The sequence below is a fragment of the Arachis hypogaea genome, chromosome 9 (assembly GCF_003086295.3).
Source record: "Arachis hypogaea cultivar Tifrunner chromosome 9, arahy.Tifrunner.gnm2.J5K5, whole genome shotgun sequence".
NCBI classification, from domain to species: domain Eukaryota; kingdom Viridiplantae; phylum Streptophyta; class Magnoliopsida; order Fabales; family Fabaceae; genus Arachis; species Arachis hypogaea.
This window is the reverse complement of record NC_092044.1, coordinates 117,828,182-117,946,576: the sequence shown is the minus strand read 5'-3', so window position 1 is coordinate 117,946,576 and position 118,395 is coordinate 117,828,182. Positions and strand designations below refer to the sequence as shown.

At 29.1% G+C, this 118,395-nt stretch overlaps 8 protein-coding genes across 19 annotated transcripts; 4 read left to right on the top strand and 4 right to left on the bottom strand.

Moving 5' to 3' along the window:
• The first annotated feature begins 15,657 nt into the window (after nt 1-15,657).
• Nucleotides 15,658-22,765, top strand: LOC112712534 (ABC transporter G family member 25). The gene is made up of 3 exons (XM_025765447.3): nt 15,658-16,390; nt 16,532-17,384; nt 21,414-22,765. Exons 1-3 carry the CDS (start codon nt 16,259-16,261, stop codon nt 22,421-22,423), a joined length of 1,995 nt encoding a protein of 664 aa, XP_025621232.1. The 5' UTR covers nt 15,658-16,258; the 3' UTR covers nt 22,424-22,765.
• Nucleotides 22,766-32,013: 9,248 nt separating this feature from the next.
• LOC112712533 (mitochondrial import receptor subunit TOM7-1) lies at nt 32,014-32,577 on the top strand. Its single transcript, XM_025765446.3, has one exon. It carries the CDS (start codon nt 32,184-32,186, stop codon nt 32,403-32,405), a length of 222 nt encoding a protein of 73 aa, XP_025621231.1. The 5' UTR covers nt 32,014-32,183; the 3' UTR covers nt 32,406-32,577.
• Nucleotides 32,578-38,368: 5,791 nt separating this feature from the next.
• Nucleotides 38,369-39,480, top strand: LOC112712532 (uncharacterized). Its single transcript, XM_025765445.2, has one exon. It carries the CDS (start codon nt 38,695-38,697, stop codon nt 39,307-39,309), a length of 615 nt encoding a protein of 204 aa, XP_025621230.1. The 5' UTR covers nt 38,369-38,694; the 3' UTR covers nt 39,310-39,480.
• Nucleotides 39,481-56,962: 17,482 nt separating this feature from the next.
• Nucleotides 56,963-58,358, top strand: LOC112712531 (hevamine-A). Its single transcript, XM_072203637.1, has one exon. The coding sequence runs from the start codon at nt 57,122-57,124 to the stop codon at nt 58,007-58,009; it is 888 nt and encodes a 295-aa protein (XP_072059738.1). The 5' UTR covers nt 56,963-57,121; the 3' UTR covers nt 58,010-58,358.
• A 942-nt stretch (nt 58,359-59,300) lies between these two features.
• LOC112712530 (receptor homology region, transmembrane domain- and RING domain-containing protein 2) lies at nt 59,301-64,495 on the bottom strand. The gene is made up of 4 exons (XM_025765443.3): nt 63,505-64,495; nt 62,931-63,161; nt 61,387-61,791; nt 59,301-60,392 (listed from the first exon to the last, which is right to left on the bottom strand). The coding sequence occupies exons 1-4, from the start codon at nt 63,683-63,685 to the stop codon at nt 59,824-59,826; spliced, it is 1,386 nt and encodes a 461-aa protein (XP_025621228.1). The 5' UTR covers nt 63,686-64,495; the 3' UTR covers nt 59,301-59,823.
• A 2,875-nt stretch (nt 64,496-67,370) lies between these two features.
• On the bottom strand, nt 67,371-76,365 carry LOC112712528 (tRNA nucleotidyltransferase cca2). 12 transcript variants are annotated; one of them, XM_072203631.1, is made up of 18 exons: nt 76,107-76,344; nt 73,978-74,090; nt 73,568-73,731; nt 72,598-73,010; nt 72,379-72,509; nt 72,116-72,233; nt 71,772-71,827; nt 71,601-71,650; nt 71,380-71,478; nt 71,146-71,255; nt 70,870-70,997; nt 69,990-70,056; nt 69,768-69,851; nt 69,249-69,311; nt 68,965-69,112; nt 68,396-68,554; nt 68,013-68,110; nt 67,371-67,917 (listed from the first exon to the last, which is right to left on the bottom strand). In XM_072203631.1, exons 4-18 carry the CDS (start codon nt 72,925-72,927, stop codon nt 67,813-67,815), a joined length of 1,746 nt encoding a protein of 581 aa, XP_072059732.1. In that variant the 5' UTR covers nt 72,928-73,010; nt 73,568-73,731; nt 73,978-74,090; nt 76,107-76,344; the 3' UTR covers nt 67,371-67,812. The 12 variants fall into 12 exon arrangements, with proteins under 12 accessions (XP_072059732.1, XP_025621224.1, XP_025621222.1 ...); XM_025765439.3 differs by lacking the exon at nt 73,978-74,090 and having other exon boundaries at nt 76,107-76,365; XM_025765437.3 differs by lacking the exon at nt 73,568-73,731 and having other exon boundaries at nt 72,598-73,015; nt 76,107-76,345.
• Nucleotides 76,366-77,252: 887 nt separating this feature from the next.
• Nucleotides 77,253-80,456, bottom strand: LOC112712527 (alpha-(1,4)-fucosyltransferase). Its single transcript, XM_025765434.3, has 3 exons — nt 79,787-80,456; nt 78,346-78,519; nt 77,253-78,259 (listed from the first exon to the last, which is right to left on the bottom strand). The coding sequence occupies exons 1-3, from the start codon at nt 80,276-80,278 to the stop codon at nt 77,693-77,695; spliced, it is 1,233 nt and encodes a 410-aa protein (XP_025621219.1). The 5' UTR covers nt 80,279-80,456; the 3' UTR covers nt 77,253-77,692.
• A 2,471-nt stretch (nt 80,457-82,927) lies between these two features.
• On the bottom strand, nt 82,928-86,430 carry LOC112712526 (sucrose transport protein). Its single transcript, XM_025765433.3, has 4 exons — nt 84,829-86,430; nt 83,798-83,861; nt 83,636-83,679; nt 82,928-83,513 (listed from the first exon to the last, which is right to left on the bottom strand). The coding sequence occupies exons 1-4, from the start codon at nt 86,104-86,106 to the stop codon at nt 83,334-83,336; spliced, it is 1,566 nt and encodes a 521-aa protein (XP_025621218.1). The 5' UTR covers nt 86,107-86,430; the 3' UTR covers nt 82,928-83,333.
• Between the last annotated feature and the right edge of the window lie 31,965 nt (nt 86,431-118,395).

Sequence of the window (118,395 nt, the reverse complement as noted above, 5' to 3'; positions counted from 1 at the left end):
TAGGATTGATTAGATTCGATTGAAAGCAATCTAAAATAAATTAGGTTGATTCGATGTAAAATTAGTATATATAAATTTGTAAATTTTATATACTAAAATAATAAAATTTTATTTTTAAAAATTAAATTTAACAATTATATTATATTTATATCAAATAAATTATTTTAAAACAAAAATAATATCGTATAATATAAAAAATATTAATTAAAGTACTCTAAAATATATATTTTTTTTATAAAAAGCGACTTCGAATTGAATTGGGTGACTAGAAACGTAAACCAAAACCGACTCGAAAATAATACCAGATAAAAATAATAAATCCGAACACGGCAAATTATGCTTTGGGTCCGGGCCAGATTTTGGGTCGTGCCAAATCTTGAACGCCCCTAATTCTAATATTCAAAAGAGTTTATTACCTAATACATATGTTTAACAAACTTAATATTAGTACAAGAACAAAGCTATTAGATGTAATGCAAATATAAATATAATATTTTAATAATTAAAAATAACATCTATGAATCACCACATCATGCTTTTTTAACATTCTTATTATAATTAAATAATATTAAAATATATAAATTGTTGAAAATAAAAGTGATATATATATGACAAAGACAATATAAAATGATAAACACAATTAGATCAAAAATAGCAAAATAAAACTTAATAACAACGTAAGAATTTCATATGTTATAGTGTTTTAGGAGTGTATCACCCAAATATATAGTGAGCAAATTGTTTAGTAAATTAAAATAAAGAACCGTGATTAAAAACCAAAATTTTTAAGTAATTGTGAAAACATTAGTAATGATAAAGTAAAAATAGTGAAAGGCATAAGATTATGTGAAAGGAGATAAAAAAAAAAGGTGTAAAGTGAATGTTGATTTATATCGTAAACAAGAATAAATAAATTAATTTTTGTTAACTAATTTTTATCTATAAAAGAAAAATGATATTACTATTAAAGGTATAGAGTAATTTATATAAAAAATAAAAAGTAAGACAAAACACTACTTAAAAAGATTAAAAAGTAATACAATAATAAAAAAACTATAAAATGACAATTTCACTAAAATATTTATATAACAGTATTAGAAATTATCTAACATGTCAAGTGTTTGTTGTGTTATTATTTGATTTTTTTTATACATTATAAATAATTTGATATATAGATAAATAGATAAATAAATTTTTATAAAATAAAATTTATTCGCCAAATAGAATATATAATATTATAATTTAGATTAATACTAAATTGATTATACAAATATTATTCTCTATAGTAGCATAAATATAGATTTAAGATAGATATTTTTTATATTATTATTATAAATGATATGATAATTTTATACAAAACTTAAATGTTTATATATCATTCTTCTACTATAATACTATTTTGGACTCTTCCTTACTATATATATTATAATAGATTCTATTATATGAATTTTCTTTACATAGATTAACCCTCTTTAACTTTTCAGTTTCAAATTGAAACTTAATTTAGTACTTTTTTATTTTATATTTATCATATATTAACCCTTTATTTATTAGTACTTAATTGACAAAACCTAAATAACTACGAAACAGCAAGAAATTATTGAGTAAAAAGGGAAGCTAAAACCAATTTCTTGACGATTCTAGATTTCTGACGGTGCTTTTGTCAATTTTCTTGCTGTTAACACCGAATCCAAACTGATTCTTAGTTATGTTTGTAGATTGCAATGAAGCTTTTGATAAAAAAAAAAAAATAAAATAAACAAATTTGGTATCAAGCATTGGCACATAATGTCCCTACATTTTTCGCCCATACATTCCTATTACTAGGGTTTAGATGACATTTTAAGTAGTAGTTTAAAAATTAGTTATCTTTGTTGATGTGATAATATATAATTAGTTGTCCGTGCTTGTTTGGGTGAGTTTTTAAAAAAAGATCTTTTTTTGAGTTATCTTTTTTTAAAAGATCTTATAGAGAAGTAAAAGTAATTTTATATTTGAATATCTTATGTAAAAAGATTTTTTTTATCTATCAATTATGTTTGGGTATAACAATATAAAAGTACTTTTTTATTTATTTATTACAAGAAAAACATCTTTTTTTAAGGAAAAAATATCTTTTAAAAAAAGATGTAAATTACACCTTCTCAAAAATATCCTTTTTTTATTTTACTAGTACTTTTACTTTTACTACTAGAAATTTGCCAAACACGTTAAAAAATAAAAAATATTTTTTTCATTGAAAAAAAAATTTTAACAAAATAATGACGCCCAAACATCCACTAATGAAAATTAAGTTCTTTTCAATATTACATTGTTAGTCAAAACTTAATGGAAAAGTATAGGATACCAACATATTATCTGCCAATTTCTGCCAACTCTTATTTATATTTGTGTTTCATGGAAGTGTATTTGTAGATGTGTTTAATAATTAATATATTTTAAATACATATATAAAGAGACACATCCAGAAAATATATCTATAAAGACACTTCTATTAAACACAGTTATAAAAAAGACATTTTTATTAGACACATCTACGAATACACTTCTATAAAACACAATTATAAATAAGAGTTAGCAGAAGTTGGCAGATATGCTGTTGGTAACGTAGCGGAACCGAAACTTAATTTAGTATGAAACATATATTTAAATATGATTTTGAAAAAAAAAATGGAAATGATTTTAGTACATTAGTTCTGCTTCGAGTTTTTGTGAATAGAAAAAGTTTTCGCTAAAAGTTAACATCATTATGTTCTCTCAACTCAAATATTATTATTTCATGTAAATGGGTTGGACAAAAAGCAAATTTCAAAGTTATGCAAACAAATAAATAAATTTGAGAGAATTTTCGGAGATGAGAAACTTAGGTTGGGAACAATTAACATGTGAAAGCTTGGAAAGACAATGATGCAAACAAGCACAATTACGGGTTCATAGACATTACATATATTCAATGAACTAAACATGAATAAAATTAAACTGTCCCATATAGAGACAACCACTCATATCCACCTACATTAAGCACTTGCTTTGTCTTCAGTTTCACAAACAAGCCATTGTTACTATCCATAAAGCTTTAACAATTATGAGTTCCACTTACCAAAACTTTGTTGCAAAAGGAAAATATTTGAAGTCAGTTTTTTTTTTTTAATTTATTTATGATATATTTATTTCTAATTGGTAATGATGACTAAATTGTTAGCTAATAATATTGTTAGTGTTTTTTGTTTTACAAATTCCGCCATTGATTTAAAAATTTCTTATTGCTAGGTTTACAACTCTTCTTATGAATCTATAAATGCTTTAGGTCTTATGTCATTACAGTTGAACAAATGTACACACGTCTTTTTTTTCATGCTACTTTTTAATGTATTTTCTTTCTGTAAACAGTTTCTTGTATTTTAAAAGGAAAAATAAATGGTTCCTGCCACATGTAAATTAAACAAATTGTTTATCATTATTGAATTGAATAAGATACCTAGCATATAACTATAAATGATATATAATAAAGAAAAAGATAGATGCACAACAAATGTCACCATTTAATTAAAAAGAAAGAATGAAATGAGAGAAAAATAAATCAATCATCAAACTTGAATATGGAATGGAATACATCTATATATGGGACGGTGTTCATTGCAGGGTGCACATTGTCCGGTCTGGTTCGAAAATTTGGCTCGCATTTTAAATATTTTAGTGATTAATTTGATGTGATTTTATTAGGTTTAGAGATGGATAAGAATCTCAAAAATAGATCTAGTCATTATTTTAGATCTCAATGCGAATTCAGCTTCATTCGACCCATGAGCATCTTAAGGAAACTAAAAAAGATATATATGTTTTAAATTAATTTTAATATTATATTATATTAATTATAAGTTTATTGTTTTATTTTTAATAACCCTTATTGAATTATAAAATAGATAAAAAAACATCAAATTAAAATTTATGGACAAATTCAAGTTTAAATATGGATATCAATTTTTCGATAACAAATTTCTTCCTTATAAATAAGTGCATTATAAATAATTTTTTTTATAAATTATTGTTAAAATTTTAAATACCCGGTTTTTACTCGATTTGGACTCAGTATAGTTGTAGGTCAAAAATATTTAAGTTTCATCGAATTTAGGGGCGAATTAAGATCTAAAAAATAAATCAGTGTATATTTAAAATCGAATCTGAATTAGGACAAATCTGATTTTATTCGATCTATAATCACTCCTAATTCATTGAATCATTTCACCGCCGGTTTGTATATATTACAAGAAATGTGTTTATTATATATTTAGTGACAAATTAAAAGCATATCATATTAGACAACGTTATTGATTTAGTAGTATCCGCTTTCATTGTGAGTTCGCCACATTATATTCTCAATGCAAGCAACTGAAACAATTGATAGAAAGGTGATGCACTGATATGTTGACACATTACTAAAAATATACTATATAATAATTTCTGTTAAGAATAATATACCACATACTCACATAGCACGTACTACTATTAATCAAAAGTCAAGAAAGGAAGCAGATAAAATATTTCCACTATACCTAACTATGGAAAGCAGAACAAATGACTTTTTGGATTTTATTATTTTAATCAACAAATTTGAAAACAGATACAAAAATATATATTTTATTCTTAATTAGCTAATATTTGAAAGGTTAATAAATTACTCTCGTTAATTCGTATAGTTTTTTCGAATTATTAACGGAGTCTTTACATTTTAAAAAATTTTAATTAATTTTTATATCAATTTTAAATTTGTAATCACATTTTTAATATTTTAAAAATATATATTTAACTTAACAGAATATATTTAGATATATATTCACTATTACTGTAAGAAGGATATAAATATTTTATTAATATTTACTGTTAAAAATTATCAAATTACAAGTTTAAAATTAGTGTAGTAATTTAATTAAAAAATTTTAAAATATAAAAATTTAATTATAAATTTTTAAAAATTATAAAAACTAATAAAATATTTCGACTCAAATTTAATTATGTTTGTTTGAAGGAAAAATGAAAAAAAAGAAAAGAGAGAAAAGAAAATGAGAAGAAAAATTATTATTTTTTATTATTTGGTTGAAGAGAAAAATAAAAAAAAAAGATAAAAAAAATTAATGGAATCTACCAATTTTTTTCTTTTCAATATTAAAAAATAAATAAAAATTTTTTTTTTCTACTTTTAATACTACTACTTCACTTTTTTTAATATATTTTATAATATAAAAATTAAATTATCTTTTTATAATATTTTTTTTCTTTTTATTTTTTTTTCATTTAAACACGTTTAAAAAAAATTATTTAATTTTTTTATTTTTTTTATTTCTTTTTATCCAATCAAACATAGCCGGTGGTGGACTCACTGTATTTAACGGGCTACACCAAATTATCAACCCAAAACTGAAGATGGGTCCCAAAAATACACGAATCGATCTACTCGGATACTGAGACCCAAATCCAATCTGACTAGAGGAGAAGTAATAGTTACTCTCCCCATTACTTTGGTTATCATGCACATGGGTTAACTTTTTATACAATCTATCGCTAAATTTTTGCTACTATTTATTAGATTTTTTGTAGTATGCTCATAGAAATAACTACCTGAGCATGAATTAACCTTTCACACAGTTTGAAAAGTAATCACCTACTATCTTCAAATGGGATTATTTTTATAGAGAACTAAGTCATCATCTTACTTTATACATATCTCAATACTTTAGATATTTCTCAATCCATTCTACACTCATCTTATTTATATTCTTAGCTATGTAGACATCAGAATTTTCTACAGGTACCTTTTATTCATCATCTCAAAAACTGACGTGAACCCACTTCAAAGTTTTTATTACTGTTTATGACCTCTTTATAAAACCCATTCACATATACTATCTGTTTTAGTTGTAGGTACATATCAAAACATTTTAATCAAATTGAAAATAAATAAACCCGAAGGACAAAGCTGTTACTTTCTATTCCCCTTCAACGTGTTCTTTTTACACTGTTTTATTTTTTAAAGTTCTTATTGTATTTACTTTTATATTGAAATAGATATTTTTTGCTTCAAATATTGAAATGACATACTTTGAAGAAAAACCAATTCGCTAATTTTTTTTCTAATATTCTTTTGTTACCATGCGTGGCAACAATAATTAAAAGAAGAATTTATTTTTTGTGTAATATTAAAATCAAAATATTTTATTCATATATCTTATTACATATAATTACATTAGTAAAAAAATTATTTTGTTAACCATTACGTGAATAATCATACAATATATCTATGACAACACCACTAATTCCAAAAACTTTAAACTAATAAAAGAAGAGAATATGAATTATTATATTTCTAGAGTTATACTATCTGTACATCAAAATCAGTTACTAAAATTAATCATTAGTATAAAATACATGCTAAAATATAAATATATATTAAAAATAAATTAAATAACACATATATTTATACACAAATACATTAATAACTGATTTTAGTAATTAATTTTAGTGTACAAATTACATTTTTAATATTTCTAACATTTTTTTATTTACTAACAATCAAACTCTATATTTTTTTAGAAATAGAACTCTAATATTATGTTATAAAATTATTCATTACAAAATTAATAAAAAAATAATATAAATAATTATATTCTAACAATATCACAATTAATCATTCAAAATTTAACTCTTAAAAGAACTCTTAACCTTTTTATTTTGACAATCACTACTATGCCTATATCTCTCTTTATTCCCCTATAAATATTAGCGCATCAGTAAAGTAGACATGAGTCTGAGTTTCGGAAGTGCAAAATGTCAAAAGAACCTTACTATATGTCCTTCTATATTTGAAGGAATTAACGAATTTTGCACTTAATTATCTTAATTAATTAGTTGGACGCAATTTGCAATGGCCACTACTTATGACTTCAAAATGATATTGTTGATTTTTTTTAATATAGAAAAAGCGTGTGTTAAAAGTGCACCCATACTCCTTTGAAATTTGACCACTTAAAAGCTAGAATCGTGATTATTGATGTAAAAATTAATCCGAAAAATATCGTTGTGGTAACTTAAAAAAGAAAACGAAATTAACCAATGAATGTAGCGCCACTATATGTCCAATTAATATATTTTATAGAAATAAAAAATACTATTTATATATTAAAATTAGTTCACTATATATTTTTGTTAAAATATATGTATAATTTAATTTATTTTTAACATATATTTTATATTTAAATATATATTTTATACTTAAGAATTAATTTTAATATATATTTAATATAAAAATAATTTTTCTCAAAATTTTTTAAATAATATTATATTAAATGTGGTATTTTACTATATACTTTTAAGTAGAAACTAAAAGATAAATTATATTATATAATAAAAAATTATATCTAACAAGAAAAACAATTGAGAATTTATTTCACAATAGTGACGATACCCATGATAACACAAGTGCACCACGAAATTTCATAAAGAAAACTTCAATGGCAAATCATTGCATGTACTTTTGCAATTAAGTGGGAAATTCTTTGATCATCCTACCGTAAGAAAGATTACAAATATGTTTGACTTTTGTCATAAAAAGTAAAAGAAAAACAATATATTTGACTTTTCTATTAAAGATAGATAATAGCAAAGCACCTTCTTCACCCCACGCTCCAAAAATATGTCTATACTACTGTAGTAAGAAGCTAACCCTAGCTACTCTTAAAAGGAAGAAATTATAATACACATCAAATTATGGCAGCCATTGATAACATGCATGCATGATATTTACACTTAGAATTGTAACCTTACTATATACATTTATCTTTTGCATGGCAAGATTAATTAAAGTTAGATTCATTCTAATCTATAATTAATTTACTAATACGACCAAGAATAAAGGGTTTCATTGTTTTCTTTTTTCTTTTTGATCTAATAAATATCTGTGGTATATAACTGTATGTATGTTAGCTAGAATAATTACTATTATTTTTGTTATGAATTTTATAAGTTTGTCACACAATAATATGCACTGTTTTTATTTATGCATAATAATAATAATAATAATAATAATAATAATAATAATAATAATAATAATAATAATAATAATAATAATAATAATATATACACACATAGATCATAGAGATAATTTCTTAAAATAATTAAGAATAATATTCATTTGTTTACACTTGGCATGTGGGAGCTAGTAGGTTAATTTCAACTTATTCCATTTTATACTTATTATTGTATAAAATAGTGTGAACTTTTTTCCTTATTAAGAGATAAATTAATTAATTTTCATACATAAATTATAAATGTTTGAAATAGTAAAGATAAAATTCAATCACTCTCAAATGATTAAATGACTCATCGACAAATTAAGGCAGAAAGGAATACACATACACCTATAAATCTACAATGAAAAAGAAAAGAAGAAGGAAAAGAAAAAAAAAGGTACCTCTCTTTTGCAATTCTGGAAAAAGATGAAAGAAAGAAAATCTTGTTAAAGAAAACATTGCCGTTGTGTTGTTGATGTGCCTACCAAATAGAGAAATTGAAAAAATATTTTAATTTATTTGAAAAAATAAATAAAAGTAAGGAATGAATGGAGAAAAGGTATAGTGTATGTGTGGGTGGACAATATGGTCCAATGGGAAGGTACCAGCTTATCAAAGAGAAAATTAATAAACACAATAGAGTGGAGGGAACAGAAGATCAAGATTTTGTGCTTTGTGTGCATTAACATTTCTACATTTAAAAGAAAAAAGAAAGAAAGAAAAAGAAGTCATACTCATTGGATAGCACGTGCTACTCAACACGTGTCTTCTTCTCTTTGCTACTCAAGTCGTAATAGAAATTTGAATGTCTTTTTCTTCTTCCAATTTATTTTCACTCATCACACTAACATTTTGTTGGTCCGTGACAGCCCAATGCGCATCACCAAACACTGTAGTGAACCTACATTTATCTGGCAACTAAGATTGAATAATAAAAAGGTTGTTTTTTTAATATGTTGCATTCCAATTTTGAATTATGACCATATAGTTAAATAATAGATAAAAAGAAAAAATTTCTAAACAGTTCTCGACAATTATCTCGAAAGATCGAGATTTTTAACAAAAAAAAAATTCAATCCGGTTTCTGGATTTTTTTTATGGGATTAATTAGCTCTATTGTTAAAAAAAGTCAATGTTATCTTTTTTTGCACAGAGACTAATCAGTCCCTAAAAAAATTAGGATCGGATTGAGTGTTTATTTTTGAGGCCTCATAGTCCTTTTGAAATAATTGTCAGAAATCAGATGGGATATTCACTCTATTTTTAAATATATATATATAAGTGTGTGATATAATATTTAGAATAATTCATTCGGAAAAAAATAATTTATTAATAAACGACAAATTTTTTAAAAAACCTTAAATTTGCGACGAATTATATTAGTTTCATTTACATTTACATATTTATTATTTTCATTAGGGTTAAGGATTTAACCCTGATTACATTCGACTGTTATATTCTTTGTAATCAATAAGTGATATTAAATACAATATCTCTTAAATTTCATGTTTAATTTATACGGATTTTTTTATGAAAAGGTTAATATATACATTATACTTGTAAAAAGAGTCAATGTCACATGCAACTTAATAACATAGATATTCTTATAACAGATCTATAAATTGAATCTAATTGTGTCAATTGTACATGCATGCACACAAAATTTGTGGCACAGTTGTTGCACTATAATAAATGCATGTAACATGTGATTTTTAATTTAATTATTGAGTTATATATTAGATGACTGATATTTTTTATAGTTGTCTTGAATTAATTATTATTAGTCAATTTTTTTTAGAGCAATGCTAGGGACTAGCAATTTTTGTGATTGTTAGCCATCAATTAGCCATCAATGATGATTTGATGGTGTGAGATTAGTGTGAAATTTCATCCAATGGCTCACCTTCTTCTGCTGGTTACATGCTGGCCAAAATTCAACAAAACTGCTGGTCTCCTAGACTTTTCTTTTTTTTTATTAAAAATGTCAATCCATAATTTTTTTTCAAACGAGTTATAAGCAAATGGTACTTTTTAAGATTTAAAAAATAATAACATTTATATAGAAAAAATAAATTTGAAAGGTTTTCAAAAGCAAGTTTAATTTACTAATAATGCTTTTATGATATTAATTAAGAAAATTGTCCCCCCCCAAACCCTCTTTTTTATAATAGTTTGTACCATTTTATTTTGATCTCGATTTATATATTTCAAGATGTGTGTAGAAATGGAATCAAACAAAACATATTTTGCATGGTTAAAGATATAAGTATTTATATCATTATTTGTTAGTTTAAATTGTTATAACAAATAATTTTATAATATGAAATTAAAGTTTTCATGACATGCAAGTTGATGCTAAAGTACTCTAGAGTATTCTGAATCATTTTAATGTTCTGGTTTGTGGTGCTCTGATGCTGCATCAATTTGTCTTTGCTTTTACTACCTTTTGCTCCTTCCATGATGGAAGCCTTGTTTTTGAGGCTTCATTTGTATATAGTTATGAAAATAAAATCCAATGCCATGGATGTTATAAAATTTATATATGGAATGTGGCCTCATGTAAGTGGTGTGTAAATATCATATTGACAACTCTTTTTCAATAGTGAAAGTGAAAAATAATGGAATGATATACTATTCAATGATGATATGATGATGATAGATGATATGGACACAATCTTTAAGTTGATTATGTTTTATCTATTTATAAAGTTAATAACAATAATTAAACCAAAAAGCTCTAAGTTTTTATTCTAATAAATAAAATACAATAAAATACTATTAATACATTAAATACTTCAAAAATAATATTTTACTATGTAAACTATTTAGCGGTAGTTTAAAATTGTCATGTTTCATGTATGTAATATACTAACATAGTGACATAACAAGATTATATCATAAATCAAATAATAAATATCCTATTAAGTGGAATCAATTATATATCTATATAAATTAAATGATCCACGTATTATATTTATGAAGCACGGACATTTTGCCGAGTTATCGTGTTCACGTATCAGACATATTTCGAATACGATACTCACTAACATTCGTCCAATACGCGTATCTGCTGTATCCAACTGTGTCTTAATAAAAAATAAAAATATATTTTAAATATCATCACGCGTCAGCATGTTCAATCTTATTTTTAAAATATATTCTTGAAATAAATTTAGATATAGTATATATTATTATTTATTAAAACAAAAAATATTTTAAATACTTGATATAACTAAAATAAGACATTAAAAATAATTATAAAAATTAATTTATATTTTAATATCAATAAAATATCAAAATATTATTATAATTTATCTAAAAAAATTTATATTTTATATGTATGTGTATCCCACATGTCTGTGTCTGTGTTCGTGTATTATAGTATTCTATCATATATCATGTTTATAGTAAAATTGCTGACATAATGGCATAATAAAATTATATTGTTAAATCTTTATTTACAAATATGCAATAATTTCTGTTGTTCAAGAGGATTTGTGTTACGTTAGCAAAAGGAAAATGAAGTGTGTGTAGGAATAAGAAAAAGGGAAAAATGAAAGGTAGGGTGTGGGTGCATGTATGGAATAGTGCATACTAAAGCAAGCAAAGTTTAGAAAAGTGACATAAGAATTGTTTGTTTGAAGGGTGATGCATGACATGGCTTATAACTCATACCTCTGGAATGTAATGCATCTCTTCTATATATTGCACCATGCCAGATGCCACCTATCTTCTATGTTTCATTAATTATATTCTTCTTCCAGTTCTTGCTTGCTTTAATTTTTTTTTTTCGGTTCTTGCATTGTTGTCACTCGCTACTGAATTATCTTGTCCACAAACTTATTTATTTATAAAAGATATACATGATATGAAGAATTGCTTCCATAATCAAATTGAGATATATATCGAAGAAAAATTTATATATATACTCCTAAAAACATGCACCCACCTAACGCGGGGGTTCTGAACTTGATAAAGTAATTAAAGTATGAATGTAAAATATAATATGAACTTTGACTACTACTTGATAAGGTAGTTTAGGATAGTGTTTGTTTCTGGACATTAATCTGTAAAATTGAAATTTAATATTGTGTTTGATAGTAAAAAATTAAAATTAAAATTTTAGTTTTATAATACAAAATTTTAGTATTTTTAAAAAAATAGAAGACTGAAATTTCTAAAAATATAGATTAAAATTTTAATATTTTTAAGTAAAGATATTTTAATAATTTTTTTATTTTATATTTGTATTTAATTATTTTAAACTAAATAAAATATTAAAATATAATTTAATTCTATATATTTTATACTAAATATAATACAAAAATTTAACTTAATTTTAATCGCTTAATTTTTATCTCACAGTTATATATATTTATCAGAAATACATAGACATGTTTAATTTTAATTGGTTATATTATATATAGGGTTTTATAATAAAATTAAATAAATGTCCCAAAATAATAATAATAATTATTGCTCATAGCCATAAATAATATTTCTCTCACTTTTACAATATACTTAATTATTTTGAAAATAATAAATACTATAAAATGAAAAAATATATTTGCACTTAATACTGTATTATATAATATTTATGGTTAAATGATCTTAATTAATTAATTAACGCAATCTCACAAACTAAATAAAGCGGAAGGAATCCACAATACACAAATTAAAATAGCAATTTAGAATCATAGGTAGGAAAGCATGAAATAATTAATGACAATGATATATACTATATATAGAGAGGGTGTGATGAAGAAACCTTCCAGTTTTGCAGCATGAAATAATAATGTTAATGAATGGTGAAAGCAGCAATAAGTGACGAAAAAGATATTATTCATCATAATGCTGCTGTTGAGTCAATGAATCTGTGTTTGACTTTGTTACGAGAAACATGCATGCATCAATTTCTGGCTTTCTGTTCATCACGTCTCTCTCTCGCACCGCTTCCTACTGCCCTCTCACCGTCTTTAACACAAACCCACAACAGAAGAAACTAAATTAAAAATAAAAATCTCAAGTCACCATTATCAACATGTTAACTCAAATCAACCGTATACCAAGTGTATATTAAATTAATTATCAAAATCACCTAATAATATAAAATATATATTAAAAATAGATTAAATAATATATATTTATATATAAATATATAATGATTAATGTTAATAACTAATTTTAATGTATTTATAATATTTTTATAATTTAATTATTATTAGCAGTGCTCTCATATAATAATAATAATAATAATAATAATAAATTTAATATTTAGTCACTTTTATATATATTGTTCGTATAAAATTTTTTATATAAATTTATAATAATGTTGACAAGTGTTTAAATATTTTTTAAGAATATTATAAAAAAATTTAGTTAAAATTATTGATGAGATGAACTTTTTTATATTTTAATTATTAAATAGATAAAAGAGTTTATTATCATATTTTATTAATAAATAATATTTGCAGAATACTTTTTAACTCATTTCTAATAATAATGCGGTGGAAACTCAGGTGAAGTCGACTTCATGTGAAGTTGATATCTGAGAGCCGTTAGATAATTTGACTGATTTGACTAAATTTTCATTCAACGACTCTCATGTATCAACTTCACGTGAAGTCGACTTCAACTGAGTTTTCACTTAATAATGTATAAATTTTTAGTATTCTTCTGCTATTCTGATTTCAGAACGATACAGGAGCAAAGAAAAGGTTGTTATTATCCGAATTAAAGACAATTAAAAAAAAGTTCCATCTGAAAAGAAATTAAAGCTTTAAACAAACACTATGTATGGCAAACATTTAATTTAGTTACGTCAATGGATTATCTTCTTGGGCAAAAGTGGCCGGCACTGAACAATTTTTGGGAGTTACACAACCATATAAAAATATATGTGCTTGTAATTGTACGGGGGATTACATGATTTTCTGGATTTCTTAATATTATTATATATTTTAAGGAGTTTGGTGAACAAATATCTTAAAAATATTGTTAAAAAACACAAAATAAAAGAAATTAAGATTATATATATATATATATATATATATTTCACTTTTGATTTCTTGTAGCATTTTTAACCAAACCATATTTTAATTTTGATTTATGAAAACTTTCATATATGTTTCCTTTTGTTTGCAAAATATATATCTTAGTAATACGTTAGTAAAGTTTTTGTATGACAATAATATAACTAGTATCACCGTAACATCGAGATTTATATAATTAAATCGTTTTAATAAGTAAGAATTTTTCATGAACCTTTAATTTTAATCTAAAAATTTATTTGTTAAATTAATCATTAAGCTTTTTGAAATACTGTTTATCACATATAGATTTTCAAATATAAGCATAAAACACCTATGAATTGAAAGTTTAAAAGATAACGCATATATAGTGATGATGAGAAAAAGAAAACGATATAACTAATAAGTTATGTATATTTTGGTCCCTTAGAAGAAAAACTTAACTTTAATGCTAAGGATGAAGAATTAAATATGAGAATAAAGCAAGGTTTAATTAAGATTTTATTCAAGAATAACATGATGACAATTCTTTAGAACGTGACTCAAAAAGCAAAAAGAAATGTGAGAATATATACGAGCACCTACAAAAATTAATTTGAAATGAAAGGTGACCAATGCGGCCATGAAGTCATGTTCCTACAAACTAGCCAAGAGAAGAAGAACAGTAAGAGTTCATTGTGGTAGGACATTCATTCCAAGGTTCAAGTCACTATCACAACCCATATATATATATATAATATATATATATATATATATATATATATATATATATATATATAGAGAGAGAGAGAGAGAGAGAGAGAGAGAGAGAGAGAATGTATGTGTCCTCGTTCTATCTAATTGATGAATTCTCATCAATAATCATCATGTTTATATTATCATATAGACATTTATAAGCTTTAGATGTAACATGTTATAAACTTAAAAGTTATAACTACATCCAACAATCATTTAAGCTTGGATGGCACCATCGTACAAATTATAGAAATAATATTTGTGTATATAATTTATTATATTTTTATATGAAATAAAAGATGGATTTTTTTCTCGCTTTTCATTATATCACTTTTAATATTAAAATTAATAAATATTAAAAAGTGTAAAAAAATAGTACATATATAAAATCTTTCTTATTTTTTTATTGATTTATTATCGGTTACTTTTCTAGTCTTTTAATAACACCTAAATTTAATCATGATAAATAAATTAGGTTAAGGTTTTTTATTCTATATAAAAGTTATAGTTACTTAAATATTTTCTTTATCAGATTAGGCTTTTGTAATTAATGGTTTCATGACACACTATTCTCATGAAAAAAAAAACGGAAAATTAATTTATTTACTAGAGGTTTGATATAGTCTGAACCTAATTTAATAAATATCCCAGGAATAAAAGAGCAAAAGAATACTATATCCAAAAATATCCCTTACCTTCGTTGGTGGTAAGAAATTGATGAGTGATCAAAGCAACGGTGGCAATGGGCTACAGTATCTGCCTACCACATGCCACTCTCCCTTTTCAACCTCTATTAATACTATTTAAAGATTCTGATCTCTCTCTACTCTACTGTCTACTCTACTCTATACTTCTAATTATTATTGCTCTGCTCCACTCCTTCATCTATATCCTTTGCATCTCAGTTCCCTTTAATTGGCTCTACCTTGCGACACAGTTTCCTTCGGTGATAAAGTATAAACAAGTGTACCCAATAGTCTTTCTCACAATTACACCTAGCTTAGCTACCTACTTTATACATACCAAATTAAATTAAAATAATTCTTACCATTTGCAGATCAATGTTGGAGTCCTGCTCAAGTTATTACTTATTATTATTTACACGCAGTTATGTGCCCTCCATTATAATTAAAAATAAAAATAATAATTAATGGAACCTAAACTTTTGTTACTCTACTTCTTATTTTACATAATGAACCATTTCTGGGGACAGATGACAACAGCACACCAAAATGTTGACACGTAACCATTCCCCATTTGGTTGTTCCACGTTGACGTGGCACACCGATGGGGTCCACCTTCCTCACCTCCTCCATAAATACCCCCTTCTTCTTCCGTCTTCCTTCTTCCACTCACTAATTCATTCACCATCAACTAACAACACTTGTTTCTTTTTAGTTTCCATCTCTCCCTCAAAAACATACAATAACAATGTCTACAACAACACAAAGGGAAGCGTTTGGTGGCGTAGAAACTCCAAATGGAGACTCACCCAAACAACCCCCTCGAGAATCCCGTGACATCCCTCCTTTAATGTCCCCTTCTTACCCAATCACTCTCAAGGTATTATTATTACTAATACTAATTAATCACAATGTTTATTCATTTAATTAATTAACCACTAACAAGTCATAACTAGTCATAACATCGTTGACCCTATACTATTATGCTTTAACTATGTGTTCATGCAAATAATTAACGCAGTTCATGGACGTGGGGTACCGGATAAAGATAGAGAACAAGCAAGCTAAAGGAAGGTGCATTAAGAAACTTTTCGCAACTGATCGCGAGTCACCAACACCGTCCGATCAGACAAGATCAACGGTGATGCAAGAAAGAACAATTCTAAACGGAGTAACAGGGATAGCGTACCCGGGAGAGATCCTAGCCATCCTTGGTCCATCAGGAAGCGGCAAATCAACGCTCCTAAACGCGCTTGCAGGGAGACTCCATGGTCACGGCCTCACCGGAACAATTCTCGCAAACTCATCCAAGCTCACCAAACCGATTCTCCGCCGAACCGGATTCGTTACTCAGGACGACGTGCTTTACCCGCACCTCACCGTCCGCGAAACCCTAGTCTTCTGCTCCATGCTCCGCCTCCCTCGTTCGCTGCCGCGTGAGGCGAAGATTGCGGCGGCGGAGTCGGCGATTGCAGAGCTTGGACTAGGCAAGTGCGAGGACACCATAATCGGGAACAGCTTCATCCGCGGTGTCTCCGGCGGGGAGAGGAAGCGCGTGAGCATTGCGCATGAGATGCTTGTGGATCCGAGCCTGCTGCTGCTGGACGAGCCGACGTCGGGGCTGGACTCCACGTCGGCGCACCGCCTCATTTCGGTGCTCGGTTCGCTAGCGAAGAAGGGGAAGACGGTGGTTACGTCGGTGCACCAACCGTCGAGCCGCGTTTTCCAGATGTTCGATAAGGTTCTCGTGCTCTCCGAAGGGAATTGCCTCTACTTCGGTAAAGGATGCGACGCCATGCGGTACTTTGAGTCCGTTGGTTTTGTGCCATCTTTTCCGATGAACCCCGCCGATTTCCTTCTCGATCTCGCTAACGGTACGTCAACTTTCTCTTTGTTTATTTCTATTTTTATTTTTTTCATTTTCTGTTATCACAACGGTAACTCAGCTTGATGTTATTCTGCTGTAACAAACTTTTGGTGGCAGTTAAGACTTAATTTCTATAATATTTATGATAAGTCATTTTTATCTTTTATAAATTCATTCTTAAAGTCTCCAAAAAAAAAATTCATTCTTAAAATAACTAAGGTGAAATTGAGAAAGTAATATTATATTCTTCTTGTCTACAAATGATGGTAGTTTGGACACAATGGAGGAAAAGAGTATGACAAGGATACAGTGATTACAAACTTTTTTGGCAGTTAAAGTAAAGTTGGCACGGTCAAAATTGCTATTTGTTGGTGATAAGTTGGTTAATTATTGATGTTAATTAAGTAAGATTAATTAGGTTAGCAAGGGAATATTTGACCAAATGGACTTAGTGTTTAGTTATCAAGAATTTTTATTGTAGATGGGGGGTAATGAAAAGAATGTGGATTTACCGAATTATTAGTGTTATGGTGTGTGGTAGATGTGACATTTTGATTGTGATTTTGTTGGGGGAATAGTATCTAAGAATATATATATATAAGCATGGTGGATTGGTGGGTGAGTTTTTGGTTCAATGAATTAATAATGGGACGTCATTAATAAGGAGCATCAAGTTTAGGCAACATGCTGTGACAAACATCATGCTACTATTTTGTTGATACACTTTGCTGGCTACGAATTCAGCATCCCATATGATGAAACTAGGTTATTGTACTATTACTACTACACCCTTTGTCTGTTTAATTTAACTGTAGTTCATGAAGTCTTTCAGGGGCAATGGGGTTGCCCTCACCTATATTGCCATAGTGGTGTGATGATGATTATTGTTGTGTGTAAAGAATTTTATTTATTTAGATACTTTATAAATATATGTAGCGTTTGAGTGAGAAGGGAGAAAGATAAAGGAAGCGTCTCAGCTTTGAGTGGAACAAATCGATTAGATACGTAATGGGTTTTGATTTTCTGTTGGGAATGCTTTAATTAATTTTATTTAAACAAATCCCTTGATGCTTACCACGTGTCCTCCTTTTTCGGAAGTGTTTAATTTGTTATTGCCTCTATCATTTCCTTCTTTTCCTTGCTTCTTATATATCCAGTTGGTTTTTCTTTTTCTGGGGCCAACCACTGATGTGACTCTGACTCCTTATACTCCTTGATTTTCCCCTTTCCCTTATTTTGTTTCTTCACATTTCACACTGTTTCATCTTGGCCAAACCTAAAGCATAGAGCCACTGCCTCCTCAACCGAGGCATGTGTTTTTTCCCCTCTAATTCAAGCCCACAATTACCAAATAAATATTTGGACTTAAGCTGGATTCTGTTTGTGATTAAAGTAGTTGATTGTACTAGAGCATTATTTAATATTTATACATATGAATAGTATTGGGAGTTGATTTTAATTTTCATTCTTAGAGAATAATCCAAGACTCAGCTTGTTAATTATAAGACTATTTTTTGGGAGACACATACAGGGATTTTTCCGATCCCTGTCAGGTGAGGTTAGGTGCCAATTTCATATATATGTGGGGTCCGGAAATATTCCTAAAACTAGAAGGTAAATAATAGAGAAGGAGGAGTTATTATATATAGAGACATGGACCCTTATATTAAAGAGCTATCAACCATATCCTTTTCAACAGGAATTGAACAACTTAATCTACTATCTTTTATTTTGCAAAGGATAACATAATAACATCAGAATCAATTACGCTTTTGTTGTGGTGTCTAAAATTGGCATTTCAATTAACTTGCTTTTGTAGTAGGATAAGTAATGACTTGTCTTTCGAGCTTATACCAACCGAGAAAACACTTTAAAGTAACCTCTTGATGCTGATATTGGCATGTAACCTTTGTGACGTGTATATATATAAACCACTCTCTGTTTATTCTAACATATGGTATTATACTTATTTTATTACGAATATTCAGTTACTATGTATTTCTCCCACTTTTTAATTTAGTATCAAATGTGTTTTAGATTTTACATTCTCTTCAAAAATAAAAAAGAAGTGGTGTTACATAGCAAAGTATGCTAGTTGTTATTACACTGAAAAGGATGCAAGAGTTTTAACAGAAACACACTATGAAAAATTTACAACCTGATGTAATCAGATTAGAGTAATTATAATTGCAAATGTCCTCCATGTGGACCAAGGTTATTTATGGTCAAAAGAGAAGAACGTGACATATTTCATAAAGTTGGAAATGCTTAAGTAGTGGGCTGAGACTTAAGTTGTAGATAAGTGGTCTTTCTATTTAAGTTAGTGTTGGACCAATAGTGTTGCTTCTTTTAGACTAGACTGGTGGCTGATGTCACCGAGCATAGTCTAGAATTAATTTAATCCGTGAAATAACTGCTAAGGTAAGTAGTGCTCTTTGACTAGGTATTTTAATCTTATATATAGGTAGCACTAGACGATTATGAAGGATATATGTGCCTCTCTAAACCTTTTTTCATTGATCCTTGGGGCCATGATTATAATGTGGATATTGAGGTGGAGGAGGTGATGACGACACTCATAGCGTGAGAAACCATCAATCTTGTAAAAGAGAGGAAGAAGGGGAAAAAAAGAATTAGCAAAGAGGACACCCAGGGAAAAATAAAGTGGCACACTGAATCACTGTCTGCCCTTAAATTAAATGGTGATAAAATCATATATCATATCATTTATACCTAATTTTAGTTAGCTGTATAAAAGAGTTTATAGTAATGATGGGGTTGAGTTATAATCAACATATCTTATCCTTTCTAATGTTTGGTTTATGCTAATAGAATTACAATAATATTAAGTATATATCTCTTTCCTTACAGAGTCATATCGCTTACTAATAGAATATACATGTTATTATTCTGCTAAAAAACAATAATTATTTGGGTTTGTGGCACTGCATCTAAAGCCGTTTTCCTAGAAAAATAGTGTTTTTTATCAATACAAGCTAGAACATGGTCTTGGGGGTGTTCTTTATTCATCATTACACATATGGGAAAAAGCTTGACCTTCACTTCTTTGACAATGATCTGGCCAATCGTGCATATGGTTCCCCTTTTCAGTTTTCTTATTCATTTTGTTTTCTTAATTTCTCTCCTTTTCCTCTCTACCTTTTTCAAGTATCTCTCTATTCTTAGGATCTGTTAAAGAGCTACACGTGTTGGGTCTGATTTACAAGATTAAAAACATTTTGTCCCACAAAAGTGAACTTTGATGGCTGAAAGGTTGAATAAAAATAAAATTGAATAGATTTATGTTGATCAAACATATGAAAGTGGGAGCTGGTGGCCCTATCAACAGTGCCAGCACCAATATTAGTGGAGACTCACCATAACACTAGCACATAAGTCAGCTTTTACAAGTTCCACTATCCTACTTAACCATGTTTATGCCTCTTAATCTGACTCCTTTAGATTAATCAATTGCGTGTTTAATTAATTTAATTAAGCACATACTTTGATTTACTTTATCATCCTCTTTATCTTGTCCTATACTTTCTTCTGCTTCAGTATCTCTAAGTAAATAGATTTGATCATTTTTAAATGCTAGATGTTATAATACACGGTCCCATATGGCCATTGCCATGGCGAATGGTCATGATGCTACAGCCATAGTTTCTTATAGTTTATTCCAGAGTATATTATTGGTTTTCAGATAAGGTCTCTTATAGAAAATAAGTTTCTATCTGATCTCTCTTGTATATGGTTGATCTGGTATGCTTTCTTTTTCTGTTGTGGTCCCTTATTCTTTTATCCAAAGATGAAATCTGAATTGGCTCTACTTGCCAACTGAAAGCGAAATAAAGCATAACCAAGAATTATGAAGCCCTCTTACTTTTCAGATATTATTATGAGATCTTTTGAAACACCTAAAAATTGTTGGATTACCAAATTTATTTAGATATTAAATACAAGTACAATAACAAATTAATAATAACAATAAGAGGATGCACCTTTTATTAATCAAACTTGGCTCTGAATTCTGCAGGTGTTAGCCATGTTGATGGTGTAAGTGAAAGAGATAAGCCAAACATAAGGCAGAACCTAATTCATTCATACAACACAACACTAGCTCCAAAGGTAAAAGCTTTATGCATTGACACTCCCAACATTGTTAATCCTACAAAGAACACACACCCTATGGGAAGAAGCAGATATAGTGACAGGGTTAGCTTCTTAGATTGGTTCAACCAATTCAGCACACTCTTCCAAAGAAGCCTCAAAGAGAGAAAGCATGAATCATTCAACACTCTGAGAGTGTTCCAAGTCATTGCAGCTGCACTATTAGCAGGCCTAATGTGGTGGCACTCTGACTACAGAAATGTTCAGGACAGGCTTGGCCTACTCTTCTTCATTTCAATCTTCTGGGGTGTATTCCCATCCTTCAACTCTGTTTTTGCCTTCCCCCAAGAGCGCGCCATCTTCATGAAAGAAAGGGCCTCTGGAATGTACACATTGTCATCCTACTTCATGTCTCGAATAGTGGGTGATCTTCCAATGGAGCTTATCCTGCCCACAATTTTCCTCATTGTGACATATTGGATGGGAGGCCTAAAGCCTGATCTGGTGGCATTTCTATTGACATGGTTGGTCATCCTTGGATATGTCCTTGTCTCGCAGGGTCTTGGACTCGCCTTAGGCGCCGCGATAATGGATGCCAAACAAGCTTCAACTGTTGCAGCAGTGACAATGCTAGCATTTGTGCTAACAGGTGGATACTATGTCCATAAGGTTCCAGCATGCATGGCTTGGATCAAATACATATCCACAACTTTTTACTGTTATAGGCTTCTGACTAGGATTCAGTATGGTGATGGAAGAAAAATCTCATACATGTTGGGTTGCAATCATGGTGGTGGAGACAGGGCTAATTGCAAGTTTCTTGAAGAGGATGTGATGGGCCAAATTGGCACTGTGGGAAGCATTGGTGTCTTGTTTCTCATGTTTGTAGGGTACAGATTATTGGCCTACCTTGCATTGAGGCGCATCAAGATTTAGGAAGAAGAATCTACAATTATTGAAATCCTCTCGCGAAGAATTGCATAGTGTTTTTCTCTATTGCTTTTTTTTTTCCTAAGGAAAATTAAACTAAAACCCTTTTAATTAATTAATTAATTAATTAATTAAAAGTTACAAAGATGGTCATGTTTTGAAGAGAAAAGGATGGATCAATTGGTTGGCTAGTAGTGCAATGCAACAGCCACAAAATTTACATTAGGCTAGCTATTCACTAACTAGTTAATTCGAACAAGTGTAATCGAATTGATGAAAATAACGACATAATCTAAGCTGTAAAGTTAGAGAAATTAGCAAATCGAATTATTGATTGAGGGAAAGAAACGAGTCATTTGTATATTTTGGATTTCAAGTTGATCTCTTATGATTCATTTGTGTACTAATAAGAATGAATATTCAAGGAAGAGGAAAAAAAAAGAATTTCTTCCGTATGGAATTTTGTTTACATGGATAAAAAAGCATTGCGGAAAGGGAGTTTAATCTCTCACGTTACAAACACTCTAACATACGGAAAAAGTGCTACTAATATATAAAGGTTGGATTTGGTAAAGTTTTTTTTTTCAAGAAGTGTTTGTGTTTTTAAGAAGTATAAGCACTTCATTTTGTGTTTGATAAATTAAAAAGTTCAAGTGCTTATACTTGCGGTTTTTAAAAGTTAGGGGTGCTTTTAAAAGTAATTAAACAGAAACCTTTTAAAATTGGCTTGTGCTTATCAAATTTTATTTATTTTCTTGCATATATTTTTCACTATTATATTGCCATTAAAATTCTCATATATTTCTAACTTTTCATTCTAACCTTTACAAATTTTAACACAATCTTCATATATTTTTTATTTTTCAACCTAATCTTCACAAATTTAAATACAAATACATCTCTATCACATATTAAGTATGAACTTCTATCTATTAATATTATTTTTTTGTGAGTACTAACATTGAATTACATACAAATTTTATTATTGACCAATGATAACTCTATTTATATTAGTACAATCAAGTAAATATTTAAATTATTAGTCTCTAAAATTTGAGTTAGATAATTTAGTATTTTTAATTATGATATTTAGGTTAAATAAATTTTTATGATACTTATATAAAATTTTAAAGTTAAAAAATAAAAGAATTTATTTATTATATTTATGTTAAATTTTTTATTTTAAAATTATTTTATTTTAAAATATTATATAAAATTTTAAAGAATTTTAAAAAATAAATTATTTTTTATTATAAATATGTTTATTATAATTTTTTTAAGTTTTAAAAACTATTTTACCAAATACAACTGCGATACTTGTGCTTATTAAAAATTATTTTTAATTTAATTTTATTAAACGTAAACGCAAGTGACGCCACTCTTAAAAAGCTATCTTTTGAAAAACAGCTTTTATAAATTACTTTTAAAAAATAAAAATTTTATTAAACCAAACCAAAATTTATTTTTTATTTTTTTCTTGTCCTACTGTAAAACTTAAACCGAAAATCTTAGGAACAAGCCCCAAATCTCTTTTAATAATGAATTTAGGCTCGCTAAGCCCACTTTCTCTCTCTCTCTCTTTTCTTTCTCTTTGGTCTACTATAAATAGCATCTCAAAATTATAACTTTGACATCAATTCTAGGTTTTTGTTGACATTACTTAATTTTAATGACATTTGATAGTAGACGGTTGACTTTGCTTAATTTCAAGGACTATCAATTCTATTTGTTTAAAGTTATTATTTGCTTTGCTAATAACTTATAATTCAAATGGTATAGTCTCTTTTCTATATTAACTTAAGAAGTTGTGAGTTTGAGTCTTTTTATCTTTAACAAAAAAATTATTATTTACTTTAATATATTTTTCTTTTGGTTTTTAATTGTTTGCCATGCATTTGTAATCATGTGAGGCATATTGGATTTACTCTCTATTGACAAAGTATTATGATTATAAAATCTTTTGTTTATGTAGCAATTTTTTGAAATATTTTATATTTATGGATATTTCCAAAGCAATAAGTGTTTGAAGGTTGGGGTGAGTAGTTATTACCCTTTAGTTTTTCGTTTTCTATTCATTATTTTAGCTTTTGATAATATATCATTGATGTAGTCTCAAAAAAGATTGGTTATCACAACTTGACGTGTTTTTCTTCATCAGATTTGCTACCTTGCTACATCAGATTTGCTACCTTGCTACATCAGATTTGGTTACCAACTTGAATTTGAAGAAATTATTGCTTTTTCTAATATTAGACCAAAAATGATAGTTGACTTGACCATACCAAAAATATAATATCATATCATGTATATTTGTGGATCTAAAGATGAATTTAAAGATGAGATTGAATTTTTTTTTCTAATTTTGTGATTAGATTTGATGCATCATTAGGTTTGTTTGAAATACAAAGTGTGCTTTTAGCATTCATGAGCATCTGAATTTTGTTGCATTGAGTTGTTCGTCCATGTCAATGAAGAGTAATTGAGAAGTAATTATGTTAATTATTTTTTTCATTATTTGTTTTACTTTGATTTGTAATTGCCTTTTGTAAATTTTGATTATTGTAAAAAATGAGAACAATTGTATTGTTTTAACTCAGAGAATTTTTTTTTTAATTTGAATTGTAATATTTACTAAGAAGTATGTTTCTTTGTTTACTAGAGGTGATGATTTAGAGAGAATTGACTGAGGAATAGACTGCACTTTAGATTGTATGCAATTGCAGCAAAGGACAAAGACTACAGTTCAATGCTTAATGTATATATTAGTAATATTCAGAACATAGGTACTCACATTTAATTTGAATCAGGGACATGTGGCATTAAAAAAATATTTGCATATTTCTTTTTAATATTAGTTCTATTTATTGTTTAAAAAGATGTGAGATTTGGAGCAAATGATGGAATTAAAAGAATGAAGTAAGGTTGGATTAGAGATTGAGGCCTCACATTCATGTTCAATTGCCAATAATGTGCATTTGAATTAAACTTTTTTTTTTAAAGAAAGAAGGAGCTCAACACACATGTGAAGCATTACAGACGAGCAAACAATAACAGTCGTACAACTCTTATGTCATTCTTGATATTATCATCAACAACATGAGTTAGTTACAACACCATTCTGTGGTATATGAAAAGGATTGGTCCACACAGTCTTTAATCCTTGTTATCTTGTGAAAAATGACATCATTTCTGCGTAACCATATAGTCTACATCATTGAGAAGAAACCAACTAGCCAATACTTTCGTACCTCTTTTCTTATCGACACAGACCTCCAACTCTCAAATTGCTATTTCACAGTACCGGGAATAATCTACTCTTGTTCAAATTCCGAGGCCCAAACACACCACACCTGCCAAGAGAACTCACAGAATAAACATCACAGATGTTATATATTCTCAGCATCTTTCTTACATAACATGCATATAGTATCATTCTGTTGTAAAATTTTCAGTTTACTCTTTGGATTAAACTTAAATCAAAGTTTAAAATAAATAAAAATATTTTTGTCTTTTTGAGTTTTTTATTAATTTATGAGTTTACTTTTGTTGTTTTTGTTGGATTGGCAAACAAGAAGTAAGACTTCCAATCAAATTTAGAAAAAAAAATTTGTTTGTACTATGGTTAATTATGTGTATTTACTGCACCATTAGTTGAAAATGATACTATAATAGTGATAATAATAAAAAATTAAGTATTTGTATATATATGTGTGTGTGATTTTGATGTTTAATAATTTTGTGTCTGTTTTGAAATTAGAGTTAGTTTGGATTGACTTTTGAAAAAAATATTTATTTTTTATTTTTTTAAAAGATTTTTTTAAAAGACAAAAATTATTTCATATTTTAACATGCTTTTTAAAAAAAGGTTTTTAAATTTTTAATACGTTTTTTGCTTATACTTTTTTAAAAAACAAGGTATTATTAATTTTTAGACAAAATAAATAATTAATTTATTAAATAAAAATATTTTTTAAAAAAATGTATTTAAATAGATCTAAAATTAAATAAAAATATTTTTTAACTCAAAAAGCTAATCCAAATTAACATTTAAGGGTTTAATATTCTTTTAATTCCGATGCAAGTTTTAGGAATATTGGTAAATATACACTTAATTTAGACTATCAATTTACTGTGATTACATTGTTATATTTAGTTTGAATTTAACTTTAAAATTGTATTTAGTGTGATATTTGTTGCCTTCATTTTGTAGATAATTTTAATTATGTATTATTTATAACATAAAAAACGCCGAGGTTCTTACATAAGTAGCTAAGTGTTATATTTTTTTATTTAGATACAACTCAAGTTAATTATTGTGTTTATAGTGTTGTCTTTTATGTAATAGAAGAAATAATTAAACAAATTAAAATATGCAATAATTTGTGTTTAAACTCAAATCTTTTTATATTTTTTTTATGAGACCTAATTTATTTTGTATCAAATATTAAATATTGGTATTATATATATACATGGATTACGATAGTTTGTGAAATAAGTCAAATAAAACAAATTTAGTGTAAAATATTAATTTTTATAATTTTTTTGTTATAAAGATTGGGCATTTATAATTTTCAACTTCTTATAAATATATACAAAAAATCATTCAGTACATTCTGTATTTTAACATATCTGTATAAAGTAAATTAACTTAAATAATGTATAGTAAGAAATTGACACTAAAATTATGTCAAATTTTTTAGAAAAATTTTATTACTCTTCTGCGTTTTAATTAATATACTTTTATGCATAAACATTGATATTTATCAAATTTGTAAATTTTGTATACGAAAGTTGTGAAGTATTTTAGATAATTGCTTTGTAAGAAAGGATAATTTAAATTTAAATAATAATATTTATTAAAATATATTACTTTTTCTAAAAAAGTTATCAATTAAATATGTATTATCTACCTTAACTTAAAAAGTACTAAAAAAAAATTACTTCAAATTAAAAGTGATAAAAAGTATTTTTTTTTACTAAACTAATAATCTCATCTTTGTTATCATCTAAACATGAATATAAATGTATTTATAAAATATTAATAAATATTAGTCAAGCCCAGTAAAAAGGTAAGATATGTCTGATTAATGTTATCAAAAAAGTATAACTACATTATTTTATCAATAAATTAGAATACTTTTTAATTAGATGTAATTTTAAATTTTTAATAATTAAAATATTTTTTTAATTTTTAAATTATCAATAGACACTTTTACATAATAGTGTATTAATATATAAAAAAATTTTAATAATTAATTTCAATTATACATAATAATAATTTTATTTACTTATTTTTTTATATATTTAGTTAAAATATATTTTTAAAATTATTAAAATAAAAGAAAAAGTTATAAAAAATACGTAAATTAATGTTAACTAAAATATTAAAAAATATAATTATGTCAAATTTTATATATTAACCTTTTTAATCAGATTAAAGATTGATATAACAAAAAGAAATTAACTAATTAATTTATTTATATACTAAATAAAATAATTTTTTTATAAATATGAATTTTTTTGTAAGTAAATAATTTATAAATACAATAAAGTAGATTACGTTGGCGCGGGGTCTACACTGGTATATTAATATGGTATTAAGCACAAATAGGAATGTAACATTTAAACGGCAGGGAATTGGTGTCGTTTGCTAAAACGGGTAGTAGAAAATCAGGTCACAATAAAACCTACACAACACGAAATTAGGGTTTAAGGTCTCCTCCACCGCACGCTGCGAGCGAGCAAGCAATTAAACACACTCATTGAGAGAGAGAATCAAGAAGCAAGAAAAGATCAATGGCGTCAAGGGGTGTGTCTCTGAAGGCAAAGGGAAAGAACTCGAAGGGATCGAAGGGATCAGAGGATCGTTTCTTAAGCGAGAGCGTGAAGGAGTGGTCGACATGGGCGATGAGGAAGGCCAAGGTTATCACCCACTACGGATTCATCCCTCTCGTCATCATCATCGGTATGAACTCCGAACCAAAACCCCAACTCTCTCAGCTTCTCAGCCCTGTTTGATTCTTCATCTCAGCGAATTGAATCCAATTGACCAGGCCTTCCTCTTCTTGATTTATTAGAATCAAGGGGATCAGATTATGTAGCTTTTTTTTTTATTTGGGATATTTTCGGAGACGCTTTAGAAGAGCTATTTATTATTATATTTGCTGTAATAATATTCACATGTTTGCGATTGTTTCGTGTTTACATTTTCTTTCCAAGTCACTTGATGTGGTTGTTCTTTGAGTTAAGGCTTAGTATTTGTGTGTGTGAGAATATGTGATAATGTTGAATGCTGTTGCATCTAATAGGAGTTCTTGGAGTACCCTCATCTTTGTTCCTCTTAAAGATTTTAGGATCATCAGTTTGATCTTCCAATGATTATTACACTTGGAACTAATCTGAAGCTTGTGTGGTGATCAAGAATTATCGTATCAAAGTTTATTTAGGATATTGGATTTTGCAATTATGTCTAAATCCTTATATGTTTGTTGGAGTAGAACCTATTTCAAGGTTATTTAAAAGATTTCTAGAACATTAATTTGATATTTGATTATTCAAAGATTATTATCACATTACGCCTTTTGCAAGTTGTGTGGAAAATTTTTAGGTTGATTAATGTCTGGAGTCCTGTGATAAAGGGGAAGGAAAAAGTGATTAGAGTTAAATCAATGTAGTGTCATTTTTGTCCTCAAGGAAAAAGTGATTAATTTATAGCATTAACAATTGTTGCTGAAAGAATCGTGAAATGATTGAGCTAATGCAGAAGCATTATGCAGATGCATTATGTAGATGCAGTACAGTGGTGATGAAATGAGTATGAAGAATTTACTGAATGATTATCAACTGATGAATGGAGACTGAGAGAGAATTAACCTACTCTAACAAATTCTGTTTCAAACAGAATAACAGAATTTCTATTTATTAGCTAACTTCCTTTTCACTCTTTATTTCTCTAACTCTATTATTCTCCCTGAAACTTAATGAGGTGTTAGAAGTTACTTTTAAGTTTTAACTTGCATCTATTAAAGGGGTCAATGGAAAGGACTTTGGCAAAAATATTTGCTACTTGATCAACCGAATCAATATGAACATTCAAAATTCTTTGGGTTGGCTCTAATAAAATAGCACTCATGTTGTCACAATATAGAGTTGAAATTGATGGCAATTGAACATGTAACTCCTTGAGAAGATTTTGAATCCATATTAGTTGATAATCCGCCTCAACCAAGCTTCTATGCTATTTCAACTCACAGATGCTTTCTATGCTATTTCAACTCACAGATGCTTGCTTGCGGCTAGACTCCCCAATCAGAGTCGTCTGAAAAAGCAAAGAGAGTTAAATCAATGCTAGAATGAAATATCAGTCTTTGATTCAATGTGCTAGCCAAGTATCTCAATATACGTTTTAACACATTGCCAGTGAAATGTTAGAAGAAGTTGTATATACTGACATACTTCGGCTAAAAAATTTTGATATGGTAGTAGAATGAGTGTTATACTTTAACATGGTGATTTTGGGTGTTTTTTAGAACTATGGGGTACACAAATCAGACCCACCGATTTGTGTTGAAAAAATTTTAAAAATTTGGAGTACACAATTCAGACTCACCGATTTGTGTTGAAAAAATTAAAAATATTTGGAGCACTCTATATTTTTTATGTTTAATAATTTTGTGTTTGTTTTGAAATTAGAGTTAGTTTGAATTGACTTTTGAAAAAAATATTTATTTTTTATTTTTTAAAAGATTTTTTTTAATAGACAAAAGTTATTTCACATTTTAACATGCTTTTTAAAAAAAGTTTTTAAATTTTTAATACGTTTTTTGCTTATACTTTTTTAAAAAACAAGGTATTGTTAATTTTTAGACAAAATAAATAATTAATTTTTTTAAATAAAAATATTTTTTTAAAAAGATGTATTCAAATAGATTTAAAATTAAATAAAAATATTTTATTTTTTTTAAAATATTTTTTTAACTCAAAAAGCCAATCCAAATTAACATTTAAGGGTTTAATATTCTTTTAGTTCTGATGCAAGTTTTTGGAATATTGGTAAATATACACTTAATTTAGACTATCAATTTAGTGTGATTATATTGTTATATTTAGTTTGAATTTAACTTTAAAATTGTATTTAGTGTGATGTTTGTTGCCTTCATTTTGTGGATAATTTTAATTATGTATTATTTATAACATAAAAAACGCCAAAGTTCTTACATAAGTAGCTAAGTGTTATATTTTTTTATTTAGATACAACTCAAGTTAATTATTGTATTTATAGTGTTGTCTTTTATGTAATAGAAGAAATAATTGAACAAATTAAAATATGCAATAATTTGTGTTTAAACTCAAATCTTTTTATACTTTTTTTATGAGACCTAATTTATTTTGTATCAAATATTAAATATTGGTATTATATTTATACATGGATTGATTACAACAGTTTGTGAAATAAGTCAAATAACATAAATTTAGTGTAAAATATTAATTTTTATAATTTTTTTGTTATAAAGATTGGACATTTATAATTTTCAACTTCTTATAAATATATACAAAAAATCATTCAGTACATTCTGTATTTTAACATATCTGTATAAAGTAAATTAACTTAAATAATGTATAGTAAGAAATTGACACTAAAATTATCTCAAATTTTTTAGAAAAAATTTATTACTCTTCTGCGTTTTAATTAATATACTTTTATACATAAACATTGATATTTATCAAATTTGTAAATTTTGTATACGAAAGTTGTGAAGTATTTTAGATAATTGCGTTGTAAGAAAGGGTAATTTAAATTTAAATAATAATATTTATTAAAATATATTACTTTTTTAAAAAAGTTATCAATTAAATATTTATTATCTACCTTAACTTAAAAATTACTAAAAAAAATTACTTCAAATTAAAAGTGATAAAAAGTATTTTTTTTACTAAACTAATAATCTCATCTTTGTTATCATCTAAGCATGAATATAAATGTATTTATAAAATATTAATAAATATTAGTCAAGCCCAGTAAAAAGATAATATATGTCTGATTAATGTTATCAAAAAAATATAACTACATTATTTTATCAATAAATTAGAGTACTTTTTTTAATTACATGTAATTTTAAATTTTTAATAATTAAAATATTTTTTTTAATTTTTAAATTATCAATAGACACTTTTACATAATGGTGTATTAATATATAAAAAAACTTTAATAATTAATTTCAATTATACGTAATAATAATTTTATTTACTTATTTTTTTATATATTTAATTAAAATATATTTTTAAAATTATTAAAATAAAAGAAAAAGTTATAAAAAATACGTAAATTAATGTTAACTAAAATATTAAAAAATATAATTATGTCAAATTTTATATATTAACCTTTTTAATCAGATTAAATATTGATATAACAAAAAAAAATTAACTAAATAATTTATTTATATACTAAATAAAATAATTTTTTTATAAATATATATTAATCTTTTTGTAAGTAAATAATTTATAAATACAATAAAGTAGATTACGTTGGCGCGGGGTCTACACTGGTATATTAATATTAATATGGTATTAAGCGCAAATAGAAATGTAACATTTAAACGGCAGGGAATTGGTGTCATTTGCTAAAACGGGTAGTAAAAAATCAGGTCACAATAAAACCTACACAACACGAAATTAGGGTTTAAGGTCTCCTCCACCGCACGCTGCGAGCGAGCAAGCAATTAAACACACTCATTGAGAGAGAGAATCAAGAAGCAAGAAAAGATCAATGGCGTCAAGGGGTGTGTCTCTGAAGGCAAAGGGAAAGAGCTCGAAGGGATCGAAGGGATCAGAGGATCGTTTCTTAAGCGAGAGCGTGAAGGAGTGGTCGACATGGGCGATGAAGAAGGCCAAGGTTATCACCCACTACGGATTCATCCCTCTCGTCATCATCATCGGTATGAACTCCGAACCAAAACCCCAACTCTCTCAGCTTCTCAGCCCTGTTTGATTCTTCATCTCAGCGAATTGAATCCAATTGACCAGGCCTTCCTCTTCTTGATTTATTAGAATCAAGTGGATCAGATTATGTAGCTTTTTTTTATTTGGAATATTTTCGGAGACGCATTAGAATAGCTATTTATTATTATGTTTGCTATAATAATATTCACTTGTTTGCGATTGTTCCGTGTTTACATTTTCTTTCCAAGTCTCTTTGAGTTAAGGCTTAGTATTTGTGTGCGTGAGAATATGTGATAATGTTGAATGCTGTTGCCCTTGGAGTACCCTCATCTTTATTCCTCTTAAAGATTTTAGGATCATCAGTTTGATCTTCCAATGATTATTACACTTGGAACTAATCTGAAGTTTGTGTGGTGATCAAGAATTATCGTATCAAAGTTTATTTAGGATATTGAATTTTGCAATTATGTCTAAATCCTTATATGTTTGTTGGAGTAGAACCTATTTCAAGGTTATTTAAAAGATTTCTAGAACATTAATTTGATATTTGATTATCCAAAGATTATTATCACATTACGCCTTTTGCAAGTTGTGTGGAAAATTTCTAGGTTGATTAATGTCTGGAGTCCTGTGATAAAGGGGAAGGAAATAGTGATTAGAGTTGAATCAATGTAGTGTCATTTTTATCCTCAAGGAAAAAGTGATTAATTTATAGCATTAACAATTGTTGCTGAAAGAATCGTGAAATTATTGAGCTAATGCAGAAGCATTATGCAGATGCAGTACAGTGGTGATAAAATGAGTATGAAGAATTTACTGAATGATTATCAACTGATGAATGGAGAGGGAGAGAGAATTAACCAACTCTAACAAATTCTGTTGGTATTCTGTTTCCAACAGAATAACAGAATTTCTATTTATTAGTTAACTTCCTTTTCACTCTTTATTTCTCTAACTCTATTATTCTCCCTCAAACTTAATGGGACGTTAGAAGTTACTTTAAGTTTGAACTTGCATCTATTAAAGGGGTCAATCGAAAGGACTTTGGCAAAAATATTTGCTACTTGAACAACCGAATCAATATGAACATTCAAAATTCTTTGGGTTGGCTCTAATAAAATAGCACTCATGTTGTCACAATATAGAGTTGAAATTGATGGCAATTGAACATGTAACTCCTTGAGAAGATTTTGAATTCATATTAGTTGAGAATCTGCCTCAGCCAAGCTTCTATGCTATTTCAACTCACAGATGCTTGCTTGCGGCTAGACCCCCCAATCAGAGTCTGAAAAAGTAGAGAGTTAAATCAATGCTAGAATGAAATATCAGTTTTAACACATTGCCAGTGAAATGTTAGAAGAAGTTGTATATATTGACATACTTCGGCTAAAAAATTTTGATATGGTAGTAAATGAGTTTGATATGGTAGTAAATGAGTGTTATACTTTAACGTGGTGATTTTTGGTGTTTTTTTAAAATTATGGGGGTACACAAATCGGTAGGTCTACCGATTTGTGTTGAAAAAATTTTAAAAATTTGGAGTACACAATTCGGTGGGTCCGATTTGTGTACTCCAAATTTTTTTTATTTTTTCAACACAAATCGGACGGTCCGAGTACACAAATCGGACCGACGGTCCGATTTGTGTACCTAAAAATCGGACGGTTCGATTTCTGTACCTCTTAAAAATTGGACAGTCCGATTTGTACTCCGTACGTTAAATCATCTAACATTTTAGAAAAATACCACACAGTAGATCACAATTTAAAAAAACACCATTATTAATCCAATATTAAAAATAAAAAAATGACATACTTCATCAACAGAAAATGAAATCTCTGGGTGAGTTAAAGTAACATATTGGAGGGAACCAACTATAGATCTATGTAGAGTGGGATTGTCAAAGAAATCATTGCCATGTTGAGATAGTTTAACACTAGTTATAACTTTATTTTTGGACACAATTATAACTTATATGTGAGGGTTCAACCCCATAGCAAAATTGAACAGGTTTTGGACTTTTGGTTATGTTTTGTTTTGGGTGCTTAAGGAGACCCTTCTTCAGTCATCATCAACAATGTGTCTTAGTCCTGGTACCAATTTTTTTTTTCATTTTTTTGGGCATGTACAATTCCCCAACTAGATTGATAGATAATGAACCAAATATTTTCAATTTGATCCAATCACAAATTAAATAGTTATATAATTGTGTCTTACCAAAAAGAGAAAAGTAACATAATTGTGAAAAAATAGTGGCCCTTTTATAGTTTTTTAAAGTACTTTTACTTTTAAAAATGGGCTTAAAACCAAACAATCAAGTGGACTTCAAGTCAATCTTTCATACAAATCTGGGCCTCTATCAGAATTTGAAAACATTTGATAGGGTGGCTTCATACTCGAGGCCTTGAGGAAAAAAATAAATAAGAAAAAGAAGAAAGTTCTAAAATTAAAATCACATAATATGATAAGATTGATATTTGGTAAAACTCAAGGCGATTCCACCAATATAGAAATCGTTATGATAAGTATCTAAATCTGTTAATTACATATACATAATTTGAATCGAAAATATTTGGTAACCAAGCAGTCAAAACTTACTTTATTTGATATTACTATATTAATTATTGTAATAATTAATTAATGTTAAATAACATACATTCTAATTTTTTCTACCTAAAATATTGAAAAATGTAAAAACGGAATACAAAATGTTGGCTCAATTGATTCACATTAGGTGAGGCAACGTTGGTTTACTTGTTTACACATGATGATATTTGAATTTGATAAACCAAACCCTTATTTAATAAGCTAATGAGTAACTTTACATTGACACATAAAATCTTCTTGTTCTTTCCCTGGCAATTTTAATTTGAGTTCCTCTAATCTTTGTACACTTAAAGAATGAAATACAAAGGCATTAAATTCCTCAACTCCTTTCATTAAGTTTTAAAATCGGTTGCTCCAGTTCCCATCCCTAAGCCTCTTTATTGAGCCTATTTAGTATTTAGCCGTATATGATTTTAATTTTCATATTTTATTAGTATAAAAATTTATACACAAATAATTAATCATATATTATCATATTAATAAAAATAATTAATTTTAAGCCACTATTTAAAAATAATTATATTGTGTATATACAAAATATTATTTATCAAATTAGTCACTCATATAAAATATATATTAAAATAAAAATATATTAAATTCAATAACACATATTTTTATACATAAATACATAATTACTATATTTTTGAATACATATAGTATTTTTAATTTAAAAATTTATCTAAATACATGAATCAATTGAATAACTGTGTAAAATTCTTTGTTTATTATGAGTGCATCAAAATTAAACTTATATTATTATTATTATTATTATTATTATTATTATTATTATTATTATTATAATAGAAAGCGTGGGGTATTGTACTTGAAGAAATATGGGGTAGTGTACTTCAAACTCATATGGAGTTTTGGGTCCATTTGGATAAAAAGAGATAAATAAAAATTTGGAAAAATCATGAGCTTTTGAAGTCTTTTTGGAATTTAATGTTATAAGATTCTCTCTTTCTGGCAGAATCATATCATGTTTCTTCAATGGGATTATCTATTTTTTAAGTAAAATTTCAAAGGCAAGTCATCAAACAATAAAAAAAGAGAGGCAAAACTCAATAATTTGTGACATGGTTGAAGAATTTGGAGTTAGCACGTGCCTCTCTAATCCATTGTCCGCATCCTAATTGTAATTGATAATCACTAAAATTGAATTTGTTGGGTCATTACTTCTACCAAATTCTATTTTCCTTAGGATGTGGCTCCAAATCACTCTCTCTTTTATCAATAAATTTAAGGCATACTCCATTAAGGAAACATTTATAGGACATGTTTACAATGGTTGGATTGTTTATTGTTTATTGCTTATCACTAGATCAAAATTAAATATATTTCTTCATCAAAATATTTTTCTTGTTATTTAATTTATTTATAAAGTGTGACTGTTCATTTTCATTTTGAATTTTATCTTTTACTGCTTAAATCTTTAAAAATTATATTCTTGATTCAATCAAATTCCGAAATAAAATACCAACTTCCAATTTCTTGAATATACTTACACATGAAAATATTATTTTAAAAAGCAAAGCATTAAACTACTCGTTTATAACTAAAAGTTTTATAAGATTTATTTTTTTAGATATTGAATAAAAATTGGTGTAATTCTTTAATATTGTAAATTAGGATATTTTGCAAAATTCTAGGATCATATTTTTTTTTTAATTTATAAACGTATTGTATTATTTAAATATTAAATTACGACAATATACATACTGCATATTGTAAATACACCATCTGCATATTGTGAGTGCAATACGTGTTCTGCATATTGTACTTGCATAGAATAACTCTCTCAAACACGATAAAACCTCATTTTTTTATAATATTAACGTAAAATTTTATTCATTCTTCAATATTAAAACAAAAAATTCATTTTATAACTGTTACTAAAAATAAATCAGTTATTATTTATAAAAAAATATATTAAAATATAAAAAAATAGATTAAGAATAAATTAAATAATATATATTAGTTAATTTTTAATATGCACATAATATATTTTTTTAATAATTGGTTATCATAATTTAATATGACTTTAGCCCATTTGAACCATGGCAAGACAAAAGGGTTGAGAACCATGTGAAATAATAACTATAATTTTTGAACAAAATTTTGAGACAAGAGTGACCGACCAAAGCCAAACATGTGCTTAAAGTTAGTAGACTTAATTCTCTGGTTCATATTTCACTTCACATTCCAAAACTGTAACTTTGTGCAATCAATAAATACTTAGAAATGGAAAGGTTATTAGAGGAAGATAGATAGTATAATAGTGCTAATGTACTATAACTTCAAATCCCGAAAATGCCCCCCAAACTGTTGGGAAGCTGAAAAAAATTAACTAAAGCAAACACAAAATTGATGAGGCTTGAAATATTCAAGGCTATTCAATAGTAATAATAATCAATAATAATATCTAGCATTTATGGTTAGACGTGTATTTCTCGATGGAATTAATTATATAGGCTATAGTTCCAAAACTTCCTCGATCGCCTTCATCTCATAAAGCCAATTTGATTAAAACCTTTATCTGCTTAGTGTCGAGGGTATTATTATTATTATTATCGGTTACGATGAGGTGATAAAAAAAAACAAATATTTATTAATTCTATTAATAATTAATAAATATTAAATAAGAGAAATTTTAATTATTTTTGTTATATTTTTTGTCACTCAACATTTTCGTATTATTATTAGCAGGTGCAATTCCTTATGCCTTGTTTGGCCAGCGACGATTCATGTGATTGCTTCTTAACCACTCCTTAGAGCAACCCCTCCCAATTTATATATACACATACATGATACACCCTCCATAATTTTTCATTTCCCATTTTGTCCCCCTACTCTTCCTTCATGAATGCAATGGGGTCATTTATTCTTACTCAATAATAATATCTTAAATCCCCCCCCCCCTCCTTTCACCACCCTTTATTGCCCCAATCAAACTATATTAAATCATAATAATAATAATCCAAGACTTAGTTGAGTGGATTTTTATAGCATAACGAAGGAAATATAAGAGTATAAAATATGATTTTTAATCTTTTATTATTTTTTTCATATTTATTTTTAGTCATATTTATAAACTTAATAATAAAAAATTACACTTTATTATCTTAACTGTAAAAAAAAAAAGATCTATTTTCCATAATAAAAATTCTTACAAATATTTATAAGTCTTTAAGAAATACAAAACTAAAAAAAATGATATTTCATGTTTTTCATAATTCAATTAAAGAGTCAATTTTTTCAGCTAATTAACTAATTAACATTTTTTAATTTTAAAATTTAAATTCTAAAATCTTGAATTCTCCAAAAATATAAATTAAAAAATTAATTTACAACAAAAATCACTAATATTTACTAATTAAATGTCTGTTTGTTATTTATAAAAAGAACTGAAACACATAATGTTTTTTGTATTTGAGATAGATAATTACATCTTTATTTCTATTTACACAATGAAATAAGTTTCTGTATTTATTACCTAAATATTTCGTATTCAAGAACTTAATCAAAGAATATATGGAGCAGCTACATAATAATAACAAGAATAATAATAATAATAATAAATAATATAAATATAAAAAGTAAGAAAGAAGGAGTTGCATGTTGTCCTTCTCCTAAATGGCTATTATATAATTAAAATGTGGAAATAGACCTAAACTCTATATACAAATAAAACCTTCAAATTAAGAAGAAGAAGAAGAAGAAGCTCATCAACAATGGCAGCTAATAGTTTTCAGCAACAGAAGCAGAACCATGGCAACAAGGTTGTTCCAAAACAACAATGTTCATCTAGAAGAACACCTTCATTCTCCTCATCATCTTCATCCTCCGTTGAATCTTCATCATTCTACTACTTCCATGACGACCACAACAAGATTCTCCTCAGCCCTGCTTCTCCTCTTAGATTCTCCGGCGGCGTTCCGTTCTCCTGGGAGCATCTTCCCGGCATCCCGAAGAAGCAGAGTTCAAAGAGAATCCCCTCATCACCTTCGTCAATGAAGCTGCTTCCATTGATGCCACCGCCAACCAAGCACGGTAGCCATGATCAAGAAGCTTCTAGAATTCGAAAGAAGAACTCCAGCTTCCAGAAAGATCCATTCTTAGCAGCACTTGTAGAGTGTTCGAAAGAAGATCAAGATGAAGAAACAAGAACAAGAAACAGGAATCTGTGGAGTGGACCAAAGGTTTCAAGGAGTATCAGTGATCGTTTCGGATTCACAGACATTTATGGTTCTTGTAAGAGAACTTGTGCTGTTTCTGAATCCATTGTTTACCTTCCAAGCTCTTCATCTTCTTCGTCTTCTTCTTCAAGCCGCCGCAGAACTCTCTGATTCTGCATTCCCTTCTTAATAATTGTAAGAAAAAATTGAACTTTGTTTCATCTTTGTTACTACTAATTAATTAGTTTCTTATTACAATGTGGTATGTCTTTGGAAAACTAAGTTATTGTAATAATTTGTTAATACAAAATCATAAGTATAGGAACCAGTGTTTGCTTGGCATCTTCTCTTCACAGATCTACACAGATTTCATTATGCTCAATTTTTTAATTATTTCCAGTAATTTTGTCAAATATTTTAAGTATTTTTAATTTAGGGAGATTAAGGTTTATACATAGAGTGATGGTTGTATTTGATGTGATGATATAGTGAGTGAAATTTACATGATCCCATGTGGGAGAGAGGAAGAAGAAAAAGAAATGCAGAGGACCACAGAAGTCATATAATTGATTTTGACTTTTCTAGTTTCAATGAATAATAATATTAAGAACATGTTATGATCTGTATTTGCAAGTGAATGTGATTCCCCTAAGATTATGAATTATATATAGAGTAAAAGTATAGTGATGTGCATATTTGTGTCCATGCTGATGCTGATGCCCATGACAAGTTGTTGAGCTACCCTGCTCTCTCTTTCAACCCCACAAGCTTAAAAAATCATTACAAATATTAATAATTTAGTACGTCATTGTATTGCATACATCCCCTTCACAAAATAAAATCATATTAATAATAAACAAATAAATAAGACAGAGTATATACCAAACAAATTAAAACTTCCACTCTTCAACAATGAGACTTTCAATAATGATTCTATTTCTTTCAATTAGTCTTCAACAATGGCTTTAAAACTTGGCATAAAATCAAAACACAATAGACTCATCAGACAATATAAACCTATTTTTATGCTTCCAGAAAACATTAGTTCTGATATCACTGTCCTGAGTGAAACTTCAAGTTTCTGGTCCTACAGCGTGGGCTATAATAAACATTTATTTTTTATTTTATTTTAAGGTACTTAAAAGTTGGAGTAACTTTACAACATTTGACCTTAGAAATTATATATTGTGAGATATGGATATGATGAGCTTTTACTTTTACACCTTTATGTTATACTGAAAATCTGAATTAGAGAATAAAGGATTCGCTTATATAAGTTTGTCTCAAACATATTATGATCCACATGCTGTGCCTGCTGCTGCATTTAGTGACATTTCCATTTAGTACATGATATGATACACCTCACTCAGTGAATTTGTAACTGATTTTCTATTTGGATGATTATATTTGGTACCTCTAAAGTACTTTTAATACCTAAATTGCACATGTGGCTCCCATGTGTATATATAAATATAAACATATCATTGTGTATAAATAAAAATTCAGATATTAAGTTTTTGAAAAAAAAAATTATGATTTTTTTCTGTTGCTAATAAGTATTTTAAACTCTCATTATTTTTCTTTGTTCTTTTCCAATAAAAAAGAAATATTAGCATACAATAAGATGATTAATTTTATATCAATGTAGTAATTTTTAAATAAATAATTTTATTTTTATTATTTTTTTTGTGTGGTGTTGTTGTTCCCCATCATTTAGGTCTTTAATACTATATATAAAATTAATACAGCATTCTAATACTTAACATATAAAACATTGGAAATCAATAGGAGTTGACTAATCTGGAAATTTAAAAAAATTAAAATAATTATGTCTTTATTAAAATAATAATAATAATAATTTGTACATTAGATTGTATAAATTCTATTACTATGTTATTAAAATTAAAATTGAGTGAACATAATTTTAATCTCAAAAATTAGTTCATGAATATTTATAAATTATCTAAAAATTTTATTCATGTGAGATTTATGCTAATGAGTTATAATTCAAATGACAAATTTATTCGTTTATATTTATTTAAAGATCGCGAATTTAAGTCAGACTCTTATCTTAGAAAAAAAAATTAATGAGAAGGGAATTAACTAACCAAAAACAACATGATATTTTAGGGGGACTACAAATATCATTAAGCTCTAAAGGTATATTTTAGTTGGGTTAATAAGTCACTATTAATTAATTATTGGTCATTGAAAAAATTTAGTGAGCCAATTATAGTTTTTTTTTTTTTTTGGTGACTAGTGAGTTAATTATAGTATAAATCAACTAAGTCAAATTTTTTTTAATTTTACAATTTGAAAAATTAAAATAATAAAAATTATCTTTTGTTTTATTTTATAACAAATATATATATTTTTCAATTAGTTGATTGAGTTGGCTTTATCTCTAGTTAGTTTCTTACCGCAACCGTTAATTCAATTATTCGCACCAAAAAAAACAGTTCGATTATATTATTATTATAGAAGAAACTGATTACTATGATGTAAAATTACGTTATGCTCATAAACCAAATATCATTGAGCTTGCACCCAACTATATATATATATCATCCATGATTATCTTAGGCAATCTTATAAATCAAGTTTTGAAAATGAATATTGTTTAATGTATTTATTATTTTCCATGCACATGCTAGCTAGGCAACCCAAATTATACTAAAAAGAGTTTTTCACCAGTTGAATTTGCAAATCAGAACTTTATATCAAAAGTAAAATGAGGTTTAATTATCAATTTTTATTTTTGGTCTCCCAAATATATCTCGGTTCAATTTATACTTGATCCTCTAATTGTCAAATGCATATCTTCAATTTACGGTTTGGATTTAGAACGATAATACTAATTTCAATAAGTAATTCACTATTTTTTTGTCTTTAAAATTTTTTAAAAGTATAAAAAATAACCCTGAAAACATACTTCATCCTTTCAATAATGATATTTAATACCCACAATTAAATTAGCTTCAAATAAGATTGAGCTATATATGCAAGATTAGAACATTATGATTTTATTAGTATTTGTAAACTTTTGTGCGATTTTAGTCCAAATTTTTCTAGATATAAGTGAAGTGGTACTTATATATGTTCTCATATATCCCACGTAAAATCAAGGTTTAATTATTCTGTCGACATCGATTTTTATAATATTTTTATTAAATTTTTAATTAAATTTTTTTTCTATTCGATTTAATATTTATACCATATCATATCTTGTAATTAAGTAATGTTGAAATTAATAGAATATTTTATTAATAAATAAAACGAATGTATCTAACACTTGACTAAATAGTTTGTATAATTTAACAGAATATTTTGTTAATTCTAACGTTTTTGTCATGATAAAAACTTAGTTACAAAATCTGATATGGTATAAAAGGACCCAATTAAAAAAAAGCATAAGAATCTAATTAAAAATTTAAAAAAATTATAGAAACTAACAAAATAATTAAATCTAAAATCAACTGTATGCTTCTAAATAAAAAATAAGTAGCCATTTTTAAACTCTAAACTAAATAAAAAATAGTATGTATCATATATAAGTTCAATTAGAAAGTTAACTATTTTTTAATTAATATTAATTATTTTTTAAATTATTTTTTATTATAAATTTTAAACTCTAAATTCTAAACTATAAACCTTAAATTCTAAATTTAAATTCTAAATTTTCAAAAAGAAAAGAGAATTAAAAAATTACAATAAAGGAATTAATATTAATTAATTAAAAATTAATTTTTTTATACTTCATTTTTATGTATAAATGTATATATAAATATAGATTTATAACAATACCTTAATAATACATTCTTTTGATGAGTTAATTAGAGTATTAGGCACGAATTGAAAGTCTATGTTCAATCCTCAAATGTTATAATTAATATGATAAATGATACGTACGTCTTCTCTCAGAAATTATTAAAATTATTAGATTTTAGCTTACAAGTAAAAGTTCTGACAAATACAACGCATTTTTGTTTGTTCTAACTCTATTAATACTATCTTAATATCATAAATTGATAGGGATTGCAGCATCCCCAATAAACCTCATATGGTTATTATAAAGGGGTATACTTTTATGATAAACCCATAGCGTTAAGTTAATGTTATTAATTGGAGTTCAATTCTAAATTTCTAACAACTTACTGCTATATATCTAAAAATATTTACTAATTAAAAAAAATTGAAGATGAAAAATCATCTATACTAAATAACATGTCCCTTCAAACTGACAACGTTTAATTTGTGAAAATTAAACATGTTAAGTTTGGACATACAAGAATCAAATGAAATAGGAGAGAAGGATTTTGTGAACAAGTCAACCACTTGCTCACTTGAACTGATTGGAAGTAGATAAAGAGACCACTTAACAACTTGTTTCGAACGACGTGACAGTCGATCTTGATGTAATTGGTGCGCTCATAGAAGACGGGATTGACTGCGATGTATCTTGTTGACTGGCTATCGCAATAGAGAGAGATCGGGTGTTTGATGCTCAACATGAAGGTCGTGCAGCAAGTAGGTCAACCATTGAGCCTCACATGTCGCGATGGCAAGAGCTATATATTCGGCTTCAGTCGAAGAACGTGACACTGTCGATTGCTTCTGGGACGAGCTCAAGAAGAAGTAGAAACCGGTGATGGAGCGTCGAATATCCAGATATTGAGCTCAATTAGAGTCGAAAAATCCAAAAACTCAGAGCTCAGAGCTGGCAGCAAAGAACAATCCTTAGGTTGGAGCTGATTTGATGTATTTGAGCACCCTATATGTGGCTTGTAAATGAATATTAGTTGGTTTACTCAAGAATTCACTCAGCTTGCTCACGACAAAACTGATATCTGATCCAGTGTTGGTGAGATACACTAATCTCTCAACCAATTATCTGTACATTGAAACATTAGTCAAGAAAAATCCAGAATCTTTGGAGAGATTCAACATATACTCCATAGGGGTGCTTGTTGGCTTTACCCCTAAGAGGCCACATTCTTCAAGGAGATCTAACGCGTACTTGCGTTGATACAGAGATATCTCTTGCTCTGTCTGTGCCACTTCAAATCCAAGGAAATACTTCAAGATTTCCAAATCTTTGATCTTGAATTTGTCATAGAGGACAACTTTGATTGACTGAATCTCCAAGGGATCATTTCCAGCTAGGACCAAGTCATCCACATAGGCCAAAATCACAGTGAAAGAAGAATCTGAATTGAATTTTGTGAAAAAAGAATAATCATGCTTTGATTGCTTGTAACTGTGGTTGAGAAGGACAGAATAAAGTTTGAGATTCCATTGTCTACTAGCTTGTTTAAGTTCATAAAGGGACTTGTCAAGCTTGCATACCAAATGAGGAGAAGAAATTGGGACTCCTAGTGGTGGATGCATGTAAGTTATTTCTTTTAGATCACTATGAAAAAATGTTGTGTTGACATCAAGTTGGTGGCAACGCCATCCCTTGATGGTTGTCAAAGCAAGTACGAGTCTCACAGTGGTAATTTTGACCACAGGTAGTAGTCCAGCCCATATCTCTGAGTATAGCCCTTGGCAACTAATCTAGTCTTGTGTCTTTCAATCGAACTATCAGGATGAAATTTTGTTTTGAAAATCCAGTGACAATCTTTGGCTTTCTTGCCAGTTGGTAAAGGAGTGAGGTCCAGGTTTTAGTCTGCTCAAGTGCTAAAAGTTTTACATTGACCGCTGCTTTTCAGTAATCATGTGTCGTGGCTTATGCAAATGTGGTGGGCTCGGTGTTGGTGGAAAGAGCAAGAGAATATTTTAAATGGTTAATGGATAAAAATGCATAAGACACTAAGTTGGATATAAGATATTTACAATTAGAATGTGATTATTGTGGCAGAATGGTGATGTTATATGCACAATGAAAATCCTTCAAGTAGATTGGTGCTCTCCTAATTCTATTAGACTTTCTAATGGGCTCAGAATGATTATGAGGAATTATGTCTCGTGTGGATTCTCATAAGATGCAGGAACATGTTGTGGAGATGCTGACATTGACTTAGAATGTCTATTCCTAGTGACGATGTTAGGCGAACTAGGTTGCTGAGGGCTCTGATGTTTTGAATTATAATGCACGGGTTCTAAATGAACGCTGGGATGCTGTAATGAAAGAACGTGATATGCAAGCGGATCTACTAATGGAGTGAAATGATACAAATGATCTGGTGTACATGTAATATTATGCTTATCAGCTTTTGACACAAAAGGAAAGTCAAACTCATAGAAAACTACATTTCTTGAAAGTAAAAATTGTCTGAATTTTAAGTCATAGAAAAGATAGCCTTTAACCCCTTCTTTGAACCCCATAAAATAGCATTTTGGCATGAGCATCCAATTTCTTTCTATTTTGTGTGAGAGTATATATAAATGTAAGACACCCGAAAACTTTGAGAGAATATAAATTAAGTAGTGTACCATATAGTTTTTGAAAACGTGAAGCATTCTTCAAAGAGAGACTTGAACTTGTGCCACAGCCAAATTCCAGAATCCCTTTGGAATATTTGATTGAAAAATAAGAGTTCTTGTAACAGTAAGTATGTGTTGCTGTTTGTGCTCGGCAATACCATTTTATTGAGGGGTCTCCACACATGATTTTTTATGCAAAATACCTCGTGAGGTGTAAAAATTTTGTAAATGGAACTCAAGACCGTTATCTGACCTTATGCATTTTACTTTCTTTGAAAATTGAGTTTCATCCATCACAATGAAGTTAGGCAATAAAAAAGACACTTCAGATTTATTTTTCATGAACTTTATCCAAGTAAAAACGTCCACAATTGTAAAAAAATATCTATATCCATATGAAGATACAATGGAAAGAGGTCTCTAAATATCAACATAAATAAAGTCAATATAGCCTCAGCTACTGAAGTACTTAATGGAAAAGAAAATTTCTTTTGTTTTGCTAAGTGGCAAGGGTCATAGAGCACTCTATCATTATTACAAACAATGAAAGAGAAATTTTTTTGTATTGTGTGTAAGATGGAATTATTTAAATGTCCCAGTCTGTTGTGCCAAAGCTGAGCAGTTTGTGCAAATGCAGTGTTTGAAGCAGTTATGCTGTTGTGTGGATGATTGTGTAAGATTAGAGTTGTGTGAAATGTAACTAGCAGTAGGTGTAGGTGAAGCATTAGTGATTTATTTTAAGACATACAAACAATCATCTTCAATATGTGGTGATCCCTCTGGCACTATGAATATGAGAATACAAACAAACAATTCAGTGTCTTAGTCACCTTAGAGACAGAAAGTAAGTTGAATTTGAAAGATGGAATATACAACACATTTTCAAGGTAAAAATCTTTAGAGAAGTGTACTGTACCAACTATGTTTGTAGAAGCTATTGAGCCGTCAGGCATGTGCACTACTATTAGAGAGATGTAATTAAAAGTTTTGAAAACGGTTAGAGAAAAACAAATGTGATTTGCGGCGCTTGTGTCCACTACCCAGGCATCAGATCTTAGAAATCTTTGATTTATTGACAAAGAAACAGCTAAGAGAGTACCTTCATATATTTTCAGATCTTTCAGTTTGAATGAGGCGACGAGTTGGTTGATGGAGGATTGAGGGGCTTGTTAGAGAAGAGACAACAAAGCATTCCATTGGTCATTGGTCAAGCTGCAACTTGGACCTCATTCTCTTTAACACTCGTGGCACCGGGCTGATCACTATATTCAGCAGTTTCATCAATGATAAGGTTGTCTGTGTGGTTTGTTCTTTGCAAGTGTGGTGGCAGACCATGCTTTTTATAGCATGTGGCCTGTTCGACCATAATGTGAGCAGTGTTTAGTACTATAGTCTCTCTCTAGGGACCTGCCTCATCTAGATATGCCCCCTCGACCCTTGCTTCTGTCTTTGGAAGGGCTAGCATTGCTTGCAGCGTACAAAATCTTAGACTCGTGAGAATCAATAGAGGGATTGAGTTGGCGTTCTTGCTGAATGAGCATGGCAAAGACAGTGTTAATGTCCAAAAGAGGTTTGAGTAGCATTATTTGGGATTTGGTAGTGGCAAACTGATCATTAAGGCCGCGAAGGAATCAAGCAATATAATCCTCATCTCTATAAGCTTGCATAGTAGCTAAACCACAGTGACACAGGCTAGAACATGTGACACAGATAGGGATAGGTCGAAAATTATCAATGTCTTCCCAAATGGCTCTCATTTTGTGAAATAGAAAGTGATGCTTAAAGCACCCTGTCGTGCAGCGTACAATTCCTCATATAATTTAGATACATGATGCAGATCCCCTTGATAATACCTCTTGCGCAAGTCATTCCATAAATTGGATGCAACGTTCTACCAAATTACACTCTGAAGAATATATTGAGAAAGTGAAAGATGAAGCCAAGACAGAACATAAGTATTGCAACAATCCCAAACGACGTATGAGGGTCAACGATATCAGGTTTAGGTAATGAGCCATCAACAAATGCAATTTTATTTTTGGATTTCAGAACTAGCGAAATCGATCGCGACCAATTCGTATAGTTCTGTGAATTAAGCCGCAAGAGAATTAAAGGATTACCAAGATATTTTGCAGAAAGAACAGTTGTGTTCTTTCTATCAAATAACAGACCAACTACCAATATAATTAATGAATAATTACAACACCACTCAAACTAATTTCTATATTAACAAATTGGACCACAATTAAAATTAAAATTCTAACAAGGTAACATCATGCAACTTGTTCTTCCTAAGAAAAATACAATTTCAAAAAAAATAATGGCATTCATGTATGTTACTAAGCACGACCCAATGCAACATCCTCAAAGTAATTTAATTTAGGTATTCTTATAATTTGTGTATTGCATTTATAACATTAATTTATTCCATGAACATGATGGATCACACACATGAATATCATATTTCCCCAGCCATTTGGAAGATTATAATTGGTACTTTTAAAGTACATTTAATGCCTAAACTTCACGTATGAGTCAGATGTTTATATCCAAGGTAAAATGTGAATTATGTCAATATATATATACATGTTTTGTTGGTTGAAAATTAAAAAAAAAAAAGAAAAACAAATATAATCTTTTATAACCTTCTTAATTGGTGCATGGAATATATTGAAGTAATCAAACGTTTTCACATCCATCTCCTTATTAATTAGTAACATCATAATAGTTCTCTTTTTCTATTTTTGTAAAAAAAATAAAAAAATAAAAAAAATGAAAGATACCATAAAACGACAAGTATGGAAGCATCTAACTATCCTCATAATTGATTTAGACAATCTTGGAACCCAAGTTCTGGAAATGGGTCCATGATTTCCCCTCACATGGTTTCAACACATTCAATTCGTTTCTAAATGACCAATCTACCCCCCACTATTAATTAAATCCAAGGGGATAGACTAGGCAAAATCTTCATTCATCACATATAATAATGTTCTAAGTCTTTATAACTCGTGTAAATTAAAGGTCAAAAAGCACAAAATAAAAAGAAAAAAGAAAAAAATAAGAAGAAAATCCTCTTTATATATATCTTTGTCCACTTTAGATGTATTGCATATGATGAAAGCAACGAGTGCACATATATTTGTGTCACATTTTACGGTGGTGGGATGTCCTAATAAAAGCATATATAGACTTTATAATAATGAGTAGAGGCCCATCTACTACTTAGTGACATTGCATTTTCTATTTATTAGTGCCCTCTCTTTGGGTTATCATCATACCCTATATATGCTCCATGGGAATCATAACAAGACCATATAAATTGAATCCATAAAAAAAATTATCAAACAATTCAAATATATAAGAATACAATTTGAAGTTGTTTTTTGTTCCCATCGAAAAAGTAGGTATGTTGATTTTTGTCTCTACATGCAATTTCATGGGAGATATATATAAACTTAGTTTTCATGTTATTACCGTGTAAAAAAAATTATAGAAGCATCCAATTATATATTATTACATTAATTAGTGCATTAAAATTAAATTAATATATATAATTGGTATATAAAAACATTTTTTAGACCTACATTTATTTATAAATTATCAATTAGATAACCCATTAACAAAAAGTCCTTGAATCAATCATTCATTAACTTAAGAGTCTTATAATTATATTTACACGCGCGCGCGATAATAATTGAGTTTAAACTTAAAATCGTACGAACACTACTTAATTTCCTCATCCTTAGACAGCTCCGAGTGACTTTTCAAAAATTAAATTAAAGTAATTTATTCTTCAAAATTATCACATATATGCTAATGTTATTTGCATAAAACAGATTCCGTAGTAGGACCAAAAAACTACTCACGCTTAACGAGTTATTACTTATTACTTATTAAGAGAAGAAGCTAAGTCAGCGGCAAAATGATTTAGATGAACTAATAATCTTATAAAGAAAACTAAAAATATTATTTGTAGATTAAAATTAGCTACTAAAATTAATTAGGTAAAAACTCAGGTGCAGTCAACTTTACGTAAAATTGATAAGTGAGAATCGTTAAATAATTTAATTGATTTTACTAAATTTTTATCTAACAGCTCTCAACTATTAATTTCACGTAAAGTCGATTACACTTGAGTTTTGACCAATCAATTATTATATTTTCTGTATAAATATATATAATTTAATTTATTTTTAATATATATTTATACTTTACTCTAATAAAGTTAAAATCAAACCGATAATTCCTTTTATAACACCACCTAACGGAGTTATGAAAAGGCGGCTGACTGTCACTAGTATAATGCATGTGTTTGTGTTGTTAGGAATAATTTTGCTAAATATTATTATGGTGCAAATAATTATCCAAATTAATTGATCAGATTTTTAATATTAAATATCTTAATTTTTAAATTTTAAAATATATAAAAAGTCTTTAATATTTATTTTTATTAAATAATACAGTTTTTTTAATTTAATCTGTTTAATTGAAATAATCATTTTAAAATTTTTTACGTTTTTCAAAAATTGTTTAAATAATAATGATAAAAGCTTCGCGTTGTTTTATATACAAGTACACGCAATAATTACTATATTCTGTCTATATGCATTGTTATTAATCGAAAATGTCGATGTCTTCGCACTACTAAATATTATAGAAAATTAAACTGTTCATCATAATATTAAATAATATTAAATAGGGTGGCAAAACAGGCCAAATCTATCAGGTTGATTTGTCAAATTCGTTAAAAAAAAAAGTTGGTTGAATTATAATTTAAAACTCTGTTCAATTTATGGGTTTTGACGGAGCTAGACGGTTGGCCCGCCGGATCAAAGACTTTTATTTTATTTTATTTTTTTATTAAATAAAAAAGTAATTATTGTTACAAAATTAATAATTATATAATTTTTAAATATATTTTTTTGTTTTTATTCTTCTTTTAGTTATTAACTTTATTTATTTTATTTTACAATTTCGTATATATACTGAAATTATGTGACTTATTTTTAAAAATAGAGATAATTCTATTAATAAATATTATTTTAAACAATTTTATTTAAGTTAAACATTAATAAAAGAATATTTAAAAAATTATATTATAATTTGACTATTTTTATTATTTTTTTATTAATTTTAATAAATTTTATTTTAAAAAAAAGTCATACAAATTAATCTGTCAATCTGCCAATCCACCATAAAATGAAACGAACTAACATTTTAAACCTATTTTAATTGATGGGATGGATTGAGCAATTTGTCACCCCTAATATTAATCAAGATAAATATAAAGACTTAAGTAGGTCAAAGTAAAAAAACAAAATATGTCATATAAAAATATGAATATTTTTTTAGTGATATTTATGTTTTCGAATCAAATATATTTCATAAGAGTATAGATATTTTTTCTGTAAACACATTTAACTGTGAAATTTAAAAGTGTCAAAATGAATAATATCTTCAAACAGTTGAGTTGGATAGGCAGTCAAATATATTAGTTCTTTACTTATATAAATAAAATATATTTATGTCCTTATAAAGTTTTTTTCCTTTTTTAGAAAAAAATATATCTAGTTTGCCTAATAAAATTCATACAGAATTATATAAATGGCATGGGCTTCGTGCACGCAATATAATATATATATAAAGGAACAAATCATAAGAAGCATGCATTCAATAAAGATTGATAATTAAATGAACAATATTTGTATTATTTGTGGTTTAAATAAACGAAACCTCCCTAATCCATACTGGTCGGGAACGTGGAAAAGGGAGGGAGACAGAATATCACAAATTTATTTTGCCAAATCATTTATTATTATTATTATTATTATTTTCCTAATTAAACAAATATATAGTAGGAAACCGGTATCATCACTCAGCTTCAATGCTGCATCATAGTGTTTTCCTTTTCCATTCCATACCATTTTTTCATCAACACTATAATTGTTCCAAGTTCCAAACTGTTACCTGTTTTGATTATTATAGGTCTGTTAGTCTTTTTGATTTTATTAAATTTATAATTAGATTTTTATGTATTTTTAATTAAATTTTTATAATATTTTTAATTTTATAATTATTTTTTTATAAAAAATATTAAAATTAATAAAATATTTTTTTAAAAAATATATGATTAAATATTTAATTAAATTTTTTATTATAAATTGTAATTTACAAAAAATATTCTATTAATTCTAATATTTTTTATATAAATTTAATTATAAATTTAATAAAATTATAAAAACTAACATAATAATAAAACTATTATTATATTATATTAGTACTAATATTATGAAGAACAAGGTGACCCACAATAATCATCATTAACCTACCCCAGTTCGTGCACCTTAGTTAGAAGATTACAATTCTAATGTCTTATACATGTGCATAAATTGTCTTACATACACTAGAATTAATACCTTATAATGATTAAATTTAAATTACAACACCCGGTTTAAATTTATTCATCAATTAGAATTTCTCTCTCTTTTTTTTTAGTTTTAGAAACTACTATTAATATTATTATCATAAAATAAAAATGATCATATTTTACTTAAAATAATTATTTTAATTTGAAACTTCTTTATTATTTGCTCTACAGAAAGAGGATATAATTTCATATTCCAATAACAAGCACATGATGATTTTCTTTTTCCACTATCATCATAATATACATTGAAGCTGCTGGAACTATAGCTTCCCACACCGACAGTTTTTTTTTTTTTTTGAATAAATATTAATTAGGCGAATAGTGTTTTTCCTTTTGCATTGCTTGGTGTGAAAGTCACCACCATAAGTAACAAGGATGAGGACCTTTCTTCTTTTCTTTTTTTTTCAAACTTTTTCAGATGCTGCCCCAGAAAATGTGAATCTCTTTGCAATTCAATAGCATGCGTGCTCTGATAAGACCATCCAATAAATCATACATTAAATTAAAATTCTGAGCATATATATATATATATATATATATATAGAGAGAGAGAGAGAGGCTTACATTAATTAGCTCTAAGTATAATTAATCTCTAATTCTCTACATTGAAAAATTTCAGCCTATTTTATATATAGTTCTAAAAATTAGACCGAACTAATTAATTTAATAAAAAAATTGGTCATTTATTAATCGATTTAATTCAAATTAAAAATTCGATTATATCAATTGGAAATTACTTTAATAAAGACATTAAAAATGTCTTTTTTTAAAGACATTCACACGTGTCATGTTATTATTGAACATTTTTATTAAATTGGTTAATAATTTATTTTTTAATAAACTAGAATAAAATTGGTTTATTATAGAAAAATAATAAACCCAATTATCTGCATTATAATTATTAGATCCGATTTGATTTATTTGAATTATATAATCTAAACCAAATATCTTTAAATTTTTTTGATAAAAAAATAAATATATCCCTAACTTTTTGTTTTGCGGACATTAAATCTCTAAAAATTTAAAAATACAATAAAATCCTTAAAAAAAGTAGGTTTATTGTTATTATTATAAAAAAAATCGATTTTATTCTAGTTTGTTAAAAAATTAAAAAATAACCGATTCATTAATACGTCAAATAATAATGTCTTTATAAAAAGACATTCTACGCGTCTTTATCGGAGCATCCCCATATCGATTAAACTGATTTGATTTTCTTAAAAAAATTATTATATATTTGTATATCCCGTTGAACTTAAATTGAAATGTTAAATTTTTAAACTTCTGGTTTTACTAATTTAATTTAATAACTAGACTAATTTTTAGAACCAGCATTTGAAATCGATGGGAGAATGTTTGAAAAGTAATAGTTTCTTAAATTTCAATACATACAGCTAAAATGGAATTATATATATATAAACAATTTATGAAAACATGTTTTTAAGAAAAATATTTGTCTTAAAAAAAATTCAATGTCTAAACATTTTCTTTTAACAAATGATATAATTATTTGTATAACGATATATATATATATATATATTTATCACTTAGAAAGTAACTTAATTAAGATATAACTTAGTCAAATATAAACCTCTCACAGCTGTACTATTTTATTACTATATCATTCCTCTTAATTATTAATTAGCTCGATGAATAATTTATATAGTTACCTTGCATTATATTTTTTCTCTTTTTCTAATTAATCAAAGAAAAGGTTCATTCATTATTAAATGTTGTAGATTTGATTATGAAGCTTAATTGTACTCGTGGATTAGACGAAAAATTATGGAAATGGATGTAAAGTGACATAAATAGTTACAGAAAATTTTAAAAGAAAAGGTGAAGATATGAATCGCACCAAAACAAAAGTGACATAAATGGAAGAAGTCTTATTGAGCAACCAGTGCGAAGTTTCAAGCCATGTGGCTGGCAAAGAATTTATATGGCAATAAGAATAATAATAATTTTGAACTCTCATTCATGTAATCCATTATATATGTGTTATTTGATTTTATTTGCTATCTTAATTATATTATTAGTGGTCCTTCTCCTCCTTTCACTACTCATGATACTTCAACATCCTATTCTGACCTAATAATGCTCATGTTATATAATTAAATCTTTGTATTCTTTAATTTTTGACACTAACAATATCAAGGAACAAAATGCTTATATATAATTGAGACCATTAAAATAAGATCCTATACCGAATTGAAGGCTAAATTTAGAAATTCTTTCTTTAACTTCTTTCTTTAAGAGGGAAATTCTTTCAAAATATTAACACATCAATGTCGAACGCGACTATAAAATTAAGGTTTAATTATTTTACTAGTCTATATAGTTTTGTAAAATTTTTAATTAGATTTTTATATTTTTTTTAATTCAGTTTTTACATTAATTTTTTTTCAATTAGATTCTTTTTGACAGTAATTAGTTTAATTGTATAGGGATTCAATTAATAAAAATTGGTGCAAATTAAAGACCTAAATAAAAAGAAAAAAAATATAAAAATCCAATTAAAAAAAATTAGTACAAAGACTCAACTAAAAAAAAAATATAAAAACCTAATTAAAAAATTTATAAACCTATAAAAATCAACGGAATAATTAAACCTAAGATTAAAGCACCCATTTTGATACAAATATTATATTGAAGTGCTGTGTAATTTTATTCGTTATATTATCTTGAGTGGTTAATAGGATGAGTATAATTTAAGTTTAGTTAGATTAGGTTTCTTAGCTGAAATTTAAATAATAACATCCTGTATTCTAAGTGTTAGTAAAATATGATTCCACTTGGATTGATATTTGACAAAATTGTGTTAAAAAAAATTATCTTTATTTAATTTTATTTGAATTTTATTTTCAAATCACTATAACTATTATTACGACTACCACAGTTATAATCGTTGTCATTACTTAAAAAAAAAGATGATAATACAGATTACAGAAGAATATTTAAAATAAAAGATTATAATTTTGATCGAAAAACTAGAATAAAAATAAAATGTTTTAAAATATTAAAAATAAAATTAAAATTTTATATAAATATTAGAGACTAAAATAATATGTTTATTTATTAGTTCACGTAAAAGTTAATTTAATTTGTGTAATGTGTTGCCCTATTTACAAGTAGGGTACAGTGGAGCAAATCATACATCTATGATCTATCTAAAAACACGTAAGACTTTAAGAGCAAATCATACAATTAATATTCTGAAAAAAAAAAGGAAGAAAGCATGAAAGAATTACAGATCCTATAACAAACAAATGAAATAGAATTGGTCTCAATCAAAAAAATAAATAAATAAAGAAGCAATTGGGAAGCAACCATTATACATAGGCATCATTATTTTAATGAAAAATTGAAGATTATAATAGTGATGACCATTGTCTAACGCACAAGTAAGTGATGAAAGTCTTTGCATCAATCCCCAAGCTGTCTCAAAATTATTATTAATATTAACTATTGAAAATTGCCTGTGCCAAAATTATTAAATAATGCAAACACCTAATTTGTTGTCAGAAATAACAATATTTGTAAGATTGTGGTGTCTCCAGCATCAGTAATAAAGGCTTCTTGTGTTTTAAGAGAATTAAACACAGGCTTTTAATGTCAAGGAATTTTCTGCATTCAATCCTATTTTGTTTCTTTCATATTACGAAGGAGGCTTTAAATTTTCATGTGTCAAAACCCACGTTTTAATGCATATAATAAATGTAAGTTTAAGTTATTTATAACATAGGACATAAAAGTAGTTTTAAGACTTAGTCGTTTCGTATATAGGATTAAAGAAACCGATTTCGAAGCTTATGTCCATAAGTTTTTATATTTAGGTTTTCATAATATATGTAAATGATTATAGACAAAAAAAAAAGTAGTGTCTTAATTCAGCAATTTGTATTGACTTAAAACTGCAAGCACAAGCTAGGATTCAAACTCTCATACTTGCTTGAGTGGACTAATAAACTAACCACTATACTAATTCAACTTAGTTTAAGTATCCGATTATAGATGCAACATTTCAATTAATTTTTTTTCCTGTTTAGATTAGCGAAGGTAGGCCCATCTAGGTAGTGGGCCAAGCCACCTTATGAGCCTTTTATGTAACTGTACTTTCCAGGCCCTAAACACTTCCTAAGAAGCACTCACAAAAATAAGCACATATATTAGGGAAAAAATAATGTTACAAATGGGAGAAAATTCAATTATTATCTACAACTAAATGGGCCTGTGCTACAACCTTTGGCATATCAACTATTAATCAACCATAAAGCTACATCTCACCTCTCACATATCAATTTTATAAGTATTATCTCAACAATTTAATTTTGATGCATTATTAGTCTAAAATAATTTTATACGTGTATCTAATTACTTAACATCATATTAATAAGAATAATTATTTTTTATATTAATTACGTGAATAATCATATGAAAAAATGAATATAATTATACCATCAGTACATCAAAATTAAACTCTTTATCTCAAACTAATTGTTATGAGAACTGATACTTGCAACAACGCTCAAGTCAAAGAATATTCAAAGAGATAAGGTGAAACTAGGGGTTGAGTTCATACCTTGGAGGAGCTAAGAGCTGTCTATCTACAAAAAGTTTTGGAATTTGTTAGAATCCATTGATTTGAGGAATTGTTGTGATTTGCTTCATCTCAATTTATGGAATATCGTTAAATAACGTATCAATTCAAATCTCGAATTATTGTTGCCCTCCCTTTGGGCTCTATGGTCGTGGAGATGGGTGTGGCCAGTAGGCAGATCCGGAACAAAAATTAACTAATAAAAATAAAAATAAAATTTATTTCTTTTTCGGTTTTTCCTATAAAAATTTCTACAAAAGAGGGTATAATATCATTTTTTAATTTAAAAAAATCAGGATGACGGTCAGTGGCGCCTGGATGTGTTTTTTTGAAAGAGCTTAATACTCAAATATGGAGTGGTTGGAAGGCTATTAAACGTTGACTTATTCCCTTGATGGCAAGTGGGAAATGGATTCCCTCTTTTGTCAACCCACATTATCTTTTTGTTAACATGGAATTTTTGGTACCAATCTTCAACCTGTAAATCTATATAAATATCATTAATTGTGAAAGGTTTTAATTTGAAGATGGCAAACAAGTGTAATGCTATTTTGTCCCTCCTCCTCCTCCTTGTTGGAACATCACATGGAGGTGGCATAGCTATATACTGGGGACAAAACGGCAATGAAGGAACCTTATCTCAAGCATGTGCCACTGCCAAATACTCCCACGTTAACATAGCATTTCTCAACAACTTTGGCAATGGCCAAACCCCACAAATGAACCTCGCTGGCCACTGCAACCCCTCCATCCTCAATTCATGCACCAAATTCAGTGCTGAAATCAAGGATTGCCAGAGCAAAGGGATCAAGGTATTGCTCTCCATCGGCGGCGGCATCGGCAACTACTCCTTATCTTCAATTGAGGATGCAAGAAATGTATCAAAGTTTTTGTGGAACACTTTCTTGGGTGGCAAGTCACCTTCACGGCCGTTAGGGGATGCTGTTTTGGATGGCGTAGACTTCGACATTGAGCTCGGGTCAACCGCAAATTGGGAGCACCTGGCGCGGTTCCTCAAGGCTTATAGCCGAAGAGGAAGGGAGGTGTACCTTGCTGCTGCTCCTCAGTGTCCAATTCCCGATAGGTTTTTAGGGACTGCCCTTAACACAGGGCTCTTCGACTTTGTTTGGGTTCAGTTCTATAACAACCCTCCTTGCTCTTATGCCAACGGTAACATAACTAATCTTCTCAATTCTTGGTCACGGTGGACGAATACCGTTCCCGCAACCAACATATTCTTGGGGCTGCCGGCTGCTCCGGCTGCAGCCGGGAGCGGTTACATTCCTCCTGATGTGTTGACTAATCAGATCCTGCCGGAGATCAAGAAGTCGCCCAAGTATGGAGGGGTGATGCTTTGGTCAAGATTCTATGATGTAAAGAATGGGTACAGTGACTCCATCGTTAGCAGCGTGTGAATGTCAAGATTTAAGAGCAGTAGTTGCAATGAAACAATTATTTTTAGGTGAAAACTCAGGTGCAGTCGACTTCACGTGAAGTTGATAGTTAAGAGTCGTTAAATAAAAATTTAGTTAAATTAGTTTAACGACTCTAAATTATCAACTTCACATAAAGTTAACTGCACTTAAATTTTTACTTTATTTTTATGGTTATTTCAATTCAATAATGAGGGGAGAAGAAAGATATTTCTTTTTCCTTTTAATTTGTTGTGCTTTCCAACTTGTTTGAGCATACTGCAATATTCATGTAGGAAGGTGATACAAAAGCAAATAAATGTGATACAAATACAATTGCTGTTTTTCAAAATTAGTTGAATTGCTATCCTTTCTCCATTATATGCTTTTTTATTTAACAAGCTGAATGGCTAAAGGCGGCTGGCGGCACTCAATAAGGGAGAAAAAAATTAGATTAATGAGAGATTTATTTAATAGAGAAAAATGCTATTTGGACCGCCCTAATAATTGTCTACCTCCAACAAATAATTGATAACTTCGTATAAATATCTTTCTTAATGTAATAAGTCGGCAACTTTTGTGGACTTCTGCACCATTTTAGCTAACATATGTTTTAAAATTAAAAAAAATATATATTAAAAATATAAAAAAATACATTTTTATTATATTTATTTTATATTTATTATACTTAAAAAATAAAATAATTTAGTTATATTTTTTCTCAAACATCAATATAATATATTTTTTATAAAATAAGAATAATAATATTTAATAATATTTTATAACTAAACACTATATTTATTTTTAGTTCATTTTAAACTTGAGGTTATTAGACTACTAAAACAAACTTATCTTATATCATTTCTAATTTTAAATAAATAATACATATTACACATAATTATATTTTAACAAATATTATTATTTAAATTTCTATTATTTTTTCTTACAAAATCGTGATTATCGATACGATATTTTAATTAATTTTTTCCTGTTTAGAATAGTAAAGGTAGGCCCGTTTAGGTAGTGGGCCAAGCCACCTTATGAGCCTTTTATATAACTGCACTTCTCAGGCCCTATATACTTCCTAAGCAGTCATAGCGATAAGCCCATATATTCACAACCAAAAAATATAAGTTATCAGCTTAAATTGCTTTTATGTTCCAAGTTCAATTATTAGGAACAAAATCATATTCAAATTGGAGAAAATTAAATTATTATCTATAACTAGATGGGCCTATGCTAAAACGGGAAAACCTTCGGAAAATCTACTATCAATGAACCATAAAGCTAAATCTCACGGATCAATTTTACATGTATTATCTCAAACTGAATGTTACAATTTACATGCTGAAGTATAGACATAAGTGATAAGACAAGACAACCCTCAACTCCCAAGTATGACATGAGCTTGTTATCATTGAATTCAAACATAAACAACTATCTTGGTTCACAATCTTTCCATGCAGCCCAACTATTTTTTCTTGTGTCAGCAGTTATTTGAAGAAACAAGAAAGTACTATACATACTTTGAAATCAATGCTATGTAAAAGCATCAACAATTCAAAAAACTCATAACACACAATACAGTGACATCATCAACCTGAAATTGTTAGAACCTCGATCACCAAATGTAAAAATAAAACTGAAATCACAAAGGTGTTATACAATGTACTCCGGCCGCCAAGAAACGGGTAATTCGGCAAAGGGACACGGAGGTTGGAGGAGTTGGGTTGCCGCATTGAAGGGAGGGTGACTTGCCAATTACAGGATCAACTGCATGGGCATCTGAACCGTGTGATGGAATCGGATCAACAATTTTAACACTCTGGGAGGGAGTTTGCGGATGCAAATGGCGAGAAACTCGCAGCTGACTCACTGTATCGGAGTGGATGCTGTCGGTGACTTGATGACCCGAGAATACTTACAGAAGCATTGCTAGGACTTGGAACATAAGCAGACATGAACCTTGAGTTAAGAGAAGACAAAGATGGGTAGCCCATGGAATGTGGTGAATTCAAGTGAGAAGCTAGAGATCTTTGGGATGCATTCCTAAGGTCTACAGAGCTTCGACTGATGCTTCGCGATGGGGATTGTCGGTAGGACCTATAAGACGGCTGAACATAAGGGGTGCTAGCTAATGAGTGGTTGCGAGAAACGGACGAGGCATGTGAAGGTGGACGAGCAATTTGAATAGCTGGGGATGACGCTAATGATGACCTTGTAGAAGATAAGATGGAGGATGATACAGATGCTGGGCTGGCCGAAAGCAAAGGCGTGGATTCAGAAGGCGGAGGTTCGCTTAAACCAGTTCTTGCATCACGCTTACAAACTGGGCAAAATGTTCTCCATGAGGTAAGCCAAGAATCCACGCATATAGCATGAAACTCTGCATATAACACGTTAGGAAAAATGGAATTAGACCTAAATACAACAAGCATCAATATAAGCAACGCCAAAGCAGAATGCTGAAATTAATCTTCTTTAGCATTATTTGCTTAGTTAGTTAACATGGTACCAGGACCTTACAGTCTCTTATTCTACTTTCTCCAGATCTGAATCAACTAGTTCACTTAGCTTTCAAGCTGAGTGCTCGCGGATTTCTAACCTGTGGCAGATTCTCTTTGGATTAGGCTATTTGGTATCTACGATAGGGATTACAATTACATCAGTTTCTCCTAACTAAATTCAGAAGTTTTAGCTTATGAAAAAGGGCCAAAGATTTCATGACAGTCCTCGGTTTTACAGTGTTTTAGTGTATATGGGACTAGATTTCTAATATGGCATAACTTCAAAGCTACTATTCAGAGGGACTATCATAATTGCTACATGGTTTATCACTTTAATTTCCCCATAGGTCTAAGCTGTTACTTTTTTCTGAAAATAAAAATATTTTTATAAGGATGTCTTATCCTCTTTTTGCAGATTTTCTTCTCTTCTAATAAAATTTATTTATATGTTTCATCACCAGAACATTTGTCAGAGCATCTAATGAACATAGTCCCAGTTAGTACGTGTAAGTATGACTTTGGGGAAGTTAAGGTAGCTCAGTTTTTTGGAATTTCCAAATCTTGAGGGAACTTTATATACATGCAATTCAGCAATCATGTAATGATGAATCCAGGATACAATATTTTATTATTATTTTTCAACTTGTTTGTCTCGTAAACCCTTTTTTTTTTTTGTGTTCGTCTTAATTCTAGCAGGTTATGTACGGTAAATGCAGAATAGCATTGGATTTGGTAGTCAACATCAAACAATAACCACTAAATTCCAACCAGACCATAGAACCCAACACAAGAGAATATCCTTTTTATAGAAAACAATTATTTTGAATGGATTGCATCTGAAGATGAAGTAAGATTTGGTATTGGAAGACTTACTGTGACAACAAGGGAGTATCCTGAGCTTCTCTCCAACACAATAATCTTCAAGACATATGGCACATGTTCTTGAGGTACAGTTGTCTTCTAAGACTGCAGTAAATATCAAACTAGGCATTGCTTTCACTAGGCGACTACTCATACCATGAAATTCACGAACACGAGAAGCTTGAGGCCTTTCCCTTCTTATGCGATGCCTACGAACAAAGAAACAGGTGGCAAGCACAGCAGACATTGCTAGTAGGGAAATAAATGAAATTGCCATGATTGACCATGCTGAGTTCTCAAAACTTGGAATAAGCCATAGCTCCACATCAGTCCTTCCAGCATATTCCTTTAGTAATTCACCTGAAGCTTTTGATATAAACACAGCATGTATTCTTATGCCAGCAGAATTTCCTGCCACTGGAATCCAACATAATAGTGAATTAGATATACGCAACACATGATATACACGTATATTGAAAGGGGAAAAAAATATGGACATCTATCCAGTAATAAATCATCTTTAACAGCCATACTTTCACCATGAACTTAGTCAACTTACATTCTTCATATTGTGAACCTTTTACTCATGTATTGTATGAGGCTGGGTTATCAACTAATCATCCTTTTCACAAAGCTTTTAACAATGTATTTTAATCAAGTTACTAGTTACAACATTTCAACAGTTGTTCAGTCCTTGCTGATCCAAACTTCCATGTAAAGAGTATGACACTTTAGGAGCATCCTTTGCATTTAGTTCATCAGTGTTCAAATGTTCATAGAAGTTAAAATTTTCCAAATAGTTGTTCAATCCTTGTTTATCCCGACTCCAACGGAGACAAAATATGTCACTACTAGGTAAAACAATGAAGATGATTCTCTCTTTAACATTCCAACCAGCTTACCAGCATAAGCTTACCAACCAAAAAATCCAGATAGCATGCATAAATAAATTTTGGTTCTTCAGTGTTAAAATGCTCATAAAAAGAACAGCATATATACTTGATTAGAAATTAAATAATTCCCTCGCCATCTTGTATTGGAGGATATCCAGACATTTGTAGTGTAAAACATATATCTTGCATTCTATTTAAAATTTTATGACTTACCATCCAGCTTAAACAAGGAACTACTCAAACATACAGAAAACAACAATGAAAGATCACTTCACATGATTGGATGGTCCAAAGCTATCAGAATGTGTCTCGAACATACAAACACAACATACAGACACACTCAACTATGAAAGATTACTTCAAGCCTTATGCCTTCCAAGTTAAATCATACTAACTTATTATTTTAATCCAACTTCCATGGAAAACATCATAATCTCATTTTAGGTTTACAAGAACCATTTTAATGTAGAATCTAAAGCCACTATAGTGATTTTTTACAATCTACGTAGCAATTTCCTTTTTTTTTTTTTTTTTTTGCTACAACCAGTGACTGAATTTGATGACTCACATTATCAGTAGAGAAAACCAAGCTTAATGCAAATTGCATGCAGGATGAGAATGATAAACAACAATATGCTGTTGCACGTAAGAATTGGTCATTACTTGCAACCAAGACACCACTATCCTCATTGTCATAGACAATTGCAGCTTTGTAGCCAGCCGCTTGTGCTCTTCTGACCTTTTCCTCAAAGCTACATCCTCCCCTAATCATCAAAACAAAAGGCAAACTCGCATTTGGAAGTTGTGGAGCTTTGTTCGAGAGGTCAGTGCAAGCATCAAGTGGCTCTGCCGAATATAAGACCCCACATTCTCCAGACCCTTTGATCGTCGGAGCTGAAATGAAAACAGCATTCATGTCAAGAAACAGATCACTAAGAAACAAAATTACCATCAGCAGCACTACAAACATTTGGAAAAATGCACACCACAGGTCAGTGTTCACAATTTGATATTTTTCAGCATCAAATAAAATCCATTTTTCTACTTTTTTGACATAGTTTCAGCTGAATCAGTTTCTCACTGACAGAGACACAGAGCTTCACCAAAGACACTACCTAAGTTGAAATTTTCACCACTCCCAAATATTCAATAACCAAAATCACATTCAACCCATTAACTAAACAACCTTAAAAGTTAAAAAACACATCACATGCACATAAAAAAGAAGAAAACTCACCGAAATTAGCTTCGATATCATCGAAGGAGAGAGTGATGTTGTTCCCAATCAGCACCACTTTGGCAGCTGACAAAGCACACAAACCCAGCAGAGAGAAGAGAAAGAGGAGAAGATTCGAGGTACCCATCAGTGCAAAAGATTTGAAAAGAACAAAAGGGCAAAGCTTTTGGTTGAAAATCATGCAAATCAGAAAGCGATGGAAGAAATTTGGGGATTTTCTTTTACTATTTAGGGTTTTGGAAACACAGCAAAAAAAATAGATACATCAGCTTCCATCTCCCCAAAAAGAATCAGATGAGTCTCTATTCCTTTGATGCTTTTTCTCTGCTATAGGTTTGAAATTGATTGCCAATCAGAAAAACCGAAGAAAAAAAAAGAAACAATTATCCGAAAAATTGATTGCTGATACTAAATATCACTATTCTAAAAGAGAAATAAAAATATCACAATCTGGAACCAAATACTGAAGCTGCAAGTTGAACTTTCTTTTTTTTTCTGATGAGTTCCGATTTAAAAAAATTGAACTTTGTAGATAAGTCAGTTTGATGCTGAATTTTTGCCAATTTGGTAACACTATCAGAGAATTTTCTTTTTGATTTTTTTTTCTCTGTCCGGAAAAAATAATGAAAATTATAAAATCAGATCATTATCGTCTCTTATAAAATAAATAATATTGGGTAATCAATTACTATATTCTATTTGCTTGTAATTTTCTACATAATTTTAATATTATATAATTATTATTTTTGGATGTATAAGAAACTGTGATAACATCAATATTAGTTGTTATTGTTAATAATTAATTAATTAATTAAAATATGGTAGGGTTTTATCTCACCGCCAGAAGAACCCTGGAATAATATGAAGACATGTGGAACCTCAACCTTTAATATTTTATTTTAAAAAATAATATAAAGTTTGATGAATACATTATACAAATGCAACAACATTCAAGAAGAAGCAAGTGGGCAAGTTGAGATGTATTTGGATTGGGTTTTGTTAGGTGGATAATAATTTTTATAAATAATATGAATGATAGATTTTAGAATTGATCTAATAAAATAAAAAAGTATTTCATTTTAAATTATTTTTTAAATTTTAATATTAGAATAATTATCTGTATAATTAATAAATTGAATATGAGTAAATTGAATAAAAAAATAATTATTTAATTAAAAGTAATTAACATATTCATTTATATGCCTATTAAATTAAACATCTCACACATCTATATTTTTTCATTTGGATTAAGTAGTGGGGCCTATGTCTTTTATGGTAAGTCTCCTGTGTGCTAACCTTGTTTAGAACCTTGTATACCACTAATTTTTCCCTAATCATGTGCATGCACCAAAGCAAAACCACGTTCTGATCAAGGTTTCCTTAAAAATAAATAAATAAATTATAAAATTAATTTTGATGCAAGAGTGTTTTTTTTTTTTTTCTATCATTTAAGGTTCAAGCCATATGCCTTTAAAATAAGAAATAATTGAATCATAACATGAATACATAGCTATGTGATTATGTTATGTAAGAGATATTTAATATTAACAGAGAATTAAAGTTTTTTTTATAATTTACAATAAACAAACTTATCTTATTTTTATAGACAATATTTTGTTACAACTATATGATATATAAGATTAGATTATATGAACAAAACCGTAACTGAATGATAATTATGATTAATCAGAAGAATCTATGCATACAATATAATACAAGACGACCTTGGTGGTGTCGTCAGTACACCAATAAATTGCAAGTGGTTTTTTGCTTATTATTACCGGACAAAGAATTTTCATGGCTAAAAAGGATTATGTTTTTTTAATGTAAATTGTAACAGTCGCCTCAACATTAGAAAAATTAGAAAAATCATAATATATACTTAGTTTTTAGATGATGATTTATATAATCAACATAAAAAATAATTATTTTTATTAATATATTTTATATAATTAGATATAATTATTTTACATTAACAAATATCAAAATTATATATATGATTAAAAAATTCAAATAATTAAATATGAATAGTGCAAAGTCTAGTTGGTTCAGATCCCTTCAATATCAAGTGAGTTGTCATGTATTGACAACTTTGATCCTTTGTGAATGTAACACGCAAAACACAAATCTTGCTATTTAGGCACTGGTTAGAAAATTGAACTTTGAAACTTAATAATTTCTGGAAATTATACCATTGGAATCTTTAAAATAGAAAAAAATGGCCCTTGTCATCTTAGAAAAGCTAGTGTGTGAATCTGAATGAAAGTTTGGACATAACTTAAATTATCAAAATACACAATCTCAAATGTTTACACATCCTCCCAATAGAAATGAAATAAAGTAAATTCAAGTTTCATTGATAATAATATTATTGGTTTGTGTTGGTTTAATCCTCCTTGTTGTCTCCAGCTTAATTTATACTCTGCTTTCAACTATAACTCCATCTCTCAAATACACAAGCATGCATATATGATGCAGATTCTGTCCCAAACCACCAGTTTTGGTAGTTTTGGGCAAATTCTTCCAGCTGTATAACTCCAACATAACCAAATATTAAGTCACAATTTGCAGATGCAGCAGCCTTCACCCTTCAATAACTTACAAACTCCTTTAGTCTTTCTTCATCTTCATTGTCAACAATTGCGGTAACTGTCTTCCTACCATTAGCTTGAATCAACTTAAGTGTGTCCCGGGATACAGGCACAGCCATGATTAAACAGCATAATAAGTTCATTCACAATAATAAAAATCAGTTGCTTCCTTAACAGCTTAATCAAACCCTTATATTAGAATGAAAAGATAAGGTACATTGCCCCTGAAACAAATTCTAAGGCATGACCTAAAAGTAAAAGAATAAGAGTAAGTAGGGGTAGTAATGGTACGGATAAGGATGAGATCATGTCCTACCCAATCCCATCCTGTCTTACTATAACTTTCATAAAATATGTCTCATTCTTATCAGCGGATAGTAAAAAATTAAACCATAATCCACTTTTATAAGTATTGTTCTTATAATTATTAAAATTCAATAAATAAAATTAAATTTTAAAATTTATATAACCATCATCATATATATAATATAGATTAAAGTAAAAAAAATTTTAAAAAATAATAATATTAATTATTTTACATATTATATATATACCGAGACACATAGGGAGCGTGAGTGTTAACCAAATTTGATCGTATCCCGCTAAATACCTACCCTAATTACCCACCTCGAAGAGGTAAGAATGAAGTGAATAACTGCAGGTTCGGATAGTGTTGTCATTCCTATGATAAATTAAAATATTACAAGTGCAAATTCTATTATATCCCAATAACCTTTGATAAATTTTGAGTATAGATGATATTACAGTTAAAGAGATATGATACTTGACATTGTAAAATTATTATTATATAAAGTGTTGTGTTCATGCTCAACTACCAGCTACTTTTCTATATGAGTAATGCTTCATTAACATGCATGCAACCAACCTTAAAGGTGTGCCCACCAAATAAAAAATAAAGTACAAATAAAAAATCTGAGGGGGATACAATTATACAAATAAAAAAGGTAGCTTTTAATTAAATTCATGATTTTAGAAGAAAAAAACTTGAATATAGACCAATTTTATGTTGAGAATGCATAAAAATTAATGTCTTTATTTATTGGAGTTTTTAATTTTTTTTTCCCGGTGTCTAAATACAACAAAGTGACCAACTTCAGGTCAAAATAATTGATATAAAAAGCTTACTATATATAGTCTTGGAATTTATATTTCTTCTTTTCTTTTTTCGTCCCAACTTTAGATATCATATAGTAGTTTCGTTATTAAAACCTTAACAATAAATAATTCAAAACAACTTCGAGTAGGAACATAAAATGAACAAAAGTATATCTCCATTTACTAAAATAAACTCATTGCAAAATTCTTCCATACATGATGGACAAAGCTCTAGCTAAGGATGCCTAAATGAATAAAGAGAAAAGAGAGGGGGGTATGTTCTTCCTCGAATATGGACCAATATGTTAAAGGAGGTAAGAGTTTATAATTAGACAAGAAAAGAAAGGCCAAAATATCTATCCTATATTCCTATTCACATATTTCTCCATCCACAAGTAAGGCAAATTTTCATCCAAATTGTGAGCTTCATACAACTTTGAAGCGGCAGCACAACCACAAGTCATATGTGCATGAAGTGATTCCCAGTATCATCTGCTGTCCACACAGCTAACTCTGGCTATGCTCCCTCCATCCAAGGCAAATGTGTTTAGGATTTCTATCTCGGTGCATCGTATGGAACAGACAAATGAGCGTTCCGACATCACTCCAACTTTACACGCTTAGAATTGGCTTCTCTTAACCAGTCAATGCATTCCTCACTAGTTCCAGAAGGATTGGCAAGTTGCCATGCCATTGATTTTTCTAGCTGCAAGTGAAAATGATATATTAGAACCTCAAATTTAGTAAACGTTCAGTGTGCATGACTGTGCGAGTAAAAATGCAGTAAATAGAATGACTTACCCACTCCTTAACTAGTGGTCCTCCTCCTTTAAGCTGTAAGACATTCATAACATCTTTGCCACTGATCAATGGCTTCACCTCCCAAACTTTGTTGAGGCCTGTTATCCACCAAAATACATTAATATTTACATAATGTGTGGGCTCCTAATCACTTAAAGTGGTAGAAGTTACAACTAAATAAAGCCAAGCATAGATAGAACAAAGAAAAGAGATACAACTTCAAATGCTCAGCAAACTAGGATCATGAATATGAAGTAGAACAGGTAGATGCTGCAGTAAATTTTCAGTAAAAGCTATACACATCTTACACCTTCATTCTTCAAAGGATGCAAACAATAGATACAAGCATCAACGGTACAAGTTAAACGACTAATACAGCTCACCTAGTTTTATTATAGCACTCTCCACTGTATTAAACATATCTCTCCGTTTGTGCAATTGTAAGGATTCATCCTCAATGTTGTTAATGTCAATGGGATGTAATAATATGGATATCAATAGTGCAACTCTCCATAAATCTTTAAGCTCCCTCAAGAGAAAACCTAAATAAATCAAATATAAAATCTTGGTCATGTCAGATGCAATCCATAATGTAAAATAACTTTGCAGTCACATCCTAGAGAAACAGATTTCCTTTCATTAAATTGAGGTAATCTAGCAAGTAGCCTAAAATAAACTTGATTATGTAGATTGTGGCTTGAGCAAAGTGCAAATACTATACAGGAAACAATGATTAAAAATGAATAGAGAGGAGTGTCCATGGCTAAGTTCCACTAGGAAACCCAATTAGATGAAAACCACAACATAGTAAAACATAATAAAATTAGCATACGACCAACTTACAAAACTAGCAAAATAAGTTAACTGAAGATTGAGGACAAGAAGAGCTAAGCTACCAGAAATAATAAGGAAGAACTGCCAATACTAAGGTAGCAGACCAAGAACAATATACCTGTTAGAACCCGGACTCTAGAAGCAGCAGAAACATCATTAATCAATCGTCTCATCCAATCAATATCATCAGATTGCAAACCCTCATTAGATGCAAGACAAGGAATCAATGACAAGAATTTCTGCGATGCTCGGTGTAAATCAAGCACCTGGATTTTGAAACACAATTACAAACACATTAACCAATAGAAACATTAACCAGATTCTGAAAAACTGAAATGATTTATATTACAGATGTTAGAACTCTGTTATTCTGGAGTTTACTAAGGGTAAGTGGTAACTGACCATTTCTGCATCCTTGGATTTTCGCTTGAGTGAGTCACGAATAATATAATTGACAACAGGAACCTATAATTCAAAATAATGTTATTGTCTTAAACCAGCATGTCATTGGAATACAAGAAAACTGACTAAAGAAACTGCATTACATAACAATATTAAAATGTTCCTCGTAAATAGATTTTGTGGATAAAATCAGCTTGAGTTTTCGATTGAGTATCAGGTAAAACTTGAGCTCAATATTACCAATCCTTGAAATGAGACAAATAGTCCCTCCCAAGATTGTCCAATAGCGTGGTTGTCATCTCTATTTGTGTTATGTGACAGTCTAACAAGATATAGATTGTGGTTTCTACATGTCTAATATGAAATACTTCCAAAACACAAAGCAAAGAAAAAAGAGGAAAAGAACAAAGCAGACACTAGAGTTCTAATTTAGACACTTTACTAGATGTATCGATTCAAAGCACAAAAAAATTTTACAAATTCAAAAATAGTATCACATAGAATGGACAAGACACATACCACCTTCGCTTTCTTTACTTGGTAAGTGGTATTTTTAAGTGGGAGAAACAAAGCAGCAAAAAGTGACAACCTCCTTTCTTCGTCCTAAGTAACACAGAAATCATTTATCATGACCAGATATAATCAAGCAAAAATAAAATGATAATGGAATGACAACAACTTCTTATTGTGACAATATATGCGAAAATGGATTATGGAAAAAATGAAAAACTCATTACTCACTGTAAAGGTTGACTCTTTGAGTAAATGGACAAGGTTCCATGCAGTATCCAAGTAAGCAATGCAAAGTCTGGATAAAGTGAAAGAATTAGCTGATCATCATTGCCAAGAAAGATGAACATTTTATCTTGTGCAAGAGTATAGTAAAAAACAAAATAGAGAGCCAAGAGGGAAAAAATGTTACAAGTATAGGGTTTAGCCATTTACATAGGGCAATAAAAGTGAGAAAAGTGTCTCTTCATAATTTGTTCAACTACTACTGTAGTATTGCTAGTAAACCAAACAATTTGTTTTTATCCACAGGTTTTGTGGGCCTTGCCCTTGGGCACTTCATGTCATCTATCAAGTTCAACCCATGTCTGATCTTGTATCAAAAGTTAAATGAATACTAGAGCCAAGAAGAGCCATATGCATTTATGTATAAAATTGATGCATCTCACATCCAACTTATGGATTTCACCTCTATTCCTTTTCATAAGATTTGGTTTTACAAACAACTCCATATATTATATTTCACAAGGCTTTTATAACATGTAATGTGATGAGGGAAAAAAAGAAATGAACTTAAAATATATATATGATTAGGATTGTGTGTGTGAGTACAATAACAACACACATCTCAATGAGTATAATGATACTTCTTTCAAATTTGAAGTTCACAACAAATATATAAGGCTGCTAGTGGTGCACAAACCATTATTGTTTGTTATTCTTTTTTTTTTTTGGGGGGGGAGGGGGGTAGGTAAAAGTGGCAATAATATTTAGCTAACTCTTTCTATGTGCGCAAGATGTGTTTGAAATTAATAAAGGATTTGCAATCATTAATTCATTATACACCTTTTAACCTATTAAAAACATGGGGGCAAAAAACCTGCAAACTTACCTTTCACATCCATCTGAAATAGTAGGTTCAAACTCAGGAGGAAGATTGAACACAGTCCAAAATAATGTCAGATCACAAATATAAGTCATTGCTTTGACAGGTTGATTTCCGGATATCATAAGATCAACCTACAAAACAACACACAAGAGACCATAGACGACTAAATTTTCAATATTATATATAAGCTATTTCCTTTAAAATATCCAATAGCATTCCATAATTGAAAACCACTTCCTAAGTATCCATATTGAAGGGAATGGGAGGGATAGCACATACCTCTGTTCCAATGCGCTCTCTGCTAATTTTAGCAGCAAGAGCATCTTTCACATCACCACATGCAGCAGCTACTTTCAGATCTTCATCTAAAGTGAATTCAAATCTAGCACCTATATATAATAAAACATCTCTCTTAAACAGAGCTGGAAACCAAGTTCAAGCTTCATATAAAAGCATACAAAAAAATGTTCACAGGGTATACAAAATGCAAATATCTTAAAAATTAAAGTATACCAAATCTAATGGCTCGAAGAACTCGTAAAGGGTCATCAAGAAAGGTGGCCTTGGGGGGTAAAGGAGTCACTATCCTTCCAGACTTGAGGTCTGAGATCCCTGCAAAGTGCCAAAGAGATTGTTACATGTGGAGATATAAAAAAAGAAATGTGTGGAGGGAAGAGGGGGAGGGAGGGTCAAGTAATTCTTATACTTGTTTTGGCAATAAGATCAATTCTAACCTCTCTTCGTGAAATCTTCAACCGAGCCAGTGTTGATGTTGTAGAATAAGCTGTCATGCACAACCAAACAGCTTTAGGGAACTATCATCTAAAATGTCCGAACAGGGACCAAACCAACATTCACAGAAAAAACGATGGGCCATAGGCCCAGATATATGCACACAAAGATACCTGTTAATTGTCAAATCCCTCCTATATGCATCCTCTTCAGGTGTGCCAAAGCTTTGCTGTTAGACATGAAGAAAAACTTTATTTGGTTGAACTCGACTTGGTAATGGGGAGAATATGCACAAGCACACATTGCAAAGGTAGTAATCAACATTTCATGTTGGCATAAAATTAGCTTAAAAAACAAGGAGAGTGCAAAACATAGAGGAAAATTGCCTTCATCAATAACAAGACAAGACATTGAAGTGATTCCAACTAGGAGGAAATTAGCATAACATCTTATACGACAATAAATCAAAAGAAAATAATATGAAATATACATATAATAAGAACATGTTATAACATACCTTAGAAGGAATGCGGCTATTCTCAGTATACTCTTCACTCCTTAAGTTAACAAAATCAATCCACATATCAAACAAATTCATTCTTGCTGTCTCCAAATGTTTCGACTGGTCAGGATTGCTGCCAAAAAATAAAAAATGCCATTTAAGTTCTACATCGCTCCAAAGAATTCAATTTTCATGACTAAACAGAGTAACACTTGAGAAACATACAATAAAAATGTTTAAAAGAAAGCAATAAGAATGGGAAATTGGGAAGAACATACGACTCAATAACGCAAACACCCTGAGCATCTTCACCGATGGACAACAAGTACTCCCTCACCTTGTCGACAAACTCAGTGCCCATCATATTGTCAAGAGCGATATCAATGTCATAGCAATCCTTCCCCAGGAGCTGCAAAACCGACCAAATTCAAACTCCAAACGGAAAAATTACAGGTAAAGAGCTATGTAGAGAGAAAAGAGGGGGAGGGGGGGGGGACCTTGTCGCGTACCCAGCCGCCGGCGACGCGGAGCTGAGTTTGGAGGTTGAAGTGGCGGAGAGTGGCGAGAAGCCTATCGAAGATTCTGCGCTCAATGTCCGAAAGTTCGATTTTGTCCCTCACCTGAAGAATGTGCTGAGTGGCAATCGACATTGGTGCGCAGGCACAGTAAATTGGAAACGACGGCGTAGAGATGGTGGTTGTTGTTGTTCTTGTTGGAAGGGGATAGTTGAGAAGAGGAAGAGGAATAGTCGTAACAGTTGGTGTGCGTAAGAGTGAGAATCTAGTGAGGAAGAAATGGCTGGTTGCAGTTTTCAAAGTGAATTTCATGGAATCCTTATAGGGTTTTGAATGCAGACGCTTTATATAACACACTGCTCAAGATTGCGGCGCTTGCCCATTTCCCTCATGCTCTATGCTTGTATAACAAAAGTATAAGTGGTAAGTTCAACTTTTAGTTTATAGAGAAGGGTAATAAAGGAAAAACATTAAACAACACAACATGAAATATAAGTGTTTAAAAAAAATTATCAATAAAAGAAGACTTTTTACATTTTTTAGTAGAAGAATACTAAAAATTCAATAAATTTTGTGATTTATAATTATTAATTAATTATTATTAATATTTTTAATTATGTAAAATTAAATTTAATGATATGAAATTATTCACATTTTTTTTACTTGTTAAGTGCTACCCACTTTTTTTTTACTTGTTAAGTATTAGTTAAATTTTAATAAAAATGTCTAAACTTTCTCTTTTTTAATATAGTTATCAAACTCAAACTGATAATTAAATTAAACTTTCTCTTTTTTTAATATAGTTATCGAACTCAAACTGATAATTAAATCAAACATACTATTGGATCATTAATTAAAGGATTAAGTACAATTTTGGTCTCTAAAGTAGGGGCTGAAAATTTTTTTTTATCCCCGGTCTTTTTTTGCCTAAAATATGGTCTCGAAAGTTTACCTTAATTCTAAAATCGTCCGACTTCCCCTTCTTCCCCAAAATCTATGAGAAGCAGAAGCAGACCCAAAAACTCAAAAAAACTCAAAAGCTCATCATCTGCATCTGCATCACCCCCCAAAACTCAGAAAACCACCACCTCCCATCTACTAACACTCCATCACTATCTGCATCACCCCACTCATAACTCAAAAAATCATCATCATCATCATTATCATCAAAACTCAGAAAACAGAACTCAGAAAAAATAAGAAAATCATCGTCATCATTATCGAAACTCAGAAACATTAACAAAACTCAAAATTAAAATTCTTTCTTTTTCATTAACAAAACTCATATGCAATTACAATAATAAAAAAAATCTCCAAATTCATCTTCAATTACATGAACCAAAAATCCATAAATATAATTACCAAAAATTCCTCTAGAGGAGGCGAGGAACACGAGGGCGACCACCACCTCTTCGACGACAAGGAACACGAGGGCGCAGGTGGGTTGCGGCAATGCTAGGGCTCAAGTCACAGCGCTGCGAGGTCAAGGTGCGGCGAGACGAGGGCAACGGCGAGACGAGGACCGAATGACGAGAAACAGGAGCGATAAAGAGTGGCAGCGGTGGTTTAGTTAGGAATATTTTTGGAATAAAAATTAAAATTTTGATAAAAAAATGACGATTTTAAAATTAAGTTAAATTTTCAGGACCATTTTGTAGGCAAACAAAGGCCGGAGACGAAATCAATTATGAAAAACTACTCACCAAGTTGGTTCTTGATAATTCATATTTATTTTTTGTTTAGTTTGTCGTTCAAATCAATTATGAAGAACCATTTAATTTTTTAATTAATAATAATATTTTTTTAAATTTAATATTTTTAGATTAATCTAATTTTCGTTTTTCTAAAAGAAATGAACAAATTTTAGTTAAAAAAAATTAAAAAATATAAATTTTTAATTATTTCATATAATTTAATATATAAATATATTTATTATTTAAATATAATATTATATTAATAAAAAATAAAATTATCTATTATAAAATTTTAATTTATTTGATAAATATTTTAAATACTCAAATTCAATTCAATTCTATAATTTTATTAATTTATAATAAATATTAGAATTCAATTTTATAATATTAAAAGTTTTCAACAAAGGGCCATCCTCCATAAAAAATAAGATAAATATAACAAAAAAAACTTCCAACTCAAATGAAAATCCATGTTGAAACTTAAAACTGCTAGAACCTTCCCATTTTCTCACTTCTGAAAACAAACAACAAACTCTTATTTATTACCAAGGTTGCGAGAACTGGACCGGTCATTGAACCGATGGTTCAATGGTTTAATAGTTCAATTGAGGTCGAACCGTAGTTGAATCGGTTTAATTAATAAACTTTTGTTTGGTAAGGATGTTAGAATTTTATGCACTTGTGTATATAAAGTTTGCAGCCAAAACAAAAGTGATATGTCTGTAAATTTGGATCCAACAACAAGAAGTAGCCAAAGTAAAGAAACACCCAAAATAATAAAAAAGAAACTTTTCTGCAGCAAGCATCATTAACCCTTAAAATTAAAAATGACAAATTTCTCATTCTAACACAAGCATAGTAAGCTATGTTCTTTAACTGTGATTGCAATGCAACAACAAACCATTATGTCCCAATGTCATACACAACATCAAGGTAATACATTTAAAAAGAATAAATAAATAAACAAAAGGAGTTCAGCTCAAAACATGAGTAAGCCCTTCAAAAATCAAAAGTTTATTTGGTCCTTCGAATATGCATTTGACATCAAATTGATCATCAATTTATATATATTACTAAAATGGTCAAATTAGTCCCAAAGATATATGAGACATCTAATTGTCTCTTCACTATCAATCTGTTACATTTCTCCAGAAAATTAGACCTCAAAAACATAAAATTGGTCCTTGATGAACAAAAAATTGATTATTAAAGGACCATTTTGATGCTGTTGATACAAATGAGCATCAATGTGGGTACCTGAACTTTTCTAGGCCTACATGAAATATAAGGATTTAAAATAACAGAATAAAAAGCAGCAGAAGCAAAACTTTGAACAGAAACTGAATTTTAATTCAATTCTCTAGCAATAACTTGATACATCATATGCATTGTTGGCTCTGTATAAGAAAAGAAAGATCTGAGAAAATATTTGCCTTGGAATTATATCAATTCATACAGCATTTAAAATCCAGAATTATATTCAGCAAAAGTAAATGTAGCATTCAAAATCCAGAGTCCCAAAATTGTATCAATTCTATATAGCATTCAAAATCCAGAATCCAAAATTGAACTTATATCAAATTTATATTAAGAAAATTCAGAATTACAGAATGTTTAAGTCATATAATTAACAAAATAAAAAAAAAAAAAAAAAACCGAAAAGCAGAAGAAGAACTCTGCATCAAGCCATCAATTCATATAATTAACAAGACAATTGAACTAACAATCTTCCAACAAACAATTCATAGAGTTAATTAACAAAATAAAAAAAATTAATTCAAAAACCCAAGAACTCACCGTGGCAGAGAGCAAGAAGGCCTGAGTTCCAGAACGACGACGCCGACGACCAGGGCGACCAGACGACACCGACGCCAGAAGCTCCAGAGTTCAGACGACTAGATGACGACGCCGCTGACAACAGCTTCGATCCGCGACCGGGAGTTCCTTCTGCCCGTTGGAGTTCCTTCTGCCGGCGTCGATTGTGGAGCTTGTTGCCGGGTTAGGGTTCGAAAATGGAAGAGGAAATGGATGGGTTGGGTGGGTGGGTCACTAGTACAGAAGTTTTATTTTTTTTTTTCTCGGCGTTAAAACGACGCCGTTTTGATGGATAATGAAAAACCGTTGATTTGAAAAACCGGACTGGTTCACCCGGTTTGTCATTTAACTGTCGATTCGACCAGTTTTTTTATCGGGTTTTTCCAAGACGGTTGTAAGAGTTATTCGGACCGGCCAGATGACCGATTTTCGGTTAACCGGTCGAGAATTACATTTACAACACGATTAGAGTAAAGTTTTATTTTTTTTCAAAATTTTGAGATAAATATTATTGTTGCTTTCAGTGGTTTTATTAATCATATTTGTGGTTTTGAAGATTTTAGAAGTGATCTAAAAATGGTTCACACAAATAATGACATACACAATAAATATCATATATGGTAAATTCTAGTGATATAACCAATATAAATAATTTTTTTTAATAGTTAAAAAGTGAAAAAGGACAATAAAAGAAAATTAAATTGTAAAACAAATAAAAGGAAAAATTGTTTGGGCAATTAACCAGCAACTCGGCAATTATACAGGCGCCGGTTTAATAACCTAAACACCAAACACTTTCAAGTTTCAGTACTTATTCATTTTCTTTTCCTCTGCCACTGCATTTTTCTTTTTTCCTTTTTTTAAAATGATAATCTATGAATCTAGTTGTGTTGTATATTTGGTTACCTTGAAACTTCAGCTCTTCTCTTAACTTATTCTCTATATCTTTACTTCCTTATACACAGGTCAATGCAAGTAGGATTTGTTTTTGTTTTAAGAATGAAGAAACAGACACACACCTGCTCAAGGATTGTCCCTGGGCTCAGCTTTTCTGATCAAAATGTTGCAGATGCCTTAATTAGTCATCAAAAGTTCTGATTAAAAAAAGGTTACCAATGTAGATGCATGTTGCTCCCTTTAATGCAAAATGCTCTATTAATATAATTGTGTGATAAGGGAGATAATGACACAGCTTAAGTTCCTAGTTAAAGCACTACCCTATGGACTTCACAGTTCACATATTAAAGCTCTAACCATAGAAGCACTATACATCACATCATGATTCCTCACAAGTTTACAACCCCTTGGATTTTGGGGACTTATAGCCAATCTAGATTGAATTGACTAAGGTGGAGATAGCATCAACAATTTTCTATCATAGCACAAGGTTAAAAGAACAAGAATTAAAAATAACAAATAAAAAATGGAACCATCCTAAGCCTTCCATGTCATCTCTTTCTATGTGAAACAAGCACCGTGCCTCTCTCTATACAGGTTGCAACCTCCACCTTCCATGAAATTCAGTCTTCCTATATTTGATTCAGAATAGCTTAAGCTGGAATCTCAACCTAGCTTCTTGCATTTCTTCCACCTTTTCGGCTAATAGCCTCGCATAACCGGCATGGCAACGTGTCAAGGCTCGCTGCTCGAGTTTTTATATAGTTTCCAAGTATGCCACACCGTCTCCATGCGTGGTATTCCGCATAGGCTACTGGATTGTTAGCTACAGACTTCACATATGAAGCCAACTCTTCGAATGAGCTGAACTTTCTGCCATCTATTATTGAATGTGGAGGAACAAAATCCATGACGTTTGGAGCACCAAAATAGATAGGAACTGCGCCAGAGTCCAAGGCATAAAACAACTTCTCCGTCACGTAGCTCTCTGTCCAAGTGTTCTCAATTGCAAGAACAAACTTGTAATGAGACATCGCACAATGTAAGTGATCCCACCATTTTGGAGCTAAATTGGCATCATTCGCGCACTCGGGGTACATAGAAAGAGCCATGTCTGGACCGCCAACATTGTTTAAGCACTTTCCAAATGAGTGGTGAGGCAGCAACTTGAGGAGTTTCTTCGCAATTGTGTTCCTCTGAGAAAGGCATCTTGATGAGGACCAATATACGAGTATATCCTACAAATGATAAATTCAGATAAGTTATAGTGCAAGAAACTTTCTTTTGTTATCTGTCATTCTAAGCCTTTTTTTTACTAGCTTACATTGTTTTTATTATTGGAGACGTGATAGTTTCGACCATTGTGGAATAGCGCACCAGCATAGGTTGCCTGTACATTGTCTCCGGCATGATAACTAATAAAAATTTCCTCTAGACCTGATCTCTTCCGGCCAGCTTCAAGATCCATGTATACGCGAAGTGGTTCTCCCACACGTCGCTGAAATTAATAACACAATGTATTTTGTTCGCCAGATAATCTTAAAATCCTTTGGCTCTAACATAGTAAAGATCGAATTTGCAAAACAACCATGCATGCGCGCACACACACACACATGTTGACATAGAAAACAAGATTAAGGAGATGCTGGAATCTCAGACAGATTGAAATATAGAATCCACATTTAAACTTTGTCTTCTTTTATATTTATTTTTTTGATGTTGTGCCACCTCCATCAACCATTTTGTGATTCTAATTCACAACACCATTAAACCAGAAAATTTTTCTAGCATTACTAATATCAATCATCAAACAACCTCACCTAGTGGGACAAGACTTTGTTGTTGTTGTTGTTGGTACTAATATCAAATATCAACCATTATACGAAAAATCCGTATTAGACGATAGCTATATGAAAACTCAATACAGAGTCACTGAACCCCGGTTTTCAAAGCTAAATTTACAATCTCAACTGCAGTATCTATTAACACTATCCTGACACAGAACATCTCACTCTTCCAGATTATACCAACTTGTGAAGATGACAACAGTTTAGTAAATAATTTATCCATCAAGCTATTGGTGCCTAGAAAAGGAAAGAATCTTCCCAATAGCAGTGTGTGTCCTTATAGTTACAGATCAAAGGTTCTCCGTCTGCCGAAAAGGACACTTCTCCCTGTCACCTTATTATTATTTTGTAAACAATGACTAGTTGTAAACTACAGCATAATTACATTCCACAATTCATAAAAAGCACCATGGTTTTCTTATGAATTCTTAAGAAAAAGATTAGTTTAGTTTCAGTAAAACAGAAAACTGACAATCAATGCAAATTAGGCAAAGCCACTAAAAGCCAGCATATCCAGTAACATATCCTTCTCACCAACATCATGAGTCAACATCAAATTCAAGATGATTGATTCACAAACAAACCAAAAAAGTTTTATAACACCTTAGGAAATTCTCACCCTCTAATTGACTATTGATTCAGCAACCAAAAATGAAATAACAAGTAAAACTTCCTAAACCCTAATAAGGGATGATTACAAATCAAGGATCTTGGATCAAACTAGCAGCAATGGCATGGCAAAAACAAATGACACTCATCCACAAGAGACTCCAAGCAGCATTGTCAAATCAATCACATTAATCAAAATGCAGAATGTGAAGAAAACTAGCCAAGTAAACAAGCACACCCACTTACATTTGCACCTAATCTAATAAAAAACAAGGATAAAAAACGAAACTTTAGAACCCAGAAACGCACCTGAAGAGGAGGGGTGGTAGTTTCGAACAACAAAGCATCGGGCTTGTCAGCAAGAACGTTGGATTTGGTCCACAAGCAGCTCAACCCACAATCGCAAGAGTAGAGATTATCCAAATTATCAGGAATCCAAGTCCACCCTTTAACCAAAACACTCACATGATTCATCTTCAAACCCTTACACTTACCGAACCCTTGCAAAGCTGCATTTTTTGACTGATTCAGCGCCAACCCATTACCCCATTTCTCCCTGAACCGCTGGCACCCCACCTTCGAGTCCCACCTCCTGAACGCTCCCACCAGATCGGTGAATGGCTCCGATGCGGCAGCGGCGGGAGTGAATCGAGCGGTTCTACTGGTGGTGGTGGTGGTGATGGGGGAGAGGGAGGAGGGGAAGTGGAAGAAGCCGGAGAAGAAGAAGAGGAAGAAGATGAAGAGGAGCATGATGGAGATGGTGATAGTGATGTTGATGGGTTTGGGTGGCACCAGCAGCATGGTGTTACGTCTCTGCTGGTGAGAGCTTGTGTTTTGGTCTCTCTCTCTCTCTCTCTCAATTCTAATTTCTACGTCTCTGAAACGGGTTTGATTTCTTTGTCTCTACGCATTTGGTCTCCTTACTTAATTGAGATCTAAGAAGCAAGAAATCGCATATTTGAAATTTCATAAATGCTACTGAGATGTCTGCTCAAATATATAATATTTTTTAGGGAAAGTGATTTTGGGCGATCGAATTCTTGATCTTTCAAATCTAGTACTTTAATACCATTTCATGATACTACTCATCCTAAAAATTTCAATTGATAGAAAAAATAATACTAATAAATATATCTCTAATACTTTATAAATCTCTATTATATATATTGTACAAATATTTTATTAACTCTTCATATTTTTTAATATAAAAAATATAGAGTAAAATCCCAATTTAGTCTTTGATTATTTTAATATGGGACTCATTAGAAGAAAAAATAAATATCAATAACATGCATCTTTTACAATAGCAAACAGAATGAATAGATTATGTCTTTTTGTTTATAAAGATAAAATGAAACCAAATAAAATTATCTATGTAATTTATTTATTTACATTATTCTGTTGTCTTTACATAAACACAAGAACGATATCATTTATCTTATGAATTTTTATATAACTATCAATAATTATTTTCTATTTATTATGAATTCTATCAAATAAATGAAATTTTGTTTAAAAGTTATTACGATTTTCTATAAACAAATATTATGTTGTAGTTACATATACATAAAAATAAAAGATTTAATTGATATTTTTTAGAAATTAATTTATCGGACGGACGTCGAAATTATTAAAGACTTAATTGATATTTTAAAACCAATAATACAAAAAGAGAAAGAAAAACAAAAATAAAAAATCAATAATAATTTATATTATTATATTTTAATTTATCTTAATTATAGTTGTTAAAATTATATCAGATTAATCGATTTGACTAAAAAAATTAATGAATCTCGATTTACTTTAGTTCTCTGACCATTTAAAAAAAAAAATCGATTAAATCAAATTGAACCGATCAAAACTGATACAGAAGTTGAATTGCAAGTCAATTTGTATACGGATAATATCATGCTGATGTCAACGCACAGATTATTGGAATTAACAAAAGAAAGTTTCTCTTAAGGTTAAAATCCAGATCTTCTTATATGTACCACAACTGCTTTTCATTATATTTGATTTTTTTTAAATTATAATATATATGAATTGAATTATATTTTTAAAAATTATATTTATTCATTATAATTTAAATGATTCAATTCATAATCTATCTATTAAACTAATAAATTAATAATCTGATCAGTTTACACTCGTTCAATTTTAATAACTATGTTTCTAATCACTCTATAAATCTTTATATTATTTACAAAGTCCATTTACAACGCCCATATTTACAACTACAAGTTATTAAAGTAGGTAATTATTTTAACTTGAATAATTTTCAGTATTTAGTTTTTATATTTTTTGGGATAGGCCTTAATTTTTTTATTTTTTTGTCAGGCTATTTTCTGTTCAGAATTTTTTATTGTTTTAGAACTTAGACTTTCTTTTGTTTTCGGTCAACTGAAATTAGAGTTTCTACCACGTAAGTTTGTTGACAACATTTCTCTTCTTTTTTATTAATATTTTTTGTCAGGACTCAGGAGGAAGTGAGGAACTGTCACCGTATATCGTAATATTTTTAGGGATTTTTGGGTAAAGAATTCTGGGTGTTGCTCGGTCCATTATGTATGTAATTCGGGTATTTGATTAGTGAGATCTTCCTTTTTGGACATTTTTAGGGATTTAGGGTTAGTATAATAATTGGCCCATTAAGCAACAATTTGTTGGGCTAAAAGCCTGAAATGGATCAGACCAAAAAGCATCCTAAAAAATCACGAGAAGCAAAAAAATCTTTAATGATGGACCAGGACCAAAAAAAAATTCTAATACTCTCACTAATTCATAATTTGGTGACTTTAAATAACTTTCTTCAATTTAATATATATGAAATTCTCATTATATATTAGAATTTTTCTACTTACACACACTCCATAATCCATATACATCTAAATACAATGGACCCAAAATCACTTAGAGGGATGCTATTGACACTATAGTAGCCAGTAGAGAAGAGAATAAACCTTGATCCTGCAAGAGTAAAGAAGATGGAAAGGAGGATTATTGATTCTAGCTATGGAGAAGTTTTTCTCTGCTCTTTCCCCTCTCATTTTTCTTTATTCTTGATAACTAACTCTCTATAGAAAATTTTTTAAGTGATCTCAGTGCAAATTTATACAGAATAAATTGGTTGAGAAAGTAAACTCTTTTATTTACTTTAAAAGCATCTAAGGCCTAAGGGTATGAGAGAGAGTCTGGTACCATTCTTTCTACTAATCATTAACATCTCTTCGCCCTCATGGCTTTCTTCCTTTTATATTTATCATCCTTTTTTAGGTTTCTCCTCCTTGCATGACTGGTAACATAATATATATTGCCACCCATATTTATTAAAGGGTAACATATTTCTGCTTCTGTATAGAAGGAAAAATAATCTACTTTATTGTTGTACTAGTAATCAACAAAATGGAAGAAGAAAATGAAAAGTGAGCAAGGCATAGAAAAGAAGTGAAGTAGTCAAATTCAGGAATTCCTCCCCATCACATGGTATTATTAATGGATTAACCATCCATGCATGCAAGCTAGCTTTTTATCACTACATTCCTCAAAAAAAAAAGGTACTAAAAACATGATCATATAAATAAAAAAGACAAGGCTGGAACCTTTCTGGTGAAACAGGGTTATGTACAGCCACATCAAGGCTTTACAATTGAGATGACTGTTATTAGTCATTGATGCCACAAAAAGGGCAATTGCAGCATATTTGTTTTTTTTCTTCTTGGGATCTAAAAAGGCCTTATACACAACCAACTTCAAATACCAAAAACTTCTTTTTCCCTTTTTTCTTTTGGTTTTTGGCTACTAATATTGAAAGACTGGGACAAAAAAAGAGATGTGAGATGTATGTTGCTGCACTGGCTTAATGGAAGCCTCCTCCGGCGGCAGTTGCGGCCTTGGCCAAATCCGGCGGCGGTGATGGTAGCAGGATTATAGATAATATGCCACTTGCTGCTGCTGCCACTGCTCCCACCACAAATGCTGGCAAGTTTCCACCACCAAACAGAGCATCCCATGGTCCACTAGTTACAGAAATCACCATCTATACACATAATAATATATAACAAACAAATTAGTCAATTATTCAGACTAACTACTACTTTTTTTTTAACATATAAAAAAGTACTAATAAGGTCAAAACCTTATGAATAATTTAATGCTAACCTGTGGTATGACAATTGCAAGATTGAGAACTCCTAGAGATAACCCTGAAATGATTTTGAAACGATAACAATAGGTTAAGCTTATGGATCTTAGTTTAGTATTGGTCTATATGATTATAGACCTCCAAAATTTCAAACTAAAAGGGTTTGATTTGTCTTTTACCTTGTCCTGCTCCTGTGGAGGTAGAGAATATAGATGCTAGAGCAAAGGGTATGCTGTAAGTAATCTGTGACACATGCACAATAATAAAAAAATGTTAGCTTATTGCTATGTTGTTGCTATGTTTTGCAGAAGCATAAAGTTTCTAAACTTTTTCTTTAGTTGTTTTTTTAGGTTATGTTCTTTAAAATTTGAATGAATTAAGTACCTAAACTTTGGATTATTAGAAGTTAACTGGTATCTTTTATTTAATTGCAGAGATCAGGGTAAGGAATATTAGCCACTATATTAATTTGATAATCAAAACTAGTCACAATAATAAACAAATCCCTGCAAACACATGCTAACAATTGTCTTTTATTTCTTTCTGGTCCTGTTTAATTAAAATTGTCTTTGACAATTCAAACAAACACTCAAAGCCAAGAACACAATTTGTTTTATTTAACAGGTAAAGTTCAAATAAAGTCTGTAACATCAAAAATACAAGAGTCACACGCCTTAAGCAAATCGATACCCAATATTTTTTGTTTTTAATGGGGAAGGCCAAGCTTCTGCACAACACTTCCCATAAAAGACAAGAAAAACTGAAAAAAAGAAGATCTTTTGAGATTTTAAAATTTAAAAAAAAAATCACATGCCTCTCATTCACATGCTCTTCATTCATGCATGGCCACCCCTCAATTCTATTTTGAAACAAAATTAGTAGGTAAAGTATTCTAACTTTTCCCTCTCATATTCCTCTGAAACGGATATTATTAGGAACATGTCAATGTTTCTCTCACCCCCACCCAAAATAAATTAATTCCCATAATTATTCAAAATAAAACCCAATCATCATATTTTAAGAATTTAGCAAATGATTATGGTAAAAGTACTCTTTAAATATTCAAAAGTAGTCAAAACTATTTTTTATGCCCAAAACTACACATACATTTTTAATCAAATTTAATTTCTTTTCACATTAAACAAAATAAATATTTGAAAATAAAAAAAGCGAAATAAATAAGAATAAATGGTTATCGGTTATTACTGACCGCAAGGGGAATTCCAAGAACGGAGAAGAGAGCCAAAGCGCCGGCCTTAACGTGTCCGGGCGGCGGAAGAGGGTCGTGTGATCCAGGGGCGAAATGGCGCGAGTGCTCGGCTTGCTTGGTAACCAAAACCGTCATTGCAAGACAAATTGCAAGAATGAAGTTCACGATTCCCCAAAGCCTCTTAACTCCACCAACTGCACGCGCCAAAATCTCCACCCCCAACGACGCCGCTCCGAGCACCAGCGAGTTCAACATCAACCCTAAGGCTCCGGCGCGTACGCCCATATCGTATGCCTTACCAACACCAACCGTTCCGCCGTACACTTCTCTCCCCATCCAATCGGTGTCGAAGAGCAAGAACGGGAACCACGCGATCCAATTCAGACACGTCACCAGCAACAAGATCCACATCGGCCTCTTCAATTCGCGGAACGCGCCGGACAATTCTCCGAAGCACGGCATGCCGTGTGATTTCCCTTCGTCCTCGGCGTCCGCTGCCGTTGATTTCTCCGGCGACAGTGGTTTCTCTTTGACGTATACCGACGCCGCCGTGGCTAGAGTTAGCAACATCGCGATTGAGAGGAAGAAGCAGCTTTTGAGATTTGCACAGTACACATCACATGCTTTCGTTTTCGTGAACGGAAAGATGTGGTGGAGACCGCTGTAGGAACCGGCGGCGTATCCTAGGACGTTTCCCACCGCCATGAAGAACGAGAAGCCAGCGTTGGCCGTACGCGTTTTCCGTTGATCTCCCGCAGCGAGGTCGGCCAGGAGTGCCCGGCATGGACCTTGAAGCATGTTGTTCGCCACGTCGAGGATCCAGAACCCGACCACGAAGATGGCTATGGCGCGCGGGCGGGCCTTCTTCTCCAGCGAGTCACCAAACATGTGTCCCATGTCAGCAGCATAGCCTATAAGGAACACTGCGATGGCAACCGCCAAAGCACCCGCAGCAATGAAGGGCCGCCGGCGTCCAAACCGTGACGTGCAGCGGTCACTATGGTAGCCTACTATAGGCTGCACAAGCATCCCACTTATTGGGCCGCAGAGCCAGATATAAGCGGCCCAAGTGTGTGGAATTCCAAGCAGCTGGACGTAGGGAGTCAGCAAGGAGAGCTGTAAAGCCCATCCAAACTGAACACCGGCAGCAATAGACGCCACGACGATGATCTTACGTAGAGGACTTGGCTCGGGTGGTAGTTGAGGCTGGTTCTCTAAGTGAAGAGAATTAGGCTTAGAAGGATTATGATTGTGTTTGGTGGAGGAAAGGGACTCCATTGTGCGTTCAATTGAAGTAGTGTATGTGTTTGTGAAGTTTGTGTGTTATGGTGTGGAGTTGAGGGGAAGGTGTGTGAGGGGTTTTTATAATAGAAGAGGGAGGGAGGGAGAAAGGGTATGTTTAGTTGCATGTAATGGAGAGAGAATCTTTGAGAACAGTACTGTGTTGTGTTGGCTGTGTATGTGTGAGAGAGAGAGAGAGAGAGAGGATATGGTAAATAGAAAAGTAGTAGCAGTTGTATTTTGAGAGGTTTAAGGGGCTTATCCATTTGAGTTAATTAAAGGTGATTATGGCGTGGACTTGTATCTAAGCTAAGGGGTTCAATTAATGGGGGTTTCCTCGTTCCATGCGACTAAGTACCATCATAATCTATCTTTTAGCCAGTTATTATCTAAAAAAAATAACAAAATATCTATAATAATTATTCTTTAGATATTATAGTTTAATTTTTTCCTCTCTCATATATTTAAAATTTAAAATTATATATTCTTAAAATTAGAATATTTAAATTTAAACAAGACACAAAAATAATTTAGATTGTTGCTGGATATTGGATTTGTCTTCGTATCGTCTATGGAAGAGAGGACAGGAGCCAGCTAAGGTTACTACTTGCCTTGTTCTCGCCCTTTTTTTTAAGGATTTATTTATCTTCTGTATTAAGAACACAAATTAAAATTAGAAAAAATAATTAAAAATATAAAAAATTAAATTTTTAATATATTTATTTTATATTTATTAAAAAATTAAATCTTTTACTAATAATAAACTTATTATTTGTCTTAAGAATACATGTTAGTTAATTTTTTTTATTTCTTTAGCTTTTACTTCTTTAAGTTGAACACACAAAATATCCCTCTAAAGCCTGATGTTATGTGCAAAACAGAAAGAAAAAAAAAAGTTTGGTATTTTAAGGAGCATTATGGGATTATTTTTTTATTTCAATTTTGTATGCAATTAATAATCACGAGTTTCAAGAATTATTAGAACAGGATTGAAACTCAATAATAAATGCTTTTTGTTGCTAGCTAGATGTTTTAATGTGACCATTGAGGTAATTATTATGAGTGTTAGAGTAAGAGTCAACGTATATATATATATATATATATATATATATATATATATATATATATATATATATATATATATATATATATATATGAATAATGGTAGAATTGTAATAGGGAAAAAAATGAAATTGTAAATGTAGCTAGGTAATTAATTGAAAACACGATTATAGGGTGCTATTATTGATAAGGAAGAATGATTATTAAATTATCAGGTATTAAATGCTTTAACTAGATAAGGTGGGAATGTCATTTGAATTTAATTGATGCTGCTCATCTAAGTTGAGTATAGGAAATGAGAATTAAACACATTCCAGATTATTATTCTTGTAATAAGGATTATGTAACAAACAGTAAAGTACATTTAATTATAGGTGCTTGAATAATTACGAAATTTAATGGTTTACATCACTTTTTGTTCCTCTGTTCCTTGAGTAGTCTCATACTATTCAGACAAATTATGTTTTGCACAATAAATTCAAGTATTCTGTATTCAGGATCAAATAATTAATTATACCGTGCATATACAGAGCATAGTACGTAGTACTTTTTTAAGTGGATTAAAATATACAATAAATATATAGCAATATATAGTAATACAATATATTTTGACAGTTCAAATAATGCTTAATACCCCAATTTGTAATTGAACTTAAATAAAAACAATTTTAATGAGATGTTTTTTTAGTATCAATTTTGATTTTTATCATAATTTAATTGATTTGAAATTAAAATTTATATTGAACATAATCTTTGAAATAATACTGAATAAATAAAGAGATATTGTATTATTTAAAAAAAAACTAGTAAAATATTGCTATTTATATACCTATTAAATCTATTAAAATATTATAATCTTATTATGTAATGTTATTAAATTAAATGAAACTAAATATTAGAATAATAAATTTTATATTAAATTTTAAATTAATTTTTATGATATATAATTTTATAAATATTTATGTAATATTATATAAAATCTAAAATAAAATTAAAACTAAATATTAGAAATGTTATAAACAACCATGACAAGTAAAAAACTACTTTTATATTATTAGGGACTAATAATTAATTATATTTGGTGTAATAAGCTAAAGATACTAAAATAACTGGATAAGTAGTTCAGGCTCTTCAACAACCCAATTTTCAATGAGATATGCATGGATTAAATGTTGCTTAAAGGAAACTCTACATTACCCTGCAGGTGTTGAATTTACCGAATATCCGAATGAAAATCATAGATATTGAACCAAAAATAAAAAAAAAAGAACAAAAAGAGTATGACTACTATTAGATACATTTTACCAACTTTTAAGCTTTAATTTTGGATAACACTATCATCATTACCTCTCTAAAATTAAAATACCATATGAAAAAGCTTATCATAGACAATTTGATTAAAAAAAAGGAAAAAAAAAGCTTATTATAAACAATGATTACATTATCCATGATTACCATTAAATAAAGTTTTTGGACGGTTTGAAATCAAATACCTGAAAACGGTTAAAGTGCATGGCTCCAATATTTTCCAAAAATATCCCACAAACAAATAAATAAAAAGTTTAAAACAAGTATGTACATGTTTCTCATATTCTGTTGGAAAAGAAAAGATGGAGAAAAAAAAATAAATATAGAATCAGATTCCCAAAAGAGAAAATTAAAATTGAAAAAAGAAAAAAAAATGGGAAAAGAATGCAAACTTTGATAAGAAAAGTTGGTCGTAAACCCACCGACACCCTTTGACTAGTGGGACCCACATACCGTCCGCAGTGAAGAACTGTGCCAAATTGCGACGACGACGTATCAAGTTGATGTATCAACTTTCAATATTTCACCCCAAAATCAGTGTCCTATTCTGAAATCTGACAGTTATCCCGGTTCAACCGGAAATAAGGTGTTTTAAAAAAGGTTATCAAAATCGGATCGGGGATCGCGGTAAAACTAAAATTCAAAACTTTTAAATTATTAATATTTAATTGAAATTAATAAAATAATATATTTAATTGATTTTTTCTATTTTTTTATTGATTTATTATTGATTGATTTTTATTTTAAATCAGATAAATTTAATAGTTTATTTTTGGTTAACTCAATCAAACTAACTGATTTGGTCTGATTCTCGAAAAAGTAACTTATACAGTGGATCGATCGGACCTACAACAATTTTGGTATGATCTAGCCGATTTTGCAATTTGGACTAGATTAGTAGATTATAAATTCAAATAATTATATGTTTTGAGTAACCAAATAATTGGTAGAAATAATTATTTTTAATATTTTGTTAAAAAATTTTATAAAAAAACAGTAAAAACAATAAAAGTATATTTTTATTTTTATCTTATATTTTAGTTTTTACAAAATTTTAAAAATAAAAATACTAAAAATACACATAAAAAATAAAGACGCATGCCATAAATGGTAAGAATTACAGAGTTGCACTACAAACTCTAGAAACAACTTTGTTAGGAGCAATAGATTCTAAACTTTAGCTGTATGGTACCAAAATATAGTTCGTGTATATAGATAGATTAAGAGAAGTCGAGTAATAAATAAGATTGCTAAACTCATGATTGTAAGTAAATTTATGGAGTTTATGAATTTATTTTTTTTAAAATATATCACACATAATTAAGGTATATATTTATTCAAATATAAATATTTAAAATTAAGGATTAAGTATAATTTTGGTTCTTAAGGTATAGGCCAAAAATTTTATTCTTCGTCTCTAACCTTTTTTGCATACAAAATCATTCCTAAGATTCAGCTTGATTTTAAAATTGTTCTTTTCGACAAAAATACCCTTCTTTCCCAATTTATCCCAATCCCTCATCTTCTCCCTTCACTATAACGAAAGGAGGGCAGAGAGATAGACACACTGGCAGTAGCAACGTGGGTGAGCAGAGATGCAAGCGGACAAAGATGCAGGCAGTAGCAACACGGGCGGGAAGACGCGCTAGCGGCAGCAAACCGGACAAAAAGAGAAGCATGCAACAGCCACACGAACGACAGCGAGGCATGTGGAAAAAGATGCAGGCGGCAGCAATGCGGGTCGGCACGGACGCAGGCGGCAGCGTCTTGGGTGGGAACAAACTCTCGTGGAAGCGACGTGGGCAAGCGGAGATGTTCGCAGTGGTCTGAGTCGTATTCTTCTCATTGCGGTGGTCACCCCCATTCATACTCCCTCAAATTCTATTCTTCGGCCTTTCATCACATAATTTTTGAGTATTTGGTGATAATTTTTGTTGTTTTTTGTTGCTGATTTTTCTTCTTCAGTTTCTGTTAGTTTTTTGTTCTTGTTGTTGTTGATTCTCTTTGTTCATCCTTCTCTTTTTCTGGCTCGATTTTTAAGAAATTGTGATATTTATGTGAAAAATTGGTGTTGTTGATTCTTGAATTTTTAGAGTATACATGAGAAATTGTGAAAATGGGGGTTGTTGAGTATGAAAATTTGGTTGGTGTTGCTGAGTATGAGAATTTGGTGGTCCTTCAACAATGGTAGATCAGTCAATGTGTGTAAAATTGGAAAAAGGTAATTTTGTCCAAAAATTAGAGAAATGATGATTTTAAAATCATGTTGAACCTTAGGGATCATTTTGTAGAAAAAAATGTTAGGGACGAATAAAATTTTTTACCTATATCTTAGAGACCAAAATCGTACTTAACCCTAAAATTAACAATTTCACCATATAACACATAATAAATTAAAATAATGATACCAATTATAATAAATACATTTAAATATTTTACAATTATACAACAAGTATAAAGTAGAACACAAACACAAAGCAATAACAAAGTTCAAATCAACGACAAAAACACAAGCACCAAGCAAAAGCAGGAGTTATAATTTAAAAGTTGGAATTAAATATAGTACTCAGAAGCAGATGCAACAATAGTTAGAAAAAAAACGAAGTAAAACCAAAACGAGTGAACGATGAAAAAGGCCGAAAGAAGGAGAAAGTCGAAAAGTACAAAGAAGATGGAAACTAAGAGTATCGGCGTTAGACGGTGGACAACATTTTTTAAAAACTCAAATGGTATCATTTTAGCTCAAAATAGGATAAAAATTAAACTCGCAAATTTGGGAGAAAAATTATGAATTTGTTTAAATCTATTTGAGTCTGTCAAATCTATCCAAAAATGAGTTTGAAGTTGAGTCAACTAGATATATATTGTTATTTGAAAATATAAACTCGAGAGACTAACAACATAATAATAAAGGCTCTGAAAGATAGAGATAAAGTGAATTGTTTAATATTGATTATATGAATTACAAATAAGAGAGGAATAACTACATATAAGAGACTAATCTTAACTGCATAACAAATGGTAATTTTCTGTTATATGAATAACTTTAAATTTAATGAATTTTGAAATGAGATCCTTTGCTATGAGTCAATATTGCTGCAGTAGAGGATCTTATACCTGAAAAGATCAATTGATCAGTTGGACGACCAAGAGTGAGTTACAGTACACCGTAAGTCGTGTTATCTGGAAATTATGTGCAAGCTTTAAGCCGACAATCAATGCTTCATATTCTACTTGATTATTGTTTGCATCAAAAGAGAATTGCAATGATTGTTCAACTATCACTGTGGCTCCATCTTCAAGTAGAATTTCAGTCCCACTATACCTTTACTGTTAGATGCGCCATCTACGTATAGCTTTCAAATAGGTTCTTGGGGTTATGGGTTAAGGTTTGTGAACTCTGATATGAAGTCAACTAATATTTGCGACTTTAATGCCGATCTTGCCTAGTATTGAATATCAAATTCTGAAAGCTCCATAGACCACTTAATCAGTCTTCTGGCGAGCTCTGGTGTAGTCAAGATTTGTCGAAGCGGTTGATTCGTCCGTGTAATTATCGTGTGACTTTGAAAACAGTGTCTTAACCTTCTTACAGTAGTTACTAGGGCTAGGGTTAGTTGCTCTATCTTTGGGCACCTTTGCTTGGCCTGCTGCAAGACCCTGCTGACAAAAGATACTAGTCTCTGCATTTTTCCTATTTCAATAACAAGGACTGAATTGATAGCATGTATAGAAACAAATAGATACAAATATAATTAATAGTTTACCGACTTTCGGTCTTTGCAGTATGGGCAGTGAGCCGGTGATGATAGGATAGTTTTTAGCTCCAAGAACGACTTTTCGCAATCCTCGCTCCACTCGAACCATTTGTTTTTAGATATAATTTGAAAAAAGTGATTAGCTCCAGTCTCTGTAATAAAGGTTGTCTTACTTTGGTCGTTGGGATGCATTAGAATATGGTTATAACCAAAATATGCATCCATAAAGTTTAAGCTACGAAAACCAGAGGCATTATCAACTAACTTGTCTATGCAAGGTAGTTGATATGCATTCTTGGAGCATACTTTATTAAGATTTGTAAAGTTGACGCACATGCGTCATTTATCTGAATTTTTCCTTACCATCACCATAATGTACACCCAGGTTGTAAATCTTAGATCTTTGATGAAACCAACCGCAAACAGCTGCTTGGTTTCTTCTAAAGATGCTGGCCTTTTTTTTGTACCGAAGTTACGCTTTTTCTAAGCTATAGGTCGAAATGTTAGGTCAATTGCTAGCTTGTGACAAATGACATTGGGGTCAATTCCCGACATGTCAGCGAATGTCCATGCAAATAGGCTGGCATTGTCTTGTAACACAGTTATTAACTGAGATCGCTTTTCAACTAAAAGTGCACCTCCAATATATGTAAAATGATTCTTATTTTCAGTTAGAGTTACCTTTTCAAGATCGTCCATTGATTGAGATTTTTTTTGAAAGTCTTCTCGAGGGTCAAGCTCGGATAGTAGAGGTAATTCTTTCAAGCTATAGATTGCCTGCATGCGTGTGGGTGGCATTATTCTGACAGAGCTTTGTTTCAGGCTTGCATTGTAACACTGTTGTGCTTCTTTATAGTCGGTGTGCGTGTATGGTTACAACCAGATTCTCCTGCACATGAAATTTAACACACAAATGTAAAGTAGATATTATTGTTTTGAAAGAATTTAAAACAGGTCTTTAGAGAATAATGTTATATAGACTAGGACAATCCAGTATTAGGTACTGGATATCGACAGCTTTTTATTGGGGGATTTCCCCATCATAGTGTGTGTTTGGATTTTCGTTTGCCAAACTGGGATTTGAATGGAAGTGATTTTATAGAATTAATTTTGGGTAGAAGTAAGTTTGTGTCAATATGATTTATGTTTGACAACTCTATACCAAAATTGATTTTGATGAAATAAATATTGTTTGGATAATATTAGTTAAAATCACTTTTAGATAGATAATTATTAAAAATGACATGACATTAATTATAATTTTTGTTTATGCATGTTTAATTTTTTGGTACTCTTTTCTGATATGTCTTTTTATATAGTATATTTTTAGTACTCTAAGTACGCTATAATTTTTTACTATTATTATTTTTGTGGTTAATTTTTTTGTTTAATTTACTTTATCTATACCATAATTTATAATTTTTTTCAGAAATAAAAAAATCATAATTCCCCAAATACAGTTTTTGAACTTTAATTTCCAAAATACGAATTTTTTGTTGTTTAGAGCAAGTTCGCCTAACTCCCGGTGAACTTCCTTTAATTTTTCTGAATCCCGCATTTTTCATCCATTTTAATCCATTATCATCATCTCCAAATGGTATATAGATCTATAAATAGTATATACGAGTAAACAAAAATACACCGACAACAAACATGACTTCTTCAAATATTTTTAATTATAAATTAAAAAAATAAGTCATATTTAACAATGACAACCATTATCATCGTCTCCAGAAATTCACAGGTACATCCAAAGCTATATTTAACAAGGATTTTTTAAATTAAAAGTCGAATTTTATTTTGAAAAAATTTATTTAACAAATGCTAACGCTAAAAAAATATATAACTGACTTCGTCACCAATGGTACCGGCAATATGGGCAACACTGTTCAGTCGGTACAAGCTCTGTTCGTTTGCCATGATATCCAGCTGGAGGTCGGCACTCTGATACCTCGAACCCGCTCTCAAGTTGCTCTGACCTTTCTCTAGAATTTTCTCTCTCTAAACAACTTCAAAATGACTTCAAATGAGTAATCTGCAGTTGCCTTCCACGGTTTATATAGGCATTCATTTTCTATGTAAACCGTTGTTGCCTCTAGCGGTTTATGCACGTGTCCCAATACACATAAACTGCTACTGTCAATAGCGGTTTATGGCCAAGCATCAATAAAGAGAAACTGCAGCAGTTTCTAGTTATTTCTGTGTTCTCTCATTTGCATGTAATCTGCGACTGGTTATGGTGGATTATGTGTTTTCTGTTAATTGCTACTGCTAATAGTAATTTTTATAGATATATAAAATAATGTATTTATATTTTCTTATTTAAAAAAATGTAATTGTATAAATTTAAAGGACAAATAATTTATTTATATAAATATCCAAATTAATTCATTTTCTATAGTTTGATTTTGATATTCCTTAAACTTTACTATCGATTGTAATGTAAGATTTTTATTTTGAGAAAAAGAATTAACGCCATTTATGACTGCCTAATTACGTGATATACTATATATAATTGTATGCTACAATATATAAAATTATAAACAACTATAGATGCTTATAAAATAAATAAATAATGTTACGTTAAAATTTTTAAGATATAATTATTTCTATATTTTTTTATCAGTTTAAATTTTTTTAAAAAATAGTATCATACTATGATTTAATGATTTAATCTTTGTTATTTTCAAAAGATAAAAAATAAAGGCATATAAACAAACGAAAAAAAAAACTATACAAAAATTTAAGTAAAAATTCAAAATTTTATTATTTAAAAAAATATATTAAAAATATAATTATTTATATTATTTTATTTTATTAACTTAAATTTTTAGAAAAATAGATATTATGTTGCATAAACAAACAACTAGTATAAAGGAATGCCACTTCCGTGACCGTGTGAGTTGTGGTCTTATTCTTTTTGTTTGGAAGTTTTATACACATTCAAACTACTTCTGAAACAAATTTTATTTTATTAGTATAATTGTGAGCTATAATACGGTCAAATTAGAAATTATTATTAGAAAATAGGATAAAATATCGTTTTAGTGTTTAACATTTGAATTAAATCTTAATTTTATTCTATAACATTTGAAGGATTTTATTTTTATTTTTTTTATTTTATTTTATTTTAGTTATCTAATTAAAATTATTTTTTTATTATTCTATTATTTTTACTCTCAAATCATTATAATTATAATTATAATTATAATTTTTATTATTTAAAAAAATCATAATGAAATAAAGGTTATTTTAAAAAAAGTTTAACTAAAAGAATTAGAATAAAATAAAATAAAATATTTTAAATATTAAAGACAATTAAAATTTAGCCAAACATAATAGGCTAAAATAATATTTTACTGTTTGAAGATATTTGTAAAAAGAGATATATAGAGTCAAAGCATAATAATATAGGCACCTTTCTCTCATTTAAATATATTAAAAATGAGTTTTCTAAAGTAAAAAAAAAATGTAATTCTACATTTGAAAGCAGTTTTAAATTTGCTGCTATATTTTAATAGAATAAGTCGACGAATAATATTTTGTAGTGATTAACAATCGTTACTATTTTCAAGCAGTCATATTTTTACAATTTTGTGATGAAAAGAATTGCTATAAAATTATATTGCTGTAAAATATTATTTAGCAACGATTATTTTAGCGGTTGCTATTAACCGCTGTTAACAGTTTAGTCATACGTTATCTTTCAGCGAATATATTAACCATTGTTATCTGTTTAATATTAATTAAAAATTACTATTAATCTTATACATAACTGCTGTTATTTATCAGATATAATATAGTAAAATAAGAGAGAAATTAATAATTTTGAATCAATTCGATTAAATCCACCCACAAAACTAATTGATTCAAGAATAATATATTTATATAACACATTCAAATTAACTGGGCAAGTATCTCAAGAATAATGTAATAAAGAATTATGAATAATTAACTAATTAATAACATTTTAATTAAAGTAAAAATTTTCTTAAGTGTGAATCTAAAATAGTTTTGTTCACCCACCTCATGACGTCACCTTGTACCCACCCAACCTTGCCCCACCACCACCGCTAGAAGCCACACAGCCCAGTTACCCAGCGCATCAGAATCACCAATCTGACTTCACCACCACAATTAACAATATATATATATCGGTCAGAAAATTCATCATCATCAGAGTACTATACAATCATGTAATAAATAAAAAAGAAAGAATTATAAGAAAAAAAATTATGTAATAAGTATAATTGAACTGAGCCTAATTAACAATAAAAATTAAATCTTACATATTATTATAAATATATAAATTATAATATCGATGGAGAATATTAATTAATGAAGTTTAATTTTCCTCTATTTTTCTCTTATCTGTGATTATCAATTATTAATTTTTAATCCTACTCTTAGTTACTGTTGTGGACCTGAACAGTAAAATTAATCCGTAAAACTTGTAAAGTTCCAATGATTTAAAAATGAAAAGTATTATAGTTCTTGTAAACGTAAAATAATTCTTATTTTTTGAATTAGTTTTTGAAATAAATTAGACCTACTTAATTTTAATATAATATGAGAAAAAATAAAAAAAAAAATTGTTATTAACCATTCTTATATTACATATAAATTCAAGTTATCATTAAATTTGTCAAAAGATGTATAAATTAAAACTAAGTCTTATACCGTTTAAAAATAGAGATGCTTATTTAAACCAGGATAATGTTAAGTAACTAATAATTTTTTTAATAACATAAACAACTATTAATCAAATTAAAACACACTACATTTTTAAATTATTCATCTAAATTTTAATATTAGAATAACTATTCGTACACCTAGTAAAATGAACATTCGATATATCTATTGTTCACATTGTTTAATATTTTTATTGTCTACTTATACTTTTTCTTTCAATAAAAATATATTTTATTTATTTAGCCACATTTTAAAAAAAATAACGCTTCTTTAATATTAAACTCTTCAAGTGAAAAAACGATAACTATTACATACATCATTCATCACATGATAACAGTGTCATTATGTCTAATGTTAAATTATATGAAAAATAAAAAATATATAAACGAATACTAGAAGTAGTACACTACAATTACATATACATCACCAGAAATTATGATTAGTACAAGAAGTCACGGCAATGATTTATGCCACTTGCACAAAAATAATAACGAGGAATGAACATAGAATAAACTGCAAATTCAAGAGGGAGAGCTACAATCCAAAGATCTGGCCTTGGGATATATAATCTTTTCAGTAAATAATAAATAATGTACATGAAATTCAAACATTCCTCTGATTCCTTTACACATGGCTACAGTAGGATCTCTTATATTTTTTAAATGAATTTTTTAAAGATAATTAACTAACACATTACACAACACCACTCCCGTAGTTAGGAAGTACATAGATATATATATAATTGGACTCGTCATTAACTAATTAAGTACCCCAATTTAATATTCGGAATAGAATTATATAGTAATTTAAATTATTATAGAACGACAATTCAAACCTAACTCGACCTAAACAGTTAATATAGCAACAACAAAGTCTCTGATCTGAACTCCATCAAACTAAAACTATAAATATCTTCTAATAATTTTCAATATTTTTTTCTTTTATTATTATTATTATTTTTTTTCATTTAGTCCACTCTCCCTTGTTTCTTTTAGGGTGATTAGAATTTTATCATATTTAATTCTTTTACGCAATAAGCGTATTACCTCAAGTATCACTTAATGACCTATTACAAGTTTCACATCACTCCCATAAGGTTGATCTTTAGATAATTTATATATTTGAGACATTTTTTATTTTGTGAATTAGATTTTGGAACTAAATTAGACTCATTCAATCTCAATTTTAATATGATATCATAATTTATCCAATCTAATGTTATTAGATTATTAAATAAAGGTGTATTATAAATTCACATATATCTCTTAAAGATAAAATTTTTAAATAATTTATGAGTGTGATTGTATTTCTCATCTTATAAACTAGCTTTTAGGATGTGTTTAGAAGAGAAACTGATATTAGCAGATAGAGACTGAAAAATAAAAATTAAATTAAATTTTTGAATTGTGTTTAGTGTAAAATATATAAGATTAAGCTATGTCTTAATATTATATTTAATTTAAAATAAATACAAAATTTGAGGGATAGATTTAGAATTTATAAAATTAAATAAGAATATTTTTAAAAAAATGTTATTAAAATTTTAGTTCTGTGTATAAAATTTCAATCTTCTCGTCCCTACTTTCTAAAAGTACTAAAGAGATTGAAATTGTGTATTGAAACTAAAATTTTAGTTCCAATCTTTGGTTACCAAACACAATACTTAGTCTTAATCTCATTTCAAATCCTAAAAACCAAACACAGTCTTAGAATTGATGAGTTAGACCCATACTTAATTTCAATTCTAATATGACCTATTTTTTTTATTCTTAATAATTTTTATTTTGGTGTTTATTAATAAGAAGATGATCATTCTAAATTAAATAGGCTTTTGCGCTTAACGGGGATTATTCCACTACCAAAAGAGCGATGAATACTTGTCATGTATGCTAAATTGAACAATTGAAATTGCATGATGGAATTGTCAACTGTGACATGATGGTATATATATTCAGTGTGAATTGGAAAAATGATGAAACCGATGGTTGTAGGATGAATGTATGAATACAATGTTTAACAACAACAATGATTATGAGTGTCATAAGCACCATTGTTAAAGAGTTGTAAACCTTAGCTTTTCAATTTGAATTGTGATTTCTATACTTACCTATTTTAGATATCAAATCAACTCACTTTTTTTCTATCATTGAAAGAAGTTTAAAACTTATATCATATAAAAAAAAGTATGAAGTTTACATTATTTTCAAAAATAAAAGTCTCATAATCTTCATAAATATATATGAGATAACTCTTATTATTAGGGTTAGTTTTGAGATTAAGTTAGACCTACTTAATTTTTAATACAAAAAACTCTATTTAATTTATTATTTATTTGTAAAAGAAATATATACTAAAAAGAAAAAAAATGAGCACAAATAATACTATTTCTAGTAGAGTATGAAGTCAAATAAAAATACTTGTTTTTGACATTTTATTTTGTTATTTGGGGAATGTTTTTTGTACAAGCACTAACGTTTGTTTTTGTCTTATAGGCTATAGCAACACTTGCACTATATGAAGCAGAAAACAAGCCAAATGGCAAATAACATCAAAGATGAAGAGAAAGTTAACAGAAACTAATCAAAGGGGGACCAGCATGCATATATTGATTGATTGTGAAGCCATGAACTTTGAGTTTGTGACTCAAAGTGATTTAAAGGTCTTGCCTTTCTAGTTGTTCTAATTATTCAAAACCACCATGTGTGTTGACTAGAGAAAAACCCTTGTCTACGAAGTGGGACTATAGTGCAATTCATATACTAACAAATCAGATTCTCTTTTCTTTGTTTTCTTCCCCCATCTCTCACATCATATTATTATTATTTCATTATTTTATAATATGGGAGAGTTATTATCTACGATGAACAAATACTGACACGGACATAGGATACACTGACACGCGAATTTTAAAATTTTATAAGATACGGAAACACGCATATATATAAAATATAAAGTTTTTTTTAGATAAATCGTAATGATATTTTATTGATATTAAAATATAAATTAATTTTTTAATTATTTTTAATATTTTATTTTAATTATATCAAGTATTTAAAATATTTTTTATTTTAATAAATAATAATATATAGTATATCTAAATTTATTTTAAGAATATATGTTAACAATAAGACTGGATACGCTGACACGTGATGGTATTTATATGTGTCTAAGTGTATTCGGAAAAAAAATTTTTTTATTAAGATACGGTTGGACACAGTAGATACGCGTGTCAGACGAGTGTCGATGAGTGTCGTATTCAAAATATGTCTAATACGTAGACATAACAACTCAACGAAATGTCCGTTAGGTTATTATTATTAAGTGCATTGTATATAGGTCAAGTGCTAATAATCATAAATATCCTAATATATATCTTTTTGGGCATAACTAATAATTGTAAGGTATGAAGAAGAAAAATAATCAAGGATATCTACTTGATAGTGACGAATACTTATGTAGTTTGCTTTTTAATATCAAGAAAATAAAAAATTATTGTAATAATATATAAAAAATAAATAATTTAAGGAAGTGGGGGAAGAATATATGTATTTTTAAAATTAAATTATCATAGAATCCAACGCTTTATGCCAAATGATAAGGTTTTAGACATGTAAGTTGGAAAAACAAAAAAAGCGATATGACATGAAAAAAAAAAAGATTAAAGAGACAAGTTCCGAGAGAAGAAGAATTTAATTCACATTCTTATCAGTCTTTTAATGTTCTCCATGATCCGTTGCGTAGTTCTTTTCTTCTATATACTCCAGCGAATAAACTTTTTAATATAATCCTCAAAAAAGAAGGAAAAAAAAAAAGTCTTGTTTATTTATTAGACACGTACCATTTTGGCCTTTGTATTGGGATACAATATCATGCACAATATCACTTTTTTTTTAATACATAATTCAAGTCCTCTGTTATGATATTATTTTTTTAAAAGTTTAAAATGATAAAAAAATATAAATAAGTATATTTTTAAATTCTAATATATCTCTTCACACAAGATATTTTTAAAATTTATTTGAATTTTTGTATAAATTTTCTTTTTGTTTTATTGACTTGATGTTAATTTTTTTTAGTCTAATAAAGATTAAATTTTGGACTTTTAGATTATAAAAATTTTGATATTATATTATGATATTATTTTTTTTAAATCTAAATTATAATATATCTCTAACATCCTCATAAAAAAGCATAATAAATAAATATTTTTATTGTGTGATATAGTAATTAATTTTATATATCCACGCACATACAAATATGTTCCAAGCCATATATAGTGTAGTGATAGGACAAGTTTTGATTCCCATTATATATTATTGTAGAATCTTTTTTGTGGGCACACCATTGGCTACTTCTCAAAATTCCCTTATTATTTCAAATTGCAAAATGACGTGAGTAGATTAAACAAAACAGTGGGGAAAAAAAAATAAAGAAAATATCTGAACGTTCAATCTTTTCAGCTTACTTATTAGTGCTATTATTATTGGTTTCTCTCTCTCTCTCTCTCTTTCTCTATTTATAATATGACCTTTTTCTTGTTCTTTGTTCTCCCTCTTGTATCACAAGTACACTTTTCACCTTCTAAATAAATATTTTCTTTCCCTTTCAATCTTATATATTATAGTATCTAATTCAAAGTTAAAAAGAAAAAAGAGACAAGAAAAAACTAAAATTATATTCTTCTAGATGTTATAATTTTCACTAATAATAATAAGCATATGGATATATATACATATACATATAGTTTATCCATTATTATTATTGTAGTCTCATCATCATTAGGTATATTATCAATATATTCCTATATAGATATCTTAAAATTATATATATTAAAAAAATATTATTCTCCATGCAAATTGCTATGTTTAATCACCATGTGTATTGTGTTAGTTCCCTTACCAATTTAATATCTTATTTACAAATTATAACAACACTATCTTTATTCTTTACAAATTTTATATTATATATATACTCCAAGTGGGGACGATTGTTTTCTTTCTTTATTTTTTATTTATTTTTTTTTTTTTTTTGTAATGTTGATGTTGGACCAAATAAAATTAAATTAAATTAAAGAAGGTGAAATAATAATGTTAAGGTTGATACTGGTCACGGGTGACGATGTTTATTATTACCTTAGCTTCTTCCATGTTCTAACCGCAACCTCGAGACATGAGAACACATCACAGGTCCACATTGGAAATTCAAGGGTGGGTTGGATTCTCTCTGGTACCTGCTTCTTGATATTGACTTATTGTATTCCCCACTTCAATTCATTCATGCATTATTTTCTGTTCATATAGCATGCCACATATAATATAATATGTAGAATAATTATCACACTCCTTGACTTTAATCTTAGGCCTCCAACATATTTTTTACATGGTTCATCATATCATCCTCATCTTTCAATATAGGATATGAAGCTTGCTAAAGAAAATTTGCTTGATCTGGTGGTGTTTTCATTTCTTTTCATTTGTGTGGCCTCTAATATATTACGTTTCGGCTGGGGCATGGTGTTTATATAATAGGTTATTTTATAGATATAATTATTTTCGTGTCTCTTCAATTGGAATCATGATATAGTATTAAAATTTGTATAACCAAAACATCTAGAATTTGATTTTTATTGAACCAAAAAAAATATAAGATCAATAAAAAAACTTATGTAAAAATTTAATAAGTAAATTCAAAAAAGATGCACTTAATTGAGTAATTGAGAGAGTGTGTTAAAAATATAACCATTTATGTATCTCTTTTTATCAAATAAAATTTTTAGAAAAAAAATTTATAACACTAAATATTATTTTCAATATCACTATAAAAAAACGTTGAGTATCGTCGGATTTAGTGTCATAGAAAAGCGACGGATTTATCATCGGTAACGACGTCGAATTCGTAAGGTTAAGTAATTACTAACGGATTTTAGTTTCCAACGGTAAATATGCTAGTAATATTTGGAGGGAAAAAAAATAAATTGGCGCGTCCTTTACCGTCGAATTTTTTTAACGGTAACCCCAATTAGTGAAACGATGCGGTTTGGTGACCCGTGACGGTTTATCGTCAAATTTTTCTGACGATAATAGGGCATAAATTCAAATCACTAACCCTCTTCTCCCTTATTTCAGATTCACCCACTTTCTCACTCACTACCATCATCACAACTTTCTCTCCGTTGTCGTCAACCAACCGCCGACACCTCCTTTCTTCTCATTCTTCCCCTTTTCTCTTTTCTCCTTGCACCATTAAACCACCGTTGCCCCCACCATCATCGCGCCGCTGCGTCCACCAGCCTTTGACGACTTTTCTAGCCTTCGACGACAACCCTTCCACTTCTTCTAGTTCCGGCAACGTCATAGTGTCATCATAGTGTCGCTGCATCTTTACTTTTTTTAAGTTTTCTCCTAGTTCTGCGTTTCAAATTTCTTTAAACTCTTTTTTTCTTCTTCTTCAAATTATGTTTTGCTTATGCTTTGGTTAGGTTATTTTATTATTCTAATTTTAGTTAGTTAATTAAGTTAGAGTTAATTTTTTATTTTAGTAGATTTTAAGTGGTTAAGATATGTTAGTTTTAGGATTATTAGTTTGTGTTATATTGTTAACAGTGTCAAAAATTGACTGAATTAATGGATAATGTTACTAATTTTGTGTTGAATATGCTAAATTTGTGTGAATTATGTTAAAAGATTATTTGTTTTGTTGAACAATTGCTGAATTTTGGTTGAATTTATTGCTGTGTTGCATAAAAAATCACTTAGCTAAATCTTTTGTTGCTGTAAATCTTTTGTTCTTTTGCCAAGTATATATATTGAATTTATCGTTGAATTGAAAATTTAGGATAGGTGTATAGTTTATGTGATGATGATAGTGATGCTTTGAAAAGCATGTGCTTATGCCTTGGCTCGTCATGCAATAGGGTTTTAGTAGTTTGTCTTTGGCAGTTGTTTGTGAGTTGTTTGCTAATACTTTTGTAATTTATACACATAGAATTTTTGCCAAATATGTTAATTTTAGGTGGTTAAGATAGGTTAGTTTTTTTTGTGTTATATTGTTGAAAATGTTAGAATTTGACTGAATTGATGGATAATGCTGTTGATTTTGTGTTGAATATACTGAAATTGTGTTGAATTTACTAAAATTTGTTTGAATAATATTGACTTGATGTTGAACTTATTGTTGAATAGCATTCATTTGTTGTTCTGAATTTTTATTAATTGGTATGCTACTTTTAGATATGACGACGGGTAGAAGTCTGCCAGATCAAGCTGCTGGTCATGTTCGTAGTCGTGATGAGGGTAGAAGGAGGGTTTCTTCCGATATCTCTGGAATTTCTGGATCCTTTGCCTTTATTCCGACCACCTCAGTGATGTCACAGGTTGCGGGTTTAGTAGACCAGCCGTTCATCATGGTTCCTAACCCCAACTACGTGCCTCCATCTACTGTGACGCCGCCGCCTCCTACAGCTTAGCAGCCCGCTACCACAGTGATGCTGCCTCCAGCGACGGAAGTTGCGGCCCCGGAGTCTCTCATGGAAGTGAGGCGGCTGATGTCCCTCCACACCCTCCCATCGTACGGTTGACCGTTTGGCTTGATGGCGGCATAGGATAAGTATTACTTTGAGTTTTATATTTTTCCTGATTATTGTTATTGCTGAAAGTTCAATTCCTGGTTATTGATTCTTGTTTAGTGAATTTAAGTTTGATTGCCTGAAAGTGTTTTCTGTTTTCTTATTATGGAATTGTTAAAAGTTCAATTCCTGGTTATTGATTCTTATTTAATGGATTTAGGTTTTATTGTCTGAATGTGTTTTCTATTTCATTGATTGTGGAATTGCTGAAAGTCCAGTTCCTGATTATTGATTCTTGTTTAGTGGATTTAGTTTTCATTAGCTGAATGTGTTTTCTATTTCAATTGATTGTGGCGCATTTCAATTATAGATGAAACTCTACCAAAAATTTTTATAAAAATCTCTATATATTATGAATTGTTTGTAGATTGTTGATAGATTCATGCGACAACAACGCATGTACTCAGGAGATGACCAATGTCATCAAGCTGATGTACGACCACCCCTGGTTCGGCTACAAGAAGATCCATGCGGAGACCAAACAGCGATGGTTTGAGAAATGGGCGGTAATTAAATTTTTTCTTTTTAAGTTTCAAACCTTTTTAGGTAGTTTATATCCTCTATTTTGAGAAACTAATTTTAAAGTTTCTTTGTGTAGCTGCATTTTATATGAGACACTGAGCATAATCTTACTGTTCGAAAGATATTCAACCATAGAATAGGTCGGCAGCTCTAGCAGATGTCGGATGATATTTGTCCAGAGCAGGACCACTTGACGACCTGGCTCCGACCAAAAATAAAAAAGGATCTGTTAGTTTATTGGGAGATCGATGAGGGGTTCAGACATCAGCGTCTCATCAAAAGAGCTAACAGAGTATCAGCCAGGTCATCCAAGTATATCGGCGATTCAGCGACCATCATAAAGACTAAGGCCAAGCTGGTATGTAGTGTCTTTAATTTTGTTAATAACTTAGTTATATTCTTTTACATATCATTACTAGGCATCCTAATCATATTGTTTCAATGCAACATGTGTAGTCGAAATCGTTGGATTACAGGGCGACATTAAGGGAGATGTTCAAGTACACCCACACGCTGAAAGAGAACAAAGAGAGATCTGTCAGCGATCTCAGGACCTTTATGTGAGTTAACATACATCTAATCTTCTACTATAAAATTCTTAGATATTAACTGTATATCTATCATACTAATCACAATAACTTGTGTTACACAGGAGTCCTATACACAGAGACTAGAGGATACGACTCAACAGTTTCAGCAAAGTGGGGAGGACGCCACCAATGATTTTGCAGCTTCAGTCGTCGATCCCGATGCGATTTGCTGCGAGACCGCCTTAGCGCTGTACAACAACCGCGTATACCGATTCAAGGCCACGGAATCGAGGAGGAGGAGGAGGACTACCTGGATATGTAATTATTATTGTTTCATTGTATTTATTTGATGTACTTGAGTTTTAATTTATTTAAATATTATTATATTATTTGTTTTAAATAATATATTTTTATTATTTACGAATTGACTATTTGATTCTAATTTTTTTAAAAAAATTGACATTGTCGTTGGATTTATTGTGGGAATAATCTACCAGTAATCAATTGGTTTTATGAGTTGGTAATCCATCGCAGAATCTGACAGTAATTTCAGTTGGACGAAAAAATCCAACGATAAATATTTACCGACAAGATTTATACCGTCTGATTCATTCTGATGGTGATTTTGGTATAGTCAGATTTTCATAATTTTTTTATAATAAATCCGACAGTACTCAATGTTTTTCTTGTAATCTATAAAAATAACAAAAAATATACATACATATATTTTTTTCTGTATTTTCTCAAATTAAAATAGGATAAAAAGAATTTATTTATATATCGTAGTTTTTATTTCTCAATTTTTTTATATTATAGATGAAATTTAAAGGCACCCAATGTAGAGGGTAGAGATATAAGTATATATAACTTTGCGTTCTCTTTATTTATCTCCTATGCCTCTCTCTTTTCTATCTCTCATGTGTTGAAAAATTATAAAAGAAAATAATTAATTAAATAACATTATTTATCAACGGCTGCTATAACTTTTATCTTCTTAATAATAAGTGCTTTATATCCAAAATAGTTTGGTTCTTCGCCTGAAGGGCTGGCAACCTTGTTCACGAGTTAAGAAAAATTAGGTTTGTGTGAAGGGTATGAGTGACATTAATTATTCTGAATTTTATAAAATAATAGAGAGTAAGAAAAGGTATATAACCGTAAGAAGAATTTGATTGACGACAAAGGTCACCACCAAAAGTATTGTAAAATATGTTTATGATCACTTGGCCAATTTGGTTCAATGTTTTGACTATGCTTCAGTAAGCAAATTCAAATTCAGTGACTTAACTGACTTGAGTACAGCTTTAAACAACTAATTAATTAATAACTAGTCAAGTTGAATTAGATTATACAATTAGAATCTGAACGATTCTTATCATAATCTGAAAAATTAATTAATTAAAAATTAAAATAATTTAAAATATTTTATTATCATATAATTAACATAAGATCAATGCTAGGAGATCAGCAATTTTTGTGATTGATAGCCATCAAATAGCCATCAATGATGATTTAATGGTGTGAGATTGGTGTAAAATTTCATCCAGTAATTCACTTTTCTCTGCTGGTTACATGTTGACCAAAATTAAATAAAATTACTGGCCCTTAAATTTTTTCTTAACATAAAACTAAAGAATGTCAGTACACATAATTTGATAAATAAAAGAGTATTATTATGTATTTAAAAAATATTTAATGTAGATTAAAATTAATCACAAATCAATATTATATATATTTATAAATATTGATAATTATATATATTTTTTCAAAATAGTCAAACTTATTTACAATAGTCTAAAAAAAGTTTTATGAGAAATAAAAAATATGTATTTTTATATATGATAATTGAGTAATAATGTGTATATACAAAAAACATTATTTTAAATATTGATTTATTTCCTTTTCCTTTTGAAATGACGAAGAAGTAGAAAAGAACAAATATTATGCAGATTATATAGATGGAAATGGAAGACCCACCACTAAGGGCTTTTTGCATTGTGGACAAAGAATACATATAATAGAAGCAAAGCATATGTACCGTAGTTTGGTTTAGGTAACGACACCACAAACCTTGTCCCACCCTTTTGTGATGTTCTAAAAGTCCAACTTGCTGGCTGAAAGTGACTATATAGATTTTATATTCTCTCTACTATATATCAACACAATATTATTATCCAGCCAATAATAACCATTATATATTAGGTTTATAAATTTTATATTGCACATTAACATTATGTGTGTATGTATAAAGCAAAAACACTTGTCTCCTTTTGTGTTGTTAATTAGTTTCATATGTCAAATTGATTATTACTAATCTAAATTAATTAATTTTCATTTTGATAGGTAAGTAACAAGTTTGTGCTAGACTCCTCCTCATAGTAGGTAAAAGGGACAATATCTCCCTAAATTTTAATTATTTTTTATAAATTATATATAAATTTTAGTTTAATTTTCAAAATTTTTTAGAATAATTTATTTTAATAAAATGATTGATTAACAAAATCATACCTACAAATATCTTATTTCTAGTTTAGTTATATCCTTATTTTATTTGAATTCATGTAAATTGAATAAGCTAAACTCGATTTGCATATTTATTATACATCAGTTAAATTATCCAAATTCGATTTATGTGTAAATCTGTAAATCGAATTTAGTTTATTCAATTTACTTAGATTGCAATAACACAAACTAAGCGTGTAACTAAATTAAAATTATAATATTTATGTAATTTCATCGGCCAATTATTTTGTTAAAATAAATTATCTAAATTTTTATTTTAGTTTTATTTTATTATCAATAAATTTTTGACTCCTTAATATTTTACCTAACTCCTCCCTAGCTAGACTACTAGCCAGTGTTTTGGCCTTTCATCATTAATATTATATTTTTGTTCACATTTCGTGGAAGTTTTATCAACTTGTGTAAGACTAATAATGTCACCAAGTAGATAGGCCAATGCAAAATTCAACTTGGATTTAAGACTTGTATATTATTGACCTAATTGGCAGCTATAGCTTATCATATTTGGAACCAAGCATCTATGATCAATCAATAATGCAATTAAGGAAATTTGTTGGGATTTATTATTTATATATTTATTTTTGTTTGATTTGCTTCATTAATCCTTCTAGTTACTTAAAAATTAAATTTCAGAAAATATATATATATATATATATATATATATATATATTACTAGAATTTCACTACCTTTCTCTTGTTTGTTTACTACATACAATGATTCCAGCATGCAATAGCCGCAATATGTTCTTGTTTATATATATTTCTGAATTATTAGTAATAATAAGGGTTTGATATGCAATGATATGCCACTATCTCTCATATGATTAGGCAATTTTTTGAGTATGGGTGGGTTTTGTTCGGATATTAATTAAGTGACATACAGCAATGAAACTTTACAATTTCATGTCTCGAATGAATGTTCTTTGTACAAATATAAAGTAACAGAGATTCCGATCAGGAGCATAAACATGCATGTATGTCAACCCCAAATATATATTAAACAAAACTTTATTATTGATATGACATGATATCTCTATCTAGATATCCCTCTATAACTGTATTTATAAGGTTATTGTGGTAAATAGAACTTGAAATAATATTATTTCTTATAATTGCCTATAATAAAAGATACCATGAAAGCAATAGTAACATGTTTCGAAGGGGAGGTTTTTCTATACGAAGTTCTAGTACATCATAATTTGTGTATGAAAGTGTTAATATTAAAGTGTGAGGAGTGTATAAAATTAGTTTAATATTAAAGAAAATAAAGAAAAATGATGAATTTATAAAATGAGAGATTTATTAATTATTATGTCAAAATTTTAAGTTTGATGTGGTGTCTTCTCATTTGTAATTTTTCAATCGGTTTATTTTATATATGATATCAAAATTTTTAGTCTATCCATTTATATTTTAAGTCTTAAAAAAATACTTATATAAAAAATACTTTAAATATATGACTGTTTATAATATATTTTTTAATAATTTAAATTTTTTTGTCAATAAATTATAGTTTAAATGGTATAATCTCTTCATATTTATTGTGAATTCAAGTCTCCATATCTTCGGTAAAATAAAATTTTATATTTTTAAATAAATAATTTGACAGTATTTTTAGCTCATCTTGTTCAAAATTTAGCCTCCATATATACGTAATTTACTACTTAGAAATTTTATTTTTATTATTTTTTCAATGATTGAATAAAGTTAAATATTTAAAGTGATTGAAGTAAATATAAAAAAAATACTAGTATCTTATTAAAGGAAAAGATTCTCTACTGAAACTCTGTCCTGATATCATCGGGATATATATATATATATATATATTATTAATAATTTGTGCACAGCATGTTAGAAGTTTTATATTTATTAAGAATATAATTTTTACAATCCTTATAAATATTTAAAATATTATATATTAATATATAATATCTAGATATAGTTTAAAATATTTTATATTGATTTAATTGAATATTAAATTAATTTTATTACTATGATAATTATTAGATTGTATTATTCGACTACAAATAAATTCTACTCATTGTAGAAAGAAAAATGTATTTGATAAATAACATTCGAATACATATCTTTAATCATGAAGTCTAATGTCGAAATCACCATATTTACGTTGAAGAATTTATTCTTCTATTCCTCCGAGTTCCACTAGAATTCTTTTTTTTTTTTTGTCACTTTTACTTCAGTGTTCCTAAGTTGTATAATCTTTACATCCATTGTACCCCCTTTGATTTAATAATTTTATGCTACATTACATACTCCATTGTTAACACTACCATAATTAAGAAATATAATATGGGTGATTAAGGGCATACATGCATGTAATAACAATAATATAGGATCCGAATTATAGAGATAATAATTGAGTTAATTACATATATAAACCTCCAAATTTGAATAATTAGAGGACATATAGCACATGGGGTCCCCTATTGGAAGACACACATTATTAGAAGCACTTGGAAGATTGTACAATTTGATTCTAGAAAGAATTGGGGTGACAAATAAGTGAGTACAATTTAGCCAACAAAGACATTACTCACATTTCCACTTACCAAGTTTTGAGAAATCGTAATAATACATCAAAGCACATGTAGTTGAGCAAAAACTTTCGGGAGAAAACTCAGATGAAGTCGACCTCACGTGAAGTTGATATCTGAAAACTGTTAAATAAAAATTTAGTTAAATAAGTAAAATCATGTAACGACTCTCAGGTATCAACTTCACGTGAAGTCGACTGCACATGAGTTTTCACAAAACTTTCGTGGGGCCGAAAAAATCAAAATCTCTAGTGCTCCTCAAAACAAAAAAAAAAGGAAAAGAAGTTCCCAATCAACACTATTGTTGGGAAATTGCCTCCAATTAACCTAAAAAGCCGACATAATGACCCCTCTAATAAGGGTTTAAGTGTGGTTCATACGTGGCCATGGTCAACAATGGAAGTTGTGGTAGTTGGATTGTCAACGTGGTACAAAATCACTGGTGAAACTGTTATTAAAGTCGTCATTATGTGATTAATCATATGTAAATTATATTCATGAGGGAATGGTCGGTGCAAGTTTATGTATGTAAGTGGGTAAAGTGTAGATTTTCCACACTTAAAAGTCACTCCTCTTCTTTTACTTGTTTAAATAATTTTCTGATAATAATCAAGAATTAATTCAGTTCATTGGTAAGTAGTAAATTAATTACATACACAAATTAAAGTATACTATCAAACAAGAGATATAAATTCTTTAATTAAAAAAATAAAAGTACTTTGTTATACTTTTCTTTTTCTTTTTCCTTTTGACTGTTTATTATATATTTGTTTTTCAAAATGGTTGAAATAACATTGGTTCTCCATATTTTTCCTTTAAGAATTAATAATAATTAAGGATAACTAACTTTAGAGACAAGTGGTGTCATGATATAATTAGTAAACCATATTTTCAAATTTGGGTGAAATGATATCAAGATCCCACCGTTTAATAAGGTGAATCCATGCATAACGAAAGAACAATAATATTATAAGTATAATCAAATTTATTTTTTTCTGATAATTTAAATTAAATAAATTATGGAAAATTTCACACTATCTTTGTATTGAATATAGGAAATTAACTAATTTTAATTAATTAATACTGAATCCTGCTAGAAAGTCAATGGAATATTTATACAATGTGTATAATGGACTATTTATTTGGCCCAATATGAGTTAAAAAATGAACATTCAGAACAAAATACTACTAATTTCTCAAACACAATACACCCATACTATTCAGAATAATTATTCGGGTACCAGGGATAATAAACATCTGATATCCTACTGAATCGAATATTCCTATACCCCACTAATCCATTATACACATTGTATAGATATTCTATTGGCTCCCTATACTTCCTCATTAATACTAACTAATTTTATTGTAAAATTATTTTTTTAACTCATTTTTTTTGAAAGATTTATGATTTTAAATTTAAAATTTATGATTTTTAAAAATTAGATAAAGTTATAGATTTATGATTCAAAATCTGAAAGAAAAAACCATTCTATGACTGATATTGATTGAAAAAAATTAACTCCTTAGTTAAACAAGTATGTAATATATCATTTGCCTTGCAAATTGAAAACGCCTTTAAAATTATGAAGTATAAGGTTACATGGCTTTTTATGCATGCATTTGTTATTTCTTTTTTATTATTATTTTCATTCGATTAATTGGGAATGCAAAATTGCAAATGGCTTAAAAAATCACTGCAGGAACCCTTTATTTGAAGGGAATTAAGAAAAATGGTGAATCTGATTCCCGTGCGTTGCGGAAAAAAATAGTAACGAAACCAGTCCTTTTAATATGAATGCAAGAAAAGATAATGATAAGGAAGAATATTTTGTTTCTTCAGAATTATTGGTATATATAAATAACAATCACTAGAGAAAGCTTGAGGCAATTCTTCTATATATACTCTATTTTTTCTTTATATTCTGATCTTTCTCAAATTGGGTGTTTGATGTACCATTTGATATCTTTCTCAAAAGATATATAGTACAATCAAATCCAACTTGCAATTTTGTACCGATTATTCATCAAGGAGGTATAAACTCGTTCAATAAGTTACATTCTTTGTGTCCCTCTTGTTTTTGCAATAATTATTAGACAAGATCCATCGCCATTATCGCGTTACTTATTTTCTTAATTTAATTTGTTTTTATCTTTTGGTTATGAAGTTTAGCTAGATAGATACATTGTTTAACACAAATTGTTATTTTTTTCATACTAGAGAAGAGTTTGAAAATCTTAAAAAGAATTTTTGATCAGAAGAGGAACACAAATTTTTTATAATCTTAAATTCTTTCATAATATCTAATTTTGTAGTGATAATTTTTTCAAAGTTTTATAACTCATTACATTGGTGTTTTTATTAAGAGTCGGTCAACTAAACGAAAAAAATTAGGATAAAGTATTTTTTTTGTCTCTGAAATTTTCGAAAAGTTTCAAAAATATCCTTAAGTTTTAATTTGTTTCAATTTTATTCTTAATATTTTAAATATGCTTCAATTATATCCTTTTTGTTAATTTTTTTATAGTCAACCAATAGTCAACTTTTTGTTTTCAATTTTAATCTCTAATTCTAACAGTGTTTAACAGTTGACACACTGCCTAATCCATCTTTTTTCTTTTTTTTTCCAATCTCATTCTATTCCAACAAACCAACACTTCCACTTTTCTTTCCAATCTCATCCTCTCATCCTCTCATTAAATTGGCTGGTGATTGGTGGTGGTGCCGGTAGTTACAGCAAGAAAGATGAATGAGAGGATAAGCGATGGTTGAGAAGAAAAGTGGAAGTGTTGATCTGTTGGAATGGAATGAGATTAGAAAGAAAGAGAGAGGATAAATTAGGCAATGTATGTGCCAATTGCCAAACACTATTAGGATTAGAAGTTAAAATTGGAAACAAAAAATTAACTATTAAAAATTAACAAAAAGGATATAATTAAAGCATATTTAAAACATCAAAGATAAAATTAAAATAAATTAAAATTTAAGAATATTTTTAAATTTTTTCAAAAACTTTAAAGACAAAAAATATATTTTATTTAAAAAATTACTTTCGATGCGTTTTGACCAACAAAAGATTGAATAAAGTAAGACCGAACGCCAAAAAGAATTTTTAAATTTTCCTTATTTAAATACAATATTGATAGTTAATAATATAAACATAGAGTTATATATAAGAATGAGACTTTTCAAGTAGAATAAAATAAAAATAAGGCGTTGATCCAAGTATGAAACATTTGGCAAGTGATTAAAGAGGGGGGTTTTGTAGATAGCAAGCTAAGATGTGTTGTGATGCCAAATGTTAGGTAATGTGAGTAGGTTTATAAGTTATGTAACTATCGAAAAACTGAAATTCCAAAGGCAGTTAGTTACGTGGGACTAAGATCTCTCCCGAAGCTATAAGCCTCATTGACTTGTGACTTGTGATATATAGTTAGTTAGGTTATTAACGTCATTTAATGTATACAGTTGATGGAAGTTAGTTATGACTACTTGTTTTCAAGGCTATAGGTATTTCTCTATCTCGCAATTTCCTTGCTACTTCATCATCACTTCAATTTGGATAATGTTTTGCTTCCTCTTATGCCATCAATATATGGCCCCCCTCATCAATTCATTTCTACGTAATTTTTGTTTTATATGATCATTTAATTAATACATATTAATTATATCTTATATAAAAAAAATTCAGTATATTAGTTGATAAATAATATCCGACTCAATTTTAAAATAACATTTAAAACAATAAAAAAATAAAAGATAAAAATTTAAATTGAATAACAAAAGATACATTAAAATTGAAATAAAAATAAAAAGGATAGATTGAAATTGAAAACAAAGAGAATCACTCTACTTTCTATCCAATTTCTTGACTCAACAAGAAAGGGACTCCTCAACCTAGCTAACTTATCAACACCATAGTTTGGAAATTGATTCGAAAGGACTACTCAAACTTTTATCCAATTTCCCGATGCTACAAGAGAAGAATTCATCAACCTCAATTGTCCACACCATAGTTTCATCACGAAACTAAAAAAGGATTTTCAAACCTCTAAATCATTCTCTACTACAACTACAATAGCTAAGGAGGTATTTATAACCTCTTATTAGGTTAAAACAAAGAAAACCCTCGAGTCCATAAACATAAAGCCCAATCTAGTAATTAAATAAACAAAATCAAAATACATCAAATTAAATTAAAATATTCTAAAAATTTAAACTAATATCTTTTAAATAATATTTGAACTCTTCATATATCGAACATTTGAAACACGTATAATTTAGAATTAATAATTAAACATTTAAAATTTAAGATAAATAAAATAATTTTAAAAAAATAATTAATATTATCTGAAAAAATTAATTCTCTAATATTATTTTTAGTATAAATACACGAAATATTTATTTATTTATTCAATTAATCAATTGTATTGAGAAGCACATACTACATCACTATCTCTTTGACTTGTTTATAGCATGGTCGGTGAGGAGTGGATAAGAAATTAATGTCACACATTTTCTACGAGTTTTGGTGACAATGTCTTGACTACTAGGAAGTAGAGATAATTATCATAGGGAATTAGGACGATAAAATATAATAACCTATATGGTCCTACAATTGCATAGATCTTATTTATGGATCAACAAATACGTGGAACGTAACCTTCAATGCCCCTTTCTTTCAATGTGTCCTGATTAATTACCTATGTACGTGTGAATAATCTTATGAGTCAATTTATGCTGAGTGGGATCCTAAGCTGCTTCTATGGTTGCTTACAACAATCTACCGTCACAATGAAATTTATATGCTTTAATAATTTCTCACACGGCTTGTATATTATGCAACCACAATTAATTAGTTGCTAATAGTAATAATTATATAGTTCTTGTTGAAAGCATATGTTGTCGGCAGAGATTAATTAGTTCATCCTACACATACATTAATAATGTAGATTATATAGTGATTTCCTTCTGTGTTACAGGGGAAAAGAATAAAATTTTAATTAATTATAGTTGTTCATATATCCAAAAGAGGATGTAATTAGAATATATATGAGAAATTTTGGCACAGTAATTTCTAATATTTTTTTTATTATTTGATTAATATAAATATTAAATTATTTTTAGTAAATAAATTTTATTATTTTATGTGTACAAATATTAAAAAATATAAATACAGACTGTATTAATTTATGTGTATAAAATTTTAGTAAATAGATATATATATATAAATTATATATTTATTGCGTATAAAATATCTATATATATATATATATATATATATATATATATATATATATATATGAATTAAATTATTGCTAATCAAATATTAACAAAAAAATAATAATATTTACTGCCAATTTAGCATTATTCACTATATAATCTATAATTTATTCATTTGAGAAAGCTAATTATCTGAAAATAATATTTATTCAATATCATGATGAGGTACTACAACAAATATCAGATTTTCTTAAGATTTTCAAAACTTATTGATACTTAAGTTGCATAAAAGGAATCTGATCTCTATACACATGTTGCAACTTGAGTAGGATGCATACAATAAAGGGATTATTCAGTTGATCCTTAAATTGATATTTATTTATTTATTATATATTGCAATGACATTATATGATGGTTATTTTGATCGATGGATATACATGACATTTGCATATGAGGGTATATATATAGCTTATAACCTTTTAGCATAGTATTCCGATCAATGTCACCAATTAAATCATATACATAGTGCGAATATATAGAGACGTCAAATTCGATTTCATTCAAGATATGATGTAAACAATGCAACTTGTCATATCAATAGGCATATAGTTTTAATTTCAATTTCAATGTTACGTATGTAGATCATCATGACAATTTCTTTCTAATTAGGTAGAATAATATACATGTATATACTATAGTAGATACAAAATTGAAAACCGTATAGTATATAGTATAGTATAGTATAGTATCTAGAAGATTGTAGCAGAATAATAATAATAATAATAATACAAGAAAGTAGCTAAGGATAATAGGTTTATGAAAGGGATGAGTGATAAATATGCATGGTTGGACGTAAACTAATGCATGTAATGCATAATTGATTGATTGAAGATATGGAATATGTGTAGAATGGCTGATCTATATATATATCGGTATCAGGTTCTTCTCAAATCTCATCAGAACCGTGGGCACAGCGCACTGCATGCTATACGTTGTTCCTTTTTATTTTTTGCTTCTATATGAAGACTTCATATCCAATAATAATGTTCCATCTTCAATTTATTTCTTATGCTTTAAGTTAGGTATTTCAATTATAACCTACCTATATATCTATGTCTACGTGTGTCTGCATGCATTCACTTGTTTTAGACAAACGTTAAAATTTATCCTTTTTCCTAAAAAGGAAAAATATAGGTAGAGAATGAATTTAGTAAACAATGCAGTTACGTATACGGTAAGGAGAATGCTAGGGGGACAATGATTTTGTTGAACAATATGAACAACTACCAATCAAATAAAAATACACTACACTTTTAAATTAACCCTTTAAATTTTAATATTAAAATAACCATCTGTACACTAGTAAAATAAACATCTGATATATCTATTGTTTACATTGTTTAATATTTTTATTATTCACCTATACTTTTCTATACGGTAATTTCCCTTCTTCACTTATAATTTTCGTGATTTTCATAAGAGTGTAGTGTGTTTTTCACTTTATTGAATCAATTTTAAAGTCAATTATTTATATTATTTACGAAAATTATTATTTACCTGACAAAATTCCCATCTCTAATATCTTTTCGATAAAAAAAGTTAATTTGACATTTGGATAGAATACAAAAATTTTAAAATTTTATTTTTGTATATATATAACTATGTATGTATTAATGTATCTTGAATGATACAATTAGTTTGAGGTAATTACTTTATGTTGGGTGAAATGTTTTATGGATAATTTGATGTATAAATTACCATATTTTTGAAAATCAGATTAAACCGATTAATCAAATTGGTTGAATAATAAATTGGTGGCCAATTCAGTTCGGTTCATAAATGAAATTGTAAAATTTAGAACCACCATTGAGTATGTAACTAATTAAAGTTGAGTAAAGAATTTATTAGATGATTTGATACGTAAATTATTATGATTCTAAAAATTAGATCGAATCAACCGGTTGATAAGTAAATTACGCACACAAAAATTAAAGCTCATTCAAAAAGGTTTCTATCCGAATCAATCCTAGCGTTTCAGCCAACTCTTTGAACAAATTAAAGCATGATAATACTTATCTTTTTTCTTATTAATATAATGGAACTGATGATAGCAAAAAAGGCTGCTAATAATATTCTTGTATATCATTCCATAAGGTTTTCCGGATATATGCTTGATCCTCTAATGATATTTACACTTCTCTGCCCCTTGTTGGATCAATTAAGGCTTTCTTCCAATTCATAAGATACATTTCTAATTTTAGATGGCCTACTCTTTGTTTGCACAATATTGTGTTAAGATTTAACACTTTTTTGGTTGAGGATTTAGTGATTTACCAATGTTTTTTTTTTTTTGGTTTTTGTACAATTTACCAATGTTATATATGTATAAAGTATGGTATTCCAAGAACTAAAAGGATAAAGCCCAAGGGCCCTAAACTTAGTAGATCCAAAAGAAATAAAGCCCAGAAACCAGGCCCAACAAAGCAGT

Excerpts from the sequence above, each read along its gene's own strand:
- LOC112712534 (XM_025765447.3), top strand. The coding sequence starts at position 16,259 with ATGTCTACAACAACACAAAGGGAAGCGTTTGGTGGCGTAGAAACTCCA. Across the intron at positions 16,391-16,531 it reads CTTACCCAATCACTCTCAAG|TTCATGGACGTGGGGTACCG; the intron begins GTATTATTATTA and ends TAATTAACGCAG. Across the intron at positions 17,385-21,413 it reads CCTTCTCGATCTCGCTAACG|GTGTTAGCCATGTTGATGGT; the intron begins GTACGTCAACTT and ends TGAATTCTGCAG.
- LOC112712533 (XM_025765446.3), top strand. The coding sequence starts at position 32,184 with ATGGCGTCAAGGGGTGTGTCTCTGAAGGCAAAGGGAAAGAGCTCGAAG.
- LOC112712528 (XM_025765439.3), bottom strand. The coding sequence starts at position 72,927 with ATGAAATTCACTTTGAAAACTGCAACCAGCCATTTCTTCCTCACTAGA. Across the intron at positions 70,998-71,145 it reads GAGAGCGCATTGGAACAGAG|GTTGATCTTATGATATCCGG; the intron begins GTATGTGCTATC and ends GTTGTTTTGTAG. Across the intron at positions 67,918-68,012 it reads GACCACTAGTTAAGGAGTGG|CTAGAAAAATCAATGGCATG; the intron begins GTAAGTCATTCT and ends TTTCACTTGCAG.
- LOC112712532 (XM_025765445.2), top strand. The coding sequence starts at position 38,695 with ATGGCAGCTAATAGTTTTCAGCAACAGAAGCAGAACCATGGCAACAAG.
- LOC112712526 (XM_025765433.3), bottom strand. The coding sequence starts at position 86,106 with ATGGAGTCCCTTTCCTCCACCAAACACAATCATAATCCTTCTAAGCCT. Across the intron at positions 83,680-83,797 it reads CTCCACAGGAGCAGGACAAG|GGTTATCTCTAGGAGTTCTC; the intron begins GTAAAAGACAAA and ends AAATCATTTCAG. Across the intron at positions 83,514-83,635 it reads TTGCAATTGTCATACCACAG|ATGGTGATTTCTGTAACTAG; the intron begins GTTAGCATTAAA and ends TTATGTGTATAG.
- LOC112712527 (XM_025765434.3), bottom strand. The coding sequence starts at position 80,278 with ATGCTGCTGGTGCCACCCAAACCCATCAACATCACTATCACCATCTCC. Across the intron at positions 78,520-79,786 it reads CTACCACCCCTCCTCTTCAG|CGACGTGTGGGAGAACCACT; the intron begins GTGCGTTTCTGG and ends TATTAATTTCAG. Across the intron at positions 78,260-78,345 it reads TCTCCAATAATAAAAACAAT|GATATACTCGTATATTGGTC; the intron begins GTAAGCTAGTAA and ends TATCATTTGTAG.
- LOC112712530 (XM_025765443.3), bottom strand. The coding sequence starts at position 63,685 with ATGATTTTCAACCAAAAGCTTTGCCCTTTTGTTCTTTTCAAATCTTTT. Across the intron at positions 63,162-63,504 it reads TGATATCGAAGCTAATTTCG|CTCCGACGATCAAAGGGTCT; the intron begins GTGAGTTTTCTT and ends TTTTCATTTCAG. Across the intron at positions 61,792-62,930 it reads TAGTGGTGTCTTGGTTGCAA|TGGCAGGAAATTCTGCTGGC; the intron begins GTAATGACCAAT and ends GTTGGATTCCAG.
- LOC112712531 (XM_072203637.1), top strand. The coding sequence starts at position 57,122 with ATGGCAAACAAGTGTAATGCTATTTTGTCCCTCCTCCTCCTCCTTGTT.